This window comes from Polyodon spathula, chromosome 13 (genome assembly GCF_017654505.1).
Source record: "Polyodon spathula isolate WHYD16114869_AA chromosome 13, ASM1765450v1, whole genome shotgun sequence".
In the NCBI taxonomy this organism is placed as follows: domain Eukaryota; kingdom Metazoa; phylum Chordata; class Actinopteri; order Acipenseriformes; family Polyodontidae; genus Polyodon; species Polyodon spathula.
In genome coordinates, this window is record NC_054546.1 from 16,803,281 (window position 1) to 16,925,580 (window position 122,300).

The 122,300-nt window shown below is 37.4% G+C and overlaps 1 protein-coding gene across 2 annotated transcripts; it reads left to right on the plus strand.

The window, feature by feature from the left end:
- Positions 1-31,467: 31,467 nt before the first annotated feature.
- On the plus strand, positions 31,468-106,702 carry march8 (membrane-associated ring finger (C3HC4) 8). Of its 2 annotated transcripts, XM_041267510.1 has the most exons (7): positions 31,468-31,664; positions 77,224-77,274; positions 89,679-89,758; positions 90,005-90,844; positions 95,702-95,882; positions 97,146-97,293; positions 104,383-106,702. In XM_041267510.1, the coding sequence occupies exons 1-7, from the start codon at positions 31,566-31,568 to the stop codon at positions 104,676-104,678; spliced, it is 1,695 nt and encodes a 564-aa protein (XP_041123444.1). In that variant the 5' UTR covers positions 31,468-31,565; the 3' UTR covers positions 104,679-106,702. The 2 variants fall into 2 exon arrangements, with proteins under 2 accessions (XP_041123444.1, XP_041123443.1); XM_041267509.1 differs by lacking the exon at positions 90,005-90,844 and having other exon boundaries at positions 97,146-97,281; positions 104,383-106,592.
- The last annotated feature ends 15,598 nt before the right edge of the window (positions 106,703-122,300 follow it).

Here is a 122,300-nt window from a genome sequence, read left to right on the forward strand (position 1 = left end):
AACTTACCTGCACCATTTACCGTTCGATTCTGTGGTGTGTGTTTTTTTTTTTCTTTTTGGTATTTCTTGCATACTCATGTATTTAATATGATGACAGGATTATGTTTGGATAGACTAATGAGCTTGGGTGTGACAGTATTGACTACTACAGTGAATGTAACTATTGTTGGATATGTGAACTGTATTAGTCAATTAGGGTATGAGTAACAATCTATTAGTCTTAATAGTCATCACATCACTTGTGGAAAAGTGCCAGGGCATTTACTTAACAAGTGGCGCTTCTACCCACCTGACTGTTTGTTATCAGGGAGGTGTAGTGGGTGTAATGCAGGTTAAATCCCTGTTTTTAAAGAGATTTACAGGAAAGGTGACAATAGAATCAATTGTTAAGGGAAGTCTCGTTGGGGATTTTTAAGATTAATTAAACAACACCAAACACAGCTCACCCGTTGTTTTCTGTGGAAGCCAGCTGTTCTGTTATTACATAATAACGGAACGGCTGATAAAGCATAGCTGAGAGAGGACTCTAATTAATGATCTGTTCTGAAACTGCTTGCTGATTTAAATGCTTCACACAGAAATAAAAAAAACTGTAAAAAAAAATAAATAAAAAAGGTAGTATAATAGTTCATCAGTAATAGTGGCACTCCAGAATATCTGAACTTGTAACGCGCCAATGCCATTCCCTCTTAATTATTGTTTCATTTAATATATAGTAGTTCTCACCTCATGGATTCATCTGGTGTCACGACCCATATCAGATTTGAAATGTTTTAGCTGTGACTATATCTAGTGGGTATCTTATGCTTTCCAATAGGCAATTAAACCCTGTGCCATTTTTCACATCTCACAACTGCAGGGAATCTGAAATGGAGGTCAGACAACTTCTTTAGGTTAATATCCCTCTCTCGAATTCAGTCAGTGGTCGGATGGGCATAGAGATTGTATTATGCAGTATTTTGAGATGAACTCACAACCTCACTACAATGTCATTCTCCAGTAGAATTTCTGGGAAGGAGACACATAGGGCTCTACTCATGATGAGCCAGGACTCATTAGGGACTGTACATGTGTTTTATGGAAATGCAAGCACTGGTCCTAGATAGAAAAAAGGGCATAGTCAACCTGGGGAGAAGAATTCAGGGAAGATGATGGAATTGTCTCCACTTTTATCTAAGAACATAAGAACATAAGAAAGTTTACAAACGAGAGGAGGCCATTCCGCCCATCTTGCTCGTTTTGTTGTTAGTAGCTTATTGATCCCAGAATCTCATCAAGCAGCTTCTTGAAGGATCCCAGGGTGTCAGCTTCAACAACATTACTGGGGAGTTGATTCCAAACCCTCACAATTCTCTGTGTAAAAAAGTGCCTCCTATTTTCTGTTCTGAATGCCCCTTTGTCTAATCTCCATTTGTGACCCCTGGTCCTTGTTTCATTTTTCAGGCTGAAAAAGTCCCTTGGGTCGACACTGTCAATACCTTTTAGAATTTTGAATGCTTGAATTAGGTCGCCACATAGTCTTCTTTGTTCAAGACTGAACAGATTCAATTCTTTTAGCCTGTCTGTATATGACATGCCTTTTAAGCCCGGAATAATTCTGGTCGCTCTTCTTTGCACTCTTTCTAGAGCAGCAATATCTTTTTTATAGCGAGGTGACCAGAACTGAACGCAATATTCAAGATGAGGTCTTACTAGTGCATTGTACAGTTTTAACATTACTTCCCATGATTTAAATTCAACACTTTTCACAATGTATCCGAGCATCTTGTTAGCCTTTTTTATAGCTTCCACACACTGCTTCCCCAACAGTGTTTGCCACGCCTCCTGTTTTTGTGTCATCTGCAAATTTAACAAGTTTGCTTACTATACCAGAATCTAAATCATTAATGTAGATTAGGAATAGCAGAGGACCTAATACTGATCCCTGTGGTACACCACTGGTTACCACACTCCATTCTGAGGTTTTTCATCTAATCAGTACTTTCTGTTTTCTACATGTTAACCACTCCCTAATCCATGTACATGTGTTTCCTTGAATCCCAGCTGCGTTCAGTTTGAGAATTAATCTTTTGTGCGGGACTTTGTCAAAAGCTTTCTGGAAATCTAAATAAACCATGTCATATGCTTTTCAATTATCCATTATCGATGTTGCATCCTCAAAAAAATCAAGCAAGTTAGTTAGACACGATCTCCCTTTCCTAAAACCATGTTGACTGTCTCCCAGGACCCTGTTACCATATAGGTAATTTTCCATTTTGGATTGTATTACAGTTTCCATAAGTTTGCATATAATAGAAGTCAGGCTTACTGGTCTGTAGTTACGTGGTTCAGTTTTGTTTCCCTTTTTGTAGATCGGTATTACATTTGCAATTTTCCAGTCTGTCGGTACCACCCCTGTGTCAAGAGACTGCTGCATGATCTTGGTTAGCGGTTTGTAAATTACTTCTTTCATTTCTTTGAGTACTACTGGGAGGATCTCACCCGGCCCAGGGGGTTTGTTTATTTTAAGAGCTCCTAGTCCCTTTAACACTTCTGCCTCAGTTATGCTAAAGTTATTTAAAACTGGATAGGAACTGGATGACATGTGGGGCATGTTGTCAGTATCTTCCTTTGTAAAAACTTGTGAAAAGTAATCATTTAATATATTTGCTATTTTTTTTTCTTCATCTACGATTTTGCCATTTGTATCTCTTAAACATTCAATCTCCTCTTTGTAATATTGGAAAAACCTTTTGGAATTGGTTTTAGCTTCCTTAGCAATGTTCATTTCTATTTCTCTCTTGGCCTTTCTAACTTCCTTTTTGACTTGCGTTTGCAGTTCCGTGTACTCTTTCTGTGTACTTTGTTTTTGGTCCCTTTTTAACGCTCTGTAAAGTGCCTTTTTTCGCTTCGCTGAATATTGCAGGGTAGTGAGAGTCTGTCGGTTCAAAGACATTGTGATAGTGTAGTATCAATGAACAATCACGTCATCGTAATCTACTTCTTAGATGCTTACGAATACTTAAATTTTTACAAATATATATATATATATATATATATATATTATAGATATATATATATATATAGATATATATATTATTATAATTACAGATTACAGTGGAACTCCATTTATCCGCGAGCTTGGGGAGACATAGGTCATCAAATGTATTAAATCTGCGGATAAATGAGGTGTCAGTGCGTGTGACTAGAATGCATTAATAAAATACAGAAACTAGTAATGTAAGCCAAATTAGCGTTTTCTGGAGATGTATGCAATACAGTATATTACAGATAGAAGAATGTTTTAAAATTAGTTTACTTCGACAGTGATATTCCTAACACAACCCCGTTTCCCTAGCTTTTTTCTGTTACCAAAAAAAAAAAAAAATATAAAAAATATATACTACAGAAAAAATATATACTACAAAGATACAAGACATTATATGATGGGAATAAGCTTTTCAACCCATCAGAGCTCACAAATCGTGTGGCTAACTGCTAGAAATATCACAAGGTATTCTATTATCGCTAATTGATTCCATGTTAATATTAAATAATGGTAGCTGTGTTGCTTAGTTTTCCTGGATTTCAAACAAAAAATATAATTTTTTTTTTTTTTTTTTTTTTCCCCGACAAGTGGTGTGGTGTATCTAGGGAATGTCTAGACAGTATTTCCCAGTGCAAAAACATCAGTGTTTATTTCAATAATCAAATTATAATCAGCCCCTCTACCAGCTGTGGTATCTCGGTGCACACAGTCTCAAATAGTAAATATACAGTACAGTTGTAAACAATCCAATCTTTGTGCACGAAAAGGTGCACGAAAAGGTGCATGGTGTCCCAAACTGCTGGTGCTGTGCTGTGCAGTGAATCACATGTGCTCTGGGTGGTTATGCTGGCTGGTTAGCTGCAGCTCCCTGGCGTTCAGTCCTCTGCAAACAGATCAAACAAAAACAAACAAACAGCGCTCCAAATTAGTTTACCACATCAACGTAAAGGGCCGTACTCGTGTAACTGCCCCCCTTTGTACCACCAAACTCCTCCCTTATTCAGCCCGGCGCCAGGGTTTATCCAATCACTGCCTGACCCGTAGCCAATCGCAATGGAGTTGTTTAGGGCACTTGCAGCTATGAGCTTCCCCCAAGGTGGCCGACCTCCGTTTTCCACCTGCTGTCAAGTCTGCCAGTCGAGAGGGAAACATACTATCAACAGTACCCAGCGCCTTCTGTGGTCAGGAAGGAGATTTACAGCTCAAATACCTTATGTCTGTCTGTCTGTCTGTGCACCGCAGGCATTAAGTCTATATTGTGAATAATGTACTTTATTTCAGAGATAAAACTTGTAGTGGAGCCGCGGATAATTGAAGTTGCGGGCTGTTCTACTGTATTTATACAAAGCGATAAAAATAATGTTTTTCATTTGGTAGTAAATCTATATCACCTGTCATGACAGTAAAACAGTAAAACTCTACCCTAGATGGAATGTTGATGTGTCGTTATCTTTTTTTTCCCAGTGTGGCTCTGCTGTTTCTATCCTATTCTCAGCTAGTTGGCAAAAAAAAGTGAAGTGCTCAACAGGGTCAACTTTACTGCTGTGGGCCAGTTACATTTTAATACCAACATCTCTAGAGTCACTGCCTGCTGTTGAATACTGTACACACATAATACAATGAGAAGCAATAGTACCATCTCCTTAAGCATTTTGGATTAAAGCAGTAAAACCTGTTTTATGTCTTGCAGTACCAGCCAGTAAGCCACATGATACCACCCTTTTTCACTTTTTTTGCTGACCATTTTATTCTGGGTTCACTGTACTTAATTTTCTGTACTGTTTTTTGTAATTCTTATTACAATTATTCAGATGTTGCAATTGTGCTGTAAAGGTGCTTTCACTAATGAATTCCAGTTGTTGCCACAGAGACCTGTGCTTTTTATATTAGTAAGCCCTTGCACCCAATTTTGTAAACGGTGTAACAGGCAGTGTTGTGTGATGCATTGCAATTATGGATTCTAACACCTGTCGGTGAGATGAGGTGAGGTTAAAAGCTCCAAAACCATTAAAGCAGTTGAGCCAAGCTCTTTTGCATAGTGGCCGCTGGTTTGCGCCAAGCCTCTGCCCTGTTGCATTGGTGCCATGACTCAGATCTTGTAGATTGACTGCAAGGAGGGGAAGACTGTAACAAGAGGAACTTGTGACTGGTGCTGTCGGCTCTTTTCAAAGACACTGGCTGATCTTGCCTATGTTATATATGTGTGGCAAATGTAGCGTCAGAGTGGGTCATGTTATTCTGTGTATGAAATTAACAGAATTGAAATAGAGATGGGTCCTAAGCCATTCTCTAAAACAAAAAAGAAAAAAAAAAAACACCTCAACCTAAAATAAATCTAATTTGAAGTTTTGTTCCAAAAATAATTACAAATCATGTGTGATTTTTATGTGTGTACAAAAGTCAGGCCAAGTAGCTGGATCATAAAAATCTGGTAAAGGTGACTGACTGGGTACCTGGTTTACAATACATGATTCAGTATCTTGTATTTGCTGTTGTATATTTCCAATCTAATGTCTCTGATTCACGTCTTTCCTCTGGCACAACTGTTTATTTTTCGTGCAAGGAGGAGGTTGGCAGTTCCGTTGTCGCACTATTCTTCCATCTGCTGTTGTCGGCCCACTTTTAAACTATTTACTGTACACTTTTTTTTTTTTTTAGTATTTTCTGCTTGTTTTGGGGACATTTCTAGCTGTCTTTTCTGCCCTTTTCTCTTTGAACAACCCGACTTGTGTTTTGATGGCATGTTCGATATACCGTACGTTATGTACTTATTACATAACTGTGGGAAAGTTCGCTTACTTCGCCACCAAGCGCTTTTTTTTTTTAACCAGGCAAGTCTGTTATGGAAAATTGTGGTGTGATGCAGGAGTTCACACAGAGAATTAAAGTTGGCTGATAGGCCTATGTGTTTATTTTTTTCAGAAGTATTTGTGATTATGCCTTGTTAGTAAACTGTTTGTTACAATCTTTGTAAACAGCAGCTGTGAAAGAAATTCAAGCCCCCCCCAGTGTTTAATCGACACTGACCTGTTATAAAGTTTCACGCTGAGTCCCGCCTACATAGCTCTGATTTGATAATGTTTGTTTTGACTGGCAGTACAACTTTGCCATGGTTTATTTTTGAACCACCAGGAGAACAGTTTTGTTGGTAATGGACCTAGAAATAAATAAATAAATAAATAAATAAATGGTATGGGCAAAGATATTATAGAATATCTTAGGTATGGGCCCCAGCAGAGGCTGGGCCCAGGTGCGGTCGCATCCCTCACGCATCTTCCTCAGCTCCCTCCTCTCTCTAATGGGAAGCTGAGGTCTCCTTTTATGTCAAGTAGCTGGGTGCTGATTGATCGTTAATTACTCCAATCAACCCCAGCCACCTGAACACAATAAACCCAGGCAGGTAGGGGAATTTAACCCCATCCCTGCCAATCTATACAGGGCAGAGCTCTGCTGTGCCACAGCAAGGAAGAAATGTTCTGAAGAGAGCCCTGGCTCTTTGCTCTATGAGAGACTGAAACAGTAAATGAGACACTTCCTTGTTCTGAAAGCGAAACTTGGTTCAGCACGAATGGACAGAACCATAGCCAGCAGCTGGGCCTAAGGTCATGTACTAGCCATACAGAAGAATTGCAACGAGAACACCTCTACGAACTACATGACCTTTCATTTGCAACGCATTATCTGAAGTGAGTTATATCTGATCAACGGAACTATTTCCAGTTGGAAAACTGGCGACAAGTCAAAGATAATGCTGCCGGACTATTGGAAATCAACAAGCTGATGTCCATTTGAAAATAACTATTTATTTATTGCGAGCTGATGAAATACAATGCATACTTCAAGCAAAGTACCGTCTTCTGTCATTGGAACTTCAGATCCAGAGAGCTGCATTGTTCAACAACAAAGAAGATTGACTGCTTCTGTGTTGAAAATTGATAAGTATTCAGCATATTAGATACTTTAAGACTGTAGCAACTGCTATCAAGTTAGTGGATAAACTGTTCTAGGAATAGAATATAACTTCCTGTTTTAGAGTAATTAATGTATTTTGTTTGTTGAAATATGCAACTCAAAGGAGTTGCCTTGTAAATGCAGAGAATATGATCATTGCCCCATTTCTGAGTTAATTTGAATATGTAATTGTGAGGCGTGTGAGTAAAAATGGATTTTCCAGACAGCGATTTACGTGTAAAAAAAATAAATAAAATTTTTATTTAATATTACACGGAAAAGAAAAAAAAACAATAAAGAAGGAAGTGAGGGAGGGAGTGCTGGAGTAATCAAAAATAAAGGAAAGGAAGCCTCTTAATCCTCTTCGTGATCTGCTCAATCCAAAATGAAACAAAAAGGAATAAAAACAGAAAAGAGCAAAGTTAGTAAGGCCGCCGTCCGTAATTAAAAGTAAATAACACAGTCCAACCCCGCACGTACTTCCCTCCAGCCTTTTTCCCCGCCTCTATTCCTCAGGACCAACTCCGAACACAGTAGCATGTTCTCTTTAGTTTGCAAACCCCGCCCCGGTAGTCAGTGGATCACCAATCCCAGACTGACAGGTATCCTTAACTTCACTTGACTCCAGTGGCTGGAATTTACATATTCGTACTTCTGCCCCTTACCAAGGTGCAGCCCCTCATGAAGATGACTTTTGTCATGGTCACAAGACCTTGGTAAGGGAAGTCCCGAGTTGGTTTGATGCCTTCTACTGTTGGGAGGCTGAATTGCAGACCGAAACCCCTTTGACTCATCACAATAATCAATTGAGGTTGATAACATTATTAGTTTGGTACCTCATGTCTAAACTAAATTTACATGGTAAACCTAATTTGTTAAATTAGGTGCTGCAATGTTGGATTCCGTTCTCAATGGGAAGTTGAATTAATAATCATGCATATTGACATAATCAATTACAACGTATTGAAAATCCTAATGCAAAGTAGACAGTTTGTGTGATCAGCCATAATTAATATTAACGTATTAACCATGTATGCTAATGATGTTATGGTCGTTGTAATCGTTTAACTATGAAATCAATGAACTGTATACTATTCACACATATCCCTAACCAATAGCTTTTCCTTTCTGTAATGTTAGATTAGTTGTACACCCCTTTTTATTCTTAAATAGACTATTGTTTTATATTTGACACGTTGTGTGAATGTCGGTTATTGTCGAGGCAATCTTGGTTCTACATTCCATTCAGAGTGCTTGTTTACTGTATGTTATAAAAAGATGAGGCAAGTGAAATTTGAAGCTACAGTACCCATTAAACCCTTTCTAAGTACAGTAAATAGGACATTTTAGGTCTAGATTTTTTTATTTTTTTTATAGCGTGTTGCCATCAGGCCTAGGAGGTTTAGCCTGCCAAGATATTGTTTGGTGCTAGAGAATACTTTGGAAAATGTGCAGATTTAAAAAAAAAAAAAAAAAAAAAAAAAAAAAAAAAAAAAACTTTGAATGTTATATATTAATAACAGTAATTCCCTTTTTTCTGCTCATTTTAACACCGTATGTGGAGTTGTAGTTGAAATGACCTACAGTGAACCTATTCTGAGGGAAAGTAGGGTTCATTTCAGTTTAAAGATTGATTTATTTTTCATTGTTTTACAGCGTGGTCTGTACTGTACCTGTTTTACTGCTGTATTGTGTAATAAACCTCTTTGAGCAGCAATAAAGTTTACTTTAACACTGGTGTGCAGTTTGATTATTCTACTAAGGCGATGGATATGCAAGAAAAAAATTATAGTTCTAGACTTGTGAGTTAAATTTTGGTTAGTGAGGAGTACTTGTAGTTTTGACATCTGTCTTTCATTACTACAGTCTATTTCTTAAATAGGTACAGCAGGGTATGACTTTACATTGAGGTGCCAGCACCAGTACAAGTCTCACAACCTGTGGATATATGGAGGCAAACACACGTAAGTACATAGTCATATATATATATATATATATATACACACACACACACACACACACACACACACACACAAACTGAGTGTACAAAACATTAGGAACACCTGCTCATTCCATGAAATAGACTGACGAGGTGAATCTATGGGGAAAGCTATGATCCCTTACTGATGTAACCTGTTAAATCCACTTCAATCAGTGTAGGTGAAGGGGAGACAGGTTAAAAAAGGATTTTTAAGCCTTGATGCAATTGAGACATGGATTGTGTATGTGTGCCATTCAGAGGGTAAATGGGCAAGACAAAAGATTTAAGTGCCTATGAACGGGGTATGATAGTGGATGCTAGGCGCGCCGGTTTGAAAGTGTCAAGAACTGCAACGCTGCTGGGTTTTTCACGCTCAACAGTTTTCCATGTGTATCAAGGATGGCCCACCGCCCAAAGGACATCCAGCCAACGGCAGGCCAGTGGTCAAAAACAGCTAATTGATGAAGTAGGCTGACTCGAATTGTGCAGAGCAACAGACGGGCTACAATTAGTCAACTTCTTTCAGCAAAACGCAAGAAACTGCTGTTGCAGTGGGCTAAGGAACGAAAAGACTGGACACTGGAGGATTGGAAAAACATTGCCTGGTCTGATGAATGCTGTTTCACGCTGATTCCGGGTATGGAGAAAACCACATGAGTACATGCATCTATCATGCCGCGTGTCAACATTGCATGTAGGTATTGTTGGTAGGATGGTGTGGGGTGTGTTTTCTTGGCACACATTGTGCCCCTTGATAAAAGTGGAGCAACGTTTGAATGCCACAGGATATCTGAACATATCAATCAGGTGCACCCCTTCATTGCACAGGTTAATGCCCCATGCCACAAGGCTAGGATTGTCCAGGAATGGTTCCATGAACATGACAGTGAATTCAGTTTACTGCAGTGGCCTGCCCAGTCAACAGATCTCAATCTAAATGAGCATCTGTGGGATGAGATGGAACAAGCTATTCGGAGTAGAGATTCACGACCAACCAACTTGACACAAAGTGTGGGAAGCATTGTAGTCAACATTGGCCAGCATCCCTGCGGAACGATTTTGACACCTTGTAGAGTCCATGCCCTGACGAATTGAGGCTGCTCTGAGGGCAAAAGGGGGTCCAACTAAATATTAGGAAGGTGCTCCTAAAGTTTTGTACACTTAGTGTGTATGTGTGTATATATATATATATATATATATATATATATATATATATATATATATATATATATATATATATATATATATATATATATATATATATATATATATATCTAATTTACAGTGATCTAGTTATTCATGATACTAACAGCTCTGACGTTGTATTTACAGCCGTGCCAGTTGATTTACAGTAACTTAATAAAAAAATAAAAATAAGAAAAAGAAAGAATCTGGAGTTGTCAATAGGGTATAGGAGTGATAGCTAGGGTGGTATTGAGTGGGTTTTGCAAGGTATTGTGTTGTGGAGGGATACATTAATATAGTAGTCGTTGTTTATTAGTTGAATAAACGTGTACCTGAATAGTAGCATGAAAAGTAGTTCTGATTTGTATATAATATAGCCAAGATTTTGCATGCAGAGATGTGAAGTTCTCTTCAGTAACTTAATGAAGTGATGTGTTTAAATAAATACACCCCCTGCTGTGAAAGGGAGTGGGGTCTATTCATTTGATCTTGTTGGGAAAACATGAAAAACAAAGAATTAACTCCAATAAGATGCAAGCTTTGAAGCTGGAAATTTTGTTGCAGTATATGACATCAACGTGGCGTGGTCCCAGTCGATTACTGCAAGTGTCCGGATTTAGCGTTAGCAATGATTGGCAAGCATGGCTTACTCCTTATATTCCTCGCTGTTTTTAAAGAGATGGTACCAAAATGCTGGAATGTCATTACTGCATCTGTCCGACTTTAAACAGTGTCTTCACTGCAGCATCTTTGCAAAACACTCTCATTATGATTCCAGTTCAGAAACACAGCCATGCTTAGAGAACCTTTGCCCAGTTTTGTTTAACCATTGTTCTTTCTATGGGAATCTTTTCTAAAGCTTGCTGTGTTATCGTTCTGTATACCTGACGAATGTGGGCTTTATTTCTAAGATTTCAGATTCAGAGAGATGGTGCTCTGATTAGCATGCCTCAAAGAATCCATTCAGATTTTAATTAGGGATTTTCAACTGGCCTGGCTCAACAAACACTGGGTCATCATCTCTGCCTTGCAGGGAAGGTTTCTGAATTACTCCTAAGTACTTCTGGACAGATGTGTAAGCAGAATACAAGTTCACATTTTCTTTCTGTATGGCTTGATTCATCTGTGCAAGGAGTGGCAAAATCCAATTTAAAAACAGTAGGTACAAAATGAATTTGCAGAATCTCCTGCAAGACTCCACAATGTTCACGATAGCGAATTGACCCTTCGTTGCTATTTGCCTATTTTTTTCAAAGTACTGTGCAAGGCTCATTCTTAAAGTTACAAACAGCACAATACATGCTGCAAGACCCAGCAACCAAATGATTTTTGTTGGTAACTAGGTGGGTGTATTCTTCATCATTTAACTTACAAATTTGAACAAACCCTTTCTTTCTTGCCGGACCACTAAAATGAGACAGTGCAGCTTTAATTGTATCCTCTACGAAATCAGGGATTTCCTTTTTTGCATCTCCTGCCATTAAAACCTGCCGATGTCATACAGTGTTGAATAAACTGACTTTTTAGCTTTGCAGAAACATTGCCGCCTTCCTGCTGATTTGCGGCCAATCATTACAGCTGCGCCATCTGAAGTAAAGCCAGCTAACTTTTCAACTGAGTAGTGCTCACGGTCAAAAAAAGCAATGATTGCTTTCAATATATTTTCAGTAGAGTATCTCTCCGTTATTTCAAGTAGGCTCAAAAACACTGTCGTTATTTTGTGCTGTTTAGTGTGAACAAATCTGTGATACAGCAGTGACTGGCTTTTGTCACTGCAATCGGTGCTTTCGTCGCACAGTCCATGTACAAATGGTGTTTTACTTAAGCGATCAAAACTTTCGGCAAAAAGGTCATGTCTAATGTTCTCAGTATTTCTTGCCACTGTCCTGGCACTGCTGTGTAGTCTCTGAAACCCAACCGATTTTGAATCGATTTTAGTTGCAGCTGTCTTTAAAGGTTTGAACTGCAGTAAACGGCAGTTTTGCTTTGGCATGGCCATAGGCAAGGGAAAGATTGCTTTCAGAATTGACTTTGTCCCTCCTGAGAGAACTCAGCATCAGCTTAACTTGCCCTGATCTGCCTGCTTTTGCCTTATTTACAAACATTTCTTTCTCAACATCTCGTTTTCATTACGCTGCCATGCTGCTGTTGATTTTAGCTGCTTCATTATTTTTCTACAACACATATATACATTCTGTTGCTCCGTCCTCTCTCTGAAATAAAAAGTACTCTTTCCCGTGCAGAGTTAAATGCTCTTTTGCCGTGACTACCTTAATTTTTTTGTAATTCTGAAAATTAATTTACCTGCTACTCTTCTCTGATCAGCGTGACTAGTGATTACACTGCGAGGACTGAAATGTTCTCGTTGAGAATGCTCGCACGAGACTCCAGTTAACCAGTTAGGTTCTGTAGAAAAAGCAGTGGAAATTACACATTACATAACAAATAGTCACTCAAGCCAAAACCAGTTTACTTTCTGCAATAGCAACCTTTAGATCACGTAGCACACAAGACATAATTTTCTCTACACATGGGACTCCTTCAAGGTGTAGCCCACAGGGTGCTGTCCCGTGGAGATTGGACCTACAAAGGAATGGGGAAGGGGAGAAACCAGAGTGTAAATGGGTATTAAAGAACTTGTTTATGTATGCATCTTTTGATTCCCTGCATATATTGGATTCACCAAACTAATATCTGAAGAAAAGGATTGCATTTCTTTAAATCTAGGTCACATCAAGAAACAACTACTCACTACTTCAAGATCATCTTCAGATCTAAGCTGCTATTGCAGTAGCTCAATTAAGACACCGTCTTATCATTTTCAGAGGACTAAAAACATGCTGGATTCTTTTTCTGTTATTTGTCCTGTCCCAACAAGTGTGTTGAATATTCAGAACCCAATGCATTAACTTAGCGGTGTAATGCTGGCTCCAGGGATCAGCTTATTTTGCCTCCCCAGTGCATCAGTACGCACAATGGCTGTGATACTGGCTCCAGGGATCAATCCCCAGTGCATCAACATGACAGCTCTGGATTGATCTAAGTAGGGTACATCTCTGGGGTCTTCATGTGGGCACCTGACGTCCTCTGTGTTTCATCAACTAGCACGACACCTCAAGAGGGCTCAACAGTGATTCTGCAGTCCCAGCATCACCCCCTCTGTCCCCCACTCAACTCAACCCAGCTTACTTACCCATACAACAGCATTTTTTTCTTCTATTGTACTTGAGATCCCCAACCAGAATCTTTGTCTCAACCACAGCCAGTTGCTGCTGCTGCTTCAGATAAGTTCTCCACTGTGCGATGCAACTCTTGGCCACTGAATCTGACATCTCTGAGAAACCGGGTTGTACAGGTGTGCCACAAATCCTCGACAACCCACCTCCACTGGGTAAACCCGGACTCTCCATCCTCGCTGTTTCGCTTCAGCGCCTAGTTGAGCGTACCGCAGTTTCTTCCTCTCATACGCCTCATCTACAGAATCCTCCCATGGCACTGTAAACTCTACCAGGTGAACAAGGCGTGCTGATCCAGACCACAAGACCAATATCTGGTCAAAAGTTAGTGGTGGCAATCTCAGGTGGGGAAAAATAAGCCATTGACCAACATCTGCCAGCATTTTCCAGTCTCTAGCAGCTTCCAGTTTTCCTGGGCGAGGCTTCGTTTTAGCACCTTTTCTTGGCGGTTGCTGTCCTGGGCAGAGGAATTTTGTCTTGTCCATAATGTTTTGATGGAACTGGTGGCAACGTATTAGTCATGTTATGCTTGTCTTCCAGTGCTAAGGCCAAAGATCGCAGCACCTGGTCATGGCGCCAAGTAAACCGTCCTTGGCTAAGACCCACCTTGTATCCTGTCAAAATGTGCCTTAATGTTACAGGCGATGAACACAGAGGACATGAGGGATCGTCTCCTACCCAGAGATTTAGGTTCTGTGGTAATGGGAGAACATCATTATATTGACCTGATGAGGAAACTGATCCTGCTCTGTTTCATTGTCCATAGGTCTTGCCAGCTGATCTTGTGTTGTTCCACACTCTCCAATCTCATCCAATCTCCCTGCTTGGCCTAGGAAACAGCCTTTATGCACCTCATCCTCTCCTCCTGCTTTTGCACCTCGTTGGCTACCACCTTCCTCCATTGATCTGGGGCTTCCTTGTGCCATGTAGGAGGAGCTGAACTGAGACCAAGACCCCCTCTTTCATGCTGAACTTGCCCAATGATATCACCAATTCAAAGGGTAGCCTTTGCATCTTCCACAGCTTTCTTTGCCACCCATTTTTTTTGATGTTTTCAACACAGGTGCTGCCTCCCTTACGCATTTGTCGCATGACTCTACTAATGTAATTTCCAGTCGGATCTTGGCGCACTTAAACTCCTAGACTGGTAGCTGCAGTATTGCTTTACCATAAAGTCCCACTCTGCTGTGGCAGCGTGGAACTCACAACCATTGCCTGACGTATTAACTGATTAAAGCTTCCAGCTTTTCTACGGTAGTCAAAGAAACCTAGTACACAGTCAGTGGCATCAGCTGCCTCGGCAGTAGACCAAACTGAAAGCACCAGAGTTTTAGTTTGCCCGGTACAGCACTGCTGTCAGCTCTTCAACTTTCCACTGCTTGTTGTCTCACTTCTCCTACACGAAACTGTGTCCTTTAGATCCCCATCGTACCATCTCCCGAGACTTTTTAGTGGCTTCTCAGACACTGTTGGTATTGCCTCACCATTAAAGTGAACCTTTTATTTTCTACTTTACCTTTAATTATAGGGATGCTTCTTGATTTAGTGGACTTGATTCTAGAACGCTTGTAGCACTCTTGTCCACAATGTATGGAACTCCATTAGGCCCTGGAGATGATGACACCTTTTGCTTTTTTCACAGTTTGCTCTACTTCTTTCCACTTAGGTGCACAGTCCTCCATTTGGTATTGAGGTGGATTGATAGGTGGAATGTCTGAAGGAATTCACATAGGCTCCTTTTTTAATCTATGTGTTTCCTCCAAATATCTCTCTAGCTCAAACTTAGATACTTTTCTCACTTCTTTACAAATTTGAATGGGTCTTTATAAAAGTTAGTTCTTCTTTTTGTAGCGTTTCCGTAGGTACTCAGCTCTGTGCATGTTGCAAGCTTATCTTTTATGACCCTTTTTGTAACAGGTTGAGTCTCTCCTTCTGACTTTGTTCTGCTCTTCTCCATTGCTTCCTCAGCTGCCTCCTTTCTCTAACTAAGCTTTCAATCTCCTGCTGCCGTATAGACTTTCCAGGAATAGTTTGTACTTTTTCCTTCCTTTTTTCAATTCCAAACCTCTTGCTTCCATATGCATAGATGATGCCCCTCTAATTTATCCAGCTTCTTTTCAACTGTTCCACTTAACCTTTCCAACACAAAAAAAAAAAAAAAAAAAAAACATGTTTACTGTGTCCCACGCAGTTTTCTCACAAGCTCTTGGCCATTTAACTCCAGGCTTGTGCCTGTTGAAGTTCTTTTCTCTCCAATGCTGGTTTGTCTGACCAGGTTCACAAGGATCATTTGGTTCAACACTCGCTGTATCCATGCAAGTTCTCCTCGCGTCTGTGATGGGGGTGCTGATATCCTGCAAACTGTGGTTTGCTTCCTGTCGCTGGATTTCATTCAACTGACTTGACTGACTTAGTAAGAAGTACTGATCAATGCGATGTCCTTGTCCCTTCTCCCTCAAGCATTTCATTCTCCCTTGATGAATCTTCAAACCCCTGACCATTGTCGTCTTGCTCCAGCCGAAGACACAAACCTGGAGTTCCACGTCTTTAGTAACTACAGATCTTGTATATTCTTAGATGGTGTATTACATTATGATATTGTTTATTATCACAAAATGGTATGTAGTCTAAATTGTTCAGCTAGTACTTAAAGGTGCTGTTTTTCATCCCGTTGGACTGTCTTACCTCACAGCAAGAAGGTCTCCATTTGAAAAGGTTTCAGTCGCCTAGCAACTACAGACTTGATTTAGGGTGAGTGCCTTGTTTGCAGATAGGAACCAGAATTAAGGATTCTGATGAGAAACAGGAGTACACCTGGAGTTTTCATCTTCGATTAGATGTACTTGAGTTATACTAGGGACAGATCATTAAACTGACAGTGTCTGTTTTAAAGTACTGTTAACATTTTTTTTAATATATGTTTTAAAAAACAACAACATTTAATTCATAACCAGACCTTCAACAATAGCTTGTTGTTGATATTTCAAGGAATGTCCCTAACTATTCCCATGTTATGTTTGTTTGTGTGTATTTTCATCACTTTCCAATTTGTGTCTCTGTTGAAAACACCATCCTGTAGCCAGCGCTCTCCAGTTCTGGATAAAGCCTGAGGGATCCCCAATAGTTTAGCTAGTAAACATACAGCAGTGCAAACTCGCCTTGACTCCAGGGTTGAGTAGCTTGGTGACATAGGATGCTTGGATTGAGTGAAAAGAGCCGATTGGCTGAACTGAACTGTGGAAATGTCTTCTCTGATGGTATTTCAACACATTTGGCAATAAATCATACACACCAGGCTTACCCAGTTCCTTCGAAATGGACTCCCACATATTGTCTTTCAAATCTGAGTCTTTGTAATTGTGATAGCCTTTGTCATAAAGATCTGGGGATTTTTTCAACTGTATTATTGTTTCCTTCTGTCGTTTTAGATACTGCTTCACCCTGCTGGACCATGTGCGTTGATGCTGTTCTCTGATTGGTCAATTCCCTAGTTCACACGCGACAATTCGCAAAAAATAGGATTCAATTCTATTTATTCCGCGGCGCTCCAGTGCTGCTCCAATGTTGCCTGGTGCGTCGTCTGTGGCATGATACTTATCATAAGTATAGGTTCTTTTCATTTTGTCGCATCGCTGCACAGTTTCGCTTACCACATCGCATCTGGTGGGTAGCAGCCTTTACTGTGGAATTACTGCCATGTCCCCATGCTATCCCATTAATCAGAAGCCTGGACACCTGTATTGCCAGAAGTTCTTCATTGACACTACCAAATGTGAATGCCACAAGTTTGACATTTGCAGCTCAATTGTCTCACCATGGATTATGAAAAACCATTCTGTGACATGTTTTCAAATTGGAAATTTAGCCTCAGATTCTGTCATGTTTTTTATACAGGTACAATGCAGTACATAAACAATTACTGGCAATATGGGATGGCTTATTTTTTCTATGAATTGTTAGGTTGCTAGTGTACCTTATTATCACCTGCCAGAACTGCTTATCCAAATTTCATTTAACTTGGTATTAACATTCTTTAGCCTGTGTTTTTGGTTATACCCTATCCTGGGGATGTCTGTCTCTCAGTGCAACTGTCCATCTGTATGTTGCACATTTTTGCATATACTGTATCTGCATATACCATACACTAGCCTCCAAAGGATTGTTAACGGCTTTCTTTGTGCGTGAAATACACAGCAGCCTTATGGGAATGCTCATGGGGTATTCTGTTTATATAACAAGCATGATGTATGTAAAATAGTTTTTTTAAACACTATATGTAACAGCTAAACTCAGACAATTACTTCCCTTAGCTTAGCTCAAGGTCTGCATCTGCTTGGCAATGCTGTGTAATTTGGAACAATGTGTTTACAAATTCTGTCATTGTTTTTGAATGCATGCACGGTAGATTCCAAAATGAGATTATGTTTAAAAAACATAAACTAACTAACTAACTAAATAAATAAACACTAAATATGAATTTGTTATTTGGTGTTAGATCTCTCTACACTTGGTTTGTGTATTTTTAGCTACAAATACATACTGTGAGCTACCTTGCCTCTGAAACCTGGTTGCCACTTTACCATTCTAGATTATAGCTAGAAATGACCTCCACTGTCTGCTGTAGCTCAGAAAATGAGGCGTTTCTAATGTAACAGCGCACCTTTGGCTCATTCAGTTTGCTCAACAGTCTCCTTGGTGACAGACCTTCGTTTACCTCTGTCTTCTTTCATTCTGCTGTTTTCATTTGTCGCTTTGTCTTAATTGTGGAAGCAGGATCAACAAAGCCATAATTGTGAGTGTTGAAGTAGATGAATAGACTGCTGAACGTTTCTTAATAAAGATTAACTTAGAATTGTGTTTTTATCAGTTTTATATTGAATGTGTTTTTAATATACAACAGTCAAAGGTACTTAGTACTTACAAATGTACATTTCCTATGCAGTTTAGTTGGTTATAAGTGGTGGGGGGGATGTATAATTCAGAAGAGAGTATCGAAAACAGTAATTCTTGATTTACAGTAGTGTGGTTTAAGACAAGTATTACACTGCCTTACCAATAAATTAGAGAATGTAAGTGAATTAGAAAAGCCTTAATTATACAAATGTATGTAGCCAGTTGTGTGCAGATTTGAAGCAATGGTTGTGGCAAACGGAAGGATCTTCACAATGGTGCCTGTGCAACTGGCTCACTGGTTGCATTGACCAACAAGTTGTCTGTCATGCATTTTTAGTCACTGTATGGATCTCAAATGTACAGTTTTAAAATAACTACCTGTTATTGCAAATATGTATTTTCATTGTACATCTCTGGTACTACACTGGGAAGTGAAGATCAGTGGCCATAAAAAAGTTCTCAGTTTGCTTGCCTTGCCTTCCAGGAAGTCTGTTACTGCTTTACATCGTATGTCATTTTACAAGAGCAGAGTCGTCTGAGTCAAAGAATCTTGGTGGCTGCAAAGCATGTCAGTCATTGAGGGAAGCAGCTGGTTGGTTACTGAGAGGAAGGAAGGTTCTGAAGTGGTGGTGAAAATTTCCAAATAAAATGACCAAGGGAGTCAATACCATCTGAAGGCAAGCTTTGAAAACAGAGACTGCTTTTTAACCTAGCGTAATACCAGTTGCATTTTAAAACGAACAAACCTGTTTGTTAAAACATTTTGCTTTTGAAAACCGCACGTGAGACCCATATAAGTATTAGATGTGCATGGCTTAGAAAATGATAATGGAACTATTTTGTCTGCTACAATTACTTTAACACTATTCCCAAGGTCTGATGGATTGGGATTTTACTGTAGGACTGCTTTTTTGATTTGTGTTGAAACTTGCTAGGTGCATTCTTTAGTACAAGTTTTATATACTTTATGATAAGCTTAGGTTATACAGAAGCCATTTGTCTGTCCATCTGACTGCATGTCAAACTTACTTTATGAGCATACAGTAGATCATGTTTTCATTTTAAAGATGGCTCTAATTTAGAATTTTCAGCCATGGAATGGGGTTGAATGCCACTAACATACTTGTAATAGGCTAGTCAAGAAGCTAATCTAGAACCTTGGGTGGGCCTTCTATATAAAAATAATTGGGTTTTTCACACAGAGTGGGTGTGCTGCAAGCTAATAAGCATTTTAAATGGCATTGTTATAACTAGGGTTTAGTGTATAAATTATAAATATGCTCAGTTTTAAACCTTATTTAAAAGTAATGGGTTTTTAGTTTTTCTCCAAAGTTCAGCTGTTTCTGTCATTTATGCACTAAATTAGATTTCAGAAGCGAGTTACTGAGTATTTAAAATTATTTGTGGTCTGGGGGTTTAGAGAGAATGGTAGTAGTAGATCTACAATAAGGAGCACTGGCAGATTTTTATTCTCACTTTTGAGTTTTCTAGATTGCTCTGTAAGTCCTCATAGGCAATCTCATATATAATGCTAATTTAGGATGTTCTCTGTTAAATCAGACAGGCACAGCCAGTTGACTGTCTGTGCCAAAATGATTTGAATTTGTTCCTCTTTGTTTAAAAAAACATTTCATACCTGAAGCAAATTGAGACACAACCAATAATAACAAGTATGCCTATTGTGCCTGACTATTGGGACACCCTGCATACATAGAAAACTGCTTATCAAATCATGGTGAAAATGTAATACTTACATTTACTTGGTCATCAGATACTGATTGTTATATTTTAATATTGGAAGTAATTTATTTGGTTTTTAAATGAACTGGGTGTACTGACCTAGTTATTTGGATGTTAAAACCACTAACCTATTTATTTGTTTATCAGTTGCTGCAAACCGATTAATTTCTAGAATTAATTTCAGAGGTGCTTGTTTTGCTTTAAAGGCAAGTAAACATGCACCCACTCAAACACAAACCAGGTCAAGATAGCGTTATGAAGTCTCTTGTTGATAGCAAATTACATGAGAAAACCATTACAGACTTCATTACTCATACTGGTGATAGACAATCCATGTCAGTGTTGTTAAATTGGCAGGTAAGTACTGGCTTGTTATGATTTTTTGGTTGATCAGTTGTGTAGGCTATCAAATTAAATTTTTGTTCATGCTTCCTTTTTACAGTCATAAACCTACTCTTAACTAATTTCTGTATTAGTTTCCGATTAAATACACATTTCCCTCAGTAGAGCTCGCTCGAATTTACTGCATCCTCAGAAATAACACTCAGAAATTACGCCATGATTTATTATTATATTAATTTTTTTTTTTTTAAGTTATACTTAATACTTTCTGTAAAATTAAATATGTTCTAACATGATGTACTCCCTGTTCTTTGTTTCTCTTATAGGCCACATTTTCAAAAGTATTTGCTCCATTCTATAATTGACTCCTATTTTTAAAAAAATGAGAATAAATACAAAGCAACTTGAGAGTGCATAAGAGCATTTGAAATATTTAACTTAGTTATTTGGATCTGTGCTGTGATTTCAGAGAGCTGATTTCCAAAGCATAGCTTCCATGGAAAAGTTATCTGCAGTTGATCTTGTTAGAAAGGTAGGGGAGAAAGCAACTGTTTGATAAAATCGAAATATTCTTGGACGGACATTGCAAAAAGTGAATTATTTTCTAAAACCATGAAAATAAAGGCCACTGAAGTTAACTGGACAGTTCCATGTGGTTTAAGGTGTACAGAATTCTGGAGTTATTCTTCAGTACAAAGCTGAAGAGTTTGCTCTTTGCAGTGCAGCTGCATTAACCATTAAAATGTTACTCGAGTTAGATAAAATAAAAATTGTTTGCAGGCCTGATTTTCAAAAATATATACAATCCATCCAAAATGTCACTCCAAAATATGACCAATGTGTTGCAAGGGTCCAGTGTACAAATATATGCCAGTGTTTTTCGATTTACAAGGTCATAATGTTATTCTGATAATTAACCTAAGCGGGCAAAAACAGGAATACTGTATGAGCCAAACAAGTTAACAAAAATAAGGACGTGCTATTAATACTGTACAATAATAATAATAATAATAATAATAATAATAATAATAATAATAATAATAATAATAATTGATTTAATATAGCGCCTTTCGGGAATCACAAAGCACTTTACATACATATGACAATAATCAAAATAAAAAAAGCAGCAATAAAAACAGCACTACAAGAAAATTACAAGAATAAAAATGTAAACAGAAAAAACATACACAGAACTAAAAGCAATTTAAAAAGCCATAGTAAAAAGATGTGGTGAACCCCGATCTCCCGTTGTTCGCAGCCTCGTCTTTGGAACAATCAGCAATTTTTGGTTCTTAAATCACGTACAGGGGCATGGAAAATTAAAAGTTATTTTAAATATGCTGGTGCTAAATTATTCAGGGCTTTGTACGTGAGTAAAATAGTCTTAAAATCAATTCTTTGCCTTATCGGGAGCCAATGTAAGGATGCTAAAGTAGGGATGATGTGAGCAGGGAGTGGGGTTCGAGTTAAAACCCTGGCCGCTGCATTCTGGACCATCTGGAGTCTCTGCAGGAGCTTACCAGAGACCCCTGCTAAAAGTCCATTGCAGTAATCAGTGCGAGAGATAATGAATGCATGGAGCAGATTCTCTGCATCAACAGCTGTAAGGGAGATCTTAGTCGGGCAATGTTGTGCAGATGGAAAAAGGAAATCTTGGTGGTATTCTTAACATGGGACTCAAAGTACAAAGATCACACCAAGATTTCGGACTTCTGAAGCGCAACATACTTCAACCCCCTGAATTTTTAGGTTGACACTACTTACTTTACAAAGCTGTTGGGGAGAACCAATTAACATCACCTAAGTTTTATCACAGTTTAATTTAAAAAAAAAAAAAAAAAAAATTGCAATCCAAGAAGAATAGAAAAATCAAGATTTGACTCAGGTTTGGCCTGTAAATAAATATGCGTATCGTCGGCATAGCAAAGTGTTTAACCTAAAGGTAAAAGATAAATGCTAAAAAGAAGAGGTCCCAGTACAGAGCCCTGCGAACACCAGCTGAGTGCAGCATCCTTTCTTTCACAATAAGGCTAAAGGGCATGTACAGTACTTCAGGATTATATCCCAGACATTTGGTAACCTGTTGTACCCTTGTTTACGATGATTGCAATAGGTTGTGATTCAGTACCATGTTCTCAAACCCAGTGGTTTGACAATCAAAATTTGTATGAGCTGGACATGTTTTGGTTGTGGTACTGTATAGCAAGCATGTTTAGACAATAGCCAAACCATGCTTAACCCTTTTGAAGTCCATTTATTTAGTGCTTGCCAGGCGCGTCAGGTCCAATTTTCACATCGGCTGTTTATTTTATACGCGCTGTTTAACAGTAAAACAGGTTTAAAAGGCACTGCATCACAAAAGGACACTCTGTACTGCATCTCCAGCCAAGCCCCACCCCTTGTTCGCTGTATTTTTCACATACCTCTTCATAGTCATGCATACCGATAAATCCTCTCCTGATCAATCATTTTATCAACAAACTCCTCAATAATGCGATCCAAGTCATTATTTTATTACTATAACATCTCAAAAAGCTCTGCAAATGTCTGTGATATTCTTTGAGTGCTGGATGCGGAAGCAGACACACGGGCACAATAGAGACACCACGTCCCCAATACACATACGAGTCTGATGCATGCTCCCCCCCCCCCCCCCCCCCCCCCCCCCCCCCCCCCCCCCCCCCCCCCCCCCCCCCTTTTTTTTTTTTTTTGTTCTGCTCCTATCAGTCTCACTCAGCCATTGAAAAGTGTTCTCTGCTTTTTCCGGAGAAAAATGACTAGAGACCTGTGCTTGACATCTTTTTTTTATGATGTCGGACAGGGTCAGTCATTGGACTGGAAAGAGAAAATTGTAAAAGGACCACGAAAGGTTAACCATGATAATACCTGGTTTAAGTACTTGACTGGCACTGAATGTACCATGTATGTCCTGCTGGTGTATTGCAATGTTAACTCCTTTTAAAATGTAATTATTGCCTTTTAAACGCAACTTTTAAAAGGACTGGTAATTGTGTAAGTGATTCATCTGTGTGCTGCGCTCAATTAAATTGCTGTCATCTACTGTCAGTTCAACTCAAGCATTGCTCCGCTTACTTCCGGTGGACATTGACATTTAATGAAAACACACTTCTCCTGATGAAATAAACCCTTGTCAAGAGACGGTTCTTAAAGGAGCCCAATAGTTCAGCATCAACAACGTAGCTAGGTTGCCCATTCCATACCATCATGAATGTGTGTGGCACGGTGAACTGTGTATGGCACAGTTAAAACCCACAGGGTTCAGTCCCAAAATAATAATAACACTAATAAAGACACACACTCTATACACACACACGATCACAAGTCCAATAGTGAGTGCTCCTAGTGCAAGTGGTGAATTATATAGCATATAGTGAAATAGTGGTGCAGTGGTATAGCTTTAGCAACAACTCCCAGATAGTTAGCTGTCTGACAATAACAAATACAGTTATTAATAGACAGACAAAAACAACACAAAAAACACTCACTGTTAAACCACAGTTCTCCTTTTCAGGTCCTATCGTAGCCATAACAAAAGGAACAGATTGCTTTTCCACATCCCCTGATATACCCTCAGTCACACCCCCTTCGGTAGCGAGTGTAGTCATGTATCCTCCCATCCATGACTGACACATTGCCTACTGCGTTAAGGCGATGACTCCACCTCCTTTCTGAATGGCCGACTTCCGACTGACCCTGGAATGAACTGTCAAACCATCCAGTCCGGTGCACACTGTTCCTGTTATACCATGCCCTCTCAGGTTAGGAGGGAGATTTGTTGACTAGGATTCATTCGCTGTGTCACACTGTAAGCAAGACTTTCCAACCCCGTGTCCTAGTTCTCCACTTCATTTTCAAATGTGTCATCAAAGGCACGAGTCCTCCCCCACACATACAGTAACATAATTGTGATGACAGGTTTCCATAACACGTGCATCGTCGATTCTGAAACTATTACCGGTAGTTATTTTTTACGAATTTGCATGGCTAACAGCACTTTTGGCTTATGTTAACTAGATGAAACCTTTCTCCTTTTAAGTTATGGAAATAAAAATGTGAAAACACTCATACTGTAGGTGTCATAATACTAAAACATAGCACAATTCACCACAGAACAATATTTGTAAAGTGCCTAGCACTCAAGAGGCACTGTTTGGCAGTCAACAGTTAGAACATAAGAACATAAGAAAGTTTACAAACGAGAGGAGGCCATTTGGCCCATCTTGCTCGTTTAGTTGTTAGTAGCTTATTGATCCCAAAATCTCATCAAGCAGCTTCTTGAAGGATCCCAGGGTGTCAGCTTCAACAACATTACCGGGGAGTTGATTCCAGACCCTCACAATTCTCTGTGTAAAAAAGTGCCTACTATTTTCTGTTCTGAATGCCCCTTTGTCTAAACTCCATTTGTGACCCCTGGTCCTTGTTTCTTTTTTCAGGCTGAAAAAGTCCCTTGGGTAGACACTGTCAATACCTTTTAGAATTTTGAATGCGAGTTATTGCGACAGCAGTGTGACTTTGTGTTGGACTGTTAAATGAGGCCTCTCGCGGATACAGAATGTCTGTTTTGATTATAATTTAAGTCGGGTGATTTGTGATTACCATAATGAACCTGAAAAAAACAGAGTCATTCACTGCTGCAGCGTCCATTTGTAGTGTTGAGACACTGGGACAGTTGCTGCTTACTCCAAATCTTTCCTTTTTTTTTTCTTTTTTTTTTATCAATTGTAAAATACATAACATGCAACCATAGTGCTAAATCTTCTAAATTGTGCACTATGGTTTGTTCATTAAGTCCATTTTTTTTGTTAGAGAACATTTGTCAATTTAGATTAAAGAGCGCTTTCCATAGACAGAATCACCAGACCTCTGCTTCACCCAGCCATATCAGAGTGGAAATCCCCTCAATCAATATCAATCACATATGCGTACAGGTGGAAAGTACAGCCATAATAGAGTCTGTAGTTTTTTGGTTTTGTTTTGTTTTGTTTTTCTATCTGCAGCTCACTTTGAGCTGCTGAACAGAAATTACATATTTATGCACAGTGGTTTAGAGAGAATATATAATATTGTTAACATAATCAATTCAAGATCATTATTTTCTGTTACTTTCATTTTTATTTGTGCATTTCTGAATTGACCTGCATACCCCCTATGACCCTCACGGGTACCCCTGTGTTGAAAACCCCAGTTGTAGCCCATTGTCTTTTGAGAAACCAGGTCATAGAAAGAGAATGATTTTCATGGCAAAACAATGGAAGAGTTATTTGTGAGGCCGGGCCTTCGTTAAGAGGCTTGCAGCTTTCTCCAATTTACATTCAGTGATTTTTTTTTTTTATTATTATTTTTTTTTCATTTTTCATTTTTCATTTTGCCATGATCTGATATTCATATGTTTGTGGGTGTAACAGCTCTGCATCAAATGTATTATTAATGTTGTAAAGTAAATAAATGATTAAGAGAACATTGTCACCTATTGGTCTGTGTTAAAAGCAGTCAACTATTTCCTTTAATATAGCCCTCTGTGGTTTTCACAGCTCTATTAATATAAATGTAGTAAGCAGTGAATAATTCATTCTGCAAATTAAGCTGGCTTTCTTAGAGCATGTGTGACTATTTCAGAATAAACCATGAAAAACCTTGCTGTGCAGCTTAAAGGCCAACCTGCTGGTAGACAAGTCCATATTGTATGTGCAGCAGGGATCGGTAGCTGGTTGGGACCCCTGCTCTTTCTTATCTATAGAAATGACCTAGATAGGGTGATAATTAGTAAACTTGTAAAATTAGCTTATAGAGGGTGACCTACATTTTTTGACCAGGAAATCTGAAGGGATTTTAAAAAACTGGACTAAAACAGGGCAAATGAAATTTGTTAATAATGTGAAGTGTTTCATAGCTGGTCACAAACACGTAGGTACAAATACCAAATGGGGGGTAAAAAACAGGATCTGGCCCACCACGAGAAAAACCTTGGTGTTGCAGTAGGCTTGACAGGTCAGCAACCAGGCAGTGTGGGCCATTAACAAAGCAAACAGAATGTTAGTCAAAGGTGTACAAATCAAGGGAGGGAATATAATGCACTGGTAACACACTTAGACTGCATTCAGTTCTCCACATTACAAAGAGGACATTGTGGCTTTGGAGATCCAGCTAAGAGCAACCAGCCTAATGCCAGGACTACAAGGCATGCGTTATTAAGAAATTAATCTGTGGGGGGGCTCCCAAGTGGCGCATCCAGTAAAGGCGCTCTGCATGAGTGCAGGATGTGCCCTATAGCCTGGACGTCACCGGTTCGAGTCTGGGCTATTCCACAGCCGACTATGGATGGGAGTTCCCAGGAGGTGGCGCTCAATTGGCTGAGCGTCGCTGGTGGGGTCTAGGTCGGACAGGGTGTCCTCAGCTCACCATGCACCAGCGACCCCCTGTAGTCTGGCCGGGCGCCTGTGGGCTTGCCTGTTAGCTCCTGGATGGCTGCATGGTGAATCCGCAGTGTGTAAAGAAGCGGTCGGCTGACAGCACACGTTTCGGAGGACAGCATGTGTTCATCTTCGCCGCTCCCGAGTCAGCGCAGGGGTGGTAGCGGTGAGCCGAGCCTAAATAATAATTGGCCATTTTCAAATTGGAGAAAATAAAAAATAATTGGCAACAACTAAATTTATTAAAAAAAAAAAAAAAAAAAAAAAAAAAAAAAAAAAGAAATTAATCTGTTTAGCCTAGAATTGAGGTTAGCTGTGACTCTAGTCAATATGTTCAGACATCAGGACCAGAGGACAGATGCAAATGGAGCTGAGACAGACAGAAAGTGGTGAGTGAATGGATTTAAGACATGTTGTTGATGCTGAATTATTTGCACCCTTAATAAACTGACCAGACAAATAGCTCAATCAGCTACTTAGGACATTGATGGGTCTGATGGCCTCCTGTCGTTCAATTTTTTTTTTTATGTTCATGTAAACATTTGCATATTCATTTGGTTATGGAAATTCTTCATATGGAACGTAATTATAAAATAACTAGCAGACATGTCATTATTTGCGCTTTTTCCCTGTAGCTGTTATACTCAGCTGTGTCTTAGGACAATTGCTAGACAGCAATTCAGTTTCAAAGACTCAAAGAAGTTTTATTTAGACAGGCAATTACCAAAAACAACAGGAAAATAATAATGTGCACACTTAATAAAGGAAATAGAAGACCCCGAGGTAATTTAGATAAACATGCCAGTGGTCTTAAACTTGGTCATCTTTTGATTATGATGGAAATTAAAAAGTTTGTCTAGATTATGTTTCAGCCTTCATACATATTTCAGAAATCATTCATGAATTTCCATCAGTGATTCGATTCCACATACAATAGTCTTTGGATTATCTGACCAAGTACCAGTCACATTAAAATAGCCCCGAACAGTTAAATCCAGAAAATCCTGAGATCATTCATTTCATACTATCAAAAAAAATATCTATAATGTGTCTCTTTTTGATTTATTAGACTTGCTACTGTAAAGGTTTATAGGGTGCTAGACAGCAGCTGTCTTTTAAATTACAGTTTCGAAGTTTGTTATTCAAATCTTTGTTCCGCTAAACTTTTCTGTGCAGTTTAAAGGGGGCTGTAGAAGATTAATAAATACATTCTTCACAGCAGAATGCTTGGTATTTAATCATAGAATGGACTGCTGATCCACTTAATTATTCTGTCTCATTCTTGCAGGATGATGTTTCTTTAGGTAGACTACTGACAGGAGACGCTTTATTGAACCGATAATATCTGTTTACGGTTTTGGACTGATGTGGTCATTGCAGTTAATCAACCAAACTGGAAAAGGAAAATGAAAGTGGTAGCTAACAAAACAATTCTATAAATCATGCCTGTTGTGCACTTCCCTTTGATATAGATTTCAAAAGTGCAGTTTTGAAAGAAACACATTTTGCAAGCCATGAGCATGCTTTGACCCTGGAACACTTGGAAATGACTCAGGATGTTCAAATGTAACATATTTCTTGAAAGTAAGGCATGAAAGCTGCATTAAAGTGATGCATGAATTAAAGTAATGCATGAATTTTCTAAGCCTAATGTATGGAAATGAAAATGTTTGTTATAACAATGAAAGTGTTTGCTATAACGTGTTTTATCAAAACTGTACATTTGAGACCTAATGCAGCTAATTGATTTCTAAAACAGGGAAGAGTTATTAGCTACAGTCCTTTAAAGATACCTCCTTTGTATACCTGTATGACAGTATTAACCTTATAGAGGATATGAAATGCATGCCTGCGTGTCTTACCACAGAGGAAGCAGACTTGCAGAAATTGGTGCTGTACTTTACTGTAGTGATTGTACTTTCTGTCAGTGTAAGGTAAACCTTTTTTTTTTTTTTTCAAGTAAACAGTTAACACTTTATGGCTTCTCTTAGACAATCCGGAAATGTGAGGGAGGATGTGGTTCCGAGCAGGCAGCATATATATTGGTTTTCATTCATGTGCAATCATTCAATATGTACTTTATGTGCATCAGGTTTTCAAAAGTGTGGGTGGGTTAAGACCATCAGGGAGACAAATCACCCCAAGGTGGGAGTAAATATCCTTTATTAATTACTGAGTTTTTCATCTTTGTATGATAATGCATTCTGCAGTGTTATTTGTAATCTGTCCGAAATAGTACTCTTCTGTCACATATACATACATTATACCACCTCTGGTGTAACCCCACAGTTTGGTTCAGAGTTGTATTTATTTGTTGTGATTGCCAAGGGAGTTTACAGATTCTACACTCAAGAAGATCAGAAAAGTTAGTGATGAGAGAAGGCAGTTCACAGTACTTTATTGCAGCAACACCATGGCTTGGTAACCCATTCTATCAGCCCACCACTGTGTCACAATGTGCCTTACTTAAACCAGACTTTACTAAAAATGTATGGTCTGTTCTTTTTCTGTGCTAACTTTGAAATAGTGCCTGGGATTGGCCTTATTGATACAGTTTTAGGATTTTAAAAACTTGCCTAACCTTAGTTTTATCTAGATTCAGTTCAGTGAACCCATTCTCAGAAGTCATACACTTTAGCCCTCTCTTCAAAGCAATGTTCTCCTTGAAGTGGGGAGACCACAACTGAACACAGTTTAAGTGTGCTCTCAACTGGGCTTTATAAACTGATCATAGCCATAATCTTTAACATGTACACTTGTCATCTGGGATTTACGCTTGTTTTGCTTCCCTTCTTTTCTCCCCATCTTCCTCTTATTTTCAGCACTTGTTTTATTTAGTTCTGTTTTCACTTTATGGTCCTACTTTACATCTTCACGTCTAAATGAAAACAGTGGAACATTTTGAAAACAGTTGGGTTTTTTCATACTATGTCTACCCCAAAACCACAAGAAGGCATTTTTCAAAATATGGGACCAATTAATGATAATAAAATTAAAAGATTAAGAAGTAGAAAATAATAGTAAGCAAACTACAATAGTGTCCCTGTGCTGAAGCTGATATGGCTGTGTTTGTTCAGTGGCTTGTGTGTATAGTCTATTCAAAATCTTGTTCGGTTTCTAATAAATTACACAGGTGTTGTTTAGGGAAGTGAGCACAGGATGTTGAATAAAGCCGTTGTTTGCATTCAGATGTTGCATCTAAATAAGAGTAATTTCTTCATATCAGTTAGATCAAAGAATTATTAGGGGGACATGATTTGAGTCTTTAAAATCTTAAGGTGTTGACAGAGTTAACCCTAACCAATTGTTTTAGCGCAGTACAGAAACCAGGACCAGAGGACACAGTTGAAAAATAAGTGGAATAGGACTGCTGGAACTGCATAATGCTGCTGCTGCTACATAAAGCTCCCTCTTATGGCACGTGTTCAGCTGTGGTTTGCATCAACAGGTTACAGAAGAATCGTCTCAATCTGTCGTCACTTCGGAAACGGTTTTATGAAGATAAACATAGGAATTATAGAACATGTCGCAGCACATCGGTTGGGAAACTGCACTACAGTACTATGATATTTTACTTGAAAATAATGTCTCTCAATGACAGATACCCTGCAGAGAGGATATAGTGGACCAGCTGCATATATATATATATATATATATATATATATTATATTTATTTATTTCAGGAACTGCTAAATTTATCCTGAAATCATGTGAATCACTACAGTTTAACACAGGTGGAGGCCACTTAACTTGGTGTGTGATTTTGAAGGCGATTGGTTACACCTGAGCTAATTTAGGATTGCTAGTACAAGGGGGGTGGACACTTATCCAACGAAGCTGTTTCAGTTTTTAATTATTTTTCTACAAATTTTTCACTTGGAAGTTGTGGGGTATGGTAGATAAATGAAAAAAAATCTAACACATCATATTTACTTTTTTTAGTCGATAAAATTACGTAAAATTAAGAGATTTTAATATTCCATTTTTTTACACTTTCACACACACACAATACATATATATATATAATATATAATGATATATATATATTATATATATATATATTATATATATATATATATATATATATATATATATATATACATAGATATCTACAGTATACTATTCTGTAGATACTGTTGCTATGTTAAAAGCAGTTTGTAGCATTGTTTTTGTGCTTGGTGCTATATTGACAAACATCACTTTTTATAATCTAGCCTTTTCCAATATCCACTTTTAGCACAGTCCCAGTACGTGACATGCCACCGTAAAACTTTTTTTGGTATTTTCTCAGTAACTCGCAACCTTTTATTGTTCAAAAGTTTATCACGAAGTGGCTGTGAAAGACCTTGCTCCATCACAGTGGCCTGCAAGATGAAAATTATCCTATTTTTTTGTTATAGCTAATATGATATCATCTTGTAAATATACTCTATTAAAAACATATACATATATGGAAACATAAGTGCATAAAGTACAGATTGTTGTAAAGTAGCAATTAAATAAAAGGGGTGGTCGTTATTGCGAGAGATTCTTTGTCTTGAAAATCAAGTCATCCTGTTTAATCTAAAAAACTGTTTGAGTGGATGTCAGAAGGTTCTTGTTTATGTGCTACTTCCTTTTTTTATAATACATATTTCTTTTTAAGCCATTGAAACCACTGCTAATGTGATCTTTCTTCTGCTTTCTTTTCAAAAGGATCTTGGATTAACATACAAACTAAGAAGATGGTGTCTTTGAACAAGGTTCTGCTTGCTTGAGAGAACAAATAGCAGGCTGTGATGAACATGCCACTGCATCAAATCTCTGTCATTCCACGGGATGTGAACTCATCACAAGGCTCAAGTGGGAAACCCAAAGAAAAAGACAGAGAGAAGCAGGTAGGTTTTTACAGATCACTTCATTTGAACTCCTCATCACCCCAAAGATTGTTTGTTGGTTGCTTGTAAATTCTTTTGAAAGGTAGAGGACAGCTGTGGGAGCGCATCTGTTATCAGTTTTTTAACCTCTCTCTGAAGACAAGGAAGCCAGTTCTGTTGTGAGTGGGCTAATGTTAGATCATAAAACTTTGTTCTTACTTGTGGCTTGATCCGAAATCAAAATAAGGCATAAACAGCTTGTGAAGTGTCATTATTCACCAACAAGCCCCTGTGAAAGGTCAGGGGGCAGTTTCTTGATAGCAGTACTTGTAACTTCAAGATCATTCTTTCTAGTAAGGTGAAACTGCTTCCAATCTATCTTGGTGTGAGTTTCCACAAATCCATTAATATTCACTTGAGCATCACTTGTTTTCAAGTATCACTTAAAGGGTACACAAGGATCTTTTTATGTTGTTCCCATGTGTTACTACAACTGTTTACGTAAGGTGTGTGTATTGTTTTAATTTAATTTTTTTAACGTTTTGACCACTTTTAAATTGCATTCTCTACATCAAGATGACTTCACATGTACCCGCACAGACCGCTCAGAACTACATTTCCCATCCATCTCAGTTCATATGTGAGCAGGAGGATTATGGGATATGTAGTTCTGAGTTGTCCATTTGGGTACATGTGAAGCCATCTTGAGGCAGGGAATGCAGTTTAAAAAAGTGGTCAAAATGTAGAAATGTAAAAAAGAAATTAAAACAATACACACACCTTTACTAAACAGTTGTAGCAACACATGGTAACATATAAAAAGTCCTTATGTACCCTTTAAGGGAGTAATTAATATCTGGTCTTGCTGAAGATACAAACAAAACCTATTCTGTCTTTGGCAGCCAATGCATGTACACACAGATTCTCCCAATGGTGATGCAATAAAGTCAACCAGAAATTCAAGAAGTTTTGGAGACATGTACAGGTTTGAGAAACACTGCAGTTTGTAAACGTTAGTCTTCAGGATAGTTAATGGAACTTTTGGTTAACAGTTGGCAGGGGTGAGGGAAAGTATTGAATCTGACAGTATGGTTCAAACATTCCTCAGTGCATTTAGAAACTGTCCCCTTTGTTCTGGGCTCTTCACTCCCAAAGCACACACACACACTGAGCTGCTAGCTGCTTCATGTAAGGCCAGTGCAGATAATTGATCAAGCAATTAATCCGCCAACCCAGCTGTAGTTGAAAGTGGCTGGGTTAAACTGGCCAATTAGATAAATTAACAGTAGCTAACAAAATAATTCCATACATTTTAGTACTTCCATTAGCTATAATTCATAGCTAGTTTTTAAAGAAACATAGTCCTCTGCTATTCCTAATCTACATTAATGATTTAGATTCTGGTATAGTAAGCAAACTTGTTAAATTTGCAGATGACACAGAAATAGGAGTTGCAAACACTGTTGCAGCAGCAAAGGTCATTCAAAATGATCTAGACAAGATTCAGAACTGGGCAGACGCATGGCAAATGAGATTTAATAGAGAAAAGTTTAAGGCACTGCACGCAGGAAATAAAAATGTGCATTATAAATATCATATGGGAGATACTGAAATTAAAGAAGGACTATGAAAAAGACTTAGGAGTTTATGTTGACTCAGAAATGTCTTCATCTAGACAATGTGGGGAAGCTATAAAAAAGGCCAACAAGACGCTTGGATACATTGTGAAAAGTGTTGAATTTAAATCAAGGGAAGTAATTTTAAAACTGTACAATGCATTAGTAAGACCTCATCTTGAATATTGTGTTCAGTTCTGGTCACCTCGCTACAAAAAGGATATTGCTGATCTAGAAAGAGTGCAAAGAAGAGTGACCAGAATTATTCCGGGTTTAAAAGGCATGTCATATGCAGACAGGCTAAAAGAATTGAATCTGTTCAGTCTTGAACAAAGAAGACTATGCGGCGACCTAATTCAAGCATTGAAAATTCTAAAAGGTATAGACAATGTCAACCCAGGGGACTTTTTCGACCTGAAAAAAGAAACAAGGGCCAGGGGTCGCAAACGGGGATTAGACAAAGGGGCATTCAGAACAGAAAATAGGAGGCACTTTTTTACACAGAGAATCGTGTACAAATACAGACAGAGGGTCTGGAATCAACTCACCAGTAATGTTTTTGAAGCTGACACCCTGGGATCCTTCAAGAAGCTGCTTGATGAGATTCTGTGATCAGTAAGCTACTAACAGCCAAACGAGCAAGATGGGCCAAATGGCCTCCTCTCGTTTGCCTGCCTTGCCTTCCAGGAAATATATAACGCTTCCTAGGTCATTTCACCTTCGCAGCTGCTGAGTATAATCATGTTCTTGGCTGAAGGCATGTCAATAGGGGAAGCAAATGATTAGTTATTGATAGGAAAAAAGCCAGTGAAGTAGTGGGTTCAATTTCACCCACCAGGTAAAAGAAAGGGCAACACTGAAAAACATGGCTTACAGTGGAACTGGATATCATGCTTTTAAAATGAAAATACATGTTCGCTAAAACGTGTTTCTTTCAAAACTGCATTTTTGAGACCTATGTAATGGATGTGCCTGTCAGTAAAAACCAATGGAACAATGTTGTTAACTACAATTACTTTAAAGAGCTGGTATCATTATAAACATTGGTAGCATTATACAACTGTTCTGATTTTCACATTATCGGAAAGAGTTATCTAGCTTTGGATTTTATGTTTTCTATATTTTTCTCATCTCTTGAGTATCTTGCCACCTTCAGTTGCTGCCTGAGGTATCATATCATATCATGCTAGTTTGAATTTCAAACCAGAAATAGATCAATGGGAAATTGATGTACCTCTGGAAATAGGGCCAGCCTTGAAAGGAGCAATTGCACTGTGTTGTTGCATTGCTGGTGGTTCACCTACATTAAATCAAAAGTGTTTTCCATTTTGGAAATTACATTTAAATTGTGTATTCAAATTGCATGACTGATGTACCCCATGGCTTCATACAGGTCTGTTGCCTAAATTGTTCTGTGGAACAGGTGGTCTTTCTGTGTTTCGTAAGCAGCAATTCTTCACATGGATGGTCTATTATTATAGAATTGTTGCACTGGGGAATTACGTCACTTGGTCCCCCAAACCAGGAACCGAGGACGCAGTTGGAAGTTAAGTGGAGACAGGCGTAGGAGAGAGGGTAGGGCACAGAGCATGGTGAGAGCATGGAATAGGTTAAGTCCATGTTGCTGAATCATTAGGATCCTTTTAAGACACGACTTGAGAGCGTTTTGTGATCAACATGTTACTGAACATGCATTGATCAGCTGAGTGTTCTCCTTGGTCGTAGTTTTTTTGTTGTAAATTTATCTGTAAATATAAAAATCTGTAATTGGAAAATAACTTTCAATATTTATCATTTGATCTAAATCATGTGAACTTTTATTTTAAAATATTTAATACAGTACATGTAAAGCCTGTTTTAAGATACCATTATATATGACCTGTAACATTGTTCACAAGTAGAACCGTGTGATCTCATCATGTACTAGAACAAGCAGAAAACAATTTCAATCTTTATGATTGATCTCTTAGCAACTGAGTTTTATTGTTCAAAATAAATGTGTCGTCTTTGGGAAATATATTTTATTATATGTACTATAGAAAGTCAAACACCTCCCACACAGTGTACTAAACTGCAGTCTGTACTACAGGTAGTTTTTTTTATAATTGTATTGCTTACTGGATATTTGCATGAAAGAGACAATGCTTAGAGTTGCACCCAACCGAGATAGATTGATAATGTGACCTCAAGTTTGAAGATCAATCGGCTACTAGGAACTGGATGAGCTTAGATGGGCCGAATGGATTACTCTTGTTCTTACATTTTCTTATCTTCTTATGTTCTAAGAGGGCACAACATGTTAGAGACCAGTCGTTTTGTCACAGACAATAGAAGTGCTAAATCTCTCAGCCTTTAGTTGAGACCAGGTGTTTTTAAGAGGGTCTCGCATCTGGAAATAGATTCACCATATCAGACCGGTAATAAAATGTGGAAAAAAGTAACTTAGCTAATTTTTGTTGCATTTTAAAAAGTAGCTCATGCATATAGTGGAAATCAGGAAGCGTTTTAACAGTGCAAGACAGACCTTCCGTGTAGTGATGGGTGAATCCATTCAATTGTCTAAATTGAGTCTAGGGTGGTTCAAGCGGGTACCCACAGCCTGGAACAGCAAAAGAGGACTGGGCACCGACAAGGTTCGCTCGACCAATAGATTTTACAGTGAGCACACCGGACTACAGTACACGTATAAAAATATAATAAAAACCTTTATTAGGTGTGGTCTGTAGAGAAGTAACTATTTGTAACTGTAACTAAAGTACTGCTTTTCAAAGTACTGTAACTAGTTAAATGTTTAAGTAACTAACAGTTATTGATGGACAAGACTGCAGTGCTTACAGGTTAGATGAGAGGTTGTTGGTTTGTAGGTGCTTTTATATCACTGTCGTAATAATGGGATTGAATATCTGTTATCAGCAATATTGTGATAATATGGTATAAGCTCATTTTAGAGTTTTTATGCTATGGCTCCATATCCTCGGTGGACGCCCATGCATATGGACGTCGCACTTTATTTTGCATGTAACTAGAGACCCACTTATCCAGTTGCTAAGGACTCTTTTGCATACATTTTCAAATATCTCATAATCTGGGGGTATAAAGAGGCTGTCTGTCCAACCAGCTGCCTGTATGTGAGTAACATTTTACTTCCATCTCGTCAACCTGACATTCTTTAATACAAGTTGTGTCTGGTATCAGAATATGGGGTACATAAAGGTTGTCTGAATGTTGGTTGTACATGAAACGGGTTACCAAGCCATTTTGTTGATTCTGAATTATTGGAATCCTTTATGACCTAACGTAAAGGTTTGAGGTCGATCAGCTCTTAGAAACTTTACAAGCACTGATGGTCTGAATGCCTCCTCTAATTCGCGAAGGTTCTGCTTATATGGTAATAATTATGAATTCTCACAACAGTAATGTAATGACTAAATGTAATACTTTTTAAATAAAACATCCTTAGAAGAGAAATACTGGTATAGATTCCTAAACTATTATATTCCTATCATATATTTTTCTTTTTGTGTTGTTTTGCATGGGGGAATGAGAAAACAGTGAAAACAATGCCATCTAGTGAGGGTTTGTTATACTGTAAAATGTATTATTGCTAGGTACATGCAGCTGTTCAAAAATGTAATATATGCCAATCTACATTAAAACATAATTATAATCACTGGAGTACAGTAGCTGAAGGTCGTATTGTATTTTGACAGGGCTTAGATCAAACAATACATTCCAAAGAAGAAATTCCACTTGAGGGTCTATTTACAATATTTATATGCTGTTTTCATATGCTGTTTGTATTTAGGCTTATCTGTTTATTATCATCAGCAGTGCAGTAGCATACGAAGGCTATGAAGTCAGAAACACAGAGTCTCTTACAGTGAACTCGTAAAGCAAGAACTGTAACACAAAATACATTTGTGAGCTGGCTAATGAGCTGGCTGTTTTCAACCTTCCCCTTTAAAGACATCTAGAAAGGTTTAAAATTGAGGATCCTTTTGGCTCTTTCTTTTTGTAGTTTATTCTGGGATATACAGAAATACAATCACTTCTTGATTTGTAAAACCATGATTAGCACTTCTTTTACAGTAACTGTCTGTTAGTCATTTGTTTCAGTGAGTTTCATATTTGCGTTTCCTTCTTGCCTCATCTGGTGGACTAGAATTTCTAAGAAAGGGAAATAAGTAATTATGGAGCATCAGTATACAAGTTGCTTTTTAAGTTGCCTCTGGCATCTGTAAAAAGTACAGTCAAGGACCGTTTACCTTATACCATATCTTGAAAAGGGATAAACTTACGCAACATACCAAATTTTAAAATGGATTAAAGTGATTTATTTGATTATTGACAGTTTGAGATATGTAGGGAAGGAAGATTTAAAGGGATGTTTTAACCACAACTGATTTTTTATAGACATTAACATCTATAGTACTAGTGCTGGGACAAACACAGGATTTTCATGTTCGAATATTCGCTCATAATTTAAATATTCATTGTGTGTGCCTCTACTATTTTACAGCAAGATGATGTTACACTGTGTAACATGTTAAAGCAGAAAAACATCCCAGGAGTACATTGTGTAGGCCTTACTTTACCTTGAATTTACTAAAAATCAAAGGACGTCAGATAGCAGTTCCAGTTAAATGTTGTTTTGTTTATTCCCAGAATAGAGTGCAGTGCTCCCTCGCTGTAAGGCTCTCGGTTATAACACGCCTCGGATATAACGCTCCTTTAGCTTGTCCCCCAATTCCCTATACTAGTGATTCATGCAGTATTTCTACAGTAAATGCAGTACCGGTGTTGTTCAAACTATAAACAACGTCTCAGTCTAACTTAGGAGGCTGAGCCACTGACTCATTGTGTTACCTTGAGCAAGTCCCTTAACCTCCCTGTGCTTCTTCTTTCGGGTGAGACATTCTTGTAAGTGACTCTGCAGCTGATACATAGTTCACACACCCTAGCTTCGTATCATGTAAAACACTTTGTGATGTGGTCCAATTTGAAAGGCGCTATATAAAAATAGGTTGTTGTTGTTGTTGTTTATTATTATTATTATTATTATTATTATTATTATTATTATTATTATTATTATTATTATTATTATTAACTTCTGTTTCTGTCTCTCCCTTTTGATATAGTATCTGAACTGAAGAAAAGCTGTGCTGGCACTTTATAACACAGACATATTATTCAGCATTCGTTTTATAACTAAGTAAATATTACGCCTGTTATGTGTTTTCCTTTCCAGAGGTATTTACTTTTTTGCTGCAAGAGGAGCTGCGGCTTTCCGGGGAGAATAGAGGCCTCAGCTTCACTTCAGCCCCGCTCCAGCAGCCCATTCCCTCTTCCCCTCACATGTTCTCCTTCTCGCACTTGGTTTGCTTGTCTGTCGCTTCAAACTGAACTCCCGACTGCTATTTAGCCAGGCTATTTATAGTTTAAAAACTGCTAATTAAAATGATCCACGGGTGGGAATGTTACCTTTTTTTTTTTTTTTGTAAAAGATATACTGTTGATTACATGGTGCTTTATGCATGGTTAATTCATGGAAAGTTACATTTTTGCTTCACTATACGTGCATTATAGAGAGGGAGTTATTTTATTTTGTATTTTAGTCAGATGTGTGTTTATAACGCTCTTCAGTTATCATATTGCCTCACTCCCGAGACCCTCATTACAGTGAGGGAGCACTGTACATAAAGTTTTGTTTTTGCATTTTTTTTTTTTCTTTTTTTTTTTTTTTGCAAGGTATTCTTGTCATTTGTAGCAAATACGAACATCAGATTTTTGTATCCGAAATACATGTAAAAAATATATTTTTTCGAATATTTTGATATTTGTCTCGGCACTTTTTTAACAGTGGTGAGTGTATAGAATAGGTTACCCAGTCATGTTCTAGGCAATGAATAACTGGGAACCTTTAAGACCCAACTTGAGTGGAATCAAATAATCACTGATGGACTGAATAGCCTTCTCTCATTTGGTAAATGTTCTTTAGTGCTTCCATATATCTAGCAGGAGCATTAAAGGCTGTATCTTGACAACCACTTTTGTAATGTGCACTTTCTATTTTCCAAGTTGTTTATTTTAAACATGATTAACATCATGATACTTAATGAAATCTGTGCCATGAATAAACACATTTTAAGACTTGGTGGCGGATCTTAATAACAGGTGGTTTTAAAAGCAGGTGTGTTCACCTCTTATCTCAAAATAGGTTGTGATTAATTTACCTTTGTTGTAATATTAAGTAGTTGCCAAGCAACTTGCCTTGATTGAAAATTACCCAGAATTGAAATACTCAAAAGCTGGTACGTATGAACCTTTAAATTTTGTTGTTATAACATCCGTCACAAAGAACAAACTTCTATTTTTATATATGATGGGTTTTATATATGATTGGTTTGCTAATCTCCAAATAAAGCTCCGAGTGCTCTACTTATGTACAGAATGCTAATTATGCAGTTGTAACTAATTGAAATGTACTTTATTAACTTGATTTTAAATTAATTTGGGTCAGTGTTTGCTTTGAAAACAAATACAAAGGCTTGGATAGGGGTGGTTCTGCAGTGTCTGTTATTCACAGCAAGTACACTACATTGTAATAAAAGAAAGTACACTGTATCATGAGTAGGAAAAATACTGGGCCTAGTCCTAATTAAATGTTTTGGTTTTTAAATTAGGTCTTTTTAAAATGTAAATGTTTTTGCAAATTTTACTTTTCATCTAGTATTCTCTCATGACTAAAGGCACTGATGTACTAATACAATATCAAACGTTTCAACTAGAAGTCTTTTTCATTGTCTTCAGGGTACTTATTACAGGTATTGTCCTGTATTCTCACAGGCTCACATAATATACAGTGCCAAGAAAAAGTTTGTGAACCCCAATAATAATTGTGGAAATTCCATAGTTTTACCGTGATAGCCTTCTTGAATCAAAACTTAAATATCCAATAGGGTATAAACAATAAACAATGAATAACTAAGATTCAGGGTATGTGAAAAAGTAAGTGAACCCCTGGTTTTATCAGCTCAATTAAGGTGATAATTAGAATCAGGTGTTTAAATAATTAGGTAGGTCTTCAGGGGTGAGTTTGGGAGGCCCCATCCTATGTAAAGATCAGAAACTTTGTGAGTTTGGTCTTCACCATACAGCTGTGTGGAAACACGTCGTGCCACGATCAAAAGAAATCTCTGAGGATCTCAGAAAAACAGTTATTGATGGTCTAGAAAGGGTTACAAAACCATTTGTACGGATTTGGGGCTCAACGAATCCACTGTCAGACAGGTAGACCACAGTCACTCTATCCAGGAGCAGTCGTCCTACCAAAATCTCTCCAAGAACAAACCGGAAAATCATCAAGGAAGTCACAAAGAACCCCAGAGTAGCATCCAAGGATCTTCAGGCCACTCTCGCCTTGGCTAATGTGAGTGTTCATGACTCCACTATCAGAAAAAGACTGAACAAGAATGTTGTTCATGGAAGGATAGCTAGGAGGAAACTACTGCTCTCTAAAAAGAACATTGCTGCACATCTGAAGTTCACCAAAGAGCACATAGATGATCCACAAGACTTCTGGAACAATTTTCTCTGGACAGACGAGCCAAAGGTAGAACTTTTTGGCCTCAATGAGAAACTTTATGTTTTGCGAAAACCAAAACACTGCGCTCGAACAGAAAAACCTCATCCCAACCATCAAGCATGGTGGTGGGAGTGCGATGGTTTGAGGCTGCTTTGCTGCCTCAGGACCTGGACAGCTTGCCATCATTGACACAACCACAAATTCTGCATTGTATCAGAAGATTCTATAGGAGAATGTCAGGCCATCCATCCGTGAGCTGAGGCTGAACTGAAAGCGGGTCATGCAGCAAGACAATGATCCTAAACATACAAGCAGATATACAAAAGAATGGCTGCAGAAGAAGAAATTCCGCATTTTAGAATGGCCTAGTCAAAGTCCGGACCTAAGCCCCATTGAAATGTTGTGGCAGAACCTGAAGCGAGCTGTCCATGCAAGGAAGCCCTCAAGTGTCACTGAGTTGAAGCAGTTCTGTAAGGAGGAATGGGCCAAAATTCCTCAAAACCGATGTGAGAGACTGACCAACAATTACAGAAAATGCTTAGTTGAAGTCATTGCTGCTCAAAGGGGTGCCGCCAGTTACTGAATTAAAGGTTCACATACTTTTTCACACATGGATATTGAATGTTGAATCATTTGTGGATAAATACATGTTGAAAAAATATCATGTTTTGTGTCATTTGTTAAATCAGGATATCTTTATCTATTATTAGGACTTAGACTAAGATCTGATAACATTTTAGGTTTGAAATATGTGATAATACTAAGGGGTTCACAAACTTTATCAGCATTGTACATGTAGCATTATATAAATATACAAGCAAACAGAATTTTTTTTCCCTGCCAAAAATTATATATATATAATTATTTTTTCTTTTTTTTTTTTCTCCATACCGTACCATCCAGTTGTCATTTGATGGAGGATAAAAAGTCTTGCATAACAAAAGACATTACATAAAACTATTACATTTTAAATTAAATGTTCTATTTTAGCCACTTGGTATTTTAAAACATATATTGTCTTAACCCTTGTCAATTATGTTAAAGCTTAAAAATGGCATGATATGTTTAAGTTAAAATAAGGTGGTTGAAAGTGTTAATTTTTAAAGGTATTGTCTTTACAGTTATGGAAATAATAAGCAGGTTTGAGTCTTGACTCGGCACACTTCCACTTTCTAAGGAGACACTGAGTATTTCATAACCTAGGTTTTAAAAATCAGTTCTTTTATGTAAAAGCTCAGTGGGAGTTCATTTAAAACATTGTATTCATTGATTATACTGTGGATAACGTTTAATCGTGCGCTAACCTATGCTGTTGGAAATGAATCTGGGTTCCATGTTGTTGCTCAGTATGACAAAAGCGTGAAATGAAACTTGAGAAAAAACTTCAAAGGGCAGGCAGAGGGGCAGTCTGTCTTTGGAAAGGAAACTCTAGTCGGTTAATAACTGAAATGAATGTTTAATTTGCTGCACTGAGAAAACAGTGTTCTGAAATGTTTTCAGATAATGCAACAGTCTTTACCTTTTGTGTAATAAAATCAATAGAGTAAAGAAATAGTTGGGGGGGGGGTGTTAAATCTGATCCTGCCAACAATCACAGGTGTGGCCATTCCCCAATTAGGTAATTGAGTGTTAATTTGCGAGTGGTCACTTGTATAAAAAGATATAGGAATCATTTGTTGTGATTTGTGTACTGTTTTGTAACTTGATAGTGAAGTCTAATGTCCAGCCTACAAGTGTTTTGTTCTTTTATTTGAACCTTTTATTTTATTTTATGTTTTGTTTTGTTAAATAAAGTGTGCAAAAGCGCTTTATAACTGCAGCGTTCTGTCTCTGGGTCTAATTCCTGCTGGTAATCAGCCTGGGCTGTTGCACTACCCAGCCACAATAATGAATATAAACTTATTTATACAACTACTGTTGATTTTGAATAGCTGATTCCTGAAAGGCAAAATGGGGTATAAAGGCATGCCCCAATTACATTTGAAGTTGTACATTTATTAAAATTGCCCACAGACTCAAATTGGTCTATGCATCTATGTGGTAGGCATGGGCGTCCGTAGATAGGTAAATCTGAATTTGAAATAAAAAGAAAAACTATAGTAATACAGTGTTTTTCATGAAAATGAATACAGTGATCTTTACATCAGTGTTGCATTTCAGTTTTTTTTAATAAACAAATAAAAACAGACCACCTCTAATTTTCTCCGAGAGACATCCTCCCTCTCTCAGAACTCCTGCTACGATGTCAACACGAAATGTGCTGCCTGTAAGTGTAAAAAGTGGCCAACAATGATGGACTGAATGGGCTGACACTGCTTCTAAAATACAGAGTATCTATGAGGCACACAGATAAGAGAACATTTCTGAATTCCTAATAATCTGTGTGCTGACTGACCCTTACTCACGAGTGCTTTTTTGCTGTGTGAAATTCATTATATCTCAACATTTTGCCAGAAGTCATGCATTTTTTTAATTTTGTTTCAAAGAATAGATGTAAAGAAATGTTTTAAAGCTATAAAATCGAAAGGTTGCCGTATTACTTTTTTTTCTGGATGCCGTAGAAGGCTAAAGAAAGCAGACGAATTTATATATTTAAAAAAATAGTTTTTTCAAAGATTTATGCAAAAACCAATGAGGTATGTCTTTGCTAAAGTTCACAAAACAAAATTTAATGTACAGTCATCTTTTTCAGACCAAAAAAATTCATTAAGAACAAATAGATATTGGTCTTGTTAAAATGTATTACCCTGAAATTTTACCTTTTGACCCTTTTTTGGTCTCAGAATGCATATAAAATGACCGATTCTTAATTAATTGTTAGTAATTTACTTTACACATCTTAAATAATAAATAGTGAGAAAACAAAACAAAATATTGTTTGTGTTATTTTTAAATCTTAACCTCAGTTACTGGTATGCTGCAGAGGAGTCATCTAATGTTTTTGAAAGCTATATGAACGCACAGTAAGCTGATGAAAAGGATAACAAGCTGGCTGTCCAGATATTCTTTTTTTTTTCTCTCTGGTGGGAAATAACTTGTGCGTTCAGTGTGCAGACTACAGGGAGAGAAAGGCAGCGTGACGTTAAAGAACTCACACATTCAAACAACCAGGAGCCAAAGAAATCCAGACTAGTAAGGTACCTTATTGCTAATTAGATTACATAATGTTACTCTTTATTTCTTGACGTTAGTTAGTCTGAATTTGACAATCGGAGTCAATATGGAGGCTACCGTTTGGGTATGGGCTAGATATAATTTCTGAGCATCTATATTTAAATAAAATTCCGTACGAACATCCTCCCCAACCCCCTCCCCCCGTGCAACCCTAATGGGTGCACATTTACAGTATTGGTTTTCATCAGATTTTAGCATTACCACATTACCTGACTACATTTATACACCTTTGCCCCCTCCCCCCCAGAAATAGCATTGCAGTCAAGGCTGGCCCACAGCAGGAATAGCAAATGCAGAAGTGGTGGACTGCAGTTCAGTGTGGCTGCACACTTTTATTAAATACAGTAATCCGTTGCATGTCTGCCATAACCTTTTATCCACCATGATCAGCCTCTTCAGCAACGTTAGCTTATTATTGAACAAAGAAGATTAGTTCAGATTGTAGATCCTACCAAAGTGTTCGTACGCTGTGTTGTATGTGCTCCGTGCGCTGCCATTGCTGGTAGTGTCATGTGAGCTGTTCAGTGTGTACGTAAATGAATCCTTTTCGCCTGCAGGGCGTATCAACTTCAACCTCCATCTAGTAATTGTTACAGCTGTGTAGAATGGTATTTTAAACAGGATTCATTCATCTGATTTTTTACATATCCGACCTTACTGTGGTCCCCCCGAACTCGGATATGTGACGGATTACTGTAACAAAAACAAACAATCAAGAATAAAAAGCCAACAGCAAAGCTAGCACAGTGCAGAAGTAGGGAGCACAACCTGCTTCTCCCAGTCCTTTCCCTAAACTAACCAAACAACAAAGGATCTGGCTCCTGTTGTATACAGGTGGCGATTCCCAAATTGGCAATCAATTAACCAATTTGGGAATGGCCACATTCCACATATATCAGCAGGGATGGGATTTTAACCCCAACCCCTTCCAAACTTAAATTCAAAATGTACAAACACTCGCTATCAAACACTATTTACAAAAAAAAACCTGTGCAAGGCCTCAGCACTACCACAACCGATAATATGCTAAATTTACGACTGCATTAAGGCTTTTATGCACTGTACATCAAACCTTTATTTATACATTATTTTTTATATAGCAAATATTTTCTCCACTGCATGAGATAACACCTGTATCACATTTTTTATGTAACAGAAAAAAACCCTTCATTTTGCATATTTCTAAATATGATGATATGATATCAAGTGTTTGATATTAGACATCAAACACTTTTTCATTAAATCTTTAATCATGTACAAAAATAAACAGTGCCTACAGGTCAGAAGCTGCTGAAAGATTTGCATTCTCAGTTACAGATCCATCTTACATTAAATGCAAAGTTTTAGAATTCATCAGAGAAAATGATTTTTTTAGTTGTTCTGTGGTGACCTCTGGCAAATGCCATTACACTTGTGTTGAGTTTAGCAAGTTGTTCTAAAGCAAAAACACAGTTAATGTATGCAGTTCAATTTTTACATTGTATTTATTGAATGTTGAATCAGTTTTTGTGTATAAAGTATTTCTCCCAGTCGTTTCACGTTGGAGGACAGAGAATAACATTTGGGGTACCACATGCTTAAAATATTTAACCTATTTTTGAAAAGGGGATGATTTTTCATCTACTCAAGCCTTTCGTTATGGGGTTTGATTTGGGTAAATCAGCGAATATTTTATACAGGGAGACCCAATGAAAATGTTACCACATATTTTCAGCGTTTGTGAATTGAGTGTTCATAAAGGTGAAGGAATATGGCATTGGCTACAGACAGTATTTAAAGTTGTCTGGTTTAGGCTGGTTAGCTTTGCTTTATTTTTTTCAGGTGATTTTAATATTTCAGAAATATGTAAGGGTTTTTAGTGTCTTGACATATGCAAAGCTGCAGTCTGTGCAGAATTAAATGTTTGCACGTCTAATCACATGTTTTACTGGGCTGGATAAACTAAGTCACGTTTCACTGCACACCTGTTTACTGGCAATTCCTCCATCTAGCAGGAGCTTGGTTTTTACCTTTGGGCTTTGCAGTTGTGCAGATTTGATGAACACTGCGATTCCCTGTTTGCTCGGTCTGGCTTGTGCACATTCTTCACTCTTGACACTAATTGCATGTCATAATACAGTGCTGTGGAATTACAAGATTAATTTGGAGTCTCCTTAAATCACAAAAGCTAACTGGAATGAGCTTTTTATTAATTGCAATATTTAAAATGTATTGATTCTGCCATTTCCCATTTGACTATATTTGAGTTTTAATTCTGTATTTCACATGTATTTTCATTTAGAGAAATCTCAGTTTGCAAGCCATGTGTTTATACTGTCTTGCCCTTCTGTAGGCATTTTACCTGGAGGGTGAATCTGTCGTCCGTCACCCCCCCCCCCCCCCTTCTCTAGCTTCTTTCTTGTCAATAACCAGTTAGCCACTTCCCCTGTTGACTGACAGGCTTTCATCCAATAACACACTTGGACCCAGAAGGCGATGCTTATATGAAGTGACCAAGCAAGTGAAGCAATAACAGATTTCCTGGAAAGCAAGGCAAGAAAAGTGGTTTGCTAGAACATGTGTATCTTTCAAAACTGCACATTTGAAATGGAAGTGCAGAATGGGTACGATTCATTGAATTATTTTGTTGGCTATAATTACTTTTAGAATGAGCAATAGATTGTAACTGACAAAGGCGCTCAACTCCAAGCCTTCAAATCAAACCAGGAAATTTCATGGCCGTTTTTCAATATTTAGGGACTTGAAATGGTGACCTGAGGTGTTTCAATAGCTATTGAAAAAGAATCACAAACTAGAGTGAGGTGAAAATGTCAGTCTGTTTTTATACTGCACATTTTCACTGTTGTAGAGGAACAGAATTCTGACTACCATTGGCGTAGTTATGGTATATAGTAAAAGGTTTAAGGCCACGTCAGTAGAAATCCTACCTTGCAATTAGGCTACTTTTTTACAATCCCAATTGACGGCCATGCAAAGTCACCTTATATTAAGCCATTCCCAACAGTAAAAGTGTTAAGTACCCCCCTGTTCAGTCACCTCTCGATGAATCATAGTGTAAACTACCAACCATTTTAAAACTAAAATTGGATGTAACATGATGCAACTCATTTGCCCTTTTTAGAAATTAAAACTGCCAATTAGGATAGTTTTGCATATAAGAACACTAAAAATTATAACACCTTAGATTATGCTAAATAGATTGCTAAAAATACATAGGCTAAATTGAGAATTTCATAAATGATCAAACCCCCTATGATGTTTGTTGCAATGCAATCTGTGCCTTTGGTAGGTCAATTAACTAGTCTAAATCAAATGGTTTCCCAGAATTCTATATTTATATATGAAGATATGTTCTTTTATATATATATCATTTTAAGGCCTTTAAATCACCAGCCTTGCCTTTATAAATGAAACTGAGAACCATTTTAAAGTGTTAATTCAGTTATTTCATACCCAGTGGGGTGATATTTGCTCTTTCTAATTCATTTTCATCCTGGTTTCCAAAGGGAGCATACCATCTGCATTTACTTTATTAGGCTCTGACCAATAGCTATTGTGACCTACGAACTGAAAGGTGACAGTGCGCTGCGTCAGCATTAATTAACTATTGCTGCTGTGTTCTATTGACAATACAATTAAATCCTTTAGTAAATTAGTATTTACTAATGTTGAATTTACAGCAAAGTGAAGGGATGAATGTCACTGATTTTTGCATTTTGTGTTTTAAAAAAAGTATGACCATGGATAAAAAAGTTTAAATATAATAATATAACGTAATATGGTAGATTCTTCTGGTATGTTAGTAAATTAAAAGTCTCTACACAACAGTTGAAATAGACGAAGAACTTACAGTTGTACATCCCCACTGGTCATTTTTTTTAAGCCACCTTACTTCAGCTCTTAGTAGTCTTTACAGAAGCATCCGTTGAAAAAAGATATTAGTTACTTAGCCTGGCTAATAATGATTTTAGAAGCAGAAGCAGCGTTAGAGAATTATACAACACATGCATAATATGATACTAAACAGGTAAGACATTTAAATATTCCATAAATGCAAATGGTATAAAATATCCCCTTTAATGGGATGGCTGAAACATACAAAATATTGAGGACTTTGCTGTATTCCAGGACTTTTGTATTAGTTGATCATCTCACGAATCCTCCTCTATACATTAAAATCACCCATTTCAGTCTCGGCCTTTCTCTTTCAAATGTGTATTGGTATGGGATTAGCTTGAAGGATCAGAGCAGTCCTCAGCATCTGTAAACCTTGTATAACCCACATATTAATCTAAGCAAGAAGCAGACTTAAGCAGTCCCATTAGTGCTAATTTATTGAGAGCTTTTTTGATGTGTTCCCTTGTTTAACAACAGATTAGGGAAGCACTTTGAGTAGGTCCATGCTTTATAAACTCATGTGACCTTGCTTGTATTGTGTCAGAACAGCTCATATGTCCCTTTGTTCTTGCGTTCGTTCTTAGCTTGTTAATTTCTTGGGCTTTTCTATAATGTATGTAATGAAATTTAATGAACTTCCCTAAGGCAGAACTGAGCTTGAAGATGTCATTTATAACCTCTGCTACGTGTTATGATAATACTGTTGTCATCTGGCTCACAAGAGTGGCATTGTGGCAGGCTGGTTTAAAATGGAGGAGATTGGTGTTGAAATAGCTCTTCCTTTGGGAGCATCTAAACAAACTGGACATACAACTTTATTGTGTTTTCTGGTAAAGTGAAGTGAATAGAAGACTAAGGGTGGTGAGTGGGACTCCATGGCCATATTTACAAAGATGTTAACTTTTAATTAATTTTGTTATTGGCTTCGTTAAACCTTTTTATGATGTTTGCATTCTGGTTTGTTCTATTGCAGTCACTGCTGTGTTTATTTTAAGATGCTTCCACTTGAGTCCAGGAGCTGTTCAGTTCTAGATGCCTGCTGTAGATACAGTATGTAACATTAGCCAAAATGAAAGAGCCAGCGCTATCTAGTGATCTGCCACTTTGGCTCATTTAGTGGCTTCATTTTGTTTTGCTGGCAATTCACTGCCGTGCACTAGATGAGGAGCAACTCCTGATCTCATAGTCAAAGCACTGAATATAAACACAATATTTGAATCACTGCTATAAGTACTCTGACTAAAAAAAAAGGTAAAATAAATGAAAGAACACTGTGTAATTATATCGGCTAAAATTGATTTCCTTATGGAAAATATAATGAATGCATTTAAATAAAGCAGATAAATATAATTGAAAGCTGTTTAAGTTCCCAGCAAGAACATTAGCCATTTGTTTTGATGTTAAATTAGAAAAAAAATGCTATGCAAGCCTACCGAGATTAGTTGGATCAAACAACAGAAGCGTTTTTGTTGCCTTTGTGATCGCCTGCTACCTGTTTACCAAGCTGTCCACTAAATCTGCCCGGAAACGTACCTAGAAAATATACTGCTGCAACTAAAATAAAATTTGGTACACAGTCGGCTGGGGGTCAGTCACAGTTATCGAATTTGATTAACACCTTCACAAACCATTGTGTTTGTCACAGGTCTGGAATATTTATAGTGTATTTCAAAGATATCGCATTAACCTTCTCATCACTGCTATTAACTTGACACTTGTGAAAGTGCGTTGTTATGCCACCTGAATTATTTGGTATCTTCCCATAATTTAGTGTAGAAGTCTATTAAATCATTTTCTTGCGTGCAGGTTATTTAATCCCCCTATAACCTAATGCATGTATTGGTTATATTACAAACTGTTTATTGTTAATGAAGAGAGCTCAAATACAGGGTGATAAGAAAGTCAGTCAGGTACTTTGCACTGTAAAAAAAAAAAAAAAAAAACCTGTATCTTGTAACGGTCCTTTGAGACAATGCCTGTGCAGGTAATGCAGCAACAGTTATAGACATCAGCTACATGGCTCTTTTGAGACTTTGGTTGTGTTTCTTATAACTATTTTTGCCAATAAACCGGCACTTTCTCCACTGATTTGGAGAACATTGTAAATATAGTGTTCTGCTGTTGGCAATCATTCTGAGTGGTTCTATTACAAGTCTTTCACTTGAGTTCAAGAGGGCTCTTCTCTTCCAGTTGCCTGCCGGTGATACATGTACCATAGACTAGAGCTGACAAATTGTCAACAGTAAAGAGCTAGCACCAGCTAGTAATCTGCCACATTTGGTTTCCTTATGTATTCTTTTCAATGCACCGCTGTGTTGTAGATGGTGCTGGCACTTACTGCTATAAAGACACTTTGGCTGATCTAGCTACATATGTCTATGGCAGGCAACTAGAACAGAGTAGCACTTGAACTCATTGTCACAGCACTTTTACCAAGATTTTAAAAGCCAGTATTTCAGTAACTGCAAAAAGAACCAATCTGAATGATAAACAGTAAATAAATAAATAAACAATACCAGCAAAATATAACTTGAAGTTACTTACTGTTTAAGTAAGGCATATCCGTATCTGTCAAGTATATCTCCTGTGCATCAGAAGGTCCATCTCACTGCAGGACACCTTGTGCTGCACCGCTTCTTCATGCATGCTTATATATAATCTCCTATTCCAATCTGAAGAGTTTAAACATCATCTGGTAGCTATCAGCTGCTGTTCTATTCTGTCTTTCCTTTCAACTCATTCTCCTATGCCTATGAAGGGGATATAGCAGAGGTTGTCATTTGTAAGTATGTCACATATTGTCCCCCATATATATGTACAACCACTTATCCGCTTGTCATGAAACGTAGTATTCATATTATTTAGTTGAAGTTCTAGAAAATATCAGATTCTGGGGATATAGTGCTTGCCTGTATGTCTGCACATCGGTCCATCTGTATGTCACACTTACGTTTTGCATATACAATATCTCGGGACTTGCGTATCAATTTTTGATTAAACATTTCATAGCTAATGCGATTACTATTCTAAACGCACTTTAGTAGTTACTATTTACAGACATTGCAAGAAAATACCAGTAGTTAATCCTAAACCACTGTGGCCTCTCTGTGCCTGAAACAGCCCGTATAACAGCAATATCTTCTTCTGAAGATTATCTAAATTAGAATGTAGGAGACTAGGTAAGCTGTTCCCTCAGTCATGTTAAGTAATAATAATAATATTAATAATAATAATAATAATAATTGACTTCAAATAATTCACATCTAATATCCTAACACGGTGACAGTGACAAAATAGAACTGTATTTTGATCTACTGTATTGTGGCATAGTCATTGTAATTATGACCAGTGTTGGAGCTGGCTAAGCAGTACATTTGAACTGCTTGTTTTTTAATGTATCAGTAAATTATACTTTTTTCCAACAGATTTAGAACTACACCCACCCTTTCTTACAGTGGCTCTCAAAAGTATTCACCCCCCCTTGGACTTTTCCACATTTTATTGTGTAACAACATGGAATCAAAATTGATTTAATTAGGAGTTTATGCCACTGATCAACACAAAAAAGTCCATAATGTCAAAGTAAAAAATAAAATCTACAAATTGTTCTAAATTAATTACAAATACAAAACAGAAAATAATTGATTGCATAAGTATTCACCCACTTGAGTCAATATTTGGTAGAGGCACCTTTGGCAGCTATTACAGCCATGAGTCTATTTGGATCTGGACACATCTGGACACTGCAATGTTTGCCCATTGTTCTTTGCAAAACTGCTCAAGCTCCGTCAGGTTGGATGGGGACCTTTGGTGAACAGCAATTTTCATCTCTTTCCATATATTCTCAATTAGATTGAGGTCCAGACTTTGACTGGGCCACTCCAGGACATTGACCTTTTTGTTTTTAAGCCACTCCAGTGTGGCTTTGGTTGTATGTTTGGGGTCATTGTCCTGCTGGAAGATTAATCTTCTCCCAAGTTCCAGGTCTCTTGCAGACTTCAGTAGGTTTTCCTCCACGATTGCTCTTTACTTTGCTGCACCCATTTTGCCCTCTATCTTCACGAGCTTGCCAGGCCCTGATGCAGAGAAGCATCCTCACAGCATGATGCTGCCACCACCATGCTTCACGGTAGGGATAGTGTTCTCAGGATAATGTGCGGTGTTAGGCTTGCGCCAATCATAGCACTTAGCATTGAGACCAAAAAGCTCTATTTTGGTCTCATCAGACTATAGAATCTTCTTCCACTTGGTCTCAGAGTCTCCGACATGCCTTCTGATGTGAGTTTTGATGTGAGTTTTTTCAACAATGGCTTTCTTTTTGCCACTCCCCCGTAAAGCAATTGCCCCTTGCTATACTGCGGAATTGGATATATCACGTTCCTGGAGTTGGCTTCCAATTTTTACTGTCTTAACTGCGTATGCCTTAGCTGCACTATACGTAGAATTGCTGTTCGTTTTATTTCATATTGCACACCACAAACAACAATATACAAAACAATTAAAAACAAAGCATTAATATCGTACTGTTATCATATACACACGTATTGCACAATAACACAAAGCAAATTAAATATCTACTTGCTGAAGCAGTTTTTATTTTAGCCAATGAGGTGTTCACATGTGGGAGCAATGCACTAGCAAAAGCCACAAGGCAGTGACGTCAGCACCCTAGCAACAAGCCTCCTGCAGCGGGTCTGTGCATTTGAGAAAGGAGAGGAAGACTCATGAAATTAATTGGAGATGGAAATTGATAAGAAGTAATTGCCCTCCGCTGTACAAGTTAAAATGGTGTGCTGCTTTTTATATGAAAAATGAGAAAAAGTAGGTTGCGTAGAGGATTTATACTGGACCCAGACTCCCCCGATAAAGTGAGGGAGTGGTTGTACAGTATTTGTTATTACCCAGTTTGTTTTTCTGTGGGTCTCTCGCTATATCACGGCCTTCAATATATAGCGTATTTATGTTGGACCCTGAGACCCACGATATATCGACTGGGTGGTGTATAAAAAAAGAGAGTCTCTACTGCTGTCAATGGCAGAGTCTTTTATAAGTATGTCAGTAAAATCCATCCCAAAATTACAGCTGTCAGTATGATGAGTATTGATTAAGAAGTGGAAATGAATAATTTAATAAAAATTGGATATTTTGTTTAAGAACTGAACCTAGACATAAGGTAAGCAAATGAGGTGTTAATATCATTGTAACATAAAATAAAATGAGTATTATATAGTATGTGGGATAACTTCTTGTGTGCATAGAAATATATTCCTACAATCTGATATTTCTAATAACATATGCTGAAAATTAATTCCAAATGTCATCACAATTGAATAAGTGGCTTTCCAGATATATGCAAGAATGTAAGTGTGGCATTCAGTACAGCTGGACTAGATGTTTACTGTACTTGGCGAAGAAACTATGTGACAGGCAGTGTTGTGTAATACATTGCCATTACAGATTCTGTCATGTCCCCTGTAAGTGAGATGAGATGAGGTTAAAAGCTCTAAAACCATGAATGAAAAGCAGCCAGGTTCTTTTGCATTGTGGTTAAGGTGCTCGGTTGCGCTGTGCAGGGTTGTATATCGATTGCAATACCTTTTTGTCCTCATGTATTTAAAACAGGAATTTGGTATCACATACCGCACATAGGTGTCGCACATACATATTTGTTTAATGTCCAAACTTTATAGTGTTGTGCGAGTTGTGTTGCACAAATAAATTATTAATCTTTAACACAGTTTAGATGCAAAGTATCCGTTAGAAGCGTGTTATTACGTTTTTTAACAGCTGATTGCGGATAGTGACGGAAGGGTGAGTTTACCTGTTTGCCTGGCCTTTTAGTATTTTGTATTTCAAACAGTAAAGAAAAGTGAAAGATCTTCTGAATACTTAATATGTCTTCTAAAGACTTCTTGTTAAATAAATGTGTAAGTTTGTTGTGTATCTTCTCAATATTGCCAATGAGTGAGTCTCTTAATGTGTTTTTTTTATCTTTCAAAAGTATGTAAAACCGCGGGGAAGGCCCTTCCTTGATACCACTACAGTAGTATAGGTGGTGTATTCTGAAATATGACTCCACCTAAAGTTTGGGCTATACCATATGTTTATACTAGGGGTGTCCATGATAACATAGGTAAAATGTAGTATTTACAACCCAAAACTTCCAAAACAAAGGACATTTTTTCTTTAGGTTCACAATACATCCTTAGTATAATCCTTGATAATTGAACACAAACATATAGGACATTAAATAATAGTCTTCTCCTTTTAATTTGTTCCCTGTTCAATTCCGAACTGTTATATTTATAGTTATGTTAAAAGTTATGTTATTGGTAAATTAGGTAGATCAAAATTTACATTACCAATAGAAATCACATAAATCCACTACCTATCCAAAAAAATATACAATAAACAATACAATGATTGTATAATACTATATAATAATCAAGTACAATAATTAAATATGCTATCACAGAATGAGCCCTGTTTTAAAAGCTGTGTAAAGATTGTTTAAAGATAAGTCTGTTTTTTTCTTTTTAATGAAAATATATATTGATAATCCTGTTTTTAATATATGTTACCAATTCCACAAGATTTGTATCTTATGGTGTTATTTCAGAACATAAGAAAATTAACAAATGAGATGATATTTGTCTGGTTTCTAGTAGCTAATTGAACAGAAAACTTTGGGTCTTAAAGGATCCCAATGATATGATTTGTCTTACAATACATCCTTACTGTGCCAAAATTAGGTGTATTAATACTGCAGTATTCTTGGTTCATGATAAATAAAAACTATGTGGTCAGAGCAGAACTGCAGTCTTGATAACAAAGATTCCATTATGTATAAACAAGGCAAGTATTGAAACACTTAACTAGTGTGAATATGTAATGTGAATGGCTTTGTCCAGTAGTAACTGGTAAAACGATGCCAAAAATGTAACCCTTTCAAGAGATGGAAGTTTATGAACTTCCTAGGCATGTGTGGCCTGGCCCCTATGCAGCATGTCTGTGGGGTGATCTGACATGTGTTCAGGTTGTAAGAAAACTTTTCTGTACTGTACAAAGACGGTATAAGTTTTTTTTATTAGATTTACATTAGGTTTGTTCATACTATGGAGGTGTCTGCTTGTGCGTACATTTATCCATCTGTATGTCTCATTACATTTTGCATCTTAAGAAAACGTTATTCTGCATGTTGTAAATCATCTGACTATACTTTACCATGATACCAACCCCTCACCTTAGTGCCATACGGCAGGAAAATTGTGTCTTGTTTACCCATACCGAAATCCAGTGGGGACAAAGAGGGAGGTAGGGACAGAGCAAATTGACAGAGGCCTCATGAATTATTCATTAGATGTTTCTTTGATTGGAATCAGCTGGAGGAAGCAGCTTGTCCAATGAGAGCACAGACTGGTGTGCTTGGAGCTGAGAGCAAGCCCAGACAAGTAGAAACTCCACACTACATGCTCAGGCAAATGTAGGGCAGTCTGTGGCTGCTGTTCTGTCATCTCTGCTACACTTTCAGCAGGATTACTGGAGGCATGTGAACAGGAGGGGAGATCCAAATCAAGGATACACAAATGCATTCCTGCTGGAAAATGAAGCTCCAGGTAAGGAAGTTTGTGTTGACAGCAGGGAATTTAGCTGTTTTTCACCAGACTATTGCATCATCAAGTGTCTGGGGAAAATAATGTAGCGTTACCATGGATGCTGTCAGAAGGCCTATCGCTGCAGCTCATAATTGCAGAGACCATTGCTTGCTTTGTGTTTGATCGTATTATTACTTTAATGCTTTCTGTTTCTCAAAGTATTGAACTGCCAGGATTAATTTCTTTGTGTGTGCCCAGGAAGGTTTTTTTTTTTTTTGTTTGTTTGTTTTTTTGTTTTTGTTTTTTTTGCCCCTTGGTGGCATGCTGTATTTTTGTCTTGTCTGTTCAGTAAATTATTTTATTTTTGGGGTTTGAACAACATAACAGCTGCTGTCAGATGTGATTCAAAATGTGACCTAATTAATATGTGTTATGTATATCAATATTAAATATGAACTCCAAATTAGAGTTTTTCATCATAAATGCAGTCCTTTTAAAGAAGAAACTGTATTTGAATGAAAAATTAATAAATAAATAAAACTTAAAAGCAAAGAGAATGGATAATATTGTAATACTGGAGCATTTAAAAAAAAAAAGATTTCCATTCAGTTTTTCATGTAATTTTGCATGCAAAAAAAGCCTGGATGAATATGATAATTATCTGATTTAAAATTTTAAAATCACTCATGCACTTTAAATAAAATGAGTGGATTAACAAAAATATTTAGACACAGATTGACAAAGACATCTTTGTTGAAAACTAAATAATCACATCCACTTTATTTAGTTGTCTTCATAAAATAGAAAATTGCTTTTGTCATGAATGCTTCCAATTGCACTGACTGTATCTTATTAAGCATTAATGTTATCCCTAGCTGTCACAGACAGAGGTAATCGGCTTTTAGCCTGAAATACTATTGAGCCATCTGAGAAAGAAAACTTGTACTATTGAGCCATCTAAGAAATAAAAGTATGAGGTGATTTGTACACATCACAAAGGGCACAAAATGGGTCCAGACTTCAAAATATAGAGAAGCTTACATTTTGATTTGCAATTTCAAAGCTTTGTGCCCCAATCCCAAGGGTTAGCAAGTCATATCACTGAGGGATGCACAAAATCAATGGATTTGTGTGAAATCCCTAAGCAGAAGATTAGTTAATCGGATGTCCTGCCCAAGCTTAAATGTACACTCTATTCCTGTATAATAGGAAGGGGCCCGTGGTCCAGACATAATTCTATTAATCAATAGTGTAAGAATTACAGTACAGTTGAAAAAAATGTCAGGTTATTTGTACTTCCTTTTTTAACTGTGGTAATGGTATTGTTAGATACATTTGATACATTATTGAAAATCTAAAACTCTTTGCTTGGGGATAAAGTTGTATCCTCAGATTCTGCTTTTGTCACTTGCTGCTGTAAGAAAGTCCTATTTTTTCTAACATAGAATAAGACAATTGCCGTTATAAACAGAACATTGCATAAACCTATTTAACGTAATACAATTTTGTTAATATAGACCGTACCAAGGCTTGGTAGATTTTTTTATGATAAAGTGATTTCGCTTTCAGTGTGCACAAATCAGTGCTGTCTCTTTGTAGGTTAATTTATTACTATCCAGTAAAATATGGTCACCCATATCCTGTTGAATCAACAAAAAAGCTAAATTGTGTTCAGTATATTATTGATTAGTGATTTGTTTTCTTTACTGTCCCATTCAGCTTTTAATTTCATTAATACCAGGGAATGCCATTGTGGTGTCTGGACATTGGGGTCAAAGCTGTGGCTGCAGCTTTGTTTCCAATAAAAAAGCCCTGCAGACAGCTGGCACATGCAGTTAGACAAGTCATCTGTTCTTTGTTGAAAGGGGTTCCCTTCACACACACAAAATGGGGATTTGCTGCTTTTTGTTTTGGCACTGGACACATGGCACAAACATGCCAGGATCAAGGAGTTGCCCCTGGCTGTTTTGAAGTAATGGACTCTTCTGTTATAGGTTTATTTGAAAATACTGTCTGAGGATCAGCCTTTTGTGATAAAGCTTACTCCCTACTTGTGCCCAGCTCTCTATGAAGATCAGAAGATCATTCTTCAGTATAAAGATCTCCTTCTGTAGGACCATGCACTGTCTCTCAATTAAGACTGGTTTACTCGGTCCCTTTGGAAGTCTTAATGGAATGATTCTACACCAGTGGTACTCCACTCTGGCCCTCGAGATCAATTCCAGTCCTGGTCTTTATTCCAACCAGGTTCTAAATTAGTTAATTGCTTCTTAGCACCTTCAATTAGCTGCATTAAAACCTGCTTGGAATAAAAACCTGGACTGTTTTGAATCTTGAGGGTCAGAGTTGAGTACCACTGTTCTACGCATACAAAGGTATATAAAACAATACATTAAATAGGCTTATTATGCAAAAAAGGACAAGACAAAAGAGGAAGATGATTTATAATTTTAACAGATTAATTGAATGGCAGTATCTTGATGAATACGTTACAATTTAGTAAATGTGGTTGCTTTTTTATTGTTAACATTTCATAGACCATTGGTTGCTGTGCATTTCTTTATACAAAAAGGTTTAATAGGAATTTGGAAATTGTCATACTTTTAAAATGTGTTGTAAATTCACATCATGTTTAGGCTAATCCACAATATTTTTGATCAAACATTACAAATTCTCTGCATAATACATCAAATTCTGGTCTAGCTGTTTTGTTTACATTGTTGCTGGTAAATGTTGTGGAACATGTAGCTTTGAAATGCTTCGATGTATCTATTAGATTCAGAGTACAGGGTTATACACAGGTTGCTGATGCATTTATTTATTTTTTAATCAGTGTGTCGAAATATAATACATATTATAGTGGCGCGTTAGTGTCATTCTTCGCTGGTTAAGAAACTAACATTCCAAATATTATGGGCGCAATTTTGAATTAAGTGCAAATACAAAACAAAACTAGCTGACTGCAGACAGCTGCTGTTTCAGGACCAAGCACCATTTTAATTTTAGTATTGCGCTTTGGTTGTTCCCTGTTGGTTTTATACTGTTAAAATGATTTTATTCCTTTGTGGAAATTTGCATTTGCTTCTGCACTTATCTTGATTTGCTGTTCTGGTGCATTTCTGAGTAAAGTCCCTCCTTATGCACTGCTGTTATTTTCCCCTACTGTACATGTATCGCCTTTATATAAAAGAGGCACATAACCCTTTAAAGAAACGACTCATGTAAATTTAGATTTGATTAACGATGTACTGTACATCTGACAGGTTTCTCTATGTGCACCTTGTAGAACAAAAACCACAGGCTTACAGTCAGCATAGATTACAAAGTGGAACTGACCTAAGGGCTTGTATTTGAAAAGCTAATTTGGATATTGAGTTTGAAGACCTAATGTCACCCACATGATCACTGTGTTTGATCCACCCACATCTGGTTCAGTTTATCCTTTTCATCTCCTTCTTTATGTCCTTGCACTCCCAAGATGTGACTGAATTGCTGGCAGGGTGAAATTGATGTTTGGCTCGGAGCGATCGGTACTGTGTAGTCAAAGGCTGTTTTTTTTACTGTGTCTACTGACTACTCCTACAATCAGGATACAGTACCTTCCTCCGTTTGTGTCTGTTTACCATTCAAAACCCAAGGGCAGCCACTAGCTCATCATTTAGGACAGTTGTGTCAAACTCTGTTTCCGGAAGGCCACAGTGTCTTCTGGCTTCTGTTCCTCCTGAGCTCTCCATTTACTTAGTTGGTCTCATTATCTGATTCATTGGACACATTTAACACTTGTCTCCAGGCCTTAAACATCTTTCATATGTAGTGTACCTTGAATCAAGTGCATTTTTAAACTCATCAACTGTAAAAGACATTTAAAAAATATTAAATATGTCCAATTGAACAAATAATTAGATCAATTAAATTAATTGAGAGCTTAAGTTGGAATGAAAACCAGAAGACCTTGCGAACCTCGAGGACCTGGAGGTTGACGCCCCTGGTTTAGGAGGTACAGTGACTAAGCTTCTTCAGCTAACATCTCTGAAGATACCCCATCATGTTAGTCTGGAAGTATTAGGTGACCAGTGCTGGAAAGGAAATATTTCTCATGAAGTTTCAGTAAGGCAGGATGGAAAAGTAAGAAATTCTGTCCAGCAAAGGAAACACAGAGGAATTAGCCTAGGTATGGATTGACATGGAGGATAGAACTGATATATAATGTAACAAGAGACAATTGCATTTTAAAGTCTTATGGGTTACATATTTTTAGAAAGTTCTCCTTCAGTGAGTATCAATAACCTTAACTTGCGCTGATCTAAGATTTGAACAACCCTTTTGATTTTCAGTGCATGACATACTGCATTTCTCCACTGTGGTGGAGCCTACAAAGCCTCCACAAAGTCATTGCCTAAAGCCTAGTCTTCAGTTTGTGGTATTTGGATTATAATACACAATTTGGAAACAGTGTAAAGATAGATGTATTCATTTTCCAATTATTTGTTCTTTTAAGAACTTTTTTTTAATAAACGTCTGAAGTCAACTGCATCGTCATTGTCATTGTAGTTGTACATCTAGTGACAAAGGGCCAGTAAGTTTACGTGACAAAGCCTTTTCCGAAAACTGATTTTCTTAAAACGTCACTTTTCTGTGTTGACATGATTAACAATAGAAAATCTAATTAGAATTCAACTGTACACATGGATTGAAGTTTTTGGAATACATAGGATATTTTTGCCTGCAAAATACTGTTGTAGCCTAAGTACGGTTTGAACAGACTAGACATTTCTGCGACAGAACGGAGACCAATCCAATAACTCAAGTGCTTTATCGAAGTGTCATGTCTTAAATTCAAAGATTACTATACTATACCCCTATTCAGATTCCCCTCAGCGTGCAATTAGCCTTTCCAACAGCTCATCCTGTTCTATATTACCTGTTTCTTTTGCAGACATTGTTTTAAATTATTGTGTCATTTTAAAACTGGAAAACATTTGCTGCTTCACTGTGGACTATTAACAAATAAATGTGGACTATAACAAATGTATTACTTTATCCCTAACTAATCAGATGCATGCAGACTGACTACAGATTATTTTCTGTTTTCTAAAACCACATGCAGGAGAAAAGGGTCAAAGTATGCACATGCGCAGTATGCTATTTCAATAAGTTTTCTGAAAAGTGTGTTGACTTGAGATGCTGGAGGTAGTTGATTATTAGATGTATGTTTGCAAATGTTCGTTGGCTACCTCTAATCAAGATGACAGTGTATTTCTTGCTAGTCTGGCCTGTAATATAAAGAGTGCAAGACAAAATACACTCTCAGCTTGCTTAGGGTTAGTCACTGAACACTTAAAAACACAAGTCATTCAATCAAAATAAAAAACAGACAAAAAAGCTAATATTAATGTATTTATTCTGTTTATATAAAAAAAACCTGCAGAGGTTTGAATGTTTTAGAATGCTGTGTCATTGAAATTATAAGTTAAGTTGCAGCTAATGTGTTCCAGTGGGGATGTGACTTCAGTGGGGAAGTTACCTTTATTATCTGAACCCAGAACACATCGATTATGCAGTTCAAGAAAACTCAAAAGTAGGTTATATGTAAATGTTTTAAATAGCTGCCCTCATGTTGAGTCGAAATATTATGTTTTAAAATTCAAATGATTGTATCTTTTAAACCCAAGAATGTATTTTTTAAAACTGCTGTTTTACCCCATTTTAAATGTTCAATTCAAATGTCTCCCCAGTTATTTAATTTTTATTATTTGTTATTCGCTTTTTGATCTTTTATTGGTATGAGTCTGTATACCGAGGAAGCCAAATTGAGGGATTCAAAGACCTTGTGATTCATTAACACGAGTGAAACTGTACCATGAACAAAACATATTCTATTAAATGTTTATTGCTTTTCCCAGTACTTTTGGTACCTGGGGGTTATTTCCATGTTTATATTATCGAATGATATCTAAACTGAAACGGCTGCTATAATAATATACTGTTTGCCTTGATGGAATTAGTCCAAAGCCCTTCTGATTTAAAAGTTTGACCATAACTTGCAAAAAGTAGGATTTTGTTGTAGCAAACAACATGACAAAATAAAAAACAGATTTTAATGGGGGAAGATGTGTCTGGTGGTATTCATTTTGAATGCATTGTTTTATTACAGGTGCAATTCTGCTATTACTGGGGAGAGATACAACATGGTATTTAATTGTTTCCTGTGCAAACATATGGATGCAATCAGCAGAGCTCATTACCCTAGGATTAGAAGTTTTAAGTAGTATGGGTTCTGTTGATGGAAATAACTTGAATCCCTGCAGTGTTATCTAACTAAGAATGCTCAGCTTGTTCATGCTCTGCATGAAATTTGTGGTTAACCAAGCAGACACTAATAGGAAACATTTTTGCAAACTTGAACTTTAAAAAGATTTAAGGGGTAGTCACACCAAAGAAGTTGAGCTTTTGTTGTTCAATACATATACGTTAAATATAAGTTACGTTACATATAAGTTAAAAAATGTCTTACGTTTGCCGCACCTCGTGTTATTTTAAAAAAAAAAACATTATAAGCGTAGACTTGGTGTAAGAAATCTCAGTTGGCTAGCCATGCTTTCAGTTAGTGTTGCACTTTCCTGATCTATTCACCTGAAGGGTGAAATTGTCACCACACCTTCAATGGCTTCTTTTCTTTCATAAACCAGCCAGCTACTTCCCCTATTGACTGACATGCTTTAAGCCAGTGACATGCATTGAACCAGAAGACATTGCTGAGGTGAAATGACCCACGAAGTGGAAGTGCAACAGACGACCTGAAAAAATGTATAGTAACTAAGAACTTCCTTTTAACCTAAAGCAGTATGCTGCATCTTGTAAAGCGATTTGTGATGGTGGTCCACTATGAAAGGCTCTATATAAAATAAAGATGGATTGATTGATAGTGTCTGATGTCATGTTTTAAACAAAAAATGCATTTTTGAAACTAATGTCCAGGAAGCTGGGACCTTTATTAAAAACTCACTTTTATAAAATGGCTTTCTTGACATAGTGGGTTTTAATGTAACTTTCCAATTGCTGCTTTTGTATTATGATGTGTATACTGTTATTTAAATGGTCTGATTGTGGCAGTTGTATGTGTGACATGCTATACAAATGTATTGTGGTTTGTTCTTTTTTAACTGCTATGTATTGTACAGTGCTTTGCGATACTTTTGTATAAAAAGCGCTATATAAATGCAATAAATATAAATAATGTAGCTGTTTGAAGTGCAGAATGGGTAACATTTACACAATTATTTTGTTAGCTACAATTACTTTAATGATAATCTTGCTAGACTAGCTTGTCAAGGTGGAAAGTACAGGGGCTGCTGTACAATTTGGCAACTATTAATACTGATGTATTTACTGACAGTCCACACAAACAAACCCTGTTTTCAAACCAGTAGACCTATGAATACATGTTTAGGTTTATCTAATGCCTGTCCCGTGGTACAGTTTAATTTAGGGGATTAGGAGATATTTTGCAAAATAAAAAACAATACTCATTAAACTCCAAACAAGAGATTCAGAAAAGTACTAAATCCAACTGTTACAAGCCCAGTTACTGAATAAGACAGCTGCAACCCTGAGGTTATCAGTTTTGATTAATATAATGACCTACCGTCCTGGGGCCCTTTGTTGTTTTGATAGATGAAACCAAATCTACATAGGCACTGGGTATCCTGCTGATACCTTTTACAAACAGCATAAACATCTTCCATGCATCCATGAAAAACAAAAGCTAATTGCATTTGAGATTTAATTAAAGTGAGATAGGACATTGTGTATTTGATATAGGTCTTGAGAATTTCACAGTTAATTTCAGACCAACTGACTCGCCTGCAATTCATTCCTATACCAGATATTTGTATAACTTAGCAAGTATGTCAGTAATATATATTTAAAATTACAGCTATCAGTATACTGAAAAGGTTGGATGACCGTGATCAACAGAATATACAGAGTAGTATAGAATTAAAATTTGCAAATAACTTTTAAATCGTAGCTATGTCCAGATCTATGCATACATGTAATCCCCATATATCACCAGACTAGTTTTTTCTCAATAACTTATATTTCAAGTTTCATGACAATTAGATATGCGGTTCTCCAGATAGATGCAAACAAGTAAGCACAACATACAGATGGACGGATGTACCATCAGAGACATCCCCAAAATAGTTTATTCTCAATAGCTTAAGCAAAATAATGTCACTACCAAGTTTCATGAAAATTGGATAAACGGTTCTGCAGATATATTCCCCTTTGGACCTGTAGGGGTTAAAAGTCCAATTAAAATGTATTTGTTTCAGTGCAGTGCGAAGTAAGCCATTCTTTGTTGGGGATTCCAAAGGGAGCGTCGCATTGGCCCAGGCGCTCCCGTGGGTTGGGGAGGTAAAACCGGCAGGGACTGTTTCTCCTCATCACTCTACATCGTGCTGGTCAGGCTCCCAGTATACTCATTGCAGAGACGTGCAAGGCTGGCCTTTGTCCTCCAGAGTTTTCTAGCTTGCTGACATCCGCTCTCGAGTTCCTGGGTGAAAAAGGAATCTAGCTTGGTCGTGGGATCAGAGGACACCCACTGAAACTTCGGGTCGCCTGAACCATGTGGGGAATTCCAAATTGGGAGAAAATCGGGAAATTTATAATTGGACACATTAAAATTAACAAATAAATGTATGTGTTTAATGATGCTTTACTTATAATTCCATTTAATTATTTAAAAAACTGTCTATGAAATTAATCTGTAAATTTCTTGGGGGGGGGGGGTGTTAAATGTCTATGTGCCAAGCATCCTTCTAAAATGTTCTGTGTGTGAATTGTCATGTTTGTTGATAGCTGTATTTTTGCTAATTGCGTACATAGCCTAGATTGAGTCTAAAACTGACATCTGTTGGCTGAGTGGCTAAATTATAGATGAGCAGTTGTCATTTACGATTTCTGTTGATGTCCTAAGGCTCTTGTGACAGTAAAGTCATTACTTACTATTTAGGACTATTTATTATTTGTTCAGTGTTTAATAACACTGTGGGCTGTATTCATGAACCATTAGTGCACCAGTAAATGCATTGCAGCTTTTTGTAATATGGTTTCGCCAGTGAAATCAGGAGAATTTATCTAAATGTTTTACCCCATTCTAGAGCACTGTACTTACTGGCATTCACTCAAAACATTAATTATTACTTAATCTACTCTGAAGATAATTTATTTGAAATAGCAGTAGTCAGGTAGCCTTGGTAAAGATGCTATTTTAGCCCCATCTATCAAGGGGATAACCTATTTTCTTTCCTTTATATGTGATTACCAGCACTCCCCTTGGAGGATTTTCAAGAAAATAATAATGAATCATTGGGCCAGTTTCCATGCGGGGCTATTTACGCGTAAAGTGGCAATGCGCATGCACATTTGAGAGGCTTACTCGTATGAGTAAATCTCATTTACTCATGTAAATGATGAAAAACATGGGAAAACCATGCCCATTTTCACATAGAAACCTGCATTTCTCGTGAAAATGTAAATGGGCTTGCTTGTCCTTATGTGACACAGCTCTAAATATTGCAAGGGAACAGGTCAATTGTTAATGTGGGTTCCAAGATGGCAGAAAGTGGGTGGTTTTATGGTTAGCTGTGGTGTATTTCACCGTAATGATAATGTGGCCAGATTTTTTTGTTGTTATTGTTTTTTGCTGTGTGTCTGTGTCCCTCTCAAGCAGGTTTACAGTTCTGTATAAAACCTCTTACAAATATACCGTGAACTGCGGTGTTCACGTGTTAGAGTATTAAAGCAGCTGTTTGAGAATACCCTTGCTGTAAAAACTATGCAAAAGTTAAACACTAAGAGCAAGTGAGCTGCTTAAATATCTGTAACTGAATTAATTTCTGTGCTTTTTTTTATCCCAGTTATGTCCGAAGACAATGTGTGTCTGCCCTCCACATTAATAAATATAGTTGGTGAATTGGATATCATGATGTCAAGTTGTTTATGCCCTCTCAGAACTGACCAAATAAAACTGCAAATGAACCTACTGATTATGTTTTATTTGTTTGCATCATTAATACTGAACACAATAATAAATCCAACACAACTTAAAAGAAAGGAGAGAATCTCTGACAGCACGAGTTGCCTCAAATTGTTGCTGTCCATTTAAAACTGGGGCTGAGGTAACCTTCCCCCTGTCTGTCTTGCAGGCAGCCACTGATTCCTGAACACCTGCTTTTGTTGTTGACAAGAGTTTGTGCAAGACACAGCAGGCAGTGACAATTTTGGGAACTAACTCATGTTGCATTTCAGTCTGTTTCATCAGTATCCGCCACCTCCCTTTCAAGGGCCCACTACCCGTATTTGCCCAAGCGTGGTGTTAAGTGCTTCCTCAGCAACTGTCAGCCCTTCTGGATGGGTAGGGTTTCATAAGCCAGGGAAGTAATATACATAGCATCACCTGATCCCATATGCTGTATTGCCTGAATGAAAGGGAACCGTCTCTGCCGGTTTTCAGCCATGGTGATCTGCAGTGCTTGTTGGTCAGTTTCATTTTATACCTCCGACTTCCTCAGTTTTAATGAATAAGATAAATTAGTTGAAACAGTGTTCACTATACGACATGACGCCCCACTAATGACATTTGAAAAAGAATTTGGGCAAGAGCAGTAAAACATTATTAAACAACCATGCACTAGGTATTTAGAAATCGCAGCTTAGATTCTCTCGTGTACCAGTTCTCTGTGTGTGCATGGAAACAACATTTTCATGAGCCATCTGCAAAAACAGCACGAGAACTTTACATATAGCTAGTCTACATATCAATCCACACCTTTACCCTTCATTTGCGTGACGTCGGGTGAAAGGCCATGTTTTCTCGAGTAAAATAAAGAGCGCGAATGGAAACCCGAAAAAGCATTGTGCACGAGACATTTTTCTCGAGCTAAAAATGAAACACGCATGGAAACTCCACCATTGTGACAAGATCACTAAGCAATGTGAAATCTGATAGTCAGTGAAGCTTTACCTATACAACTGCAGGAATTTAATATGGATGTCTTGACCAGCTGAGATAGCCCTGTCGACGGAGATGAGCAGTAAATTGAAGAGGTTATCAATCCCCTTTTAAGAAGTGTTACACCACAGAGTAGTGAATCAAGCAGAGTGCTAGAATAGATTATTCTAACTCTTTAGTAGCACAATAGCTTGGTAACTGGTTTCTGTTGATGCAGTTTAAAAACAGGTTATTTGGTATTGCTGGTACTGCTACAATACATTTTTAATTGAACCTTGTGTATATCTTTACTGCAGTTTCCTATTTGTGTTGTCCATACATTTGCAGTTTGGTACATACTTTGTTTTGACAGCCTAAATGACAAATGACATTCAACTGAGTTCTGAAGCAGTACCGAATCTGCAGTCTGTGTTTAGAGTCAGGATATGTATTACATAGCAGATTATTGGTAGTAAAAGCATGACGATTTTACATGTAAATACAATATAAAGAAGATAATTACAATCTGATAGACAATAATTATTCAGTACAATTACCGCAATTAGGATGAATAGAATATAGATGGAAGTGGGGATAGATATTTATCAGTATAATTAATCAGTAATGGTCAGTTGCTCATCCGTTTCCATGGATTAAAAGGTCAACTTTCAGTGAAGATAATGGCTAACGTTTGTCTTTTGCGGCGAAACCTTGAGTTCTAGCTAGTGTTTGAATTTGTGAGCAAAGATACCAAATGACCCCAAAAAAACATTTTTGTGTTTTAAGAAAATTGTTTTTATTGAATTTGCTAAGCACAGTTTCACTTCTGCCTTGAAAATATCACAATAGATTACTTTTTTTTTTTTAACGGTTTTGTATCCAGTAGATGCCTGTGGCTCTCCAGAAGTCTGTGGTACATATAGATTAAGGTTCTTTCAAGCTGTCCTAACCCATTTGAGCCTTCGCTTTAGGCTTTCCCTTCTGAGTTTATGGGTCAAGCTCCACACTGGTGGTAATAAACAATTAATCATGACATAGCCTCTGCAGTTTCTTCTTATTGAACACAGTCATTTCATAAATCTTAATCTTACTTCCTTTGTTATTTCACCCCAGATGTGTCTTCTGGGTCATAGCATGTTATTGGCTAAAAGCATGTCAGTCAATAGGTGAAACAGCTGATTGGTTATTGGCAGTATAGAAGCCCGTGAAGGGGTGGGGGCAATAGCCTAACTCCAAGTCTAAAAGCATGGTAAAAACAGATTTATTTAATCCATTGTAGTGCCAGATACCATGTTTTTTTGGAACATTCATGGAACAATTGTGTTAACTACAGTTATTTTAAGACATTAGTGATATTTCCTTTCAAAAGGAATATTGACATATGTTTTAACAGATAACGCGTGATACATCCAATAAAAAACATATTGGCAGTTCACAGTTCACCAATTTTTATATCCATATGTGAAACGTATATCCATGGTAGTTGTCGTGGCAAGCATCCATCTGTATCCAGTCTTACATGACTGGCCACAAATCATTGATCACACCATCTAGGCTTCTGCTTAGCATTGCCACAATGTTTGTTTCCAGATACCCCTACCTAGTGTGAAGACTTGGTTTAAGTTTCCAGTTCCTCAGGTAGCTGCAATCTACAGTATGTATCCTGTAACACTGGAAATGTTGAGAATGAGATGAAACTGTTTGGCCCTTCAAGGCTCATCCCTTGTTAGCACACCATTTGCCACAGCTCAGTGTTTATTATCTCACTGCTGGGGAGGTATCTCTCCCAAACAGAGATATAGTAAAGGCTCCCATGCATCTCTATGTATGTCACACTTTTACATATATCCAAGAACATTACATGTAGAAAATTATTTGGCTACTATTTGGTTTTTGAGAGTTCCACAATATGGGAACACCTGTCTATGTACCTACATATGTGCGTCACTCATTTTTACATGGACATTGTTATCTCAGGTGGTTTTCTGATCATGATACTCACATGTTGTAGTGGTTGTTTTGTTTTTTCAATGATGCCAACTTCACTTTGTAAACTATTATATATGTTTATATAATTGTTGTAAGTAACTCTGCAGCTGATGCATAGTTCACACACCCTAGTCTCGTATCTTGTAAAGCGCTTCGTGATGGTGCACCACTATGAAAAGTGCTTTATAAAAATAAAGATTATTATTATTATTATTATTATTATTATTATTATTATTATTGTCTGGGTGAAAAATACATTGCATCTTGCCTTTTGTTCTGAACTACCTTTAATGTCTTAAGTGCATAAGATAATTTACAAACGAGAGGCGACCATTCTGCCCATCTACAGCAGCTCAACCAGTTCCATTACCCGATTGCTGTCCAAACTTTGTCAAGTTGGATCTTAAAGCATTCAAGTGTTTCTACCTCAACAAGACTAGGTAGCCTATTCCATAACCTCACCACTCTCTGTGAAGTGTCTCTTTCCCTCTGTCCTAAGTCTATTTCCATTTCATTCCCTGCTGTGTCCTCTGGTCGTGGTTTCTGTACTGCACTTAAAGTAATGGTTTGGGTGAACTATGTCAACTTCTTTTCAGATTTTAAAGACTTCAGTCTTACCCCCCCCCCCCCTTAAATAATAACGTTTTCTATACCTTTTAGAATTTTACATAACTAACTGTAAAGATTACATTATTTTATCCTGTTTTCAGAGTTCATATCAAGGTTTGGGATTAGCCTGTTTGCCCTCCTTTGGACCTTCTCAATGTAGTTTTGAAGTGACGACAAGAATGTTTTAATTGGGGTCAAAAAAGTGTTTTAATTGGTGTCAAACTACTGTACAGTCTTACATAATTTTAGCTTAACTTCTCTAGACTTATATACTGTTGAATGAAGTACACTGCAGTATCAAGGTAATTTACAGTGTGGTCTGGCTGCAATTCAATCGTATTCATTGTATACATATATTAAGGGTGTAACGATACACTGGTGTCAAAGTACGATAAGTATCACAGTACTTGTAATGGTCCAGAGCAAGTACTAAATAATTGTATGAATAATTTTGTTAAAAGACAAACATTTTAAACCAACTATAAAACTTGTGTTCTTCATTCAAGAACCATTTGGTGAAATGCAACGAGCACTGTTGTTTTGGTCCTGTATTTTATTTCAAGTGATACGCACCTGTTTTACAATACAGTATATCATGTAAAGAAAGACACAATTAATCTTTACACCAATATGGAATATTTCTTTTTCACCTAGTCTGCCCAGTTAAAGATAAAATTACATGGGCTGTATCTTCTCCCTTTTTTAGTATTTTATTCAAAAAACAAAAAAATGTAATTCAAGCAAACCTATGTATGTCCACAAACAAATACTTATGGATATCAAGTAGTATCACATGAGTTACAGCTGGAGAGACCAGCTGTGCTAACTTTACATGTGACAATACAATTCTGTGAATTAAGTCACAATGAAATGTCTTTAAAAACTCCGGAACAAGGAAGGGTTCACCCACACAAACAAAGCAACTGTTCTGTGGTCTGCAGAATGCCAAGTAAACTGTCTGTAGAATTCCAGAACACCATGGCAGTTTTCATGATGTGAAACCACACAGCTTATAGTAAGGAAAGCGGACACCTACTATAATTACATAAAAGAATAACTCCCTGTTTCAAGTCAGTGATCATAAACGGCAAGCATATCTGACTTTGGTGGAGGCTGATACTAAGAGAGCAATCAGTAGGGTGTTTTCTAGCATTGAAGCGTGCATAAATGAATGATGTATATCATGCATGCATACAGTACATACATGCATTGGGTAAGATTCAAAAGATATTTACCAACCATCGTCAGCGCAATAAAGTTACCCAATCAGAAATAAATAACTCAGACATTCCATTGTGGGATTTATAAATAGTCAAGATATTTTTTATTTGTTTCAGAATTGTAATTGATGTTTTTTTTGTTCTTTTCAGGATTTTTGAAAAACGTAGCCCATTGTTCCATGTGTTTAAAAAAAAAAAAAATGTTACTTATATTTTTATAGATTTATAGGATTGCAAATAAAAGCAGGTGGGTATGTGGCAAAGTGCCCACCCCCTATGTATATAGTATATGTGTGTTGTTATTATTTATTGTATTATGATTTATTGTATTATTGTTGCAGCGTGGACGAAAGCCCCCGCCTTTACGTATTATTGTTTTGTGGGTTTTTAGAACCTTGTGAAGATGCATGACTGTCAGCTACTGAGTATTTAATTAGCTGACAGTCTTGCATCATTATTAAACTTGTGCAGACTCTGCTAGTTAACCCCTCGGCCAGAATATAAAAGATCTGCAGATTGGCTGCATGGGTTGGAGAGTAGTGTAGAGAGCGAGAGGAGTCTGAAACAAAACTAAACAAAACAAACAAAAAATAAATAAAAAAAAAGGATCAGTGAAGGCAATTGCTCAGCCTGACCATAGTGTTCGTTTGTGTTCATGAATTGTTTTGTTTATTATTTTATTTTGCTCTGTGAGCAGTGTTGTTTTTGTTTAAATATTTAATTTCTTTGTGTTTAAAGAAACGACGCAGCAACGCCTTTTTGGCACCGCATTATCTGTGTCTCTGCAGTTCTTTCATTCTGGCCTGACGTCACCACATCAGCCAACCCAGTCACAGGGTAACGTAAAGTCTGTCCGATATTTAATTACCGGTATAGTGTCCTGAGTTTTTGGCTGTACGTTTTTGATCAAGAGTTTATGAAGGTTCACAGTTTATTCTTGGCATCCGAATTTTATTAGCTATATGTTGTTGAATGTCTCTCGAATTGTACTGTTTTCCATTACAGATACCTCAGTGATGTAGTCTAGCAATAACAAAGTGCGTAGCTGCAGTCAGCCTTCTGCTGTCCTCTCAGAGATGGACCGCTGGTTCAGCATATTGTTTTCACAGCTCTGCATGAGCTAGACAGCATAACCCCAGGGCTGTGAACTGCTGGACATGTATAGCTTAGCACAAAGACAGATGGGAACTATTTGTTAACAGAATGCACAAACGATTTCAGTAGTCCAGTGGGCTATTTCATGATCCATGTCAGAAAACTCCTTCAAAATGAAAGCACCTTGCTGGGTTAATGATGAATGAGAAGCCAGAAAAATAGGTACCCCCAGTTGCAATACAAATTACTGTAATAATCTTTCTCTGCGTGTGACAAGAAGTTTTCTTCAGCAGTCAGTCCTGTTTCTTATGTTCACTTTTCCTGTTAGCCCAGTTAATTCTCTGGATCATAACTTATGTGAGAATTTCAGTATTGCATTGGGATTGCAAATCTCATGTTTTTAAAAAAGGTAGATGCTTAATAGAGTATGTGAAATTTATTAATAAGACACCAAAGAGCTAGCTGTTAAATAGTAACAAGGTGGCACAGGCTGGCTCCCTGGCTTTATCAAGGTCTTTTTTTAACTTTTTGCCAGTAGTTTTTACTCCAGTTTTCTCCCCAGTATGGAATGCCCCGGTCACAGTCGGCAATGACATAGCCTGGATTTGAACCTGCGATCTCCAGGCTATAGGGTACATCCTGCGCTTTTCCTGGAGCGCCTTTTACTGGATGCACCACTCGGTCTTTTAAAAAGTGATTTTTGATTTGATATTCGACCAGATTTACTGTAGGGTTACCATGCTAAATATGGAAAGCAGTAGCACGTAGGAAGCAGCAACAGTTAGAATGCAAATTACAATTCAGTGTGTTTTTGCTTGCGATAAGTACAAACATTTTATCTGAATTTAGTAATCTGCTATAAAAAAGCATTTCTTGGTTGCAGGCTGGGTATTCAGGTGGCCTGCACAGTATTTAATGCATTATATGTTTACTGCACATTTCACAATAAAAGTGCTGGTGCCATATTATTCATCATTTATTAAAGGTGTAATACTTTTATTCTTGCCTGTCTATCAGTAAGTGTTTTCTACTGACATTTTTAAAGTTTCAAAGACAGCCAAGTGCAATATAACTATGGCTATCTCCATTTCAGGCTTATTTGCTCTACCAGTCTAGACTTTGCTGTGACATTCTACATTTATTTTAGAAGGTTTTTGTCTCCTGCTGCTAGGTTTTAAGGTTGAGTAACACTTAACACGATGCACCTGCTGTTCTTGGGTTATGGTGATTGTGTCCCTGGATTTGGAAGATGATTTGTGTTTTTTAGTCATTTATGCATATTTTTGTAATGCTGGTAGGGTAATAATACTTTCTCATGCGGTTGCCAGGGTATCCAGTCACCAATGAGCAGCGGGTGACAGGTTGGTCAATTAATTGAAGATGATGGATTTTGAGTTAATGTAGTTTCTATTTTGAACTTGGACAAACATTACTCATCATCCCTATGCTACGTCAGAACTGTGAGGGTCATCTGTCTGTCTGCCGCAGTCATCTCAGAACAGTGTTAAAATGGTGTGGTGCTTATAGCTTCCAATTATAAGATCAGTACCCCGGCAAAGCACACACATACAGAGGGTCCACATAATCGTATAGGAATCACACAGTATTTGAATGGTTCAAAATATTTAAAATAAAATCAAGTCAGATTATTCCCAAATGCAATCCAGAATGTCCTCTATAGGGGGCTAGGAATTCATTATAAACATTGGGTACAATATATTGTCTCAACCAAAAGACAGAGCACAGGTGACTTGTTCAAGGTCACACAAAGAGTCAGTGGCTGAGCTGGGATTTAAACTGGGGACCTCCTGGTTATAAGCCTGTTTCTTTAACCACTGAACCACACAGCCTCCTATTTATGTATAATTCTTTTTGGAAAGTTAAGCAGCATGTAGGGGACTTTTTTTTTTTAATGGGAATAAAATTGTATACATTTTTTGAATACATAAAACCAAAATCCCTACAACACTATCAACTCGAGGACACGGTAACATCTTTACAATACCGTTTAAAATTAAAAAAAAAAAAAATACAAATGCCTGTAGCATCTGTAATAATATAATATTTCAATCATGGGGTTTCCATTCAATTTTTTTTCCTCGAGACATTTACACGAGAAAAAGTCTCCAATCGCATTAACACAAAGAAAGGCAAGTCTACAGTTAATATTGTAGTGATTTTATTAATGTTCTTAATTTTCAGTAAGATATGCTGTTTACTGTGTGGTCCATCGAGATTAAAAAAAAAAAAAAAAAAAAAAATTAAAAAAGGTGGTCTGCGAACAGAAATGTTTACGAACCACTGATCCATCCTGTTCACAGGTCTTCTCAATCGGATCAAGTTTCTTTACATTTTCATCTCTCTTCTTTTATATTCTCTTCAATAATGAATTCATTTTTAGTCCAGTACACTTGACACTGCAGCTGGATCCATAAACAAATCTTGTTTTACTTTTTCAGCACGCAATACAGGGTTAACAACATAATACAGGATGTATGATCAGCTCTTTCAATTTCCCTGATGCCAGCCCAAGCATATAGGAACCTAATAAAATTGGCTGTCAAACATAAACATAGCATTGGTAAGAACCTGTTTCTGTGGAACATTAACATACATTCAGGAGACTTTAATATGTACTGCCATTTATGATAGTGCTCTCTGATGGTAATGTATATAGCAGTAACAGCGATATTGGAAAGGTGTATTATGTTTTTAAATCCAAGTAGCATTTTATACCATTCTGAACGTATAGCAAGTATGCCAGTAACAACCCCCCATGATGGCTATAAATTCAGAATTAGGGCTATCAGTTGATGACCATTTAATGTAGTAACAGCATGTACAGAATAGTGTAGAATTTAGTAATGAAATATTTCACCAGATGCAAAGATGTAAGTGTGACACACAGATGGATGGATGTAATGATAGACTGACACCCCCTATATCTCTTGAATCTCACACCCTCAATAACTTTTATGGTAAATAATAACAATTGGATAACCAGTTCTTAAATGTGATGTGTTCCAGTACATGCGTGTGTGCGTACGACAGTCCCCAGTATGTCCCCTTCGCATCCCCAGTTAGCGGTGACATACTAATGGGATATTTGGGGGAAGTTACCCCCACACACGCTATTTTTACGCTTTAAAAAATGGGTTTTGATAAAGTATTCTTTCGTAATTTAAAATAGAATGTCGGAAACACTCTTGATGAAGTCATATGATTGAAGAAATCTTTGCTGAAACACTTGGTACTCTGAGAGTTCATTAAAAAAAAAAAAAAACTGGTCCAGTTAAAATATTTGTCCTAAATGAAATACTGTTTGATAGTAATTCAACAGCAACATTTTAATTAGCCTGTGAAGAAATTCTTACTTTAAAAAATGAATAAGTAAAGATCCTTGTGTCGGTAAAGGAAGAGGAACTGCACTTTTTTCATTTTCCATTTCTGCTACAGACATTCTAGTTTGCAGGTGTGTTTCTGCTGTAACCCTGACCTCCTTTAAAAAAAAAAAAGAAAAAAAAAAAAAAAAAAGTTGTCCAGTTACTTCACACTGAGGATTCATTTTTATTTTAAACATGACCTGCCGATTTGTGTAGCTCAGTACAGGAGAGGATTTGTACAGCAGTTGCACAAATGTAATGCTTTGTAAATCCTGCTTCCTGTACTTATTTTTGCCTTTATCTTCCAAAGAAAGGCTTGTTTTCATACCACAGGATTTCAGATGTCAAGCAGGTGTGCAGAAATGTTTTAGGTTTTACGTAAAAAACTGTAGGCAATCTTTATGCAATCAGAAAAATGTATTTTCTGGGTCTGTAACAGTGCAGTATTTCATAAGAATTCTTGCAGAGCAAAAGTCGAATGAAACCTGCTGAATAATGTTACTTTTAAGTATTGAATTATATATTGCTTTGTAGTTTTCATATACTTAAAGAAAAACTGATAATTGAAAAATGTGACATTTCGAAATCTAACATGAAACACTGTACTACTATTATGGCTTCCGGTAGACTTTTGCAATATCATTTTGTAGTTTCTTTGATTCCAATTGCAATTCTTTTTTTAAATCAATTTCTAATTTCTTCAAAGAGATTGGAATTGTAATGCATATTTTAGAGACATAATAATTGATGTGACTGTTCAACTGCTTTCATTTGAAGCCAATTTAATTGATTAACAGTGACTTCAATTTAAGTATTGTGTTGCCACTGTGAGAATCTCATTTTAACAGAACATTGCTAATTGAAATTTTCATCAGTAATGTGTTGGAATTGATTAAAAGCAAATGGGAATTGGAATTGGGAATATTATGTGATGCAAATATTGAACGTATTAGTAAAAAAAAAGTATATATTATGTAAATTTAATAAAATGTACTTTTTGTAATTTACTGTTTGAGTTGTTTAAAGAAACTCTATTGTACAATGAGCTTGTCGCAAGGGTGTTACAAAGCTTGGGCAATAAAACTTACAAATTAAGTGACTGAACTAATTTAAAATGTAACAAAAAAACTGCATTTCTTGGGGAAGCTGGAATTGCTCCAGATAATATAACCTTAGGGAGCTTTGCTTTGCCTTTTCAGAGTTCTTCCATTTATCGTCAGGGTTAAAAAGGAGTTTTCCCATAGTATGATGAATGCAGATCAGTAAAATATGCCATATGGCTTCACAGGCTTATGTTTTGTTGAACGGTATTGCATGTCACATTCAACAATAGTTCACCTCCAGTTCAAGCAGCTGAATATTATTTAGCCTCAAATCAAGCAGCCCCATGTGTTCGCACAAGTCAGCCCAAGACAAATGTGTTTGGCTCGTTTTAAATGTTTTAAAATAAATCCATCTGTGGAAAATATCTTACATTCTCTTTCCAATGCATTTATGATCCTTTGTAATGTGCAAAATTCCCTTATGTAAACCCAAGACCAAATGTAAAAAAAATTGTGTATCCTAGAATATCTGCCACGCAATGAACACGTCAGTTGCATCCCTTAAGTATTTACGTGGCTTTTACCCACAGTGGGAAGCAGTGCATTACATGTAACGCATTAATGAACCTGATACCATTTGTAACTAATGTTGCCTTTTTAAGGCAGGTAACTAAATGTGGTAATGCAATACATTTTATGTGAAAAAATACTTTGTTACATGTTGTTTGTTGTGCCTGAGAAGTAACTATTTGTAATAACTGTAACTAGTTACTTTGTTTCTAAGTAATACGTTACTGTAGCTAGTTAGTTTTATTCAAGTAATTTGTAATTGTAATAGATTACTTTTTAAAAGTAACTTCCTCAACATTAGCTACACATAAACTGATCACATCATATCATCTCCAATAACTCAGCAACTCCTTTCTCCCGATGCTCCTGTAATATCTTCCTATCAGCCACACTAGCTGTAACAAGTCTACAGGGTGTATTATAGGTTATGGTGCATACTTTGTTATTTAATACTTTTAGCTAGAATCTAAAAGCATCTCTGAGGTTCAAAGTCTGATTTACAACTGCTGCTCCATGTGATTACATTATCTGAATGATAAGTGAAATCACAGAACATATATATCCAGTGCCCGAAACTGGGCGTTCAATACTGAAATTTGGAGCTGAGCGGAAATGTTATTGAAGTATATTTGTATTTGTCGCTGCAAATTCATTTCCCTAAAAGGTTTCAAAGATAGAACCCCCCTGCTCGCCACCAGTGTTATTAGTGTAACGTACCTTCAGTATTCCCTCTGCCCCAATGTGTTTGCCGAAGATTTCGACATTTTATTGATTTCAGGCACAAATCAAATTATTTTCTCTTTTACAGAATGAGAAGACAATGGGGCATTCTGCAAGTCGGTCAAGTAACATCTCAAAGGTATGTTAGAATCGTGAAAACGGAACAGATTGTCAGTGTGTCGTCTTATAAAATAATGGTATGGTAAATTCTTTTAGGCATAAGTACAATTAAACACAGTTTTTCTGTTGGTTTAACCACCATTTAAAACATCATGAATACTATACTAAGCTATCCAGTGTTCCAAGTTATCCATTCCAGTTTGACTTCGCTTTAGGATCTGTGACTTGTAGAGTAGAGAATGAAAAGAACTAAACAAATTACCCATAGATCTGTCGACATGAGAAGAACAAGGCTGTTGATTTAAAATCCTGCCAGCACTAGGAGATCAGACCCACTCAAGTCTCATTGCATTGTAACCAACAGGACCGTGCGTACATATCGGTCTTCATTGCAACCAAAACACTCCATGAAAAGAAGACCAGAGAGCAACAAGCATTAGCAATAGATCTAATAAAATCCAACTAAATAAAGACTTGTCATATTGTCATCTTTTTTTTTTTTTTTTTATCAATTATTCACATTTTTTTGTACCTATGTTACCTCTTTAATTTTTGATTTTTGCTCCTTTTGTTATTTTGTTACACAGCCGTTTTCCTTTTTTCAAATTTTCAAATTTAAATCGTGTGTGTGTGTGTGTGTGTTTATATATATATATACACACACACACACACACACACATTTAAATTTTAAAATTTGAAAAAAGGAAAACGGCTGTATATGTGTGTGTATATATGTGTGTATATATATGTGTGTGTGTGTGTGTGTGTGTGTGTGTGTGTGTATATATGTGTATATATATATATATATGTATGTATATATATATATATATATATATATATATATATATATATATATATATATATATATATATATATATATATATATACACACACTTGTCTCTGGAAGTGCCATACCCAACAGTAGCACTTTTCTGCTTACCCAATATTAGGGTAGTCATCACAGAGTGTGACAAGTGGGGCACAGATAATGTTTTTCACTGTTAAACAGTAAATGACTCTTAAGTAACATTACAGATCTGTTCTCGTATCCAACACTTTTGAAGCACATCCCCGGTGATGCGGAAATAGTGGAGGTGCCTGTGAGTTATGGAAAAACACTTTTAAAATAGCAGATGAAACTTGGTTATGATGTTGCTTAGAAATAAGAAGGATCTTATTAAGGATCTTATTAAATAAGAATCTGTTTGTCTGTCCTGGCATGTGTTTCACAATTACACTTGTCAACACACAAAGTTGAGAGCCACAGAATCTGAGTATATATGTCTTTCATTAGACCATTCAATTAAGTATATTATTTAAATGATCAGGAGCCAGGATTTTGAGCACACAGACCCCTGTTTTTAAATTCATCCCCTACAGCTGGATAAACCACTCCCACTTAGACTCAGACTGTCAGGTGAGACTAAAAGTCATTGTGTACTGTACATCTGTCGTGCAACTTTGTCAGCTCTTTTAATGAGAACTCCAGAGTCCATTAGTGATGGTTTCCATGTCCAGGCAATGTTCTAGGGCAGCTACTGTCAGTCTAAGAGCCGCTCCGCATATAAAGCCTTTACTTGATCTTAGAGTGACTCGTGCAAGTAATAATTTAGTGATGGTGTTTTTGTAGTTTAGCAAGAAGATAATAACACTGTTAATTATTTCCTGCGCTTCAGAAAGTATATCACAAGCAACGTCTGACAATGCAATTCTGGGAACTTATTTATTTCATGATTTTAAGTTTAAAACACTACTAATGATCTTTACACCATCACCTAAATGCTTTCAAAAAGAGTATTGTTACAACAGGATTATTAGTTATGACCTATGACCTGCTGTTTTCATTGCCTAAAAGCCACTTTCCCAGCCCTTCCTTTTAACCCTCTTGCTGCAGATTCTGCCCTAGTACTGAGACACTACATGAAGGCAGCAGTAATAACTACTCTGAGAGGCTGAGCGCTAGTACTACAAATTGAATGCAGACTATAAAATATCCATAGTGCTACTTTGAATAAAATATAGATATAAGTGCTGCTTGTTTACTTTCTTGTTGTATATCAATACATTGTTAATCAAAGCACATAAGGGTTAATTGAACAGTCAGCTCTCATCAGTTAGAACTGGGATTACACAAATGTCCTCGTAACATATAAAGTGTATAAAGTGCTCGGTGAACTTGATATTGCACCCATCTATTTCAAGACGTATCTGCTGATTTAAGATAGATAAGAATGCTAGATGCTATCAGCTTTGTGTGCACAATTCTGAACAGAATAAAAAAAACATGAAAAGAATGATAAACTAACCACAGTGATCACGCTATATTAATTTCACTGTGAGTTTTTTATGAACTTGTACTTCTGTTTAAGTTATTTTGTGTAGTGGATGGTGTATTTCCAGTAAATATGGGGGTATTTGGCATAGAAGACTCATAACAATGTTTTTGCTGGTTAACAGAAATGTGACATTTACGTTAAAACCACAGGTTAACATTAGTCATTAAGACTAAACTGAAAACAAAAATAGAAACAGGACTAGAACAAGTTACAGTAACCACAGTAGCCACGTTCACTTAAGACTGAAAATAATACTATTTTTCGGTTTAAAATGTTGTTGAAATAATTAAATTCAATTAATTGTACAATAGACCCCGCCCCGTCCCAACACTCACACACAAACACTCACACATGTATTTCTGTTGCCAGAGGTACCATAATGCTTGTTTTATTGTTTTGTGTTCTGTAATGGTTCATTCTTTACATTTCATTTGTTAATTGCCACCGAAAGTAAAATTCTGCAGAAGAGCCATGGCTGTATCAATTCCTGAGAGCAGACGTGTGCTCAGTAAGACTGTATCAATTCCTGAGAGCAGACGTGTGCTCAGTAAGACTGTATCAATTCCTGAGAGCAGACATGTGATCAGTAAAGACAGTGCTATCTCTGGGGTCGATTTCTTGCAGTTGTGATACTCTGGCCTAAATCCTAAATCCAAACCTTTGAAACTCATATACTATATCAGAGTTATCAATTTCTCCATCATGTACACTGCAGAATCATTTCCTCTCTGCATCGTCCCTTTGCCAGCCTGTGTTAAAGTATTTGAGGTGCATTTTTACCATTTAAAACTGATTGTGGTATGCAAAGAAAAAATACATAGGGGCTCGTAATGCAAGGTTAACCTTTTTTTTTCAAATTTATGAGGTGTCATTTAATGGTGATCTTTAGAGCCCCGTGAAAATATTTTTATTTTGTATAATTTTTCGTTTTGTTTTTCACAAATTTCCATTATATTTCGGTTTTATCCACTAAAAAATTGTTTTATTTGGTTTTATTACAAATACACATTAATAAAATAACTCTTAAAGTTATATAAATAAAATACTATGTGCATATTTCATATCTGCTTTTTTTTTTTAACATTTTGACATAAACAGACCTAGCACTGAAAAATTATTTATTTACCATAATTTCTCATTAGCGGCAATAAAGGTAACATACATGAAGTCTCCCACTCTGTTTAATTAACTGCCTATTTACAGTAAATACTGCCAACACCCTCTATAAAAATACAATAAGATTAAATAAATATATACAGTATTTATACTGCTCTACTATTGTGGTGCTGTGTGGCAAAATGGTGAATACGTGCAGTTGAGTGCAGTGCAGAGTGGATTAATTACACAGACAATGATTCACAGGTGCAAGGGTGTTTATTAATGATTAGAATGTCCAGAGCCTTATGGCAAAACCTGCAAACAATAACAATGATGGAAGTGGTACAGCAGCGTGTATCACTCCTGTTTGTAAAATCCCACGGGTTTGACCCTCAACCAAAAGTCCCGTCTTTTCTCACCCACACAAAACACAAACACAGACACAGTTCCGACAGTGCGTGATTTTAGTGCTAGTGGTGCAAAGACAGTTACTGAGTGGAAAGGTGACTGTGATATCCGCGTTCATGCTGGCCTGCAGCTGCAGCTCCGGATCGTGTTTAGTATTCTTGGTGAGAAGACAAACAGCACAAGACACACATTGTTAGTACACAGACTGACAGAACACTCACGGCTTTTGGTATGAACAATACGGGCTCCTTCTGGGTCGTTTGGTATAACCATATGCAAAGGAACAGATCACTGAAGCTACGCCCCCCTATTTATACCCTCGCCCGTGACCCCTAGGTTAAAGAGCGCATCCGCTCCTCCAATCCTCGGATGCCACGCCGTCTACAGTGAGCTTGGGTGCCGTAGCTCCGCCCCCTTCCTAAATGGCCGACTTCCACCTACCCTATGGAATAAATTTTCTTGCCATTTGCTTAAGGGTACTGTGATGAGTCAAAGGGATTTCGGTCTGTGATTCAGCCTCCCGACAGTAGATGGCATCAAACCAACTCGGGACTTCCCTTACCAAGATCTCGTGACCATGGCAAAAGTCATCTTTTGAGGGGCGGCACCTTGGTGAGGGGCGGAAGTACGAATATGTAAATTCCAGCCACTGGAGTCAAGTGAAGGATAAGGACACTTGTCAGTTGGGGATTGGTGTTCCACTGACTACAGAGGCGGGACATTACATACGGGAACGTACTACTGTGTTCGGGGTTGGTCCGAAAGTAAAATAGGAGGAGTAACGGGTGGAGGGAGAGACTAGTTTGGTGCAGCGGGATTTTTAAAAAAAAAACACTAACATTTCTTTTGTCTTTTTTTGTTTATGTATGGTTTACCACGAAGACGATTAAAGACGAGTTATCACGATCGGTTTTGGATTTCACCCCTGCACTCCTTCCCTCACACCATTTTGTTTTCTTTTGTTATTTAATTATTTTGTTGTGTATAGATAATAAAAATAAATTATTTTATTTCTGTACACATAAATTACTGTCTGGACATTCCATTTAATACACTCTCGCCTCACAGGTACTCTGTTCCTTCTTTCTAGTGCCCTCACAGGTCAGGAAGGAGATCTAACACCAAGCATCATTCGATCTCTGCCACAGGCTGCCATAGTAATTGCACAGACAGCAACCTATCCATAAAAATTTTGTTAATTTTCAATCCCATTGTACTGAGGCAGAGCTCCAGTATACAACAAGCTTGGGGTTTCTCAGTATTTAAACACAAAGCAAAGCAGATTCATTCATTCAAATCCATTCAAAACCATTTGCTCCAGTGCAAACTTTGCACCATTGAAATGAAACAAAGAATTAGCATACTAATGCAAAATACTGTAGACGCAAACAAGCCATATTTCCCCAAAAGCAATAAACAGCTAGTGATGCTTAACGACGGTATCTTTCAACTCCCGTTCCAGCCGACAGCTGCAAAATTTGCACATCATTATTTTGTCACTGTCAGCTGCATACATCCCCTCATGTTCAAATTCTTTGTGGTGTTGTTAGTTACGCATGGTTTAGGCATTTTAGAAACAAGCATCTCTTCTCTTCCATTACAATTTGAATTCTTAAACGACGCGCTTCAAATTGTATTATTAGTCAGAGCTTCCCTTTCCCTTCAGACCGTGTCTATGGCAACAGCTGAGCCTTGACAGTTATAAAATACAATGTGTGTATTTTTGGTATAAACCTCCCAATTTAAAAAAGTTATTCTATGTTTTATGTTATGATTTTCTGTTTTGTATGTTGCAGTTTGTTTTTTATTTCATGTTACTTTGTATTTGCGAAAAACACAGGGCTCTAGAGATCTTTAAGCTAAACTCAGAGATATCCACAACTGTACAAGTAAATACATATTCACTTATTTTGTTGGTACTTCAACAGTTAATTTCAGTATATTATGGGAGGTTTAAATGCCTACCCAATTTTATTTATTATTATTATTATTATTATTATTATTATTATTATTATTGTTTTCTTTCTGAGCAGACACCCTTATCCAGGATGACTTACAGTTGTTTCAAGAGCAAGTTAAAATGAGCGAAAATAATTACAGTAAATTATTACGTTTTGCGAGTGATTACAACAAGAGCAAAACTTACAAATATTTGGTTATGAGTAAATTCCATTAAGAGCAAGTAGACTAGTACAATAAATGGATCAGAGCGATTTAAAAAAAAATGTACCTGTTTATTAATAAAATTACAGTTCTACAAGATCTTGTGAAATACTGTACCGCAATACTTTATGTATTACGCAATACTGTGGTCCCATCCTTTTGTCATCTTTCATGAGCTGAATTCACAAAATAAACAAAGAATTTACTTTAGTGACAATATATATATCTGGCAAGACGTTCTCTCAATTCTGAGAATAACATTTACTTTTGTTTCGATTTATTTAAGTAAAAGTTAAAGTGCGCCACTTAAGTCTTACACTAGGAGGGTAATTGCAGTTAATTGGGATAATTTACCCTTTCAGTTATGCAGTAATTGATGAGCAGGTGTTTGGGGTTGTACTAATTATCCCAGCGAGAAAATCAGGGAATGCACTGTACTGTATATCACTGTGGCTAACTCTTTCTGAACCCAAGATTTTTCATTGAATACATTGAAACCATTACTTCAGAACTTTCACAATACATAAAGGTGTCAGGGGGTACAGAACAGCAATTTAATGTTTTTGGTAAGAACACATTAAAAGGCTTTTTACCTATGCGTTAAAGCTAGAGTACTGAATGTTATTCCATTTTCACTTATACCTTGTTTCCATGGACAGCAAACTCGAGTGCGCTCAAGTTGGCTTGAATTCTGCCAGAATTTGAGTTGATAGGCAACTCCAGTTGGAAAAACATGGAAATTACCTGAGTTATCACTTCAGTTGGGCACAAATCTTTTGCGCATTCGTTCCACTCAGTACAGCTCTCCGTCTGGCTTGCTGGCTGCTGCATAATCGAGTTTATTTCCCAGCCATGATATTTGTTTACATCATCGAGGTTGAATTTGTTAGAATTTCAGAAAGTCAGAAAACAGTGACAGTGACGTTTTAATCACCATTTTAGTGATTGGCGCATCTTTCTTTTGTAGTAATGTTTTGTATTAATTTTCTGTTAAGTCACAGAGTCGCTATTCAGAAGTTTTCACATTCAGACGTTTTTTTGTTGTTTTGAGGAGTGCAGAGGAGAAGGGTGTTTCTTTGAAGAGGGGCAGGACTGATAGTGATGTGAACCAATCTATTTGTGCTCCTATGATGAGATTTTAACCAATCACAGGCCAGAATTTCCAACTACTGATAGATAGATTATTGCATCTGACTTGTGTTCATGTTTTCAAATATTTTTTATTCAGTAAAAATGTCTCTCTCACTTTACTTGTTTTTGGCATTCAAGAACCCAGATGTATAATTATGTTCCCGCCTCCTGCAACATTTCTGAATGACATTTAGTGATGCCCTTTCCTCCCAGCTCCGATTCAAACTTTAGAATTCAGGCCAGTCCGAGGAGTGAAGTCAGACCAGAGAATTGGGGCGCTGTCTCAAATTGGGAGTCAACTCGACTAATTAAAAATACATGGAAATGGAGGGAGGGAGGGGGGCGGGGGTGGGCAACTAGAGCACATACTTGAGTTATGTGGTTCATGGTAACATGGTATTCTATTCAAGCATATTATTATTACATGAGGACTTAATGTAATAGCTAACAAAATTAATACAAAATAATTACAGTTTTGAAATAAACACGTCTTACAGTGGCTCTCAAAAGTATTCACCCCCCTTGGACTTTTCCACATTTTATTGTGTTACAATATGGAATCAAAATGGATTTACAAGTTTTTGCCACTGATCAACACAAAAAAGTCCATAATGTCAAAGTGAAAAATAAAATCTAGAAATTGTTCTAAATTTAATTACAAATATAAAACAGAAAATAATTGATTGCATAAACATTTACCCCCTTTGCTATGACACACCTAAGTAAGCTTTGATGCAACCAATTGTCTTTAGAAGTCACATAATTAGTTGAATGGAATTCATCTGTGTGCAATTAAGGTGTTTCACATGATTTCAGGTTAAATACACCTGTCCCTGGGAGGTCCCACAGTTGGTTAGTACATTTCCTAACAAAAAATACACCATGAAGACGAAGGAACATTCAAAGCAAACCCTTCAAAAGCACCAATCAGGAGAACGATATAAGAACATTTCCAAGGCATTGATTATCCCCCGGAGCACAGTAAAGTCCATTATTAAGAAATGGAGAGAATATGGCACAACTGTGAATCTGTCTAGAACAGACCGTCCTCAAAAACTGAGTATCCGGGCAAGAAGGGCACTAGTCAGGGAGGCCACCAAGAGGCCTATAGCAACTCTAAAGGAGTTACAGTCTTCCACAGCTGAGCTGGGAGACACTGTGCATACGGCAACAATAGCCTTTATGAGAGAGTGGCAAAAAGAAAACCATTGTTGAAAAAAACTCGCATAAAATCTTGGCTAGTGTTTGTCAGAAGGCATGTGGGAGACTCTGAGACCAAGTGGAAGAAGATCTGATGAGACCAACATAGAGCTTTTTGGCCTCAATGCTAAGTGCTGTTTGGCACAAGCCTAACACCGCACATCATCCTGAGAACACCATCTCTACCGTGAAGCATGGTGGTGGCAGCATCATGCTATGGGGATGTTTCTCTGCGTCAGGTCCTGGAAAGCTTGTGAAGATAGAGGGCAAAATGGATGCAGCAAAGTACAGAGAAATCCTGAATGGAAACCTGCTGAAGTCTGCAAGAGACCTGGGACTTGGGAGAAGATTCCTTTTCCAGCAGGACAATGACCCCAAACATACAGCCAAAGCCGCACTGGAGTGTTTTAAAAACTAAAAGGTCAATGTCCTGGAGTGGCCCAATCAAAGCCCGGACCTCAATCCAATTGAGACTATGTGGAAAGAGTTGAAAATTGCTGTTCACCAATAGTCTCCATCCAGCTTGATGGAGCTTGAGCAATTTTGCAAGGAAGAATGGGCAAAAATTGTGGTGTCCAGATGTGCAAAGCTGGTAGAGACTTATCCAAATAGACTCATGGCTATAATTGCTGCCAAAGGTGCCTCTACCAAATATTGACTCAAGGGGGTGAATACTTATGCAAGCAATTATTTTATGTTTTGTATTTGTAATTAATTTAGAACAATTTGTAGATTTTATTTTTCACTTTGACATTATGGACTTTTTTTGTGTTGATCAGTGGCAAAACCTCCTAATTAAATCCATTTTGATTCCATGTTGTATCACTGTTAAATGTGGAAAAGTCTAAGGGGGGTGAATACTTTTGAGAGCCACTGTATATTAAACTTTTTTTTTTAAATAAGATATATTGTATAGCGCTTGGTTAAAAAAAAATATTTGTTTCTAAGCCATGCTTTCAGATAGTGTTGCACTTTCCTGGTCATTTCATGTGGAAGATTAAATTGTCCCCACCCTTTCGATGGCTTCTTTCCTCCTGACATGCTTTCAGACAGTAAAATACTGTGACCCAGACTATATTTAGGTGAATACAAGTGCAAACAGATAACCTGAGAATAAGGTATAACAACTGAGAGTTTTAACCTTAATTATACAACAGCCAGACACTGCTCTCCAATTGTTTTCTAAGGTCAGCTGTTCTGCTATAATGAAACAGAACCAATGCTTGTTGATAAAACACTTCACAGAGATCCTCTTTCAGACTACAATGATTATTTTTAAACAGAGTTAAATAAATAAATACCATTAAAGTTGTAGTATAGTATTGCTAATGACATTGCTGTGGCATCTTCCTGAGTAAAAGTTAAACTCTCTCGTTCCAAATAATTCTCAGGAGTTTCATGCCACAGCAATGCCATTATTCCTAAAGTAGTACATTATCCCTCATGTTTTAAAATGAAAATCCATATGTGCTACAGTACAACATGTGTTTCTTTCGAAACTGCAAATTTGAAGCCCATTTAGCTAATGGAAAGTACAAAAAAAGTAAGATTTATTCAATTATTTCCAAAAACGGAAAATTTTAAATCTGATTATAAAATAGCCAAACCAGATATACAGCGCCTACTAGAGATTATATTCAACAGTATACGATAATGCAATGCACTTACCTGCATAGGATATTCTTGTAATTTCTTTAAACTTGTTAGAAAGACATGAGGCATATTGAGTTTAAAGGTTAATTTAATATTGCAAATAATTGTATCTATTTTTAGGTCTTTTATTTATGGACAGTTTTAGTTTAAAAATTGACATTATTAGGTCATATAATTTAGAAGCATAACAGGAAACATTGGAAATTGCTGGGACACAAGAGCACAGCTGTAGGGCCCAGGGTTTTGTAGCACTGTAAATGCATGTGCTTTTATAAATTTTGCATGGCCTTCACTTCTCAAGTTAAGTTTTTGTGGAGGCGTGATTTGCAATGCTTACGAACCGGAAATAGTGAAGCTTTCCTGTGTAGCCACACCAGGGACAACCACTATAACTAATGTAAGTGTCACCTGTACTGTAGCTTGAATTGCGCATTTTGGTTCTCGTTTATTACATTCCACATAAGATATAAGCCCATTGTTAAAAAATCTACTATATATAATATGGCAGACTAGTCAAGCTGAATCAGCACTGTCAAGAATGCCCTTGGTGCCCCAACACCCTACAGTATGATGTTTATATTGATTTGTGTTAACCCTTTACGTAAAACTGAAATAACACAAACCATATATGTAACATAATATTTATTTAATATCATGTAATCAAAGAAACTACAAAATTATATTGCCATAATAGTAGTATTTCATGTTAGATTTTGAAATGTCTCATTTTTCAGTTTTTGTCAGTTTTTCGGTAAGTATATTTCGGTAAAGCACTGTGTAATTCAGTATGTTAACGTAACATCATTCAGCAGGTTTCATTCGACTTTATGAAGCATAGTTCTATAGGGTGATGCAAAACTTTTGGCTATAGCTGTAGTCTGAACCTTTTTCTAACCTTATTGTGTCTGAGTCAGCAGAGGAGCTTGACAGTGTTATTGTATTAAGAGATTCAAGGGTACTGGCCTGTCCTGGTGCGAGGTTACATTGAGAAAAACATAAAGAATCAAGAACTCGGTTCAAGCAACAGAAATAGCAAGACTGTTTTTAAATAGCAATTTTGGTGTTGCATAGCTCTTTTGAAGATATTTATATATATTGTGTACAGGTAACTCTTGGACTATTTATTTATTTATTAGTCTGATCCTAGATAAGGCTGCCAGCTTTACATACTTCTGTAGACATGCAAACTACTTGCAGTAAACTGAATGGCCATGTCAAGCAAAAAAGTAAAATAAATAAACAATATTTGAATTTGAAATTCCATATTTAAGCCCATTGTTACTTAAAGTAATAGTAATATCTGATACTACACACAATTAAATACATCTTTGTTTGCCAGGCATGCTTTTAGACTGTCTTACAATTCCTGGGTCATTTCACTTGGAGGGTGAAGATGTTCCCACACCTTCACTGGCTACTTTCCTGCCATTAACCACCCAGCTGTCCTGTCTGATGAGGCCGCCGTTGGTAGCTGGCTCTCACAACCCCTAATGAACAGATGAGCTAACTGAGGCTCTGCCTACAAAGTGCTGCTGCAGCAAGTCCTTATGCCACCATGCAGAACATTCAGAGCTGTGCGCCAAGTAATTTAGCTTCAAGGCTGTGGTCTTTTAAACACAAACCCTGCACACTGCGGTTGGTCTGCATTTAGGCGCTTTTGCTGCCAGGAAAGATGATAAGAGGCTGTGTCAAGTGAGCCTTTGGGACTTTTTAAATTGCATATATTTGTAGTCAACTGCTAAATTGAACTCCTTAACGGAAATTGACTGTACTGTGTATCTAAATGCAGTAAACGTTTAGACTTAAAGCATACTGTAAAGCTATGGAGCATTTACATTGTTTGATGTAAAGGCATGTCGTTTTAAACTTTAATATTTGTGCAAAATAGCAAAATTAAATCAATTTTCAAACCAAATGAGCTTCATTAAAGCTGAGCTAAGCCCCTTTTTAAAGGAAGTATCCCAATCTTTAGACCTAGCATATTGTATGTATATAAGTGTTGAATAAAAGACAGAAACACATGCAATATGTAGTACATACTTAATGTGTGTACTATGTATTGCATGGTGTCTTTTTTGGGCTACATGTGTAGTCTAATCCACATTCATGCAAATACATCATGGAGGAGTCAATCCTATTTATTTTGCATCGCTCCATTGTCGCCCTAGTGTCGCTCCTACGTCACCTGTGGTGTGAAAGACACTTATTAAAAGTATAGATTCTATTAATTTTGTCGCATCGTTACAGTTTCACTTGTCACATCGCGTGTGGTGTGTAGAGGCCTTAGCAGTTGCTTTCTGTGGAGAACCGTCTTGCTTAAAACTACCAGATGTTTTGTGAGAATAATTTTCTGATTCAACAAAATGTGTTTCTGTGGATGGGAAGTTGTAGTTTTTAATTGCTGATACCTTTTTTTTTTACTGTTTGTTTTTAGGCCGGAAGCCCGACTTCAGTTAATGCTCCTTGCAGCTTCCCACGACCCTCGGTCACACCTTCAAACCAGGACATTTGCAGGTAATGTGTAACCAAATGACTTTGTAAAGAAGTCTGTGTACACTGTGGGTCATTTGGTTTACCTTTTGGATTAATAATATTTACAGGCTTGGTAATATCAGCTTATGAGCGCTCAATCTATTGTTGTTCTTTAATCTTTTATAGAACAACCTTGCTTTTCTTTAACACATGCATGCATTTGTTTCACTTATACTTTTTTATACCTTTCTGTTTTTCTTGATTTAATCCTGTTTACACTGTATGCAGTTGCAAAGCACCTGTTGCAAAACAGGGGGCACAGAATCCTGTGCAGACAGCCGTTGTCTTGAAGAGTTCTAATAGCAATAGCTATGTCGCTCAAGAGGTTGCCGTGACAACAGTGTACCAAGAAAAGAAGACTAATTCATTTGGACATGATTGTGTGCATCTACTGAAGCCCTCCATGAATGTCAAGTCATACGGAGCTCTGAAATTTTCCAAATCCCTCAACGATGTAGGCCAGAAGATGGATGGCCTTTACAGTGGTTTAAACTTCATTGATAGGACGTGCTCAGAAGGGAAATCAGCACCGGTCAAAGAGAACTGCTCAGGAATAAATCACTTGGAGACCAATAACATAACTCACAATGGCAAACCTAATCATTACAACCTTCCTTTCTCTTATCGTGTTCCAACGTTTTCCACCAACTACAAGTGTACTTCAGGGGTTGAAGAGGACCATTGTACCCTCCACCTACCTCCTCACGAAGGGAGGCAGACAAACGAGCTACAGAAAGGCACACACCTCTTCCGCTTTCTCTTGTCCTTTTCTTGTTCATCGACCACTGGGAGCCTTCACAAGCTGTCTGAACTGGAGAGCTATGCCATCCGCATGCACATCGCAACATCCTCAAGCGCTTTGACAGGGGGCAACGATTCGTACTGCACCGATGACATTGGAGATGACGAAGTGTTTGAAGACGACATCTGGTCGAACCTCAAAGCAGATGAGCAGCGGGCCCCGCTCTGCTCACTGGAGGAGGATTGCGATCTTGACTGCTGTTCCTCTCCAGTGTCAAAGAAAATGGTCTCACTGTCTCCGTATTCAACTTCAGGGGATGCGTGCAGGTTGGTTCACAGTTACAACCACCCTTCTTTCAACCCCTTCTGTCTATCCTCTTTCTGCTGTATAATTCCCACGTAATCTTCCCTTTGTGTTTCGTACTCTTGCAAACAGAGATAGCGTACAGTACATTAAAGTATGTGTAAACAATTAGCAGACATTTAAAACCACATGCATCCAGCTATTACGTTCCCTGCCTTTCAATTTTCATTTTGGTATTTTGTTATTTTTAAAGTACTGTAATTAATATGAGCAAGTATGTAAGTTCATTGCAGCCTCGCTTCTATTTATTTTCAGTTAGTTTAAGCAGCTTTGCAACTGTTATGTGACTGGTGGTTTATAATAATGTATTGTTGGCATTGTAAAGGCTTTCCTAATGAAATGTGCTAATGTACATGTCTATTTAAACTCACTGGTTTATTTTAGTTTTCAGTATTGAATATTCTCCCCTGACAGGTAACTCGTGTATATTTATGTTGCCTCATTACACTGTAGTTCACAATTGAGTGTTCACTTAAAGATATTCATTAAGGTCGTTGCATGAAATAACTGTATCGATCAATAGTACAATTCTTCAATTTATGAAAGAATCGACCCAGGGTGAGATTCTCAGCAAAAAAGTGAAGGCACTCATATGCATAGCCATGTGTAAACATTTTAAAAATTGATACAATTTGAGTGCCAATGAATAAATACTTTAAAAATGTACACATATTGGTGCATGATACATTTATAAAATAAGCCTTAAAAAATCAAATATAACCAATTCAGCATAAACAAAGAAGCTGGAAACACTGAAAGCTTTGTACCCTCTGCTTGTATCACTCGGTCATGTACTGTAATATAACACGTAAGTTAACCCTTAAATGACAAGCATTAAGAAATATTACACTATGCAGTGACTGCTGTAGAGGGGGGTTTGTTTCAAGATATCCTAAAAAAGTGATGATGTTATTAAAAAAGGTATAAAAAAACAACTGATAAAAAATGATACAAAAAGGTCTAAGTCAAACAATGCACAATAGGGGCTAAAATACCCCTCAGCTGTATTATGTAACTGGCACTACTACTACTAATTATGTACTTGGATTTTAATCTCCATATTATTCTCTGAAGTCATCCCCATACTTTCCAGACCCTGGGTACTCACCTACAACAGGACCTGGCCATGCTACAATAATAGCCTTGGATTAGAACATATATCCCTGTTTGCCACCCGGCCCCTCTTGTTCATTTGGTTGTTAGTAGCTTATTGATTCCAGAATCTCATCAAGCAGCTTCTTGAAGGATCTCAGGGTGTCAGCTTCAACAATATTCCTGGGGAGTTGGTTCCAGACCCTCACGATTCTCTGTGCAAAAAAGTGCCTCCTATTTTCTGTTCTGAATGCCCCTTTGTTTAATCTCCATTTGTGACCCCTGGTCCTTGTTTCTTTTCGGGTCGAAAAAGTCCCTTGAGTTGACATTGTCAGTACCTTTTAGAATAATGTTTGAATTAGGTTGCTGCGTAGTCTAATTTGTTCAAGACTGAATAGATTCAATTCTTTTAACCTGTCTGCATATGACATGCCTTTTAAACCCGGAATAATTCTGGTCGCTCTTCTTTGCACTCTTTCTAGAGCAGCAATATCCTTTTTGTAGCAGTGACCAGAACTGAACACAATATTCTAGATGCGGTCTTAATAATCCGTTGTACAGTTTTAACATTACTTCCCTTGATTTAAATTCAACACTTTTCACAATATATCCGAGCATCTTGTTGGCCTTTTTTTATAGCTTCCCCACATTGTCTAGTTGAAGACATTTTTCTGAGTGAACAAAAACTCATGGTTTTTTTTCATAGATTCCTTCTTCAGTTTCAGTATCTCCCATATGATATTTATAATGCACATTTTTATTTCCTGCGTGCAGAACCTTACACTTTTCCCTATTAAATGTCATTTGCCATGTGTATGCCCAGTTCTGAATCTTGTCAAGCTCATTTTGAATGACCTTTGCTGCTGCAACAGTGTTTGCCACTTCTCCTATTTTTGTGTCATCTGCAAATTTAACAAGTTTGTTTACTATACCAGAATCTAAGTCATTAATGTAGATTTGGAATAGCAGAGGACCTAATACTGATCTCTGTGGTACTCCACTGGTTACCTCACTCCATTCTGAGGTTTCATATTATTGATGGATGGGTGGGGTACTAAAGGCAATACAAATGTTAATTTTCTATGTGCGTCATAAAAGATTCTTCTGAGGCACAATACTTTATATGTATAAAACTTTATTTCAGCTAGGCATGTAAAGCACTTGTGGGGCACATCTGAAAGCTCTTCACCCTTGGGCTATTTAACATTGCTTGGTGTGAAAGCATCATTAAATGTGGCGCAGATAAACTCCTCGCACAATTAAACATCACTTACAGCTCACGTCTCTCGCATCCTGCCCTTGGCTTATACCAGTGTCATCAGAATGTGGAGCGAAGACGTAAAAAAAAAAAAAAAAAAAAACACTGCACTGAAATGGTATTCCAAAGACCTGTCTTGCGCCGTCATAGAGTGATTGCCACATCGCCACGGGTCGGCATAAATTTCAGGGCGTGGTATCGTTAACATATTCGCTGAAGCAATTCTGATGAAGGCTCAGTGGGGTCCCAAATAGATAATTGAGCACTGCGTTAAGACCTGCTGAAACCAGGTTTATTTAGTGGTGCTATCAGTAACTTTAATAATGTAACACTCTAAAAAAGCAAAGTAGTGCTACATAGCAACTGCATGCGTTTGGACTGACACAGTAAGAGGAAGTCAAAGAAAGAAAAGTTAAAAAAAAAAAAAAAAAAAAAAAAAAAAAAAAAAAACTAAGACAAAAAATGACAAAATGTAAGAAACTAACAATTTTATCCCTAAATGAATAATAAACAAATATAATAATTTTTAAATTAATTAATTTATTTTTGTACAGTATATGGAGAGCAACATAACAGGAGCAGCACTTCTGTGCCTGTATGTGTATGTCTGTCCTTCCTTTCCCTGATTGTTGCTAGTGCTGTGTGTGTGTGTATCATCTGCAGCTGTAAATGAGTTAACTGCTGTGTAAACTTGACACAGTGTATTTGTTTCTTATGCAAAAATATATATATATATATATCAAGAAAGTGTTTGCTTTCAGCGGCAAAACAGTAACCGCAATACTAAAGCAACCAGTCTCCGGTTTGAATGACGAAATCAAACAACTGTATGCAGTCTGATTAGTGTTTGCAACTTTATTTAATGATATCACAGTAACAACACAGGTGGTCGCATCTCTTCTAAAGCAGGAGAAGGAGGCTTTGATTTTATAATCACACACTGTGAACAAGTTACTGAACAAACAGCATGATCAGGATTAACACATACTGCAGATAACTAGATTATTTTTAATTACTAAAATGTTTTATTTTATTTATTTTTTCTATTAAATGTTTGGACCTAACCGTATCTTAAATAGTGAAACGCACACAAGTACACAAACATGCACTTAAATCCAAATAAAAAAATAATGAGTGAACTGCACTTCATGTCCCTTTAGAAAATGAATCGGCTGCTGCTACTGGCAGACAGATCAGGGAGGGTAGTATTTTACACTTTAGATGTAGTAATGTCAAAGCTATGAAGTAATGTACCTTGAATAATTATTATAAATAATAATTATTGCCCTGGGTGCCTCTGCCTCTTCTATTAATATAGCAATCTCCTGTGACGTGAAGTGTGGTTTACATATTCTCTCGGCTAGTGACCTACCACTTGCTGTTCTGACTTGCGCTGGTTGTTCTTGCTCTGTGCTACTGCAGCTCGACATGATTGCCACTTCTACATTCAAAATCATCGGAGCCTAGCGGTGACACAAGCACGTTCTGTCTCTTAAAGTGATTGTTGCCTGGCCCTGACTGGATATTACATTTTCCAACCTGCTCAGCACTGATTGGCTGGGCACTGCCAGTGCACCATTAAACGTGCTTGTACTGGGTTTTTATTTTAATCAGAATCACACTTTGGGAGAAGCCTCTCCCTGCGGGGCAGACTCAATTGACTTTAACCACTGTGCTTGCAACTGCAGTCATTTCATCAGTAACAATTTCACTAGAAAGCAATGCTGTAAATGAAAAATGAATGAACAGCCCCTGAGTTTTAACCCTCTGTAGTGTGGAATATAAAAGAAGTCAAGTCTGACGTTACATTATTAAAAAAGGGTTTCATAGTAAAGATCAGCACAGTAGCAATACTAAGGGCAAACTTAGGAGTGTCTGATAGGTTATAGTAGTGCAATATTGTTAGCATTTTTAGATTAATAATTTTAGGTTTTATATTTCTTGGGTGGCGATGTGAATTAAATTTATTTAGTCAGAGATGCTAAGCATTAATAACCTAAAATAAATAGTCCGATTATGGTATAGTGAGATTATGGTCGTCATTTCTTTGAGATTCTGAGGCATGAAACGGTATTACAGTTCAAATACTAACATCAGCAGTTTATCAATATTGTAACTATATGATAACCGGTCATTTTATGTATTCATTGCGCTTAGCGAATGTTTATCAAGCTAAACACTAACATCACTGGATGCAGAATAAACCATTGCTATATGCATAAATGGGTTTGTCCTTTAATCGATGTTAGCATTTGTTTCAGTTAGCAGTGATAGCTCCCAGTTCTTGATAAATGCCTTTCTATGATTTTAAGATTAAGGGTTTTTTAACATCAAAAAAATGAAATGTTTTCAAAGCTGGTTTCCTTGTGTTGTAACCCAGTGTTGAAGAGATGGCAGTCTGAGCCCCAAGCTTTAAATAGCTTTCCTCAGTGGCAGTGCAGCATAACAGATGATTTTCCTTTTAATGCAGGATTTGTCACTGTGAAGGAGACGAGGAAAGCCAGCTGATTACACCCTGCCACTGTACAGGGAGTCTTCGATTCGTACACCAGGCCTGCCTGCAGCAGTGGATCAAGAGCTCCGACACACGCTGCTGTGAACTGTGCAAGTACCAGTTCATTATGGAGACCAAACTAAAGCCCCTACAGAAAGTAAGTGAAATAAAAAATAAATACAACAAAAAAATCTTAGGCAAGTACTCTTTATCACTGTGGATTTTTTTAATTTAAATGAATTTTCAACTCTCTATGCAAATTTAAAAAACTCTGATAAGGTAGTCTGTTAATAACATGCTTGTCCCAGTAGAGTATTTCATTTTAATGAATAGTAGAATCGCTGTCTTCCAAATGTAGCCAACTTTACAGCCACGACTTAAAACTCCAGCCTGTTGAACTGATAGATAAAGCCAGGGCTGCCTGATTTTTTTTTATGTATTTGCATCCAGCATCTGTTAGTCCTTTTTTTTTTAAATGTATTTGCTAATTTTGAGTTTAAAGTTACATTGCAATAAATGTGTTTTGACAAAGAGAAGGAGAAGTGATACCATTTAGTGGACCGTCAGGTCTCCTCTTCTTCAGGTGAAAGTAAGTGAATTCTACTTTCATCTAAAGAAAAGACAGCTGAGGTCTTGAAAGCTTGTGATTAATTATTGTTTAGTTAGTTCAATAAAAGGAATTACCTCTCCTCTTTGTCGATCATCTCTGGACTAGTACGGCTACCATTTCACCGATCAATAAATATGTTTAAAATGATTGCCGAATTAAAAAATTAACTTTTTTCTTTTCTTTTCTTGGTCCAGCATAAAAAGTATACCCAAGTGTGTGCTTTGCAGCAATAGTAAAAAGGCTGGAAAAGTCATAGAGGATGCAGGGTATCATCCTGGCTATGCCAAGTTCTCGATATGAGCTGGGAAGCTTGACTGGACACTTAAGATCATTGGCCAACCTTTAGCTTCTTGGGGCCGTCTGCAGTTGCCTTCAAACTCTTGCATGTAAAAGGGCAATTGGCTTCCTGGTGGAATTGGAGGATACCCACTGACTACAAAGCAGATTGAAAAATATATTCAAAAGTTGTTGTTTTTTTTTTGTTTTGTTTTTTTATATATATATATATATATATATATATATATGTGTGTATATATATATATATATATATATATATATATATATATATATATATATATATATATATATATATATATATATATAAACAGTTTGTTAATATTGCCAGGTATTGTGAAGCAGGAAAGTTACAGAACTTGAAAGAAACAGCTTTGTTGCCCTACAGAACAGGCAAACTATTGTTTTGAGGATAGTTTCACACAGTTACAGTGATTTGTACCATTGCCTTCGCATCTGCACTATCTTAGTTACTTTTTTTTTTTTAATGTGTTTCGTCCCACCTATGTTTTGCAGTGGGAGAAGCTCCAGATGACATCCAGCGAGAGACGGAAGATAATGTGCTCTGTGACATTCCATGTCATCGCCATTACCTGTGTGGTGTGGTCCCTGTATGTTCTCATTGACAGAACAGCAGAGGAGATAAAACAAGGTCAGACAAGTGGTATGTAGAGTCTCGTGCTCTTTTACCAAACCTTACCCTTATTCATTTATAAAGCTTACCTTCTAATAAATATACACATGGCTAAAAACTATTTTCTCAATATGGTTCTGAACTAAAACTAAAAATATTTCAATCTTCTTGCTGTTAAATATTTCAGATGAGACAGATGAGCTACAGTTAACGAAAGTTTCAATAGCTTTAACTGGTTTAATGGTCTAGAACATAAAGTTCTGTCTGGCATACATTCTGCACTAAATGTTGTCTGTTTGTTTCAGTATACATTTTTTTTTTTTTTTTTTGGCCAGCGGTAGCTGTGGTAAATTCTTCACTTGACATTACTTCACACTAGCGCTTGCAAAATACTTTTAATTCAAGCAGTGTGTAAATTGCATTGCATTTATTTTATTTTATTGATCTTCAGGTGGCATCTTATGGAATTAAAGTCAGGTACTTAGCTGTACTGGGAACTTGAATTTACATAATTGAACTTTAATATTTGAAACTTAAATTAACTTACCAGTGTTATGTTTGTTTAGCATGTGTGACGGTATTGCACAATATTGCAGAAACAGTAACTAGTGAGACTAGTATTAGACTATTAGATAGATGTCTGTTCAACATACTGTACTGTATTTAAAAAGAAGACAACTAAAGCTTAGCATATTTCCCTTAGTACTGTTGCCTACATAGATGTCGTATTAAAATTATAGAATTACTAAGTAGTAAACTTATGCAGACCCTGCGTATTTCTATTTAAGGACTGTACAAACTTTTTGGTTGTTCTTCTGCTCTGACAAGTACAAATGCAGGATTTGATCAATGCTTACTGACCTAGTACCCTATATTTTGCAAGGGCAAAGGTGAGTTTTCAGGGAATAATACAACGTGTTTTATGATTTAAAATTGCTTAACTAAAGTTTTTAAAACATGTAGTCCTCTCAAAATTAGCATTTTCCTTTGCTTCAAAATTGGGCCCTTGCATGTCAACCTCAAATGGTGAGTGTAGCATTATATATAAGTACCACACAACCTAATAGTCTTTGCCCAAGACAACTGGCTTTGGTCGTATATTAAAACCTGCATTAACAGTCACCTGCTTGACAGGCACATCACCAGCACCCCACTAAACAACATTTTCATTCAATAGTCTTTAGTCTATAGGTTTATTGTAGCCTATTAATCTGGCTATGAAAAGTACCATAACATTTAAATTCAAGCCGCACTTACAATCTCTTTCAACACTGCAAGCAGGGCATAGCTTTAACAGCAGGGATGAGGTCATAGTTGAAGCTCACTAACTGGGCTCTTAACAAGCAATGACTTGTACTCTATTTTCAATAGTGTCCCATGTTTAGTTTCTTACATACAGTAATTGAGCTATAAGTCAGGGCAGGCATAAACTTAGGTGCTCTTCTTGCTAAGAGGGAATTGGTAAGTGGAAATTAGGCGTTAATTCTACAGAAGTCTTTTAGGTGATGCATCTGATTCAGTGTTGGAACAGTGTCAATGACGTACATTCAATCCCTGAACATGAATGTCAAAATCAGATGAGGTATCAAAAAGCACTGTTCCGGATCTGGTCAAATGAATCATCATTACGTTTGGCGTTTAGGAGTGAAAACATCTCCAGCCTGGTCAGATGCTATAACAAGCTTACACTTACATTGACTGTATTAGCAGTTGTATATAGTAGCAATCAAACTCTGTGATTCATCCTAAAAGGTCATTGCTTGCAATTTAGAGATCATTTCTGAACAGTTCAAACAGTTACTCTTTCAGATCTCAGAATCCACCTAGTGGGGCTGAAGAGTTTTTTCTAGGCTAATAGCCATTCAATCTCTATGCAGACCATAATAAAACACACTTCTTTCATAACTATGTACATGTTCTGATTGACAGGGAAAATGCTGCTGTGACACAACGCTAAATCCAGATTATGGGTTATGTATGTATTTTGCTTGTGGGTTTCTTTGTTGTATGCTTGATTACACAACGCAACGTAAGACTTGCAGTAATTAGTTTCATAAAGAGCTTTATCCATCACTTCTTCAGCCTTTACAAATACGATGCAATGGACTGTAAAATGTATTGTACATAACGTAATCTTAAACTCATCTTAAACTGTGATGTTAAACACAAAACAAGAAACACAATATGTCAGTATTGGCATTGAAGTGCAATGTTGGGAACAGATCCATACGAATAACTCATCAAGAACACGCTGTATGTGTTTCCAAATTAACAGATGGCTGCCATCCCTGTGGTGGCTGAAATGTGTCTTTCTCAAATCGATATGATGCTTAGGTTGAGGGTACCTGCTGCAATGTTGAAACACTATGGCCCTGCTGATACACTGCTTACTCAAGTTTGGCTCAGGGTTGGATGCATTTGGCTGTTTTAGCCAGTTTAGAATGATTATTAGCTGTATAACTGCAGCTTGCATTCAAAGTAAAGTACAGCTTCCGTCATGCTAAACCAGTCTTTTTAAGGGTATACAGCCTGCATGTTTGTATAGGGCTGGTGGTGAGCTTGCCAGCTCTTTCCCTCCAGTAAACCCCAGAATGGATCTCTGGCACCTAGAATGAACAGCACCTTGAGTGCCTGGTTAATTCCGGTTTTACTGAATATAGTTTATCTTTGTTAGGACAGATTAATTACAGAGTGCTGTTGTTTTGCAGTTTAATGATGCAGTTTAATTCCAGACACAGTTCTGCAGTAGAACTATTCAGCTGTGCAGGCCATGAGATAGACACTTATTATCAGACAACCCTAAAAATGTGCTGGCTCTGTATTACCAGGGCAGATTACCTTGCCAAAATAAAAGAATGCTAAAGCTGAAAACTGACTGTGCAGCACAAAACCTGCATTTAATTTAGGCCTGGTTGTCCTTCAGTGTAATTCAGATGTAGGTTTCAAGTGGTTGTTTTTCAAATGGTTGATGTTCCTTTAAAGTTTATCACAATAATTTTTTAGTTTTCCCAGGCTTTTGCCATGGTTATACTGTGCATTTACCATAACTTACCATGATTTGCCATGTTTTTTAATATGCTTTGCCATTTTTGCAGGCTTTGTAATGCCTACCTATGCTTTACCATGTTTTCTCTATAATTTATTACACTTTGCTGTGCTTTTGCTACGGGGAACTTTTATAAGGGTTACCTGGTAAAATGGAACATTGCTTCCTTCTTCCACAAATCAGAGACAAATCTTATTAAGAAAGTGTAGCTTATTGTGAATTAAAAACAAATGTAATGCTGTGCAAAATACATGTACAGATTCAAATTAAAAAAACACCAAAATACACAAGAAAAAAAATAACTTTACACAACTAAAAACTCCTACCAGTAATAGTTAGAACATTTGAAGAAGATAACTAATAGTTAGATTAAAGAGGCTTTTGGAATTGAAATACGTGTGTGTGTGTGTGTGTGTGTGTGTGTGTGTGTGTGTGTGTGTGTGTGTGTGTGTGTGTGTGTGTGTGTGTGTTGATAAGCCCAGTAAAGACCTTATCTATTATTAGCATTAGAAAATCAAAACATTACAAACCTTACAGAATTATTAATTGTAACAGAGTGAAAATCTGTTACAAAATTCAAGGACAATGGGTTAAAATGGCATTTCTACAGTTCCTTATTTATTTTCTCCACTTTTTTTGTTAAATCTGCAACCATTTTGAGTAGTTCTGAGTGCCGATGATCACATGTTGTTTTATTGAGTCTTTTTCCAGATGACCTGAGAGAGTGATTTGAACTGATTTGAAAAGGATGAAAAGCACAGCTGTTCTTCCAAGTGGCTGGAATGCCAATCATTTCTCCATTTCCATGATTGTCAGTCTTGTCTTTTGACTATATAATCCAGCGAGTACAACGCATACGGGACAATAAGATAGATTGATAACACTATTAACTGATTCATCAAAGTATTACTAAATACAATTGCAGTCAAAATTCCAGATTTTCCATTTGCAAAGAAAAATATAAGAATGTAAGAAATGTACGAGCGAGAGGAGATCATTTGGCCCATCTAAACATGTCCGCTTTTCAGTAGCTGATTGATCTCAAAACGATCCCACTGATTGTGCCTCAACAACATGACTAGGTAGCCCATTCCATACCCTCACCATTCTCTCAGTGAAGTAGAGTCTCCTTCAGCAACATGACTAAATAACCCATTCCATACCCTCACCACTAGGTAGCCCATTCATGACATAACCCATTCCACCCCACCACTCTCTCAGTGAAGAAGAGTCCTCTTCAGCAACATGACTAGGTAACCCATTCCATACCCTCACCATTCTCTCAGTGAAGAAGAGTCTCCTTCAGCAACATGACTAGGTAACCCATTCCATACCCTCACCATTCTCTCAGTGAAGAAGAGTCTCCTTCAGCAACATGACTAGGTAGACCCACTAGGTAACCCATTCCATACCCTCACCACTCTCTGTGTGAAGAAGAGTCTCCTTCAACATGACTAGGTAACCCACACCACTCTCTGTGTGAAGAAGAGTCTCCTTCAGCAACACTCTGGTAACCCATTCCATCCCCTCACCACTCTCTGTGTGAAGAAGACTACAATAACCCATTCCATACCCTCACCACTCTCTCTGTGAAGAAGAGTCCTCTTCAGCAGCATGACTAGGTAACCCATTCCATATCCTCACCACTCTTTCTGTGAAGAAGAGTCTCCTTCAGCAGCATGACAAGGTAGCCCATTCCATACGCTCACTACTGTCTCTGTGAAGAAGTATCTCCTTCCCTCTGTCGCACTCCACTTAATTTCCAACCATGTCCTCTGGTCCTGGTTTCTGTACTGTGTTTAAAATACAGAGTTTTAGGGTTAACTATGTCAGACTATTCTGGTTGCTGTTTTGATTGCTTCCCTGCACTTCCTGGTTGTAGACATTAATGATTCTATTACAAAATCAACGTCTTCCTCATGGTGAGCCTGTTCTAGTTCTATACTCCAAACAAAATGGATACAAATGGTTTCCATGGATACTTGGAGAAGCAGTTGGGCTTTCGGAACAGGTCGTAGCGGAAAAAATCAAAAGGTGAACAACAGCACTCTGAAAAAACTATTGAACAATTGCAAATATCATTAAGAGGTAATAAGAAATTTAAGAAATTGCACAGGTATGAAGAATTTTATTCTATGTGTAATAACGTTTGTATGGTTGTTCGTACATTATAAAAACTTAAACTTTTTCTAACCATGCAGCCGGGAGAATACCAGGTAATTCTTTTTCAATTTATTTTTCTGTAAATATTTCAATACATTCTTGTTATAATTGAAGCCATCAATTATATCCATTTCGAGTGGCAAGATTTGTCCTTTGAACTTAAGTTTTGTGTATCACCACATCACATTCCTCCCAACAATATTTATAATTCTTAGTCAGAGCATGTTGACTTTTCTTATAATTACCATCTGTTTAAAAAATAAAAAAGTTGGACTTATCATGATGGCTTTAATTATTAATATTTGGGGTGGTGGCTGTTTTAACAATCTTATACCGTACTACAAATATGTTTTTGCTCAGAAAAGCCAACTTCCCAGTGTTTCAATATGTTTAACATACCTTTGTCAGGGGGAAGTGTGTTTGAAAACAAATAGTTGAGATACTTATACTGCAGTTAAATACAACTAAAACAGGACAGAGAAAGGAAACAATTGTTTGGGCCAGATGTAGCAGTAGCCAAAATACATCCAATTGCTCTTTCAGTCCATTTTGAAACCATTACAGCATTATGTGGATCTCCTGGGATATTGTATTTAGCACAGAAGAAGGATTTTTTCACCAAGGCATATTCTAATGTTCAACTAGGTGTCGTGAACACTACATCATGGTAGAATACAAGTAAAAAGTTGTTAGTAGCTAAATGACCGTTTGAACAATCGAGGAGTATCCAAATCAGATTTGTATGTATAGGTAGATACATCCCTTGCTTTTTGTAATCACACATATTACATTGAATTGTGAAATGCAAATTCGTCTTATTTCTTGTACACAATAAATCCAAATGTTTTTTTCCCCCCAGCAAAAGATTTATAAACAGTAAGGAATAGAAGCCCTTCATCAGTCAATACCATAATGCACTTCACCTGTCAGTCATAGGGGCCTTGATTAAAGCAAATGGTGTCTTTTAAAAGATTTACAAATCTCAGCTCCACCACCATGCAAACTCTGAAATCAAAGTTACATTTCATGTAACTGAATGAAGCACTGTGGACTGATCGGTTTTGGGTTCTTTCTTTGCTAGTTATACTATTTTTTTCTGATGAAGATGGTAAGCCCCGCCACTATGAAAAACAAAGTTTTAGTAAGCTGTGGCTGTCCATTTTTTTCCCTGTGACAACCAAATGTAGAATGCTTGTGCTGTTTTACACACCAGTGCGCATCTCTCTTAAGGGTACACTTGGGTGGTTAATGTTTAATGTTTTCAAATGCCTGTCAAGGTGGATATGTCAATATGAGGGAGTTATTATAAATTGTTCATCACTTAAATGTGAACCTGTCAAGCAACTCTTGTTTCTGTGGTCTTTTTCATTCTGATAAAAATGATGCTAAAGAATATTACATTTATGCTTGTTAAAATTTTTTTGATGATTAATAAACCAAATACTCTTATATTCACTTCCTTCCAACAAGTATTGGGACAGATGTGTGAACAAATGACTGGGGGTGGTGAATTTGTTTGTCATTTGGGTTTTTTGTAATATTTCCACATTATGCCAGTCTTTGCAGAAACATGTTTTTGGGGAGTAAAATAAAGACCAGATGACCCTCCCAATCATTCTGAATATACATGAATGTGGGGTCTCCCAAAAAGCAGATATCATAGGCAATATCTTACATGATGTTAATTTGGATGGTCTTTGTTAAATCAGGCCAGATCTTGTTAGCTATGTGCACCACACATCACAATGATCTGAATTTGTTCTTTGCTTAAAGACAATTTACATCTGAAAGAAATAGAGACACTCAATATTAACAATGATGATGCCTGCCTTGTGGGACACCGTCTGTGTGCTTGTTTTTACCTGATTTGGATTTAATTTTATTTTGAAAACCCTTATCTTTTGTTGCAGGTATTTTGGAATGGCCTTTTTGGACTAAACTGGTCGTTGTGGCAATTGGTTTCACAGGAGGACTGGTGTTTATGTACGTCCAGTGTAAAGTGTACGTCCAGTTATGGAAGAGACTAAAGGCTTATAATAGAGTAATATATGTGCAAAACCGCCCAGAGACTAGTAAAAAGATTGTATTTGAAAAACATACACTAATGGAGCCAAACTTTGAAAACAAAGAAGCCCTGGCACCACCTCAATCGGACACAAACTCTTCTTATACAGAGGATTACAGCATGGACATTTTACATGTTTGATTTGTTCGGGGGTGTCCTCCTTCCCCCAAGGAACCACGCCGTCTTTTTCCATGTGCATTTTGTCCCTCACAATCATCTAGTAAACTATGAAGGGGTTCTCTCTATAGAAGTGTCAGCCCTGGGCTACTGCTACTACTGCCACTAACTGTTGACCTCTGAACTGAGTTTCCTTACTCCAGTGAAATGATTCGCGAAGCATACAAGCACTTTTTTCAATTTCCTTGTTTTTTAACTGCTTCGAAAGCTTGAAGAAAAAGTTCAGTTCCAAAGTATCCATTTTATACCGTAACTTTTGTAATTCAGCTATACAGATTAAGGAAGATGTGAAGAGCAAAATGAGGAGCAATTCCATATAGAAAGTATCATTCCATTTTTTTTAGACTTGCCTGAAGCAAAATGTTGAATCAGGTGCAATCCAAGCTGTGAGCACTATTATTAGTCAGGAGGCCAAAAATTGCTTGAAAATGTGAACTATGTACACTCCTTTTATACAAATTTTGATGTTTATAATATCTCCACTGCTACAGTATCTTACAGCTCAAGTTTAAAACGTATTTTCAGCACACTTCTTTTGATTCCTTTCATTATCTCCGTTTAGCTTATTCGAGAAGGGCATCGAGACGGTGTAAATGGGAGTTATCAGCCAGTCTCAGACAGTCGCACAATCATATTGTAAAAAAAAGAACAAAATACATATACAAACGGTCCCATACTCCTGAAAGAATACTTTCATAACAGAACATTCCAGCCACTATTGCCCGTTCAAATTCACTGCTTCACAAAACAAAGCTGTATGTCTTTACCATCCATTCATTTTAATATTAGGCAGAGGGGTTCAGACTGTACTGGGAATTTAAGAGCTGCAATAACATGTATGTTAGCAGCAGGGTCTTTTTTTATACAATATTTCAGCTACAAACTGCAGCCGAGTGTGATCACAACGATTTTTATTTAAAGAGAGGAGAGGCTAAGCCCAAGAGCCTCACACAACCCAATGTAATGGCATGAAAGAGATTCTTAGGATTTCTGTGAAAAGAATTGGAGCCTCAACTTGCATCTTTTTCTAATGAGGTGCTTAAGAACATCCAAAGGTTTCAGACAATTGCTCCAGCTGCAGATTAAAGTGCAATTACCCTGTGTTGATCATATACCCGATCTGTTTGTATTCATTGTGTTTTGTGTATACAGTAGAATAGAGATGTTTTTTGCATTAGTGTTTATTAAAAAAGTTGTAAAGGACACTTGGGAGGGGTTAGGACAGGTCTCTGAATTTACCTACCTGTGCAAGACATGGCTCATGAAAATGGAATTTTTAAAATACCACTTTCTTCTTTGTAAAAAATTTGATTGATATAATGACTTGTTGGTACATATTTCGTGTATCTCCCATGAATAATAGTGGTTGTTTATTTTATTTTTTTTTAAATATATTTATTAACGTTCCCTTTATGTAAGTGGCACATTTCACAGTGATTGTTAGGGTTTTTTTAAATCCACATCACACTGAATAATTCTCTTTAAAGTGTGGCATCACAAAAAAAAAAAATCATAATTGTAACTGCATCTTCGTAATACAGTGTTCTTGAAATCCAAGAACAGAAAAACGGAAACATTTATTGTGAATATACGAAAACTTTTAACAAAACCACTTAAGACTTTAAAAAGAAAAAAAATACACTTTACTGCTTTCTTAGTTGTTATGTATGATTGTTGGTAAAAAAAAATGTTGTAATTGAAATAGTTTTGTATTCTTTTATGTATGTTTCTATATTTTTCTCAGTATTATATCACTTCTAGCAGGTTGGCTCTTAGTTTCCTAATGAAATGTAAGTGATTACATTTGTGCTGTGGTTACACAGGGGTATTGATTGCAGGCAATAAACATTTATATTAAAAAAGGCTGCAGACTTTATCATTTATAGTTTATTGTACTGGTATAAAGAACTTTTTACACAATGTGGATAAATATTATTTATGTCATTTTCCAAAATACTGTGAGGTGTGTTGAGGGAGGAGCAGCTGACAAACAATGCAGTCCAACTTGCATGAAAACTGATTTTATTGGTTTTGTTTGTTTACTCAGAATGTTTACTTAGTCATATGTTGATGATGAATCACTTGGATCCTTTAAGACAAACTCAAAGTTTATCAGCTACAATACTAGGAACTGGATAAACATAGATGGTCCAAATGGTCTCCTCTTGTTCGTACATTTTCTTGTCTTATGTTCATAGTGTGCGTCAATTCCCAAATCGTAGATCTTCTGCAATAAAGGATCTGCAATTGACCTCTCCACTGCCAGAAACTAACTTAAATCAAACCTAGATATACAGTGCTCCTCCTGTTTAATGCTGCAGTCGAGAGTCATGGTTACGAGATTGTGTGCTAATGAGGATGCTTGTTTTTAACCTGCTGAATCCACTTAGAGGCATAAGTGATCTTGAACACTATGTTACAGCATTTTGTTACTTTATTTTACATGTACTGTATGTCGTAACTGTTTGGGGAAAATGTCAAAAAGCTTATATTGTTTGGTAAAAAAAAAAAGGGGGGGGGGGGTAGGCAAAAAAAAATGACTACCCTTAATCTTTTTGGATTTTAAGTGATGTGGTCTACTGTTGTTGGTCGCCAAGAACAAAGTCTAACATTCAGATTTTTACATTCTTCAGTAATTCTTTACACATTTGTATTACAGCAAAATATTTGCTTAGAGATCACCAATTATGGCAAAAAAAAAAAGGCATGATTAGTTGTGACCTATGTTTTTTTCCGTGCTGTTTTCATGTCCATGTTTGGCTAACTGGAGCAAGTCACATTCTAATCGACATCTCACTTACTGGGGGCGTGGACTGGGCACCCCAGGGAGAGAATGGGATGCTAAAGCTTCCTTTTATTGCTTTCTTGATGTCTTCCAGTTTGTTTTTTAATCAAATTATTAAACGTGTTTAATGACTGCACTGCTCAAAGCTGCTATTAATAGAATGAGACTTGTTTCTAAGTATCCTCTGTGTATTTCAGATACTGGGATTCATGATAATCCAGAGTCCACTTGGGTTGGCCCAGATGCATGGTGGTGTTCACTGTTTTCACTGATTAGTGTGCTAACCAGTGGTGCAAATCAAGTGACACCTGAATTAAAGAATAATTCACACTATTGAGGTGTGGAGGGAAATTTATTAAATTTGTTGGCAGAAGAGGATTCTCCTCTGGACTGATCCCTCTAATAAAAAACAAGGATTTCCCTTCAGGTGTAAAAGACCACTGGTACTTTTTGGCCACTGGTAACGCAAAGGAATCTGATTTATTGCTGATTTATATGATGGTGACATAATAATGTCATTTCAGCAAATACAAACAAAATATGATATTTTGAGTAAACACTTCTATGGCTTTCTACAGATTAGACATTTCCTGCACACAAAGGCTGTGCTCCCTCCAGGATTACCTGTGCTAACCCCAGTGGATAATATCCTTTTCAAATCTAGGAACTCTACTAATTCTGTATTAGTGATCTCCTCTACTAATTCTATGTTAACGGGGTCTTTGATGCTTGGGAGAGGGATCTGAGTGGATCACCTGATGAGGAGGCCTGGGTGGAGGATTACATTTGTTTGTAATAGAGCAAAGGGAGACTCAGTACAAGACGTTGCATCGTGTGCATAGAACACCCTACATCCTCCATAAAATAGACCTACAGCTCACCAATCTGTTCCAAATGCAAAAAGAGTATTGGAACTTACGTGCATTGCTTTGGGACATGCCCACTGATACCTTTCTTTTGGAATGGAATACAGCAGGAGTTCGAGAAAATGTTTGATTGCAGGCTGGACTAAGATCCCTGGCTTTTTATTCTGGGTATGCCTCGTAAATTGACTATGTTAAGCCCCACCCAAATGAAACTGACTAGGAAACTTATTTGTGGCTAGAAAATATATTGTGATAAATTGGATTCAAGACAACCCACCCACCGTTAAACAGTGGTACGGAGAGATTTTTAAAGTCATTCCCCTAGAAAGGTTGAGTGCTGTTTTAAGGGAGGATGAGGAGTAATTTCTCAACATATGGAGCGCATTTTCAGAGCAACTTCCAAATAATCTTGTTGATATTGTGGGGAGTGGGCAAGCTTCAATGGGGTGGAAGAGATAATCAGTGTCTTACTGGATAAAAGGAGGGGGAGAGATACACAGATGTTCGACACTTTGCACTTGTTGTCTGACTAAATCATGTCTGGGTTTTTTTGTTTGTTTTTGTTGTTTTTTTTTTTTTTTTTCTTGTGCATGATTTTCTTAAAATAAGATATATAAAAAAAAAAAAAATAATAATAATAATAATAATAATATGCACTGTATTTAAAAGAAAAACTAAAAGTTTTCATTTAAATAAATAAATAAATGCTGGTATAAAATACACTGGGCTAGATTCTCAAAACTGTTCACTCCAAATTTTCATTAGCACAATTTTTTTAACAGACCCAATAAAGATACAAAACTGTACGAATGACAACATTGAGTAAATAGCTTTGATAATCTAACCCACTGTCTAGCACAGGGATTCTCAACTTTTCAACTTTAGTACTTTTTTTGAGCCCATCCCGCCCCACCACAATAGTGAGAATTATGAATCACATACCAGAAATCAATCACAGTGAATTATTTGCCAACATTTCAGTATATCTTAGCCTGTAGAAAGTCTGACACGTCCCGTTTGAGAAGTGCTGGTCTAGCATTTGTAAGGTGCGCTCTTAATTGTGTGTGTTTTTCTTGTCCAAAACTACTGGGCGTTGGCTGGTTTTGTACACAGAGATAGCCTTATCAAGTAACGCATACTCTGCAGTAAATCAGGTTCTAAAAAACTTCCAATAGGTCCAAAAACGTGGATTATGATATATTGAGTAAAATAAACCAGTTCTGCTGATCAAAGAACAGTCGTCATTTTTGTTGGTAGTATTGAAATAAAAAAAACATGGTGACTGAGGAGGTTAAGAATGTTCTTGACCGCAATAAATCAAAAACACCAGGCTCAAACAGCTGTGTATCCTGTGCTGGGCAGGATGGAAGGAAACCCCAAAACCTGATTACAGTATTGATGCAACCAGCCACAGAACCCACACCCATAGGGACAATGCACACTCCAACATGTCTTGAGAATGATCCCCTCGAGGTACAGAAGACTAATTTTAACCAAACTGTTTTCATCACTTCATGTAAAAGTGGGATTGAATTATTCTCCAGGGAAATAAATATAATGAAAAAATAAATAAATAAATGCTGTATTTTTGTAACTGTAATTTTCGGCAAATATTTTAATAATCAGTTTTACTGAAAACATAAAAGTACTCACTGGAACCGGATCCCAGATATTTATATCTGGTTCGTCGGTACCAAAGCAGGAACCAGGTACCCGATTTCAAACAAAGCGGTTGGCACATCTCTACAGTTTGGAAGCGATTTACACTAGCAGTGGAGTGGAGCGTGAGTGGAGCTGGCTGCAGAATTAGAAGCACCGGAGGGGACTGGGGAAATGAAAGCCTTGGAGCGAGCGGTTTCAAAGAGGAAGAGAGCGAGCAGCAGTGTTTATGAGTGTTCCACTCCACTCACATGCTCTGATTCCTGGTAATCCTGTGGTCAGCTAATAGTTCTTAAGTGTCTTATAATGCTAACCCATTTGTGTTTTTCTACAAGGCCTGTCAACATGCACAATGTTTATCTATTCTACTTACACCAAAAAATATGACTATATGTTCTATTTATATATAGCAGAGGCACTGGCTTTTAGGCTCTTGGCCTAGAGTATCCTAGCCTTGACTGGCATCAATCTAAAAGCCTCCAGGACCCAGCCTCGACCCTGACCTTTACTTTGGAGCAGTTGAGAAAGCCTTTCTAAAATGAGATTGAGCCACAGGAGCATCACTTTCCTGTCCCAACATGACCTTTCTTTTGTTTTGTTTTCTTGAATTTGTTTACCAGAATTATGGTCTCTTGAACCAGCAACGGGCTTATGTCTTCAATGCTTATACACTGACTAGCAGTGTAGTACCTGTTCTGAAGTTCTTTTTGTATTCTTCATATGTGGTACACATGATTCCTCCACCCAGCTTCCCACTTTGTAAGCCAAACAAACTATCAAAACCCACATACCTCATACTTTCATAATGTGCTTATTGGGTAACCTGCACAAAAATGTTTTGTGCCAGTGGTCCCACACAGCGCAAGCAAGTGTCTTTACCACTACGCAAAAGACCTTGTCTGCATTTGTGGTTATAGAGCATTTACCTCATCTCTTCGACAAGGGACATGTAATCACACAACACTGCCTAATCACACCAGTCACAGCAATAGATAATTCAGATGAGATTTGTTGCTTGGAAGATGATTTGAGACTGTATTGCTGACTCATAACATTTATCCCTGCATAGCATAAAAAAACCTTTCTGCAGTATAGGTGTATATCCATGGAGCACACTTTTTGTATAAATTGACTTTTTTTTTTTTTTTTTTTTTTTTGGAATCGCCAATTATTTTTCTTATTTTCTCCCCAATTTTTTTTCCACTTTTTAGACTCTTGCGTCACAGACACATACATATTCACTGCCGAGTATTACTGCTGCTTTGTGGAATTCTGATTTTCTTGATGTTCTTTTATAATTGCTGAATCCCAGATTTCTACCAAAATTGCAACATTTACAGTAGGCTCCAGACATAAAATATGTTTTATTTTATTTTACTTAATAGTGCTATACTTATAAAACAGATTGTTAGAATGCTGTGTGCTGATTGATCCATCAGTGTTCCAAGCTCTTACAATATCCAGCACAATGTCACGATTAGGAACTACTTAGGAACAAAGGATTAGTAAGGTAATCATGGTAAGCAGAGATACATAGGCTGCGCATGTACCTTTCGTTTGGGTAGGCTAGGCTTATATAGAATTAAGACGTGGATTTTTTTTTTTTTTAATTACTTTTTTACCAGCAAGTCTGAACACTAAATTTCATTCATTGTGCTGAGTTTGAAAAATAGTCGGACTGACAAACACAAATAAAAGCTGTAAACCAGATTCATTCTCCTGCATCTTTTTGAGAACTTGTATAATTTATAGCACAAAACAAACCTCGAGACCACTCAGAGATGCTACATATATATTTGACATATATATATTTTTTTACCTAACATAAGGTGGCCAAATAAATCAAGTTTAACATAGCACTAGCTTGCACTTTAAAACATGTTATGCCCATTTAAGCAAATTAGAAAAACAGTAAGGATAAAAAGCATCACTGTTTTTTTTTTTAAACTTTAAATCAATTAATGTGTTCTGCAGTCCTACAGTACCTACACCAATTTCGAACACCATTTCCATCACTTCACACCAATTTAAATCAATTATTAATACTAACCATGAAGCTTCTAAACACACACTTAATATCGTACTTATAATCAAGGAGCATTCAACGTATTTTATAAGGTATGTTTTCAAAAAAATAACTGCACTCTTACTGTAAACTTTTGAATATCTATATGGGGCTCAGATTGGCGGGAAGAATGGACGTTAAACCAACCAAGCATTGTCTCTTCCAATGACAACTAAATCCTGTATTTTGGACCCTGGTGATACTGCAACAGGACCATCATAGCCTTGTTTACCTGTGTATCTGAAAACTGTCTTTGGTAAGCAAAACCATTCATTTTCATCAAAATATTAAAACACATTTTCATATTTAGAGTACAGTAAGCAGGCAGATGTGTTTTTCTGCTTTCCTTGCAGACACTTTCAGAAGTTCAAAAGACCCTGCTTTCACTGAAAATGGAGTGAATGACTAGAAAAATCTAAAGAGAAAACATCAGAAACATTCATAATCTGGCACCACAAACACAGCATGGAAAGCTCAAAGACACTCACCTGTAAGGCAAAACAGAGATACTTCCTGTGTGCTGAACGAATAGGAACGTGGAATCCGCGTTTTTTCGGTCCAGTGTGATAAACCATTCGCTCGGCCGGACAGTCTGGCGAGTACAGCAGGCACCAGCGTCTCATTCTCTACCTGCCAAGGCGCCTTTCATTCTCAGTGAGAGCGCTGCAGCAATTCCTCAACCGCTGGTCCAAAGGAATGGTCAGGGGAGGTAGGGGCTGCTTTTGAAGGAAGGAGCCACCTTCCCACGAGGCCAGGATATAATCACATTGTGGTCCTCCTCAGCAATGCTGAAATCCAGTAGTGTGAAATCCAGGGCAACCACCATGCATGCAGGGGTCAGCTCTGGGGCCAGCATTATCGGCTGAGCTGGGGCCACAGCAAAGACTTGAGCCTGCTGCCAGGTCAGGGGCTCCCAACACCACGTAAGGCTCAGCCATGTATTGAAGCACTCAGGCACCAAGGGTGCAGACACACTGAGGACACTGAGTGAGGTAGAATACAGTACTGGTGCACCGAAGGATTGGGGCACCGAGTGCAGGTGTGATTGACATGCTGTGGCGCTAAGCACCGAGGCATGGAGAGCACTGAGAGGCGCACAGCCTTAACCATGTGAAGTCAACACAACCCGGGGTAGCGCATAGCATATACCGGGGTTGATACACAGGCTCAAGTGGCTGTGGTAGGCAGGAGAGCAGTACAGGGGAGCACACGGTGCTGCACCACGGTACAGAGCAGCGATAACCTGTTCCTGGACCGTGTGCAGTCACACAACGTGGCAACACATAGCGTATGTCAGAGTGGAGCACAGGTTCAAGGAGCTGCGGCGTGTTCGGCAGGAATAAATGCGTGAGGGTGTGCGGATGGGAATGGTGTTAAACCGTCAAGTGGTGATGACAGATGCATCCAATTTGGGTTGGGGGGATCTGGGAAGGCAGAGGTGTCCACGGATCCTGGCCGTACCGCTGGATGTCCCTGCATATAAACATGCTGGAGTTGCAAATAGTCTTGCTCTCCACCACTTCCTCCCGGTGCTGAGCGGGACACATGTGTCGATCCGGACGGACAGCAAAACAGTGGTGGCGTATGTCAACCACGAGGCTGGCCTATAGTCCCTATAGGGTTGCATTGCATTGCCTTCAGGCTCTTGACATGGGAACCTGTGGGCGACGCACATTCCTGGAGTGGTGAATTGGGCAGCAGACCTCCTTTCAATGGAAGGTCCTCATCCGTCAGAATGGCAACTCCTGATCTAATTGATCTATTTGGTTTTACATGGAGTGTCTTGCATTTATACTAGTTTAGCGTAGGATTCTATTGTATTTCAAGTATCTCATACAGAGGCACCTTAATTTGTTGTGAATTGGCACACCGTTTAGCCCATACTGCATGGTATATACGGTATGTTACAAGGTGTATGCTAATTAGAAGCTTACTGCACCGTATTTTTGCATCTATTAAGTTTAGTCAATAAGGTTTTAATCACTGGATGAAACCGCGTGAAGTGATCTGCAAACTGCAGTTTAGTGAATGAGGCCCTAAGTGTGTTGAACTGATTAACAATTTACATTAATCCGCCACTAGATGTCAGTATCCAACTTCAAGAGAACGGAAACTTGTGTTTTCATCTTCATGCAGTAACAGTACGAGTAATGCATAACTATTGAAAACTCAACGATGCTTTATTTAGAAATACTAAAAGAAAAAAGCGTCTAGTCAAAATGTTTGTTGTTGAATTTAAGGTTCATTTTCTAACATCTGAGCAATGCACTGAAATAAGACATTGTTTTTTTTTTTTGGTTTGTTTTTTTCTCAATTCAACTTTTAATTTAATTTCGTTTTTTTTAAAAAAAGATAAACAGCTATACAAGAGTATTACAACACCTGCAGAGAAGCCTGGCTGATGTACACTATACCATAAAAACAGCTTAATACAATGTCGTCGTCGTGGAAACTACAAAAGAACATGTTAAAGTTTCTGTGGTAAAGTTTAATGTGTTATATCACTGGGCTCTTTGTATCACTCAGATAAGGCTTCCTTAAAGGATTTTAAGATCGTGTTGACGCTCACTAGGCAAACCCTTGCATCCTCTTCAATTTCATTATGAAATGCATTACTCTACAGTTGAATTGAAAGCACAGTAGGTTTTTTTTTTGTTTGTTTGTTTTTTACTGCACTGGATAGCCCCGTTCAGGTTTGCAGAAGGTCATGCAAATAAAGTAAACCACAAAATGAGTAAAGTTCCTTGTTGAAAATGGAGTGGGGCATGTGGCTTTTCCTATAGAATATGTTCTCTGTACAAAGTTATTTGGCTATACTATGCATTTTCCAAAGTTTACCATGGCTTGCCATGTTTTTAAATATGCTTTGCTATAACTCTCTGGGCTTTACAATTCTTACCTTGGCTTTACCATGCTTTCACTGTACCCTATTATACTTTGCTATGGTTTTACTATGGGAAACTTTTCTATGGGTCTTTTTCTCTAACATTCATTCCCCACACATTGTCTCGCTTTGTGATAGCCTGGGGCCAGTTTTTCAAAACTTTTAATATGGATCAAAGTGATCTGGATTTTCTAATCCTGTATTTTGTGATCTTGATAGTTTTTTGTGTGGGTTTTTTTTTTATTTTTAATTTTTTTTTTATTTTTTAAGAGGCCTTATTTATGATATAACCTAATTCAACAAAATAAATAAATACACAACTTTATTTAGTTTTATATCTTTTTTTAACAAAATCTAAATCACTTAATGTTAGTGCACATATAACGCATGTAAACAATCATTATGTATGTCTACTTAGCAGAAATTGAATAATTAATTCTAAATTGAATAAAAATAACACTTTTGAAAGTATATGTGTTTTTAGACATCTTCATCGTCTTCCTCAAAAACAAAATCCAGATCACAGTAATCATGATTGCATTTTCATGTTTTGAAAAACCCAATTGCGCAGTATAATCCAAATCAAATGTGGGAATCCGATTACCAAAGTTTTGAAAAACCGGCCCCAGGAGTCTGTGTGGAATAGACGCCACAAACTGTCTGAAGTGCTTTCACTTATTACTGCCCACAGTGATAGTGGCAGAACAGTGAACTTGCAATGTCCAAGTTCATTCCACATGTGTGCTGTTTGGTCTCAGTTTGGTCTCAGAGGTGACGTCAGACCAGAAGAAAACACACAGCACTGCGAGTGATATGGTAAATGCGCTTGCTAGCGCCGATTTGTTGTAAAATAAAAAGGGTGAACAAAACAAACAAAACACAGGACACGGCACTGGTAGCCAAAACAAAGAGATGAAACAAAATGGACTAACACTTAAACAAACAGTGGACTAACAGACAAACAAACACGGTGAGTCAAAACAGTTCTATTTATGTTATTTTACTTTACTTTGTTTACTCTCCTTCTCCACACCCAGAGTGAGAGAAAACATGTTGCTTTTTGCTGTACCGAGACTCAATTGCTAATCAATTATTCAATTGGAGTCTCAGTACAACTGCACGTGAATTAATAAAAGTGCAATTCCCCTTGCTCGCATATTATTACATTTTACCTGCATGTGAAGTGCTGGGCAATCCTTGTGCCTAAATACAAATATACATTTTAAACAATTGTGCGCATAACCCATATTATATCCCATGTACCAACTATTCTACACCAACATTAACACACAACACACGCAACATATAACATGGAAATACACACAGGGATGGGGCAACATTGCCACAGAGGTGTTAAGTGGGATATAAATGGTGTTATTCTCTTTATGTTGCCCTCTCTTGATCAGCAATGTTCAGTTACACATTATTTACATGTCCGAAGAATCAAAGGACCCAGTGGAGTTTGCATAAGCAAATGTGTGGATGCAAACAAACATGCAAAAATATTGGTCAAGGAATGGAGGTCAGGTTCAACCAGATAGAATACAGTAAGCATAAGTTTAATAAATGAAGTGAAAGAGACCAACAGCTAGACTACGGAAAACAAGTACAGCAGTTAAACCTATTGAATAATGTCCTGTTTATATATTGAATTACATACCACTTTGTTTTTGTCTGTATGCTATTATGGCTTCCGGTTGTGCATTATCATTTTTTGTTTCTTTGATTACATGATGTAAAATAAAAGATCTAAATTATATACATATTTTTCCGGAAAAAAAAAAAAAAAATCCTAAAATTCTAGGTGATGTAAAGCTTTTGGTGATAGCTGTATAAGAAATGGTGAGAAAAATGAGGGTGAAAAACAATGAGTTTTAGTGGGAATACAGATATCTTTAAATCAGAGGCATGATTCTCTTGTGTATTTGAGCTGAGACACAGTCGTCATAAGAACTGGAACGTGTATAGATCATTCCAAGTTGGGAGTTTGTAGGTAGTCCCATACATTTTTGCAATCATCCATTCCCACACAAAATCACTCATCAACACTATTAACAATAATTACAATTGCTCTCTGTATATGTGTGTGAGAGAGAGAGAGAGAGAGAGAGAGGGATTTCAACGGAATGAAGAAGGTTCTGGAGAAGGTATATAAGCATATAAAGCTCTGTAATGTCTTGGGGGATTAAGTATTTCAGTGTGTTCAAAACAACTGGTAGGTTAGTGACAGAAAAGGGTTGAATTTCACTTTTCAGGAGATTTAGCAAGAGACACAGTAGGTGGAGAACAGAGTTGAAATGTCACAATATCACATGATTCCAGGAAACATGGGAAAAGACACACAGGCCTGCAAACAATATATTAGATACATGGATACAGATACAGAATTTAAAAGGCCTTTTTTTGAAAAACAAATCGCTCGTACTGACTTAGCTTGTATGTCTAGTCTGGTTTTAGAACTAAGCACTGTCAGGATTGGGATGTACTGCTCTTCTGATATTGTCAAATGGAATTCCATGACTGGATGTTCTCAGCCTATCTGCAGTACAGTATGTCATTGTCCTTGAAAAACTGCATTGCCATCTTGGAACCCAAACCCTTGCTATCTTTAGACTACAGATAGAATTCACAGGACAGGAACCAGGACTGCATGGAGGAAGAACCTTCAGTTATTAAAAGGGAAGGGGAGCACTTGTGACTTAGCAAACAGGCCAGGGTGTCCCCTTGTCTCGTGGAGAGTCGCCCCTGCACAGGTGAAGCCCACAAACACCTTGATTTTAAACCGTTACTTTTAGTTTTAAACTACCTATGGACAAGTTCATTTTTGTTTATCAGAATTGATTAGTCCCTTCCCTTATATAAGTGTACCACAGTAAATTTGCACTGTAATTTTGAAATTTCATTCTTCCCATGGTTATACTATGCATTTACTATTGTTTACCATGTTTTGCCATGTTTGTTCAACATGCCTTACCATACCTCTCTGGGCTTTATATCATGCTTCTACATTGCTATGGTAATTTATAAGGGTTGTTTGCTGTAGTTCTTTATTGACAGGAGTGTCTCGAAGAAAACCCCTTTAGTGACAGGACATTTTTGCCTGCAGCTCTTTTTTGTCTCCTAAAAATCATCATTGCAGGATGGTGGATTATGCAAGTATAGAATATGAAAGTGTAAACAGGTACCGGTACAAAATAATTTATTAACACGTAATGAATCACAAAAATAAACACTAATTTACAAGAGCTTGAAAAAACTGTGATGCAGTCTAGGACATATTCACAAAGCGTTTTGATTCAAGAATGGTGTTTTTTTTTTTTTTTTAAAGTCTGTTTTGTATTAATAAAAGCTTAATGCTCACCAAAATTGTTAAAAATAAATAAATAAAAACACAACAACATATGACAAGTCTTAAAATAAAACATTCTTTAAATAACCCATGAGATAAAGTGCTGTCAATAGATCCAATATTCAGTACCATTTTTAAAATGTATGGAATGAGGTAACTTCCTTTTTTTGGTGGAGCAGAGTTAACAGCAATTACTGTATGAAAACTACAGTATAATAGACTAAGTTTATACAAAACGAAGAGATTGTTTGGTCCCAGGCTCTCATCTTCAACTGAGGTTTAACCAATTGAAGAGGTCAACCAAGGACTGGTGATGAAGAACCATCCCCCCCTGTGACAGAGACGGCGGTAGTGGGTGACGTCAGACCCGAAACAATAGGACAGACAGAGACATGGATGTTTGGTGAAGCTGAGCTTTGCTCAGCATTTAATAAACAAAATAAACGAGATTTAAACAAAACAGCACACAGCACTTGACGTCAAACAAAACAGACAAACAAAACGACAAAATAGTAAACGAAACTCACTAACAAACGGCAGGCGAACAGACAAACACGGTGAGTAAAATTATGATCTACTTTACTTAATGCTTTTGCTTTCTCCTCTCCACACCCGTTCTCCACTCACCGAACACACAACCCCAAGTGAGTGAAAACAAGCAGCTTTTCTGCAGCTGTACCGAGACTAGATTGCTAATCAATCATTCAATTGGAGTCTCGGTACAACTGCACTGTGAATTAATAAAAGTGCAATTCCCTGTGCTCACATATTATTTTACTTGCACGTGAAGTGCTGTGCAATCCTCGTGCCTAAATACAAAATATACATTTTAAACACTTGTGCTCGTAACCCATATTTTATACCTAAACACCAACATTAAACACACTACATACAACAGAAAACACTTATAAACATAAAGGGGCGGGACACTCCCCCCTTAAAGGAGAAAGAGTTTCAGAACATTTAGGGAAAGGTGGGCTCAGTCTATAAGATTGGTTAGTAATTGTCTGCTACCTTTAAACATGTAAATTTGTCAGTTTAGTTAACTACTAATAAACCTTTGGAAAACTCATGAACTACTTTTATATCTGTTTCATTTTGACTGTTCATACAAGTAAATAGGGACTCATACTAATAACATGGCGTGACTTTATGACTGAGTTACCGTAAGTAATAATTTGTTAACATAACGCGTATATATATAATATATATATATATAATATATTATATATAATATATAGATATATATATATATATATATATATATAATTCTTATTGCTCTGCTTGTGTAAGTTACTGGTAGATTTGAGGAATGTTTGATAATTCACGCGGTGTCCACCGAGAGTGTAAGGATAGAGCAGAGGAAGCAGAAATGAGCTGTTAGTATGACAGTATCAAGTGGAGGACACTCGGCCAAGGATAGAGTGACGAGCCCATAAGCCTGGAAGTAGATGCGGGCATAGACATGCCCGGGCTTGAAATTAGGATAGAAAAGAGATCCTGACTGATGAGCTCTCCTATTGCCGAGGACAGAGCTTGGTCGAAGGTCATGTTCCTGAGTAGCTGAAAACATATAAAAGGGTTCTGCTCGGTAGAGGCTCCTCTCGGGGTGAGGTGAGGCACAGGCCTCCGAAGCCGGGAGCAGGAAGGCATCCTGCAAAAGGGAGAGATGGGTTAGTCTGGGACTTGGGCACTGAGACCATAAAACGGGCCAGGTCCCGAGCGAAGGAAGGACAGCACCTCACATGGTGAGGTAGAATAGGCGCATGGCTGCACAAGGATAATGTGGCCGGGGGTCCACTCTGACTCACTCGGTGAGAACCCCCTAGTACAAGGATGAGGTAGAGTGGCTAACCTGAGGTCGGGGGAGTGGATCCGCACTTACCTCCCCCCCAACGGATGGACCCCCAGCTCCCCCGCAAAGACCCTCACCGTGAGACAAACAATAGAGTCGTGTCAGTGCATAACATAAAAGAAACAGCTCGAAAAGATGGGAAATAAGTGCAGGATATGCCCTACAGCCTGGAAGCCACCAGTTCATGTTCGCGTTATTCCTTTGCCGACCGAGGATGGGCGGTCCCAGGGGGCGGCGCACAATTGGCTGAGCACCGCCCGGGGGCAGGGAGGGCTAGGTCGGCCAGAGTGTCCTCAGCTCACCTCGCACCTGCGACCCCTGTGGTCTGGCTGGGCGCCAGTGGGCTTGCCTGCAAGATGCCTAGGGCTGCGTTGTCCTCCAATGCTGTAGCTCTCGGTGGCTGCATGGTGAGTCTGCAGTGTGTAAAGAAGCGGGCGGCTAATGACACACACTACTGAGGACAGCGTGTGTTCATCTTCGACCCTCCCAAGTCAGCAAAGGGGTGATAGCGGTGAGCTGAGCCTAAAAATAATTGAACACTACTAAATTGGGGAGAAAACAATAAAAATAACTGGCGACTACTAAATAAAAAATAAAAAAATTGTGGTAGTGTGGTATGGTTATGTGATTACCTGCCGCTCAGTGGAGAGGAAAAAGCTCCGGCAGTCAGGTAGCCCCCACTCGGGGCATGCTAGCTAGTCTTTGAAGGGCTATTGTTATGTCGGTAGGGGATGAACGGATGTATGAATTGACTGCAGCAGAGGACCAGCGCCCCAGCAACTTTTGCCTGCTGCAGCAGTGAGCAGATCTGAAGAGGGAGCCGAGATCTGCTGTAGTGAGGAGCGATTAAGAGTAGAGGGCGGGATCTGCTGAACAGTGCAGAGCTCTGAGGAAGTAAACGATGGAGTGCTGTCAGTAGTGTGCAGTGGCCCAGCTGTAGAGCGCAAAGATCTGCTGAATGCAGTGGATATTGGTCTTTGAGTGTTAAGGCATTTTAGATGGAGCCAAAGTTGGGGCTGCATTCGGGCAGAGATGAAGAATGCATAGATAAGAGGACGCTGCAGAGTCTGACAGGATGAAGAATGCACTGCTCGAGGCTGCTGCAAAACCTATTGATTTGATCATGAGTGTATTGTCCACTGTGGGGTAGGAGGGCAACTTGACTGAAACGTCGATAATCATAGGACATGGTTTCCATATCTGACAGGTGGCTCACATCGAATAAAATATTAACTTCTGAAGTAAAATTGATCTCGATTTGAAAAAACATGACTTTCGCTGTGAAAGAGGACCCGCTAAAATATACAGAACTTGTGGTGTTATATTTCCATCTAGAGGTTATGATTAGAATAAAACCGTTGACTTTAGAAAGTGATGCAGGGTAGAATATTTGATTATTGCGATTAATACCATTAACTTGTGATTGGAATGTTTATTCTAAATGCTCTGATGCTGTATCATGATTGTATTTTGACAGAGGGAGGTAGAATGGGTTGTGAATGTGCAGAGTCTGCAGGCGTTGGCTCACGAACCGTTGAAAATGCGGTTAAAGAGGACTGAATCAGGGGGGAGAACGATCAACAAAATGGTTATCTGCTGCTGAGATGGTAGCAGCTTTAGCGGAGAATGTTTTAAAGTACTCATAGAACATAGTACCCACATATCTAACTGAAAGCTCGACAGTGTAGAATAAATATTGATCTGGTTGTGGAACTTAATGTTGCGTGACTTGAGTTTAACATTGATATCTTTATCGTTGATTATTTATTTGGTAAAAGACCTGAATGTTATTGTTTAAACTATGTTTCCAGTTGGTGGAAACGAATATCTTCTATTATTTGCTTTTGAATGTTTGGAGAGAGTGTGGTGCCTAATGGTACAGGCTGAATGAGAAACGGATACAATTGCTGATGCTAAATTGTACTCGGGCTATGCTTGATGATTCCTTGCAGTGTGAGATGGACTGTTGGGATAGATAGCAAGATAGGGGGAAAACTGCCAATAAAATGATAGTGATACTGGATCACACTAATGTATGATTTAACTGTGCCTAGAGCCAGATGGAGAGAGTCTCTTCCATGTGCGATGAAAGCGAGGATCCAGTCTTTATTGATCGGATAGGA

Coding starts and splice junctions, on each gene's coding strand:
- march8 (XM_041267510.1), top strand. CDS start 31,566: ATGAACATGCCACTGCATCAAATCTCTGTCATTCCACGGGATGTGAAC. Junction 90,845..95,701: donor ACTTCAGGGGATGCGTGCAG/GTTGGTTCACAG, acceptor CTTTTAATGCAG/GATTTGTCACTGTGAAGGAG. Junction 97,294..104,382: donor AAAACAAGGTCAGACAAGTG/GTATGTAGAGTC, acceptor CTTTTGTTGCAG/GTATTTTGGAATGGCCTTTT.